The 139452-nt window shown below is 39.6% G+C and overlaps 7 protein-coding genes and 1 long non-coding RNA gene across 10 annotated transcripts; 2 read left to right on the plus strand and 6 right to left on the minus strand.

Annotated features, from left to right (window-relative positions):
* The first annotated feature begins 1892 nt into the window (after window positions 1-1892).
* On the plus strand, window positions 1893-23693 carry LOC137274297 (ran GTPase-activating protein 1-like). The gene is made up of 17 exons (XM_067807430.1): window positions 1893-2090; window positions 3797-3924; window positions 5331-5390; window positions 6152-6331; window positions 6665-6799; window positions 7206-7364; window positions 8159-8272; window positions 9364-9463; window positions 12227-12311; window positions 12821-12875; window positions 13642-13725; window positions 20362-20454; window positions 20573-20617; window positions 22576-22636; window positions 22811-22896; window positions 23175-23299; window positions 23544-23693. Exons 1-17 carry the CDS (start codon window positions 1976-1978, stop codon window positions 23611-23613), a joined length of 1695 nt encoding a protein of 564 aa, XP_067663531.1. The 5' UTR covers window positions 1893-1975; the 3' UTR covers window positions 23614-23693.
* An 879-nt stretch (window positions 23694-24572) lies between these two features.
* LOC137274298 (aminoacyl tRNA synthase complex-interacting multifunctional protein 1-like) lies at window positions 24573-32184 on the minus strand. 2 transcript variants are annotated; one of them, XM_067807432.1, is made up of 7 exons: window positions 32127-32184; window positions 30830-30945; window positions 30448-30561; window positions 30141-30314; window positions 29415-29623; window positions 25485-25653; window positions 24573-24875 (listed from the first exon to the last, which is right to left on the minus strand). In XM_067807432.1, the coding sequence occupies exons 2-7, from the start codon at window positions 30942-30944 to the stop codon at window positions 24709-24711; spliced, it is 948 nt and encodes a 315-aa protein (XP_067663533.1). In that variant the 5' UTR covers window position 30945; window positions 32127-32184; the 3' UTR covers window positions 24573-24708. The 2 variants fall into 2 exon arrangements, with proteins under 2 accessions (XP_067663533.1, XP_067663532.1); XM_067807431.1 differs by having other exon boundaries at window positions 32089-32171.
* Window positions 32185-32195: 11 nt separating this feature from the next.
* Window positions 32196-53607, plus strand: LOC137274299 (TBC domain-containing protein kinase-like protein). 2 transcript variants are annotated; one of them, XM_067807433.1, is made up of 26 exons: window positions 32196-32279; window positions 32780-33014; window positions 33918-33990; window positions 35282-35396; window positions 36352-36425; window positions 37010-37151; window positions 37395-37464; window positions 37986-38041; window positions 38607-38668; window positions 38871-38928; window positions 39274-39367; window positions 39721-39859; window positions 41467-41566; window positions 41889-41938; window positions 42562-42667; window positions 43529-43663; window positions 43992-44054; window positions 44451-44628; window positions 45108-45191; window positions 45437-45522; window positions 45985-46021; window positions 46312-46473; window positions 46953-47122; window positions 47609-47784; window positions 48478-48637; window positions 51158-53607. In XM_067807433.1, the coding sequence occupies exons 2-26, from the start codon at window positions 32822-32824 to the stop codon at window positions 51266-51268; spliced, it is 2694 nt and encodes an 897-aa protein (XP_067663534.1). In that variant the 5' UTR covers window positions 32196-32279; window positions 32780-32821; the 3' UTR covers window positions 51269-53607. The 2 variants fall into 2 exon arrangements, with proteins under 2 accessions (XP_067663534.1, XP_067663535.1); XM_067807434.1 differs by having other exon boundaries at window positions 32236-32253.
* Window positions 53608-54222: 615 nt separating this feature from the next.
* LOC137274302 (uncharacterized) lies at window positions 54223-71109 on the minus strand. Its single transcript, XM_067807438.1, has 8 exons — window positions 70813-71109; window positions 63366-63762; window positions 62527-62661; window positions 61436-61589; window positions 60148-60310; window positions 59276-59423; window positions 58764-58898; window positions 54223-57148 (listed from the first exon to the last, which is right to left on the minus strand). The coding sequence occupies exons 2-8, from the start codon at window positions 63742-63744 to the stop codon at window positions 56958-56960; spliced, it is 1305 nt and encodes a 434-aa protein (XP_067663539.1). The 5' UTR covers window positions 63745-63762; window positions 70813-71109; the 3' UTR covers window positions 54223-56957.
* A 1114-nt stretch (window positions 71110-72223) lies between these two features.
* LOC137274315 (progesterone-induced-blocking factor 1-like) lies at window positions 72224-92223 on the minus strand. The gene is made up of 15 exons (XM_067807455.1): window positions 91534-92223; window positions 90827-90946; window positions 90174-90307; window positions 88710-88818; window positions 87506-87687; window positions 86923-87048; window positions 86583-86681; window positions 86181-86346; window positions 78793-78943; window positions 78590-78680; window positions 78108-78210; window positions 77314-77444; window positions 75540-75624; window positions 75130-75291; window positions 72224-74639 (listed from the first exon to the last, which is right to left on the minus strand). Exons 1-15 carry the CDS (start codon window positions 92083-92085, stop codon window positions 74538-74540), a joined length of 2313 nt encoding a protein of 770 aa, XP_067663556.1. The 5' UTR covers window positions 92086-92223; the 3' UTR covers window positions 72224-74537.
* A 3779-nt stretch (window positions 92224-96002) lies between these two features.
* LOC137274319 (galactose-3-O-sulfotransferase 2-like) lies at window positions 96003-99352 on the minus strand. Its single transcript, XM_067807462.1, has 2 exons — window positions 99264-99352; window positions 96003-98098 (listed from the first exon to the last, which is right to left on the minus strand). The coding sequence occupies exons 1-2, from the start codon at window positions 99293-99295 to the stop codon at window positions 96922-96924; spliced, it is 1209 nt and encodes a 402-aa protein (XP_067663563.1). The 5' UTR covers window positions 99296-99352; the 3' UTR covers window positions 96003-96921.
* A 1986-nt stretch (window positions 99353-101338) lies between these two features.
* LOC137274710 (galactosylceramide sulfotransferase-like) lies at window positions 101339-102367 on the minus strand (the record flags this gene model as incomplete). The annotated part of the gene is made up of 1 exon (XM_067808060.1): window positions 101339-102367. A coding segment is annotated over one exon (1029 nt), but the record flags the coding sequence as incomplete, so codon positions are not given.
* A 66-nt stretch (window positions 102368-102433) lies between these two features.
* Window positions 102434-106070, minus strand: LOC137274321 (uncharacterized). Its single transcript, XR_010956177.1, has 3 exons — window positions 106018-106070; window positions 105574-105627; window positions 102434-102515 (listed from the first exon to the last, which is right to left on the minus strand). It is a non-coding gene; the product is annotated as an uncharacterized lncRNA (long non-coding RNA).
* Between the last annotated feature and the right edge of the window lie 33382 nt (window positions 106071-139452).

Below are 139452 nucleotides of genomic sequence, written 5' to 3' on the forward strand. Positions count from 1 at the left end.
ACACTATGAACAATGTAACAGTCGTTGCAGCTACGGACAGCATGACAACATCACTACACACGACGGACAGCATGACAACAATCCTTCACACTAAGGACAGCGTGACAACATCACTACACGCGACGAACGACATGACAACAATCGTTCACACTACGGACAGCATGACAACAATCGTTCACACTACGGACAGCATGACAACAATCCTTCACACTAAGGACAGCGTGACAACATCACTACACACGACGAACGACATGACAACAATCGTTCACACTACGAACAGCATGACAACAATCGTTCACACTACAGACAGCATGACAACATCACTTAACACGGCGAACGACATGACAACAGTCGTTCACACAAGGGACAGCATGACAACAATCCTTCACACTACGGACAACATGACAACATGACTACACACGACGAACAGCATGACAACAATCGTTCACACTACGAACATCATGACAACAATCCTTCACACTACGGACAGCGTGACAACATCACTACACACGACGAACAACATGACAACAATCGTTCACACTACGGACAGCGTGACAACATCACTACACACGACGAACAACATGACAACAATCGTTCACATTACGGGCAGCATGACGATATCACTACACACGACGAACAGCATGACAACAGTCGTACAAAACGTGACGGACACGACAACATTTTTACATTCTACAGACAACACGACCACATCACTACACATGACGGACAGCATGACAACGTTCTTGCACACTACAGACAGCATGACAATTGTAGACACTACGCACAGCATGACAACTTCGGTACCCATAACAGACAACACGACAACATCCGTACACACTTCGACACAGTATTTGGGGGCGGTGGGTTAGCACCGTGGTAGATGTCTTCGCTCGTCACGCCTGAGACCCGGGTTCCCTTCCCCACATGGGTACAAAGTGTGAAGCCCATTTCTGGTGACCACGATCCGCCTTGGTGTTGCTAGAATACTGCTAAAAGCACAGCAAAACTAAATTGTAAGCAACTACTAACTATCAGTTCGGACTACTAGCCGATCAGTCCTTGTTTTATTCCCTTGGTGCAGAGCGCAGGATAACAAGTACCGCCTTTTAATATATTTTGCATGACGCAGTCCTAGGATCGAACCACTGACCTTCCGCTCTCTTGGCATACGCTTTATCTACTACACCACTGAGCCGGTCGAAGTAAAGGTGGGAGGAGTGCAGGTATATATTTGGGGCGATTTGTTGTCAACACTTTACCTGAAATCATTTTAAAGACTATACCTAGTAGCAATCGAAATATAGCTATCAATGAGTCAGTGGACGACATATCTTTATTAAACGTTTTAGACGTTATCGGGGTTTATCCACCAGCACGTGAACTATAACAAAACAGTTAAACCAAGACCTTTAATTTGTCTTGAGTTATGACTTATTACATAGGAATGGGCGTCGAAATGGATTCTGTGTGGGTTCAGTTGTTGAATAAGTGTGACTTGTTTTCACTGTCTTTAAAGTGGCCCTGTGGTGATAGATGTCTTACAAGTTTAATCTAACCTACTTTCAGTTGATGCAACCATAAGCACGGGTTACTCAGAAATGGAGAGACCACTTAATTGGAGGCGCAACATGGCAAAACGGATCGTACAACCCCGTGGGCGATTGCTCGTAATATTTCACGTAAAAAGAGAAGCCAAAAAAAAGAAATCGCTGTTAGTGCGAAACAGTCCTTATATTTTACGAATGATTCATTTACTTTCTATTTCCGCTACTTGCTCACACACCCCTTGTCGATGCATTGAGCCATCAGCAATAGACTAGTCCTATGTCTCTGTTGCGCAAGCTGAATTTTATGATCGTTTGAGACGTAGCAAAGACAGAGGCCAAGTCTACGGAGCACCGGAACTAGATTTCAAAAAGGCCGCCATATTTATGCAAGGTGCAAGGCAACGTGAGAAACTCGATCAAGTTCAAAAATGTCCACAGCATCAATTGATGATGTTACCAAGCAGCTCGCCAAGACTTCTGTTGCCCCAATACACGAAGTGAGTTTCAAAGGAAGAGGTCTGAAATTGAACAAGGCTGAAGATGGTAAGTTTTCGGTTCTGAAGTTCAATACATAACTTGGTCGACTTGGCAACTTGGACTCAGACGACCACCTTAACGCTATTATGTATTTTCTTTTAAAATAAGCACAAGTAAGGGCAAGTAATCGTGGTTCCTCCCGTTCCCACATTCCAAATAATATTTATGAATTGATATGTACTAGTCTTATTCACCACAACAATTACTAGATGACAAAACAAAAATAACTAAAACCCCAAAACGTAAGTACACTGGGGTTAAACAACTTCGTGTTATATCTGTTAATCTGCAGAAGAAAGAATATGGTTGGGGGTGGGTGAGGGCCGCAAGGAACTCTTCCCTTGCCAAGACTAGAGAATGGGGTTAATTTTTAGGCGCTTGTTTAGCATGTTTAGGGTTAGTAAGAAATGAGTAGGGCCTAACTAACAAAAGTGAAATTTTTTCAGGCATTGGCTCGTAACAATTGTTTATTGCCAGATTAGACAAAATAATTATGACTTAACTGCGTCCAATCATCAATTAGTCCATTAATGAACGTCTGTAAGCTTGAGTGTGACTAAAGCCTGTTCGTCTCCCATTTGCCACCATCTTTGATGATGTTTATGCTATGACTGCTGTTTTGTACTCTCTGCCACTGTTCTTGTAGCTAGTACGCAAGTATTGTTTCTATTAAAAATGATTAGTTTTCTGCTATAGAGCGTTTGTTTCAGTTTTAGATGATATTGTTGCAGTTTTTGAAGTTTATTTTGGTGATATTTTTTCTGTTTTGGTGTATATGAGTTCGGTTATGATGATTTGTTCACCATTTGTATGGCAGGCCAGATTTTCAGGGACCCTGGACTACTAAGAGGGGATCTCTACACTTAAGTATTATTATTAATCGTTGTTAAGAATACTATGTTGTAATACTGATGTAATATGGTTACTGTTATTGTATTGTGTATCATAATCATCACATTGTTACAGTAATTAAATTGTAAATGATACCATGACCTGGCTAGAAGCAAACTCGGTGAAAATTTATTGATACTTATTGTTTAAAAATTTTTCAATAAGTATTTGGATATTTTCTGTATCTCTGGGGGCGCCCTCACACATTTTGTGGAATCCATTGTCAGTTTATGACATTGGACACAGGAATTCATGTTCTGTAAATCCCTTTATATTTGACAGTAAATTTTAATAATGAAATTAAATTGAAAAACTATGCCCTTCCATGATCTTGTTGATATGTGTGGTATTTCATAGGGATGTTACGATACACTCACATATTCTGTGAATCTAATCGAAGCTTTTCATGAATTCAATTCTTTATTCGTGGTCACCAGAATATGAATGAATATTTACGTTTTTTTCATTTAGTGGAGCATGTTTTACTTAAGCCCTTATGTCCTTTTTTAAAGTAAGACACACAAGAATGGAATATGCACTAGCCTTGCTATAGTATAAGTAATGTTTGTTTGCAATGGCTGCACATGGTACTGTGGACTATAACTGTTACTCCATTGCATACCATTGCCACAAATTAACAGTCAGCATGGGGTTTCCATTTTTTGCATCAATCATATTACTACAATATTGTATTCGTGAATAATAATTCATATTCATTACCCAATATCTGTTATACTTATCATATTCACCACATTGTGTATTTATTGCAGCCCTAGTATTTCACTGTTTCCATAGTTTTTCACTGTTTTCACATCTTGCAGCCAAAGAGATTGTTGAAACAATTGAGAAGAGTGAACGGATGACTTCTCTGCAGATGATGGGTAACACAATGGGAGTTGAAGCTGCTGAAGTCATATCCAAAGCACTTGCCAAACATCCAGAATTTGAGGTGAGAAACATGGTTAAATCTGAACCATGGTTGGATGGTGATACTTGAAAGTAGAGTAAGGTCGAACCCCGTTTATCCGGATGTTTTGGTTTCACTCAGAAATCGTCCAGATAGCGAGACGTCTGGCTAACTGGATCAAACAAGCTAAACACGAAAATTAAGTGAAAGCAAAAAGTGAAAAAATTTTATGTACATATATCAAGAAATCAACAGTCAATAGTAATAACAGTGCACATCATAACATATAGTGTACCGATAGAACATGGAAGGTTACACATTGTCAGTTTGTCTCGGATGTAATCATGTGGCTTGTGAAGCGTCAGGTGGTAAGTTAGATAAAAACATAAATCGATGATAGAAAGTCACTATTTTGCCAATTGCAATTATATTTTTTAAGATACATTTCTTGCACTGAAAACATGACATCGCGTCAAACTTATTCTGTCTGCAGAAAGTAAACTTCTGGACAGGATCACATGACTTAGATCATGTGGCATGCAAGTTTTAACTTGCATCGTGACAGTAGGGGTTGATTGATAGATGTTATATACAGTACAGTTACAATGTAGTTAAATGTAATCACTTAATGTGTGTGTTTTCTTTACTGATGAGATGTTCTTACACTCGCTAAATCCTAATGTACAACCTGAGTGACACGTGTCCTTAGTGTTTTGATGGCTAATTAAAAATTCACATCAAATGCTTCCGATAGGTTAAGAATGAAATCACATAATTCTGCAGTAAACAGTATTGATCTGACACATACACATGCATGTGTGCACAGATCTTGTCATCTGAATAACAGGATAATTTTTCGGTGGAAATCTATGGGAATGGTTTGAAAATTCGCCATCTTGGTCTGGAAGTGCTGGGACCAGTTAAGTGAGTTCAGTTACTGAACGTGAGTGTGGTTTCACATAAAAAGTGCAGGAAGGCGAGGTTTAGAGATATGTGGGGTCCTGGTAAACAGGGTTTGACTGTGTCAGGTGAAATGTGTTAATAAGCAGGCAGTCATGACTGTTTTCTTGGGTATCATGTAGCTGCCCTGTGGGTTGAGTATGATACATGTTTATAATGTTTATTGGCAAAATGAAATCTCACTGTGCTACAACTAACCTTGACCTACTCCAAACCACCAAAGGAAAAAATTGCTGTGAATATAAGATTGGTTTTCTGATTGAAGTATTCTCTTGGACAACAACCCATGAAGATCCAGGTTGGAACTGATCTTCACTAACCAATGGTTGTCTTAAGAGGTGACTAACAGGATCAGGTGGTCAGGCTTGCTGACTTGGTTGACACGTTATCTATTCCCAGTTGTGCAGATCGATGCTCAGGCTGTTGATCACTGGATTGTTATACATAATTATGAGTGGACATGATGGAATATCTCTATTTATTTTCAGAGAGCCCGCTGGAGTGATATGTTTACAGGCAGATTAAAGTCTGAAATTCCAATAGCACTGGTTGGTATTATTTATTTTCTATATGGAATGTTGTATACTGGCAGTTTTCTTCAGCCTGCTCCCTTATTTGTACTACATCTTGTTTGGTTGATTCACGCATCTTGATGGTGTATGTCATGAAAGATCGAGATGGGAGTTGTTTTATCCCCCTCAACACATTTTGTAATCCCCCGCAACATGTTTTTTTTGGGGTATTAAAATGCACCCCATCCATCGGTGCACATTTATCTTTTCCGGAGCAGAACTCTAAAACTGTTCAATATTTCTTCACCAAACTTGACACATAGATTGGTCTAGTGGTGTACTGGTGCCTTTTGATAGTTTTGAAATTCTGAAGAAAATACTTTGGCATTTCCATGGCAACAAGTTTGACTTCGACTGAAATTGGAGGTAATTCGGGGGACATTGGTGGCTGTCTTCTTGTTTGTGTGTGTTTCAACTTAATTATCATTCATTGGTATGAAAAGGTTTGCAGTTAAAACATTCAAGATTGTATTTGTTGCTGGTTAGAATTGTTTTTCAGCAATCCCTGCTTGTTGTAAAACTCGACTAACAGGATTGGATAGAATGGCTTGCTGACATGGTTCATGCATGTCGGCTAACACCATTGGGAGATAGATGCTGATTATGTCAGTCACTGGATTGTTTGCTCCAAACTTGTTTGTTTTTGGACGACCATGATACAGGTTGAAAACTACTGTGCTTGGCTGACAAAGTGGCTACTTACTAATAGTCTACCGTGTTCTTTGTCATTTGTGTAGAAACATCTGGGTGAAGGTATAATAGGAGCGGGAGCCCAGTTGGTGGAACTAGACTTGAGTGACAATGCCTTCGGTCCCAATGGTGTGCAGGGCTTGGTGGACCTCATAAAGAGCAGCAGCTGTTACACACTGCAGGAACTCCGTCTCAACAACAATGGCCTTGGCATCACAGGAGGAAAGGTATGTTATAGGGTGTACAGGAATCACTGATAAATGTTCTCAAAACTGTGTTCCTAATTTCTTGTAGTAGCCTTGTGACTGAAGTGTTCACTCAACATGCTAGAGACATTGGTTCAGTTCCCACATTTCTGGTTTTCCCTGTCTATGGCTGCAGTATTGCTAAAAGTGGCATAAAAAAAAGCTGTCTCACTTCATAAACTTTTCCTACATGTAGTTTCGATGAAATGAAGTGATGTTTATTTAGAAAATGGTGTTTTTAATGGATGATTTTGGGTCTGAAATGTATTGGTATAATGTAAGTAGTTCATATATGGTAACATCTCTTTGCTTCAGATGCTGGCGTCCAGCCTTCTTGATTGTCATAAGAGCAGCTGTGCAGCTGGCAGGCCACTTGCTCTGCGCGTCTTCATATCTGGTCGAAATCGGCTTGAGAATGAGGGAGCTACAAAACTTGCAGAGGTTTTCAAGGTAGTATGAACATTTAGTCCTGAAGGTTTTGAGTTGAGGGTTTTAATATCCATTAAACGTGAATGAGTGATTGACTTGTCACCATCATTGTTGCTTCCTGAAAAGACTCTTCCAAATTCAGACATTATGTTGCAACAGTGTGCATCCATATGCTTCATCATGAGTTGTGCAAAGTAATGTGAAGTACACTTGGTTCCATCCATGCAAATCCAGTAAAACATCAGTATAAGACTTAAGTGAAACTGCTTAAATACTTATCTTAATCTTATCACCCTTTTCCCTGTAGTGAAGTGACAATATTGAAGCCGGATTCAAGGCAAACCCTATTTGGTTTTAATATTTTGTCATTTGTATGGAACGTCAAAAATGATATGTATGTGTATAATCATGTGTTTTATTCTGTCAGGCTATTGGCACACTTGAAGAACTGGCCATGCCCCAAAATGGTATCAACCACCCAGGTATATCAGCTCTTGCCGAGGCAGTGGCTGTCAACAAACACCTCAGAGTACTCAATCTTAACGACAATACATTTACAGAGAAAGGTGCCAAAGCCATAGCTAAGGTATGTTCAGTTTCCAACAATTATTACACTATGACCATGACGATGTCAAAGATTGTAACATAATTATGTGCTGTGATACGTTGTTGTTTAATATCAGTGTTGTTAATATGAAGTTATATTTGTAACTTGCCCCTTGGATTTTTTGTACTCTTAAAACTACAGACAGATGCCAATATAATCTGTATTTAGGAATTGTAGTCAATGTCTAAAGTGACATTGAGATATTTGTTGTGTTTAGTTAATAGTTAATCATACAGTTTCTGCACCCATCCTCCCTTCCAAGATCCACCAGTGAGTGATGTTATATAAATATAGCATTGATAATCTCTTGGTTATTGATAGTTAATGTATTTGTTTATTTATTTCATCATCTTCGGAGGGCGATGTGGTAGCCTAGTCGTTAAAGTGTTGGTTCGTCATGCCGAAGGCCCACATGGTACAATGTATGAAACCCATTTCTGGTATTCCCCGCCATGATGTTGCTGGAATATTGCAAAGCGCGGCATAAATCCAAACTCAGTCATCATGTTTTGGGTTAGAAATGGTCTTCAGTAACCCCTGCTTGTCTAACAGGATTAGATCAGGTCAGAGTCCATAACATGGTTGACACACGTCATCGTATCCCAGTTGCATAGATCAATGCTCATACTGCTGACCACATTGTCTGGACCAGACTCGATTATTTACAGACTGCCACCTTATATCTGGAATATAACCGAGTACAGCATTAAGAAAAAAACAAATGTTTCATCATGTCATCATGACCTTGAAAGTGTTATTTGTTTCTATTACAGGCCCTACCTAAACTAGACAATTTAGAAGTAATTAACTTTGGTGACTGTTTACTACGAAATGAAGGTGCAAAAGCCATTGGCAAGGTCTTAAATGAAGGTCATCGAAAACTAAAGGTAAGTAGACTGGCCTGTTGGATGTCATCCTATACCATGGTGAAGTACCATGTCATGTTTGATAATATCCTGGATGTCTTTATATATGCTGTTAAAGGGCATGGGTGTCCCAACTGTCCGGATTCACAGTTAGCAAGCCCCCTTGGCAAACCAGAAGTCTTGGTGTCTTTATCACTATGTCAGCACGAAACCACAGTGGTACGGTAAATAACTTCTTGGAGACGCAATTGGAAGTTGGAGTAGTAAGGAAGGATGACAATATATGATATTTCTGTGTAGGTTCTAACACCTTGCTTGAAGACGGTGTTAGAACCTACACCAAAACGTCGCTGTCAGAGCAATAAAAAAGTTGTTCATCCATATACTGTCATCCTTTCTCATAGTGGTAAATGTCTGAGATCTGCATGATATTGGGTTTTCTTTCCCATTTGGCTGATTTGCTATGATATAAATGGTATACAGTTGGAATGGGCATGATGTTGACAATTAGGCTGCATTAAAAAAAATGACAAAAGGATGATGGCGAGGTCAAAATTATTTTTTTTTAAATGGCAATGAAAAATTGTTACAGGCACAGTTTAAGGTGAAACATTTCCCTTTTTGTATTTAGCCTTAGTTGATTGTTTCTAACATAGGGAGTACATATTGACCTAAGTAGATATGAAATGTCTCTTAGGATTTTGAAATAATACAGTGTCCAAACACCTGATGCATGTTATAAGAGGAAAGGTGGTGGATCATGGTTGTCAGGTTTTGAGACTGTTGATTGCTTGTCAGAATATCCTGCTCTGTGTATTTCCTTTTATACTGGTACAATCACTGGATAGTCTGATCCAGGTATGTTATTGGCAAACTACTGGCATTTTGTTGCAATATTGCCTAGTGCAGTATTAAACAAGAGAGAAACAAAGTGGAAGATAGGTGATTATAACCATTGTAAGGCATTGTCATTGTGTTTATGATTGTCTGTATGGTTCACTTAGTTTCTGTAAATATGAATTGTGGGTTCAAACATTATCGTACAGCTCTGGGATGAATGATTAAGACCATGATTAACATGCTTGGTCTTACAAGAGACACTTTGTTTTCAGGAGTTAATATTGTCTGGCAATGAGATTGGCAGTACAGGGGCATGCAGTGTTGCAGAGAGTCTTGAAGACAAAGAGCATTTAGTGAAGTTAGACCTCAATGGTAACTATACAAACATTGAAAGTCATCACACTTAAACAAATACTCAAATGTTTCACTAAAGCAAACCTCAGTATACCACGACCGTATCCCTGTTTTCTCTTCAGAGGAGGACTTTTTGATTTTGATGAACTTTCAGCTTGTTTTTTTCAGGTGGAGTAAATACACTGAATCTACAAATCATTAAGTTTTAACTTGCCTTACCATAGGGCTGATGCATATTACCTCAGGCATCACTTAAAAGAGATCAGACAGTCGTTGATACACCATTAAGCAAACAAACCAAAAACTTCACTTTTACTTCAAAGCTTTACTTCAATTTTGTACGCTCTACGTGATACAGTGGGGCAGCCATTTTGATTGTGTACCCTCTGCTGTCTCGCTTGCCTCTTCTGCTGAAACTTATTCCCTTATGGCGTTTTATCATTTAAGTTATTTGTTTCTCTGCGTGTTGCAGCTTTGTTATGACTCGACAGTTTTGCACACACTGTAAGGTGCAGAAGTCTGCAAAGGATCCCCACGCCTGGTGTCCGGACTGTGCAGTTGTTAATTGTACTTTTGATGATCAGTGCCATCATTGCTCATCTCTCCATATTGAGGAATTCAAGGCCTATCTGTCGGCAGAAAGGAAAAGGAAAATATCTTCCCCTGCTTCATCTCTGTGGTCACGATCATCGCTCGCTCTGACGCTGGACAACCACCCATCGCCTTCGACGCTTCCTCTACCTCCTATGAACCCGACATCTTTACCACAGTGCTCCTCAGATTCTTTCGTCAATCTCTCCCACCCGGACGCTCTTTCTCACCTGGAGGTGCAGAAGCTTTTGAGAACTCTTTTGCGACCGAGTGCTGATCCAGCGTCATCGTGGATCATATCGTGTTCCCCTGACGCTCGTCTTTATTCTGGTGTGGGGTCTCGGATGTTGATGTCTGCGACTGGCCATTGATGTCAGAGTCATTCCGTCTCATGGGACGACATGGAGGAAAAGTTTTTTACACCTGACTACAACGAGGATGAACCTGATCGGGGCACCTACCTACCTCCATCTGCGGTGTATGACTGGATTGCTGACAGACTCCCCGATTGTCCCTCTCCATCTCCTGGTATGGATGATCAGAAAGCTATTCGCTTTTCACCAGAATTACTGATTCCCCCGCATCCGATGGTGGCAGATGCGATTGCTTCTCTTGGTGCGGACACTGCCAAGCTTTCTCTCCCTTCTACAATCAAGGCATCGAAATCTAAGAAGGGCGACTACAAGATCCATAGTTTGGATTTCGCCGATAATGGGGCAGCTCATGACGAATTGCTTAAATGTCTGGCTAGTTCTCCACAGAATTCATACAGAGTCCAGGACTCAAGGATGTTGGCTATTGATTCGGAGTTAAAGCATATGCTTAAACACATTTCAGCTTAAGCTTCAGCTACATTAGCAGCCACCTGGGACCTCACTGAAGACAGTGCCTCTTGGGTGGATCATCTCTTGACGCTGTTTCAGTGGCAAGGGAAAGTATTGTGCGACTTGTTGGCACATCTGACAGCGGCGCTAGCTATGACTACAGCAGTTCGGCATTCTGGCTTCCTCGCCCCATGTACTTGGCAAGAGGAATTCAAACGCAAGTTATTTAGGGCGCCCTTTTCGTCACGTTATCTCTTCGAGATATGATTTACAAACACGGAATTGACTAACACAAAAGTGTCGCTTTCAACCTTTGAAGCTCTGGGATCTGCTTTTCGTGGCCGTTCAGCATCCAGAGGAAGAGGGAAGCGCCGTTACATCCCAAGACGCGGCTCGGACGTTCAGCATTCGGCAGAGGACACTGCTAGGGTAGGGCCGACAATGATGGACAGCTCTGAGTGCACCCGGGAGCCTCCTACCACGCCTAGTAGGGGCAGAAGCAAGTGCTACTCACCCATCTTCCTCGTGCTCAAGAAGGATTCTGGGAAAATGTGAATGATTCACAATATGGCAACATTCAACAGGCTGTACCTTCAGGAACTGCCCCACTTCCGCATGGTCTCATTGGGACAACTTCGTGCCGAGCTCGGCCCCAAGTCTTGGCTAGCCAGTTTAGACCTATAGGATGCCTATCTACATGTCCCAATTTACCGGCCGCACAGGAAGTTCCTGCGCTTTGCATTCAACAACTGTCACTACCAATGGATGGTACTTCCGTTTGGCATTTCTACAGCCCCATGGCTATTAATCCGTATCAGAACACCCATCATCCGGTTTCTCCATCTCAGGAATGTGGATTTTGACCCATACATAGACAACTGTCTCCTCAATCATCTCGATCCTCAGTGGCTACGGTAGAATGGCATATCAATGACTGTCTGATCTCTTTTAAGTGATGCTTGGGGTAATATGCATAACCCCTATGGAAAGGTAAGTATTTAAATATCTAAAATATTTAGATTTTAATAAATTATTCTGTTTCTGGTTGTTTTTGTTCTTTGGACTATCATATTTGAAACAATGCATTGATTAAGTCTGAAGTCTTGTTTTTGGAAGTTGATGTGTAGATACTATGTTCAAGATGTGGAATCAGGGTTCAAGTGATCTATGCTTGTAAAATTCGACTCTGGAGAATTGAGTGTTTGGCTGGGTGACTATCGTTTGATAACTGATGTGGGATGTTACTCCACACCAACCACTGTCTTTTTAGCCAGTCTCAAATATTTGCATGCAGCTGTTAAATAGTTTGAGTAATGCAAACCATGACATGGAAGGAGATTCACTTCCTGACTCCTGTCACTTTCAGCTAACTTGCTAGGGGAGGATGGCATTGAACTAGTGCGAGGAGCAATGGAAGCAGTAGGCAAAGATAATATCCTGGGGTCTTTCAGGTACGTAGACAGCTCAGACAATAAGACTAGGTTTGGGAAGGAAAGATGTGTTTAACTGTTGTCATTACAACACTGTGGGGACTTCTGAGCCCACTTGCATGATCTGAGCGTTAAGTCTCTTGGAGTAAGGCAAGATATCTTTATGCAAGTAGACCTTGGTCATAATGGGTCTCCTGCATGCCAGGTTTTTTGTTGGAGTTGACTGGTTAAGATAAGTCAATTGTTTTCCATTCAGTAATCAACCTGTCTGATCAGGATGTAAACAGTTGCATGGAAAATGACATTACTATGTGTGGTTCAGGGATTGGGAAAGGCAGAAGCCATGGGCCATTTTGCATATTAGAATAAAAAATGGACCATTCATTTTTTAAGTTTACTATTGATACATGGGCCCATTCTAAATTCAGAAATTCAAGAAAGTAATCTTGAAAATTGCCATTTTCAAAGTTGTCTATTCCAGTCCCTGGTGGTTGTTGAAATATGTTGTGACTGTGTTCTAATTGTTTCAGTGATGATGAAGGAAGTGATGATGAGGAGGAAGGAAATGAGGAAGGGGAGGAAGAAGTAAGTCAGATAGCTCATGATGAAGCAGTAGACCTTGAAAAGTGTGCAACATTGATAAATCATATGCCTGTGATTGTATTTCAGCTGAATCCACTTGTATATAAGGGTGATTAGCACAGAGACAAGAACCTGTTTATTTGCCTCATTTGAAGCACTAGATACATAACTTGATGACATGGATGTTTGTCGAATGTTTAACTAATAGCTCTTGGGAGACAAATTATGATGAGAAAAATTGGTATTTTATCATTTCATTCAATGCAAAACTTGAAAAGTAACCATACTTGGTCATATTGTCCATGAAATACAAGTCACCTTTGTAAATCAGAAACTTTAATGATAAATGTGATAACATGACTTTGCACATATTTGTTTCAAATTTTGAAATTGTTGTTCATATTGCTTCAAAACTGGGACAGAAACCATAAACCATTCGATATATTTGATAAGGCATCAAGTAAAGTATTTGACAGGAAGAACACACTGATGTTAGAAAGAAAGTCACAGGTTTGATGGTCAGAGGAGGAGACGGGACAGCAGAGTTTCATATTCTTTTCAGGTGATTTATTGTCCAAGGAAATAACTATAAGCAGAAATTTACACTATCGTGAATGTTATCTCCACTGTGTGAAACTAGTACAGTGAAAACACTGCTTGACACACACAAAATACTCTGTGCCACAGCTGTGAAAGTTGTGCCCTTCTTTCTACCTGAATGAATGATGTGAGGAGGTCATTACAACAATTATTGTTTTGGTCACTACAGGAAGCTGAGGATGATCAGGAAGGGGAACTAAATGAGGATCCTGTACTACAGGTCAAGGGTCAAGCTGTCACACCTGTCAAACAGGTGAGTAGTTATATGTATCTGAGATGTAGCATTCTATTTCTGGTGCTTGACAGGACCTGTTTCGTGAGAGGCAGTGGGGTAGCCCAGTGGTTAAAGCATTCCCTAGTAGACTCAGGTTTGATTTCCCTTATGGGTACAATGTATGAAGACCATTTCTGGTGTCCCCTACTGTGATACTGCTGGAATATTGCTAAAAGCAATGTAAAACTGAACTCAGTCACATTGTTTTGTGAATCAGTTTGGTGCTAACTCCCACAATTCAAATTAGACTTTGATATTCCTAGCCATAAATTCACTTTGGAGTGAGTCGTGTTTTACATGGCTTTAAGCAACATTCCAGCATTGTCATGGTGTGGAACACCTGAAACAGCCTTGCAATTTGCCCATGTAGGGAAACAAACCCAGGTGCTGGCATTATCAGCTATGCTTTTATCACTAGGCTATGCAGCTTGGTGGCACTATTCCCTGCCCACAAGTTATTGCTGAAGGTGAGTTCATATTAGCCATTCATAATCCATGCAAAAATATTTTACAGGGTATTTCATTAACCAATAGACTTTGTGGTGACTTCTCCAATGATGCAAATTATAGGTTAAAATAATAAATGATTTAATTCACGTTAATGGAGGAGTTGATATCCTTCAGTGAAGTAATACTCTCTGAATTAGGCTAAAACTGACAGACTGCCTTTCTGGTTTCAGGGAGAAGTTGCCACAAATGACTTGGCTGATGACTTGAAGACTCTCTCAATATCATGACAGATTTGCGACTATGATTACACGATGCCATTTAGAAAGTGGTCAAATGCAACATATGTCATATTTGGGATTTCACTTTCTTAGTAAAGTACAAATTCTAGTACTTTTTTCGGTTGAGTCCCATCCGGGATTCGAACCCGCACCCTCAGAGTCAGGCACCTAATCGCCAGCACACAAAGTCAGCTGCCTAGCCCGCTCAGCCACCGCGACTTCCACAATGAAAGTCGGACAACTGGTAGTCTAGACTGTTTACTTTGTGTACCCCTCTGATGAGTGTAAATTGGCACGGCTCCCACGGCCGAAAGCTATGATTACACGATGCCATTTAGAAAGTGGTCAAATGCAACATATGTCATATTTGGGATTTCACTTTCTTAGTAAAGTACAAATTCTAGTACTTTTTTCGGTTGAGTCCCATCCGGGATTCGAACCCGCACCCTCAGAGTCAGGCACCTAATCGCCAGCACACAAAGTCAGCTGCCTAGCCCGCTCAGCCACCGCGACTTCCACAATGAAAGTCGGACAACTGGTAGTCATCAGATTTACACTCATCAGAGGGGTACACAAAGTAAACAGTCTAGACTACCAGTTGTCCGACTTTCAATGTGGAAGTCGCGGTGGCTGAGCGGGCTAGGCAGCTGACTTTGTGTGCTGGTGATTAGGTGCCTGACTCTGAGGGTGCGGGTTCGAATCCCGGATGGGACTCAACCGAAAAAAGTACTAGAATTTGTACTTTACTAAGAAAGTGAAATCCCAAATATGACATATGTTAGATTTGTGACTAGCAACAATCAGAAAAACGTCCACATACACAATATAAGATTTCTGTTATAGACAGTGACTTGCAAGTGATAGGTTTCTTTTCATTCCAAATCTGGGAACAGGCTATAAGCTCAAAGTCAGTCAAATGATTCATGTGTATGGTTCAGTATGAAATGCTTCTTATTTCTTACATAATTAGAAGTTTGCTGACTTGTTCTCTGATGTCCTCAGATGCTTACGTGATTTCTTTATCTGAAGAATGTTTTCTTGTTTTAGAAGTGTTATTATAAAATTAGATGTGGAAAGTAATGCAACTTGACCATTCCTTATTATTTTGAGAAAACTGGACTGTGATATTGTAGAGTTAAGATGGTATGTTGTCACCTGATTCTACACAGGTACTCACTGTAGGTCTCAAGAGTTGAAATTGTTTGACTTGAAATTTGCTTTTATGGAGCCTGACAAAGTTATTTGATACACACATGAATGATCAGATCCTCCATTTGTTGAAGACAGTTATATAGTGTCCTCATGTTATGTGTTTTTAGGCCATCCTTTGTATTATTGATTACTGAATGAAATTTGTAAACATGTCACCAAGTTATTAAGGACGACATAATCTTAAACACAAGCCATCATTCAAGTATTTACAGTCTGCTGACAAGTCTGCAGTGTCACATCAAAAGTTAACACTGCTGTCTGAAAACATAAATTCCAAAGTACTAGTGAAAAGGAATGCTTGTATAGTCATGAAGAAAAATGATCATCAAAATTATCATCTTGAACATCTCAACTCTCAATGGATAACCATGTATTTAATCAGGGTCCTGTTTGGTGTCATCTTCACTATATTTCTAGTAGTTTGCATACATAGCTATCACAAGACAGGAATTAAATTTAATTCTGTTCTGCGGAAGTTTTTGTAACATCAACTCATACACTATTACTCAACTGAAACATGAAAATATAAGCAACTGTAAAATAGGCTCTTTTAAGGAGGTCAGGTACAATCCTTATGTTCTGTGTAATACTTTGTTGTTTAAAATTTCGGGATTCGCATCATGTCACATCTCGAAGGTAGTATGTTTTAATGTGATTATGTTTATGTAATTACACCATAACAATATTGCACCTGGTCCTTTTTACAACCCATGAAGATCTGGGTTAGAAATGATCTTGAGAATTGATGTTTGTCATAGGAGGCATCTAATGGGATGGGTAGGTCAAGCTTGCTGACTCGGTTGACACGTAATTATATCCCAGTTGCATAGCTTGATTGTCTTGTCCTCACTGATTATTTACAGATTGCTGCCATATTGTTGAAATATTGCTGAGTGCAGCATAAAAGTAAACTCCTTCATTCACATTTTCTTTACCTTGATTGCTACAATCTGAAGGTAGAATAGAAGAGAATAAATTAAAAATTGGCAAGGCCCATAATGTTAGTCTGTCAAGATGAATAGTATTGTAAATCATGGTTGAAGTTTGTTTTAATAGTTTACATTGCTGGATTTGTATGTATTACCACATTTTTTATGATAGATTCAACTGTATCACCATAACAGACATAGCGTCGAGACAATATGAACATGACAAGGTTGTCCATATCATACTGAAAGTCTGATGATGCTGAAACAATTTTCTGTCAGTTAGTTATGCCTGAATCTTTTTCAACATTCCTTCCCCATGGGAATATGACAGTTTGAAAAGGGCCAAGTAGTTTCACCTCTAGTCTTATTTTACATTTTAACAGTGGTTTGTTAATTGTGCTTGATGTGATTTTATGTATCACTTTGTCTTTTTCAACAAAGATTGGTTGACCATATTGGCACAATTTTTTTTATGATGATTTTTATCTATATTTACTCTACTGTCTGTCTCAGAATACTCATAGAAATTCTTCATGCCAAACCATATATTTTCCATTTGTTTGATTATGTATTCATTTGAAGAATAAGCATTTGACCACAAAAATTGTGACAAGGCTGTCATTAATTCCCTCACTTGCAAAACACAGTAAATAATGTTTCCTTGAATAAGGTGATAGACCCGTGTAGATCCAGGTTGTCTTTGACAACATTTGCTTGTCCTAAGCGGCGACTATATGGGATTGGGTGGTCAGGCTTGCTGACAGACTGCCAACAAATAGTTGGAATATTCAGAATGCTGTGTCACACGACAACAAACTCAATAAGGCAGGCAAGAAGATTTCTAGTTATTCCAGTCTTTTGACATGTATTTGTGTTTTTTAGTGTTTTAAGGATTATATGAATTTTTAAGTGGACACTATGCATCAATATTGTAGTGTATTTCTATTGTATTTGTTTTTAACCCAAACCACACAAGAATTTGTCGAAAATGGCAATCAATCATGCAGAGGAGACAGTTGTCACCAGTATGTCCAAAGTCGTCTAGCCTACTTATTACAGTATTGCTGCCTCATGCCAAATAGCTGCTGTGGTTTTTCACATGGGTACGATTTGTGAAACCCTTGTTTTGCTGTGGTAATACTTGAATATTGCTGAAAGCATATAGTACCCATCTGTTTGTTACTAACTAGTACTGCTGATGCAAGCACTATTAAATTATGATCATTATCATCAGTATGGGTTCGTCAGTGTTCCTTCGTCTCCAATATATACATACCACCTGTGTGGTGTTATGAGTCCACGTTAGATCAGAAGTGAAATGAGGCTGTGTGTAACTTTATGTCAAATGAGGTGGACTCTTCTATAATTTTAGGTAATATTGTCTAATATTGGAGCAATGCGAAGAGTAGGAGGCCTCACATATTAGTGATGTAGTCGCAGTGCACATTTGGCAGTCAGCTGGGTGAAACATTGGTTGAAAATAATAACTACTTTGTATGCTGCAAAGAAGCCAAATGAATTACAAGAACAAATCAGTCAGATGTCTAGATTCAATTTTGACTGGGAAATATTTGTGTTTTCAATGAATTTGCACTTGAATTTTAGGTGTGTTAAGATTATTTCATGTAAGACCGTTGAATTTTCGTAATAAAACCTGTTTGTTTTTATGACTGTACTTTTTACATACTATGATGAAAATATTGTATGAATCAGTAACTTTCTGCAAATATGGTGAAGACAGGAATAACATAAAACTTCATGGAAACTACCTAGGAAATGAAATATTTTGGAAAGCTGTTAGGACTTTGTAATTGTATCTTTGTGAGATTTCTCTCCTTGCAATACCATTCATTGCTATTTGAAACATATATTTAATAAATCTTTTGATTTCTAATGTTTTTTTTGTTTCAATGCCTGCAAAAACAATTGTGATGTTTGATTTGTGAAAACAGCTGTTAAGATACAGTTTGGAAGGTTTTGATACATTTTGTCCTGAACTGTCCTTGAAAAAGAAAAGCTACAAATTTAACTTTCGAACAGAATATCTTGAAAACATGTAGTGATCGTCAGAGGTTCTGGGTTATGACAACAGGCTTTGGTGGGGATGGAGGCTAGTGGTTAAGTGGTTGCTCAGCACCCTCCAGGCCCGGGTTTGGTTCCCCACTGGGCTTCAATGTGTGAACCCAATTCTGGTGTTCACTAGTGTGATTTTGCTGAAATATTGCTAAAAGTGGTTGTAAACCCAAACTCGCAATCACTTGGTTATCGTAAATAGTAGAAAGATTATTGAAACTATCGATAGTCAGGCCCACTGATGTGTATTTCGTATCACTGTGCTCATAACAGTTATCACTGGTTTGACTGACCCAGCTGTTTGGTGGGCCATTTATACACAGGGAATATTGCTGAATGTGGTGCAGTAAGCAAACATAAAGCAAAGAAAGCAAGTGACGATGAGGTGTGGTACAAACTGAAGCATTATGGGCCAGCCAAGTCGTATTAATGCTCATCACCTTTATCGGAAACATGGTCTTAGTAAGATATAACCTACTGCTATTCAGTCTTTATTTTGACATATGTGAGTTTAGTTATATGGCCATGGACTGATGTTCAACGTTTGGTCACTGACTGTTGTCATAGCTGATCATGCAGCACAAGAGTGAGAGTACAACCTGCTCTGTCATTTAAATGCAGCTGATCTGCCATGATAAATTAACTATAGTAAAACTGGGTGTTCTTTAACTTCTTTGGGTAGTATAGTTAGTATGTTATTTCACTCAAACATCTCATCATGCTTATATGTTGGGGTGCATTGAAATCTATCAGATGTGATACTTTCTAGAGAGAGAGGGGGGTTATGGCAGGATAACCAGGTGGTCAAATCCTTTGCTTGTCACCTCAAAGACCCGTGTTTGATTCCCCAGTGTGTGAACATTATTTCTGGTGTTGTCTGCTTTGCTATTGCTAAAAGTGGTGTAAAACCATACTCACTGGCCAAAACTGCCCAGTGCATGAAGTGAACATGGTGTGACTCACAGTCCACGAGTACATTGTGTACATTTAGCCAGATATGAATGTACTAGGGACAGTTTCACTCATCACAAACTGAAGCTGTACTAGGAAGTATTTCAAGGATTCCTCAGATTAGCATCACATATGACACACGTTTTAGTGACCCAATCTGAGACCCAGTCTTTTGTTGTGTTTTTCCCCCATCGATTCAAATTCAGAAGTTCAGGTAACCACAAAATGACTCTCAGAAGTCCAGGGAACAATGTAATGATTCTGAATGAAGGCAATGCTAAGTTTTTGCTGAATGTATTTAATATAAAAATTCTGAACTGTGTGGCTTGACATACATACACAAAACACATTCCGTCATACAACTCATCTTCCTTGAGATAGGGTGCTGGGGAGGCCCAGTGATTCAAGCACAAGGCACAAGTTTGATCCCTAACATAAGCACAGCGTGTGAAGCCCATTTCTGGTGTCCCCTGCTTTGATATTAGCTGGAATATTGGGAAACACAACATATAACCCAACTCACTCATTTTGAGATAACACAAATCATTTCTTGGAGAATCTTATAAAACTCGCCATTTTCCTTTAGAAATGTCTGAACAAACCTAGGGATGTATGGAATTTGTGCCATTTGCCATTCAAAAATAACATGGTTTTTTTTTGTGTTTTCTTTCTTTATTGCTTGAAAGTATGAGATGACAGTAAACAGTTTTTTTATGTTGAAGGTCTCTGCAGCTGAGTTCCTGGCGTTTCCATCACCGACTAAGTTGCTAGGCATGGGGCAGGCAAGAGCTGCAATAATGAAGCAACAACTGGGGGTAGGTCACTGTACCAAGAACACTTTTTCTTAGTTAACTGCACTGCTTTAGGCATCTTGTTCCCAACATCTATATGTGATTTGAGTCAACTTATAGTTGCTTCAACCTCCTGTTTCAGTACGAAATCGAAGATGTTGAGAAGGTTGTGGAAACAGTGATGCGGGTCAGTATCCATGGTTGCTGCAAGTTGCATTCATGTTTCAGTTCTCTATCAGTATGGGTCGACTCCCATTTTTGAGAACTCCCAATTGTGAGACTCCCAGTTGTGAGACAGTGAAATAGATAATTAGCAAAGAAAACACTCCTTACTCCCCATCTGAGAGAATGAATTAACCCTTGCCAAATAGGGCTTACCTGTGTAACTGAACCTTGTGAACAGAACAGATATTTTATTCCTAAAAATCAAATATAGTTACACAGAGAACATATGACATGTTGATACATATTAAGACATTGAACAAAGTCAAGTATTTTATAAATGATACAACTTAAGTATTTCTTAGTGGTGAATAATCTTATTTCATTAGATAAACATTTTTTTGAATATTAGGATGTTTGCAGAAATAGTAATATTGGGAAAGAAATTGATGTCCGGGGGCATTTCATGCTGGACAGTAAAATATAATGTGGAGTTAATCACAGACAAATGATGTATGTCTGTTACATCTTTCAGTTCTTTAACAATGTTCTGTTTGGTTGGAAGTTCTAAATTTAGTTAACCAGAGTCTATAGTAATAAGGTAATTGTAACAAATAAGGCTCTAAAGAAGAGAATGCTTATACATTTTATAGTAGTAATCTTTAACTGTTAAAACTGATCAAGGAGATTGAATTGTACACTATTTTCAAGCCAAACAATGCCAGGTACAGATTGAGTGAGAAAAATGTAATACATTTCCTGCATCCTGTATGATAAAATATGGTTGACACTTGATAACAATGGAAAGTTAGTATCAGCATTCACTGCTTCATATCTTTGATAATCTATTTCATTGTAATTTTCAATATCTATCTATGTTCGTTATTGAAAACAGTAAGTGCTCTTCAACAATGTCTTCTGCGTTACTTAACTGATTAATGAACTGTGCCTCCTGTGAGTACTATTCAGCAACTGGGCTGTTCCCACTTTCATTGTAGGGATGGGGAAGCACCATCTATGTGCTCTGAACCATTATTTAACGCATCTCTCAACTGGGAGTTTTCACAACTGGGAGGACACCTCAATGTGCATTTGAATCATTGCACTGTAAAGGTAAACTCACAGCAGTTTCCTTGTGCAAAGCAAAGCTTCAAATTCTTCTCCCCATTTCTGTACAAACAAATATTTCTATTTATAAGTCACAGTTAATTCAATGTGCAGTGGAAAGCACTGGCACAGTTCTGATAAATAGAAGCTGACTAATCACTAAATTAATGAAAATAAATAAAATATGCATTTAGCACACCAGGTATCAGTATGTTTTCAGTATAATGCAGTGTTTGCGCTAATCTGCAAAAAAAACTGTGTATTTGACACAAATACACAGTTAAGTACAGACACAATGCCACTGGGCCCCAAGTTCAGATAATCTAAGCCTGTAATTTGCTGTTGCTTAAAACTACTTTGTTTATTGTTAGCAAGTTAACTGTTCAGTACCTAACCTTCTTTACCCCTTTTTTAATCGTTATTAAACAGTCACAGTTGATGTCCTGATGAAATTTCTATACCAAAGTTGACTCCCAAAAGCATATCCATGACTCCCTCTCATGACACCAGGGAGTCATGAGGACTTATAAATTTTCATATCTAGGGCAAATACTGATGATGTGTGGACTCAGTGGTTGGTTGATCACGACAGCTCCCAATTGAATGTAGTTTTTTAGACTAACAAAGCTTAGAACAAACTAACAGATGTAGAGAACTGTTTTTGGTCCCAGCTATGTATATTGTTGTTAAAATGCTTATTATGAACTGTGATTATGACAAACGTTACTTTAAACAGTCTTTTTTAAGTTAGTAAGAACTGTAGTGCATGAGTACTTTATCAGGCCTGTGACATGCAGATTGTTAAGTGCACTGGAAACAAAATGGTTATGTTTGGCTTGTAAATCTCGTCTTTGTTAATTATTCCGTCTCTTTTAGGTTGCAGCTGTGGTTCGACAGGACGATGACAAGACAAAAGATGCTGCTGTGGAGTGTGCTGGTAAGAATGTCTCTGCCGCCACTGAGCCTCATTTTGAGCTCATGATTCTGCCATTATGACTGTTCCTGATTATTGTAAAATAATGTTTGCAATACCAAAATATTCACTCACAGACAGTTAATGAACAATGAATGAACTACCTGGCTTCACGATTAAACTGATGGATTATTGTAGATGCTCTTCTTGAGGGAGTGATGAAGAGGGAATATGCTGCCTCCCAGGTTACCAATGCCATACTGGTGCAACTTGGACTCATAAAGGTAGGAGAAAACATTTCCTTGTCATGGATTTGACCCTTGGAAACTCTGTGAATTTTCAATTTGGAAACTTCTTTGTTTATTTGACTTACATGAAGTTTACTGCTAACATAGATATATTTCTGATGTCTGTTCTGACTGGATTCTTCTTGACCAGTCCAGTGGTTTTAAGTTTAGTAAGTGAACATAGACTGTTTATGTAGCTTTCCCTAACTTTAAAAACCATACAGTGACATGTGGAAATCAATTTCATTCATCCACCTCTTCCTTTTTGTTCCAAGGGAGAAGACAAAAAGTTCAAGCCAATGACAGACATCTCTGGACCTCTCATTGTCCTGGATCATGTTGTCCAGCAGTCCTACTTCCCTAAGCAAGCCCGTGAAATCCTGCAGGCATTTATCAGCAAGTACGTTCACTTAAAGGTTCCTCTTGCACAACAAAACAGTCAAGTTAGCAACTTCAAGATATTTTTCCTCTCCAGTGACTGTTGGATTCTACATAAGGGTGACAAGACCCGTTTCCCAGTAATTATACCAGTACTCAATTGATGTGTGAACATGGTGTTTAGAGTATGATATTAGTCATCCAACTAGCAGTGTTTCCAGAACAAATTGGCCTCAGAGCATTAACAGTGGAGTATTCTGTTTCAGACCTGGCCGACAGTTCGAGAAGTGTTCCCAGGCCCAGCACAAGCTGCTTCAGACTCTCTACGCATTCTGAACTTGACCTGTCATTGTTGTTAAACTCATCATTGTTAACCTGTAAATTGTACAAATAAAAGTGTAAATATATACTTTTTATTCTATAGTCTGTTGTTCTGGAGACCAAAGCCTACTTTGTCAATAAAATATACTCTTTCTCTAATGCCAACATTGGGAGGTTAGCTTTGAATGTTCACTGAATTTCCTCAGTCTCAGTCTGTAGAGACTCTATAACAGAAAAGAGTGAGTGAGTGAGTTTAGTTTTACGCCGCACTCAGCAATATTCCAGCTGTATGGCAGTGGTCCGTAAGCAATCGAGTCTGGGCCATACATTCCAGTGGTCAATAGCATGAGCATCGATCTGCGCATTTGGGAACCGATGACAAGTGTCAACCAAGTCAGTAAGCCTGACCACCCGATCCTGTTAGGCGCCTATTACGACAAGCATAATTGCCTTTTATATCAAGGATGGCTGGATGAAGGACTATTCTACCCCGGACCTTGACGTGTCATCACAGAAACGATGAGTGAACAGCACATGGTTCCCTCTATATGCAGCCTTGATTGAGTAAGAGTTGTGTAATACAACATTCAGCAGTTGGTGGCATCCTAATTCTCTTTGTTGAGTACCTCAGCCACAGCATGATCCCGTGATCACTGATTCTTTCACTATGATGATAATCTTTTCAGCATTATTCATGTTCTGTGACCAAAGTGTAGTAGACAGGACATGTAAATGTTTCGGTTTTGCTCCCTGATTATGGTAACACACGTTAGGTAGGATACATGTATTACTGAAATACTAATCAAATACCTCATTTAACAAGGTTTAACTTCATGAGTACTTCAAAACGCTGTCCAAGTATCTGTTTTTTTCCAGACCATATGTATCGCTTTCCTTTACTAACCAAGAGGCAAACTGGTAACTAAAGAATATTCCTCATGAATGCTAACCATTTAACAGTTAAACACAGCACATAATCTGATATTTTTTTATTTACAACTGAGTACGACACATTGGGAACAGTTCTGTTGACAATAGGCTCCCTGTCTTGTCTATCTGTACAAATGAAACCATTGCAGGTTTAGCTTATCTTTGTTTGAAAATAAGCATTTAAGATATCTGGGCGTCAGGTAGTGTTGGCGCCTTCACGATTCCCTTGCCCTCGATCTTAAATGGAGCACCCTTGTAGTTGGCTACTTTGTTGCTGTCAGTGCGGATGTCCGGCTTCAATGTCTCCCAAACTTTCTTTTTGGGGTTCAGCTGTGCATCTGGGTTACCTAAAAGATGATTATAAAGTTTGCTGATATCCAGAGAAACCAGTCCATTTCACAATTACTCTCCAGCAATTTCAATAGGTATGATCTTCTAAATCCTGCTAATATCAGTAATACAGTAATCATCTAAATGATTCTTGTTCTGATCACCAGAAATTCTGTGAAGACACAGCATCTTACTCTCGGTGAGGGGGTGTTTGTAGTGTTGACAGGATTGGGGTTAATTGTTGGGATCAGAATAGTCTTCACTCCTAAAGTGTTTTTGGGATACTCAAAGGTTATTTTCTGCTACTAGATGATAGTCGGGAGTGTTCTAAGTCTACACCAAAAACAGTAGCATGAACAGAGTCCCTTCTGCCTGACAGATTTCACAACTGAAATACCATCTAATGCAATACCATACAGTACACACCTGATAGCTAGGAAATTAAAGTAGTTTCACACAAAACACAGACTTTGAAGCTGTTTTTGAGATTACTGGAATGGATTGTCATAATATAACAGGTCAGGAATTAATCAGTTCCTTGGTTCTGTGGTGGGACTATTTCAGTGGTCAATCACAATTAGGACATTTCTTTTGACATCGGCAAGAATACTGTAACTGTTGCTCACCAGGATAGCCATCAAAGGTGACCCTGTCTCCTGGCTGCACTCCGGGTGGGGGCTCAAGAATCTCCACCTTGTCTGGGGAACTGGCACACATGATCATCCCTTGAGACATGACACCTCGCATCTTGACCGGCTTCAGATTGCACATGAACACAGCAATACGATTCTGCATCTGAGGAAAGTGAGAAATATGAATGTAACTTACTACTCATGATGAGCTCATGTCTGCTGTAATATCTGTTAACTACGGCTGCATGGTATTACCTATATACTGCAATACGCTATTGTAACAAATATGAATCACGATATGTTTGTTATGTACCAGTACTGACAATGATTCATATGTTCAATTTTAACCCATTCAACACTAAAGATAAGACTTCTGCCCATATACCCCTAAATTTTAATGGTGATAAAAAGGATATATATGTATATACAGGTAATATGGGGGGTGGGTGGGGATTGGGCCGAAGCATTTCCAAATGATCGATATTGGGTTAACTTTAAAGTTGTCAAATAGCAAAGCATCAATGTTTGAAGGAAATCATTAAAATTGAATAAACTAATGAATAAAATCAACAGTTTTCATGAAAGGTGACAATCGTACATCTAAGCTACTATTTCCATCTTTTCGTGTGATCATGTTATGTAAGTAAAGTAACATCACAGCTTTTGTCACCTTGATCTTCATGCTCGGACACGATGTTTAGTGCGAAAAACATTGCATGAAGAATCCTTCTCACATGTCGCTATCTAGCAGGTTACATCCAATAAGTTCCATAATTTACGTAAATATGGCGATTTGTTGATAAACACTTTCAGAGTGAGTGAGTTGAATTTTACTCTGCACTTAGCAATATTCCAGCTATATCGTGGCGGCCTGTAAAGACTGAAGTCTGGACCAGACAATCCAGTGATCAACAGCAATTGGGAACTGATGACGTGTCAACCAAGTCAGCGAGCCTGACCTCCCGATCCCATTAGTTGCTTCTTACTACAAGCATAGTCGCTTTTCGTGGCTAGCATGGGTTGCTGAAGACTTATTCTACCCCAGATCATCATGGGTCAACACTTTCAGGATAGCAATATTGTACCTAAAACTTTGGCCTAAAAGTGTTTGTTTATGAGGACAGTATCCACTGCTATAATATGATTGGCTGCCTTAGGTTATGTGCATGATTTTTACCAATCATGAAGCTTAAAGCAGACTGGAGCACAAAAAAACAGTCATTAGAAACCAATCTTTATCCAATAAAATCGCTCCTATTACAGCATCTTCCAAAGGGATTAAAACAACTAGAGTTTTCGTCATCGTGGTTGATCTGGACACTATAAGCATGTAAATTTGTATTTTTATTAAAAATAAACTTATTTAAGTTCAAGTTGTATTATTTGAATAATATAAAATTACCTTTTATATTTATCAACAGTTGGAGTAGACTTATAAAATTCTAAATGCATGTAATACATGTACTAGTAGCAATGATGTTTAATGAACTGATATTTTTTGTAATATCTTCTATCTTTTTAGGCTATGTTTCTCATGTTTCAATTTGTTTTCATCAGTCCATTCACTCTAAAGAAAGTACACTTTAACTAATACAGAGTGACTTTTGCCCATGTTAAATGTCTTGTCAAATCATTTCTTCACAAAGTATACCAAACATCATTTGTGAAAATTGTCATGTTAATACTTTTGTTCAGTCATAGGTGCATAAGTATTTGAAATGCGCACTTAAGATGATGTCACATGATTTGTTGACTTGAGTTAAATATTTCTTGAGAAATCCAGATGTGCACACAGTAGCTCAGACTCTTTAAAGTATTTGAAATTCATCATTCTTCGCTATTTAAAGAATTTAAAGTATGTATATCAGATGAGTTGGTTGGTAGGGACATTGTGTAAGCTATTTCATTTGAATTTGTGATATATTCTGGACAAAAAGAGTTAAGGATATTGGTATTTTCATGATTGATATTTTATCAGTGTGTCAATGAATAAATAGATCATTATTCAAAATTTGCATATATCCCTAACTATTTTTGACCAGTACATATGAAATGAGAAATCATTCATTTACTGTGCAACCTTTCTTTACAAGAAAGACTTATAGAGAAGTGTTGGGCTAGTAATGTTTGGAAAAGACTAGGGACATACAGTCAGGCCACATTAGTCCGGACCCCGACAATCCGATTCCCGCGACATCCGAACAATAACTAGCTGTCACCAATCTTGTTTACTATGTAAACTCATTACCTGTTGATTCAATAATCTGGTGCTTCAATCTCCGTATCCGGACGCTAATCAGCGGTAACAGATTAGCTAATTACACTCAGTTTTGCTTCATTGATCCGGCGGCACATCAAAAAAGTTCGGATAATCCCTTCACACCATGAGCCCCATTCAGTGGTAATTGTTAAGTGACACTTCCGAGTTGAAGATGTCGTTAGTTTGTGATTTTGATCAATTGGTAGGTCTCACTTTTGGTTAGTTGGAGTAACACCTGTCATGCTTACTTCCTGTGTAAAACACTGATCGTGTCAAAATGAGATCAGCTGATGCTTGTCAGTCATAATGGCAAGTCCAGCCCCTAGGTGTAAAATATGTGAAATTACTGCCGTACAAAAAAAGAGAAATTTGTAGATACAAAGAGAAAACCCGAAAGCCAGTTTTGATCTTATGTGTAAACATTTTGGTCAAGAATTTGGACATTCAATCGACAAGAGCACAATTTCGGACATCGGATATGGTTTGTGATTGGCTACGACCATTTGAGAGACAGATGAAATCACGTGGTTGACACGTGATCTTACTTTGTGACAATGCTACCGTCACAAGTGCGCCAATGACCAACGTTCAAGTTCATTTCATTCACTGCATTTCATTCAGTGTGCCAACCGGCCACAAATGCTTCATCTCCGAGAAGCACCAAGAAAACTGCCTGTGCGAAGTAAAAAGCTCCATCATTCAGAACTGTTACCTTCATGTAGATTTCTATCACAAGTGAGTTTTGTTGTGTGTATGTATAATCTATCCAGACATGATTATATGCATTGATTAGTTATTATATGACTATTCAAGTTGTTATGTCTACAAACTGTAACAAAGTCTTTTGAAACTTGTGTACGTTCGTATATTTTTGTATTGCCATATCAAACGGAAGTAACTCTACTGTAGTTGTGTTCATAAAACTTCATTTCAGTAGTCCGTATGTTTCACTATCCGAATGTTTTTGATGAAAAACAGAAGTGTCCGGATTATTGCGGCCTGATTGTATGTCATATTTGGGATTTCACTTTCTTAGTAAAATACAAATTCCAGTACTAGAATTTGTACTTTACTAAGAAAGTGAAATCCCAAATATGACATATGTTCCAGAGGACCAGTTAAACGTTTATTGAGTGCCGATCTCTGCAAAGTATTTTAAAATAAACAGACAAATATTCTGTTTTAAAATAAACAGACAAATATTCTGTTTTTTCCTCTTTTGACTTTGAAAGAAGCTGCACAATGCACAGTGGTTACTCACATATACTGTGATTCAACTTGAAGGCATAATAATATTAAGAAGTGGAACGATCTGTTCTTTCACAAAATATCGCAATACATATCGTAATACAGGGGAGTGTATCACATTCCCAATATATCACAATACGAAATTAGAGGCAATACACAGCCCTACTGTAATTCTGTCCACTGATCATGGGCCTGAGAAAATTCTTGGATAAAATAGGTTAGTAACTTATGTCTGTTCCAAACAGACATAACTGTGATGGATTACAATCAACTTATCCTGGCATGGACGAAAAACTCAACTCTCCAATGAAAGCTGAGCTGAAATACACCACATGGCCACCTGTGGTCCAGAAGCTAAACCTGCCACTACCCTGACTGCACTATATAAGGCTTCTACTAGACTAATGCGTAAGTACCTGTTCAAGGGGTATATGCTTCACAAGGCCAGACACCACAGTCCGGGTCTTTTCCTCGCCCACATCCACATCCTCCACGTAAAGCGAGTCTGCATCAGGGTGCTTCTCGGCAGACAGGATCTTGCCAACTCTCAGGTCCAGTCTTGAGACATCCATTTTCTCAGGCTCTGCCTCAGCTGCTCCCTTCCCTTTCTTCCCCTTAGCCTCACCTGCACAGAAGACAGCAGGTAGTCATTCTAACATTCATGCAAAATCACTGCTAGGATTTCTCACACAGGTAGTCATTCTAACATTGATGACAAATCACTGCTAGGATTCCTCACACATGTACTTTCCTAACTCAAGTTTGATGCTTAGCATGCTTAGTTACAGCCCTACCAAGTGGTCATCAACATCCCAAGTAATACATCTATGTACACTTCCCTTTATCTAAACGTAACTTTAACACTGTTCAAACACAATCACGCAAAAACATTGAATTACCTACTCTATTTATACAGTATTATCATTTTGGAGTGAGTTTGGTTTTACGCTGATTTTAGCAATATCATGGTAGAGGGACACCACCCACGTGGGAATCAAACCCAGATCTCTGGTGTACAAGCAAATGCTTTAACCATTTGCCTACCCAACAGCCCCACACAATCCTGGAACTAGTTTACACAATAACACTGCCATCATTGAAGTACACTTGAATCTTTGATAATAATTATAATGTGGACCCACCTTCTTTCTTTTCAGGTTTCTTCTCTTGTTTCTCACCCTTCTTCACCTTTGCCGGGCCAGGGGCAGGGGCAGAAGCTGGTTCAGCAGCAGGGGTTGTTGATGGGGGCGGGGCAGTATTACCCTCCCCTGTACTTGTTGACATTGATCTCTTTGGGGGAAGGGCAACTTGTCTCACTATATGTTGATAACAGGATCATTTTACTCACAAAACTTGCTCATTTCTTTAATAAGATACAAAATGAGATATTTCATGATAAAAGTTGTGTTTTAGTAAAAATGTTTTTAGTTAGGAACGAAAAAATCAAACCTCCATTTCTTATTTCTGCCATGACAAGCTGGGTCTTGATCTGATTTATTTCATTTTTCAATTTCTCGTTTTGTTCTCTAAGGATATCTTCCTCTCCTTTGCAGGACTGGGACACTGTAAAAGAGATACCATCATGTATAGAGCAGTCCTAAGCATGTCCTTGTGTTTATTTAATGTATTTTTACTAGACTAAATATATTTTGACTATAAACTATGCAGATTTAAAACTAGTAATGCATATGTTTATGCATTGAAGTTTAAGCACATATGGCATTATCTCTTCATGTAAACAAAGATCTGTGAACAACTGTTATATTTGCACACTGAAAACTAGAAGGAATTATGAGTCTGGGATCAGTTTTTCAGTTTCACTGGCGTCTACCTGCAGCTGCCTTGAGGAGATTAATCTGATTCCGCAACTGGGTGAGGATAGTGTCAGCTTGGTCACTTCGAGCTTTCATTCGCTGAATAGCTTCGGGAGACAAAGACGAGGCCATCCTGAAATCAAAGTAAAAACTATATTTGATAATTAGGAGATAAACATACTGTGTTGGAAAATCAGAGGTATATAACGACTTATAAAACTTATTTCCCATACAGCACTGCATTCTAATTTGATTAATTTTACTTGAGTGAGTGAGTGAGTTGAGCTTTACGCCACACTCAGCATTATTCCAGTTATATGGTGGCGGTCTGTAAATAATCGAGTCTGGACCAGACAATCCAGTGACCAACAACATGAACATCGATCTGCGCAATTGGGAACCGATGACATGTGTCAACCAAGTCAGCGATCCTGACCACCCGATCCCATTAGTCGCCTCTTACGACAAGTTGAGTCACCTTTTATGACAAGCATGGGTTGCTGCAGGCCTATTCTAACCCGGGACCTTCCGGGGTACAATAATTTTACTTGAGCTATAAGTTATTATTATTCATAAAACAATTCACACTGATTAGCAAACAAAAAGAAAATGTAATTTTGTTTAATATTAGTGCATTAGATTATAACCCTACGAATGCAATAACCCTGACATATAAAAACACATGCAGAGTACTATATACTAGACGATACAAATTTAAGTATGATGAAGGACATGAAATTGATGAATGACATGGTGTGTACACAAATGGAAATTCACTTGAAGCACTCTTCAAACAGAGTTTTGGGTTTTGAAAAAGATACTTTATATTCTGGGTAAATTCTGAGTGTCCTTCTCATGAGAAACAAATTTATTTCACAGCATAATGGATCGACAAGGTCTGAATGTCATTAGGGCATGATGTGTAAATAAACTGGAACATAGATGTTCAATTCCCCAACACAAACATCGCTCCCCAATCTTAGTAAGATGGTGATTAACTGTCAAACAAATTGAGTCTGACAGAGACCTTAAGCTATCGATTACTTTTAACATTCAAAACAACAATTGTGAACAAACACATAACACTTTCTGTCTGTGCGACAGTAACATTTATTGGCCTGGTTCATATGGATGTTTCGTCACCCGGTATGGTACGGTTTCATAACTGTATATTTTTACTGTGCAACATTTCAGCCACTACAAGGCATGTCAGCGCAATATTTGTTTATGATCATTCTGTATCGCTTTTCCTTATTACAAACAACTTTGACATTACTTCAACAAAAGCTGTCTCATGAAATAGCTGTACACAACCTGAACTGCCAACGTGCGTTTTTTAACAGGAAGTAATACTTTGTTTACATTTTCCGCCAAAGAGGTTTTCAGGGGAGGTAACTGAGTTCCGGGAAAGGGGTGTGAAATTTTGTGTCTGCATTGAAATGTGTGCATTTGAGCCAACTTATTCTTGTAAGATATGCTAAGTGTGTTTCTTTGCTTTGGCAAAGTATCATTATGGTTTACTCCATGTATGTCAGTTCGTAGACATAGCAGAAAGTCTTGTTATTATTTGAGTTGTTACATCGCTAGGTTTGTGAATCAGCTCATGAGCCTCATGCTTAGAATCAGCTGATTCTGGTCATAGTAGCCATATGTCATCGATGTTTTCTGTATTTCTACATAATGTATCCGCTTTCACACATTTCAGATTGTTCTATTCACCATTGGGAGTTTTCATGTTCCCTAACCATGGTAGACATAACTGTCAGTACCTTGGTATCCAGTACCTTTCACTCTTTTCTTTGAGTCATTCAGTAAAAGTTTACGATGTTATAGAAAGTGTGTGATTCTTAAATGAAAATCGATTCTGATAATATCAAACTTTAGACTGCATGTTATTGCTCACTTTTCAAGTATTAGTCATTCATAAGAGCTGTAAAAACATTGATTTCTATTTACTTTTATTGCAGGTAGTGCCAGAAACCAAAAACACTTCATAACATAATTCAACCATGAGTAGGTTGGGTAAAGCAGAATTTGGAGTTTCCACATTCTTTGCGGCAAGTTATCCCAATGACAAATGTGGCGCCAACGGTCTCCCGCTCACCCCAAACTCCATTAAAGTTCTTGGACGCTTCCAATACCTGAAAACATTCGAGCATCCTGCTGTTTGCAAGTATCTGGATATTGTTAAAACCAAAAATGGTAGGTGAATGTCAAATGGGGGGACTAATCTGTACATTAATTATAGGGGATCACGCACATTGTACATGCAGCTTCATGAAAATCATCATCACCCCTCCTAGCCATAAATTATGAACAGTCCCTTAGTACTTGTACATGTATTCACGGTTTCACTAATGACAAGGTTAAGAGTATGAGTGAGTGAGTGAGTGAGTGAGTGAGTGAGTGAGGTTTTATGCTGCTTTTAGCAATATTCCAGCAATATCATGGCAGGATACACCAGACATGGGCTTCACACATTGTGCCCATGTGGAGAATTGAACTTTGATCTCTCAGCATGATGAGGAGATGCTATAACCATTAGCATCGGGAGGCGGTGGAGTTAGCAGACTGGTTAAAGCATGATGTTGTTGGAATATTCTAAAAGCAGTGTTAAACCATACTCTCTGTTAACCATTAAGCTACCCCACCACCCCTAATAGTATGAAAGAATGCATTAGCTATGGGATACAAGCTGGTGGTAGGAACTCTCTAGAACAAAGGCTGAATCACTGTTTGTGATCTTTACATACAGGTGTTGTTTATCCGGACTGAGTAATATTAATGCATAAGTTGATACTCTTTCATTTTGCATTTGAACCACTACCGTGAATACCCTTTGTTTTTTAGATTCAGATATTGAAGATGAGATATTGTCAGGAATAAATATACTGACATTGTCTTGATTGCATTTTCATGCTATTTATGGCCAACCAAGAAATACTATATTGTTTACGAAAGCTAGTGGTTTCTGTTATTATGTTATTACTGTTTTATTGTGCCAGTATCATTGATGTGTGTCCTGATTTAAGTTGTATTATACGTTATTGAACTGCTCTAATGGAACAGGGTAGAATGTATATTGACCAAATGTGTTTGTTCTAGAGAGACTGATTGTGGTATCAGAACACTACACAGAAAATTTATCCAAAGTCTACCAAACTGGGAAATATTCCAGGTAAGATATCAACTCGAGAAAAATGAAAACAAAATCTGGAAAGTTCTGTCGTTTCAATCCTCCTGTGGTGGTGTGTGGTCTTATGCATAGAGTGGAAGAGACAAATCAGTCAAAGTTAAGCAATGCTGGGTATGGAGAGTCTTCAGATGAGGGACCATGTTTGGCAGCTTGAGTCCTGAGAGTTTCAAGGACTTCAGTCCTGCCCCACAACAAAGCAACACATGTGGTCTCAACTTTGGCAAGTGAGTTTGTTCAAAACTGCCTCTGTACACCCAGCTGAAAATGGTTACCTGGTGGGATAAGTCAGGTGGCTATTAGCCTTCTAGCACCTCATATGCAGCTTGGTATATCCATTCTAACAATGTTCTCTATATTGTATGCGCTTAGATGGGGGCAGTCATATCATAGTTTATTTATTACTGAAGTCGTCAAGTTGAGGAAAATAAGCCCAAATCTACAATCGGACATAGGCTGGCTGCTGCTGTTGCCTTTTCTAGAATGCAGCATCATAGAAGAAATGTAACATCATGGCATTGTTCATGATGCCAAATCACCATGACAAAAAGATATTTTGCTCAGGGGCATCATGGGTAATATACATGGCCATATTATCTTTTTTTATACTAACTTACTTATTCATTACAGCAGTCACTGCATTACTTTGAATGGCAGAGGAGACATAATGAACTGCACATTTGGCAATGTATTAATATATGATGAACTATAATAAATGTATCAGACATCTTTTATAAAATCCATATCTTTTTAAATATAATTTGGTTTGTATTTTGAAAACGAAATCTGGATGGGTTCAGAGCAAAATTACTGTGTTCATCCCTTGTCAGATGTATACTTGATGGCTTTGATAGTAAGGATTTTATTTTGTTTTGAACATACATGTACTTGTATTTTGTAAGTGACATATACCTTTGTATAGGGCAAAATTATGGTGTCATATAACACAATGTAGTATCACTGATTCAGTGTTTAGTTAAACCATGAGGTTATTGATGTGTTATTTTATATGTTATGTTTAATGGTTTTAAGTTACATCTTCTGTTTGGCAATAAGTTCGTCTATTAATTTCCATTTTGAAGTACTTAATGAGGAGTTGTAAACTGATTTTGATTTAAACTTATGTAAGTCGCATTACACAATACTGCATGCAGTTCCTTTGTCATTGCAAACATATCTCTTGAAGTTTTGACAGAGTGTCTGTTGCTGATACTGTTTCCTTAAATCATTTTTGGTTGACATTGAGTATTTTATGTATATGTCCTTTTTCTTTCAGTGAAGCCACCCTCTTGCCACTGATATTTGAAATTCTACAAGGGTTGGATTATTTGAACAGTCGCGGCCTGACACACCGAAACCTGTCACTACACAACATCCTTTTCACGTCTGAAGTAAGTGGCAGTCATCAGTCATAGTTACCTAACAACATGTTATAGATAATTTTATTGGTAAATCTTTGAATCAAGTGTAAATTATCTGCTCATTATCATTCTAGAGCAGCTTAAGAGTGGGACTTACTCCTCACATCTTTCAGCTACCTTTCAATTTACCTGTCACATATTTTTATTACACTTAGTAAATAAGGTCTGCACTGGGTTTCAAAATATTTGGTCTGCATTCGTTGTTTTTCTTTTATGAGGAAACACAGGTTATTATTTTTGTGATAATTGCATATGTGCTTTTCAGTGATTCTCAACCTTGATTGGTCAGCTAAGCAGAGAAGAAACCTGATTGGTTAACAGAACTACTTTTCATGATCCTAGTTCACAACGTTTACCATTTCTTTCATTGTTAGAATGCATGCTGTACTCACACATTCTGCAAAAACATAAAGGTTAAAGAATATAAATACTCTTTTCATTATGCATTTTTTACAATAAAATTGTGTTATGGATAGTAGTCTTTTTAACACACAGTGGTATCTGTCTATAGCAAACTTGTCTGGGACTGACTCATTTGTCTGGATAGTAAAAGAGTCTGTGATAGACAATTTTTGTCTGTTTCCATTAACACCAGTCGGCTTATCTATGGGTTACACTTTCATCAAACCTTTTTGCAGGGTAAAAAGAGAAAATTGTATCACTTTTCATGATCAAACAATGGAGGACGACTCTGACAGTAAAGACATCAAACAAACAACACTAGACGAGATTACTTCCTACATATCTCTACATTTATATTTTTGAAAATTATTAAATTATTGTCCAAACAGAGGACTTCAATCTTTGCGACAGGACATGTCAGTAGCTGTTGTTTTCCATAATAAAGAAAGAATCAATACTGTTACAGTAACTACTTGTATTCTAATTATCAGTTAAATGGAACCCTTGTTTATCTGTCTTGCAGGGGAAGGTGAAGCTGTCTGAATATGGAATGTACCATATGACAGATGCTGGTAGCTCAGTATCATTCCCCATCGGGTAAGATATCATAATTCATAAGCCAATAAAACAGTTCCACTATGGTATGATGTGTTCACTCTCTCACATGGGGTGGTGGTTGAGTAGCCTGGTGGTTAAAGTGTTTGCTCATCATGCCGAAGACATGTGTTTGATTCACCTCATGGGTACAAAATGTGAAGTCCATTTCAGGCATCACCCGCTGTAACATTGTTGGAATATTGCTAAAAGTGGCATAAAGCCAAACTCACTCTCTCACTCAATTAGTTATGTCAAGTTGTTTACATAAGATTGTGTTATACAGCATATTTTAAACTGATGGTCAGTGGTATGCATGGCCACCAAACCAATGGTCAGTGGTATGCATGGCCACCAAACCAATGGTCAGTGGTATGCATGGCCACCAAACCAATGGTCAGTGGTATGCATGGCCACCAAACCAATGGTCAGTGGTATGCATGGCCACCAAACCAATGGTCAGTGGTATGTATGGCCACTAAACCAATGATTGAAACTAGTGGTTGATGGCATGCAATACAACACAAACTAAAGACCTGTGACACTCACTCACTACTTTGATTCTTTTTCCAAATTTTGCCATTTAGTCACCCAAAGTACATGGCCCCTGAGGTACTGTGTGGAGGCCCCACAGAACTGGATGACACATGTGAGACGAATGTCCAGCCTGTGCCCTGCTTCAAAGTTGACATATGGTCACTGGGTATCATCCTCATGGAAGCCTTCACAGTAAGGGGATGATGATGATCATCATGTTTTAAGTAATCACGTTTATAGTAACAGGTTTTGTATAGTGTGCTCGTCATAAGATTTCTTTTTGAAAATATTTCCTTTTGGCAAGAAAGAAAACTGATTTGCAGGATATAAGAGACTCAGTGATGTGCAAAAAAATTACCTTTTAATTCATTCTAAATGTTTGTCATTTTCAATATTATTCATATTTATGAAAAAAGGTCATTGTTCGTCTTTCAGGGAAAAGAGTTATGGGAAAACTTGCCCCTGGAGCAGATTTTTGAGAAGGTGATGAAACTTCTAGATTCTGGTAAGTACATTTGTGCTGAACGAGCCTGCTTTACTGCACTTCAAACTATAACAACACAACTGAGCTGCTTCATGGTTGAAAGAATTATAAAAAGTAGTTGATTTTCTGCAGAAATACATTGATATTGGTTACTCCATATTTCCCCTCACTTTGTTTGATTATGATGGAATATGAATCTTCATTCAGTGAGAGCTGAACATATAAACAAAGAAACAAGATGATTTCTAGGAGTTTAGGGGACAAAAAGATGAAAGTGTCCCAATAACTGAAACAAATGTTATTTAATTATTCATGCTACAAAATTCCCATACTTTTGCGTAGGGATATAGAAATCTTTACATTGGGACAGCAATTTCAAGATAAATTTGAATATCAAAATATACTATTCATACGATTATGAATATTTAACTCAAATTACCCATCCTATCATCCAGTAAGATGTGATGAATGCTTCTGTCATTGCATGTGTGTTCTTGACGTATTGTTGTATCTGTGTAATCTATAAAAATGGCAATTTCCAGACATGGATCCTCTAGATGTTATAGCACAAGACCAGGGCATAGAGACACAACTTCATGTGAGTACTGAGGGTATATACCCCTTTCAGTAACAACATGGAATGACATACATATGGTACAAAGCTGGGACAGTGGGGCAGTGTGGTGATTATAGAGTTCACTTGTCACATGGGTACAATTTGTGAAGCCCTTTTGTGCTGTCCCTGTGATGTCATGTTGCTGAAATATTGTTAAAAAGTGCATACACATTTGGTAATGTTGCCTATCCTTACTGAAGCAAGTGGAATTAGCCATCATTGTCGCAATATGGCTGCACCACTGCTGACTTTTCCTCACTCGCACCCCAGGTTAAAATAATGTTCGCAGCAATGTATGTTTGTTGTTAGAGGTGACTAAATGGATGGAGTGGTCAAGCTGTGTCAAATGGTTGAGGGAATGTTATGCCATAGTATCCTAGTTACATGAATCAATGTGTATTATGTGAGTCACTGCATTGTCTGATCCAGAATTTATTCTTCAGAAATGTACTTTACTGAGAAAGTGTAATCCCAAATACCACATGTGCCACATTTGACAACTTCCTTAATGACACTGTGTATTCATATATATTGGTTTCAATTGCAGGAACTTTCCAAAGATGGTTTAGACTTTCTTCGGCTGTGTTTGACACGGTTGCCATCTAAACGGTGAGACTTCCTCAATCCCATATCTGTTAAGAAACTTTATCTTGCCGAGCTGCCTACCCTGGTTCTATTCCCCAGCTGGTACCCCATGGTGATATTGCTGGAATATTGCTAAAAGCAGCATATTGATAAGGTATATTATTATATCTCATCTTTGTGTGTGAATGTGTACAACATGTCAGTAACTTTGATATTTTTCTTTCAGTCCAACTCCAGCAGCTTTGAGAAAGCATCCATTCATACGAGAACTACGTTTGAAAGAGGTGATTATTCTTATCAGACTGATGAAGCATTTTGATCATAATGAGATCAGTTGCTGTTTGTGTGAGCGGGGTAGTCTAGTGGGTAAAGCATTCACTTGTCATGCTCAAGACAAGGGTTTGTTTTCCCACATAGGCATAATGTGTAAAGCCCATTTCTGTTATCCCTGCCATGATATTAACTCACTCATGTCTTATTGACAGCACAATATTAATGAAACTCCAGTTATTTTAGTGGTTATTTTGAAGACATTTATTTACAACTGGATAAGAGATTACAATTCAGTCTAAAATATATGGACCCCAGGATAATGTTCTTGGTCGTGATTTGTGTGGTCTTGGCTACAGATCCCGTACAAGAATGGATACCCTCTCTTCACTGCCCACCTTCGATGTGCTGACCTTGAGTTGCCAGTTCTTAATGAGGATGCCGACATGAATGGTCATTTTACAGTTTTGTTTTCTAGGATTTGTTAATTTTAGAAAAAATGTTGGGAAATATGTCTAAGATGAATAAAAGCCATAAGACACTGATCATTGTCGATAGTAACCATATTTTGCAGTGGGCAGTTCATTATATTTCCTCCTTTTTGTTGTGATAGTCCAGACAGTATGGACTATCATTTGATGATAGCATATTTTGAAGTAAGCTAGATATTGATGCAAGTAGGGAATCTGATACAGGGATTGTGTATTCAAATATGTCCTTTTTTTATAGAAAATGAGAAATGATGTATCATGTAGCCCATCTAATGCTGTGAATATTGAATGTTTCCTTTCGTCTGAATAATTTAGATTTGTGTGAAGACCATTTGTCGGAAAGAAGCATGGAGGAGGTTTATTACTTATGGAGACTGGCGGGTGGTGACCTAGAGATGGCACTGCGGAAAGCTGGTCTCATTAAGACCAACCCTCCCATAACACTACTGCCAAGGTACGAAATAATAAATACAGTCAGTGGCCAAAGGTCTGTTCGCACCGGCGACTTCACACCTATTTATAGCAAAGTCTGGTCCCTTCTTTAAATTCACGTATTTATGTAAGTAATAAAGGTATTCACCTCATATTTTCAGAATTTAGAGATACGAACCTGTTGTCTTAGGACATCTCGCAGTCGTCTTGGCAAACTGTCATATAAACGACGAATGTAAACGGGAGACCAGTCCAAATGTGATTCACCACACAGATGAGATATTCTCTCAAGTTAATGCCACCTAATCTTGTTTTGAGTTGATATTTAACAGTTTTCCACACATTTTCAATAATATTGAGATCTGGGCATTGTTGGGGGCCATGGCAAAGTCGGAATATGATTTGCCTGTTTCCAGCAGATAGCCCGAACAGACACATGACAAGGAGCATTGTCTTCTTGGAAAATCCATTTGCGGTTGGCAAAATGCCTGGCAACTACAGGCCACAAATGATTATCAAGAATGGCAATGTACTTATCAGTCTTCATGTTGCCATCAATGACAGTTAAAGTTCCCACACCATACGCCGACACACATCCCCAAAACATCACTGAAAACTTAAAATTTCGTTCATGATCGGCATGAATCCCCAAACACTTGGGTCGCAACCGCTCATCCGAGTTTCTCCACACATAAACTTTTCTGTCTTCCCCGATCTGACTTGTGTCAGATCACTAAAAAAGACATTTTCACAATTTTGTCTGACAAAATTGGCGTCTCTTCTCTCTATTAACACGAGAAATGATGATTTTCTTGCTTACCACATGTCTGCGGTACCCCTAAGTGAACAGTCTTCTTCTGACTGTGTGAGAAGACACTGTAGTCTGTACCTGATTGTTAAATTTTGCCGTCAAATCCCTAAGAGTTTGACGGTGATTCCTTTTCACAAGACGAAAAAGTGATCGTTCAGTTCTTGGTGACGATTTGTGAGGCCGCCCACCTCTTGGCAACGATTTCACTGAACCGCGCTCCCGAAAACGCTTTAAAGTTTTCTGAATTGTTTAGAGGTTTATACCTGTCAAATCAGGAATTTTGTAGCTTCATTGGCCTTGTTGATCCAACTCGACAGATGTCAATTCTCGGTTGACAGGCGGCATGATAGCAGACGACAAAAATGTAAACGAAGAAAGGGAGGTAATCGCGCGTTATGGGTGCAACACGTATTTTGTGACCTGTGAAATTTTGAACCCGAATGGCATTACGATTGGTGGCTTATCAACACGGTGAGACGCTTTCAAAGTCAGCCTGCAGCTCAAAACATGGGCAACGTAACATGATTTGCGAACAGACTTTTGGCCACTGACTGTATTGCTAACACACCACAAAGAAGTGATTGACCATTCCAGTTGAATGCACAAGGCAAACTCAACTCACTTTGAATCATAGCGGTATAGACAACTGTTGTATTGTCATAAATCAAGGATCTATCCAAATGTGACGTCAGACATAATGCCATCATGATGTCTCTTCTCTTCAGCTACCAGTTTAATTTGGCTTTCACAATGACTGGACAATAAGAAAGCAAAATTTTATGATGACCAATTATAAATTGTGTTCCTCTCTCATTTAGCTACGTGAACCCAGAAGGGGAAGTGTACGGCCAGCCAAGGGATGATGCAGAGCTCCTGGAAAATACTGTTGTTATCCTGTCACAGGAACAGCTCCGAAATGTATGTGAAGTCAGTGGATCATTCAAATGTGTGCAGAGTAAGGGAGAAAACTCATAAATGTACATAGTGTAAGTGAGGTTACTTTGGAATATATATGATACAGATAAAGGGATACAAGCTGAGTTACAAGGGAAGAAGAAAGTTGTCATTCTTCAGCTGTGTAAAATTATACTGAGTTATGAAGTATGGATAAGTTTCCTGCAAGTTCTGCTAAGGTTTGTAAATGATTAGGGATTAGTGATTAAGATTAAGTACACCTGTTGCAATTAAATGGGCTTACATATAATTTGATACTAGCATCAACCTTTTATTTCTGTGACAGAGACTCAAGGACATCGAGGAGACAGCGTATTACCCACTGCTGGAAGATGAGTAAGTTGTCATTTTCATTAAACTAGTTAAAGATTTAGTATCAAACTCGCTTTCGCTCGTCTGATACCAAATCATTAACTCGTTTAATAAAATGGTATTACATGGAAGGTCGTTTAGTATCCTCTATAGATAGGTCTACAATCTCTTGGCTACATCGTAACAAAAGATACTTACTTAGTTACTATTCCTTGTCTGGTATCGCCAGTATCTTTGTGTTATGGATTTTTTTATGGGTAAGAACGTCCATTGCTTTATTGATTGTCACATGAACAATTGTACGACATGTCACTAACATGTCATGTCAACTTCATTTCTAACATCAGCCATCATCCAAGTGCCAATGTCTGTGAAAGCTACCTCATTATACTGAGAACAAACTCTGCTCTCTAAAAATGTGGAAACATACTGTCTGATGATAATTAGAGAAAACAAAGTGTGGAAGTCAGTAAACTGTCATGTTGGGCGTCTGTGTTAAACCAGGGCATGCCAAGTTAGTTAGGTTGGTCTACGAAAACAGCAAAAGCCCAAATACTGACACATGTTATGTTAGTGAAACAATAATGATCATGACATTAAAACCAGTTTCACCTCACCTATCATAATGCATATAATCATTTTGTCAGGTCAAGCACAACGTCTGCTGGGTTACCAACGTCTCCGAGCAGCGGCGACCTGACTGACACTGCCAGTCTCCCCCTCATCATCCGTGAGAAGGACGTGGAGTACCAGGTGATACCTCCTAACATGTCATCAGCATCATGTGGACATTTTGGAATCGGATAAATTCCTTTGCTGTTTAGATTTACAACATGATTTACTTTGAAGGAAAGGGAGTTCAAAGTGTTGTTATTGTTTTATTAGCTAATCTTAAATAGGACCCAGGCATAAATGGGTCCCAACCATGGACAGTAAAGGGAAATAATTAGCTTGCTGTTTCTGACACACAAGGATAAGTTGGACCTGGCACAGAGAATTTGTTTATGAGAAGCAGGCCTCCTGATTCAATGAACAAACCCATTTGGTTTGTAAAAGGGAGGGTAGATATAGGCTACAGTATGTGCAGTGCATGATGATGAAATTGATTCCGCGTGTAGCTGCACATGCCTTGTTCATAAGAATCTCATGTGCTTCACCCATCGCACTACACTCGATCGCAGGCAGCCTGGGGAACCCTTCGCTCAGCGTGGCAAGTGCTAGTGGGCACTCATGCATGCTAATATGAGTCAATTGTCAGGTCTGTGCTCAGTAAGTTGAAGTAATGTTACCAACTGTGCACAGCAACATTTAGCTTACGGTAGCTGAATTTCGGTCACAAACTTATACGTTTTGAACCTAAATTTCCATTGAAACAATACTGTCTTGTTACATTCAGTGAGTTTTTTTGTGTTTTAATGTAGAGACTTATAACAATATCCCATCAATGTTTTATCTTTTGTCCACGTGAAAAGAGCATGAGTGGCATGGCTTGAAAAGAGTAGATAGGTAAATCTGTTGCCAAGTAACACTATCATATAGTTTATAAAGACAAGAGACATTATAAACATATCAAGAATATACTGTTTAAGATGAGTTGTGAATGATGCTCTCCAGTTCCACCGCATCATCCTGTATGAGAGGCTACTAAAGGCATACCCATACAAGAGACCACACATTTGGCAGGAAGCCAGGGTAGACATCCCTCCTCTAGTCCGTGCTCATGTCTGGGCCGCTCTCCTGGAAGTGGAGGTAGGAAACGAAACTGATTATATACTCCACCAAACTATCTGTATCAGTTATCAAAAGAACTGAGTACACATCCCTCCTCTAGTCCTATCTCACATATGGGCCGCTCTCTTGGAAGTGGAGGTTGGAAACGAAACTGATCATATGCTCCACAAAACTATCTGTATCAGAGTACTGAACATACATTCCTCATCTCGGCTGCGCTCACATCTGGACGTGTCTCCATGTCCTTTCACACGGCTGTAACGGTGAAATAATTTAGCTTGAAATGTCAACCCATGACCTCAATGTTATATCCTGTTTGTATTACTCCTTTTATGTGCCCACCCAGGGTGACATCGAGGCTCTGTACGACTCTATTGACAAAGAAACTCCAACAGCCACAGACAGACAGGTAAGTTCTGACACACCAGCACCATGAACTTGGGAAGTCCAGAGTGGACACAGACTTGGTGCTGTGGGCAGTCCCTGTGGTGAAGGCGTTCACTCGTCACACTGAATACCTTGCTTCAATTGCCCACTTGGACACATTCTGTGAAGTTGAATTCTGGTGTCCTCGGCCTTGATATCACTTGAGTGTTGCTAGAAGTGGCATAAAACCCAACTCACTCACCCAGCAACCCTCCAACCCACTCACTCACTCACTCACTCTGATCTAAACAACCTTTGCTCTAAATTATTCTTAATCATGTAATTTATATGTTGGATTCTGGGATATATTTCAAACTATGTAACATCAACAGAGGTTTACACATTCATTTCATCCACATTTGCTCCTTTTCACCCACAGATCGAGGTTGACATTCCTCGTTGTCATCAGTACCATGAACTCCTGTCCTCACCAGCAGCTCACACCAAGTTCCGCCGCATCCTCAAGGCGTGGGTTGTTAGTCATCCGGAGTATGTCTACTGGCAGGGGCTGGACTCACTGTGTGCCCCATTCCTGGCCCTGAATTTCAACAACGAGGGTAAACACCTCCCATCTCTGCTCCCTTGTAAATCAAACAGATTTAGCAATTTTTTTAGGGTATTTAGGGTATTTTTTTTTTTTTTCTGGGTAGGGGTGAGGGAGGGAAGAGTATGATTATGATTTTGTGTGTGTGTGCATCATTCAGTTCATTCTGGGGAGGAAGAGAGTCAGGAGTAGTGGGGAGTAGTCAGCAATTAATTTCAAAATATAGGAAAGGAGAGGGAGGTTATTGATTTCATACATGACATGGGTGTCACTTACTTTGTACATAAACATGAGGTGGAGCACTCACATTGTACATACATTTCTATAAAAATCATCATCACCCCCCAGCCATAAATCATGTACGTTCCTTTACATGTGTCTTTTCATTTTGATATATTTTCAGATTGACTATCAGTTGTATTTGAAAAGGATGTTTTGGTCTTGTTGATTTCAAGTATTTTAATTGCTGATGATTTTGTGGTTCTTCTCCAGCATTAGCATTCTCCTGCCTGTCTTCATTTATCCCCAAGTATCTGCACAAGTTCTTCCTCAAGGATAACTCTGCTGTGATTCAGGGTAAGGGACTCCAGATACAGTTAACACAGTGTGTATCACCATCTTCAGCTTGAGGAATGTCCTGCTGGCTGATGTGTAGAAGTAACATTATCCCTGTATAAAAAGCATGGTAAATAATTGAATATAACCTTTTCTTGTGACTTGAGGTGACAGTGGAAACACAAAGTTATAAGGTAATTGCCAATCTATAACCATCTCCTATCTGTTCTTTTCTCATTATCTGGCTTTTCATCTGTTGTCCACAGAGTATCTGGCTGTCTTCGCTCACCTCATTTCATTCCATGACCCGGAGCTGGGCAATCACCTGGATGGCATTGGGTTCATCCCTGATGTAAGTAGAGTGGTCTGTACATACATGGATAGGGGAAGGGGTGAACAGGAGTATTTAGTTGAAACATCAGTTGATTTTGTTTCAGTTGAAAATGTGAAGTATTTTTCAAATAAATCTGCAGGTATTTTTGTGTTTAAATTTCACCCTTTTTCTAGTGGCTGTTCTGTCCTTGGGCAGTACGTCTTTAGCTGTTGCTAGGGTAGCCTGGCATGCAGGTGTCTATAGTTGTTACCAGGGTAACCATGTATGTAGGTCTATAGTTGTCACGATAACCTGGTTTGTTGGACTATTGTCTGTTGCCAGTTAAGCCAGGTATGGAGGCATGTGGTTGATCTCAGAAAGTGCTGTCCATGCCTTGATGTAGGCCTATCACTCTGGCCCTGAATCAAAACATAACTTAACAGTTTCCATATTCTGTTACTTGTTCTTGTTGGTTTGATAGATTTACTTGTTCTGTTCCAGCTCTATGCCATTCCTTGGTTCCTTACAATGTATGCCCGTAAGTAGTACTTTTTGAAAATGAACAGTAATGTGAGGGAAACAGATGTACGTATGCGGGACATTCCTCAGGCACATCCTGCTTTAGTAATTCATGACAATAATCAGCATGTTGTGTCTAGTTTTTACCAAGGAGGAACAGTTTCACAAAATAGTTCTGAGACCAGATCGGTATAAAAAGGAAGTCATGATGATTAGGAGGAGGAGGCCGACAATTATTGTAACAAGGGCAATGATGACCGCTTCATGTGACTGTTAAGGTGTCTTAACATGGATTTCTTGTCCTTGTAGATGTATTTCCTCTTCACAAGATAATGCACCTGTGGGACACACTGTTGCTAGGCAACTCATCACTCCCTCTATGCATTGGTGTAGCTATTCTCCAGCAGCTGAGAGATCGTCTTCTCTCCTTTGGGTTCAATGAGTGCATCCTGCTTTTTTCTGATATGCCTGGTAAGTTATAATGTATCATGCATGTTGTAATATCAGCTGTATCCCAGCAGCCAAAAAAAACCCGGACTAGTAAATCAGTGTATGAATATGATTTGCACCATGTGGTACTATGACATTCCCACAGAAATAAGATCTCCACTGTGAAATGATGCCTTTCTGTGTGAACAAACTTTCAACATCAAGCGACAACAAAAGATGGTATCTACAGCCAGTCAGATGTCTCCTTTCTCAAACAATCCTGCTTCATTTCTTTATAATCTTAAAATATATAGAACGATTCTTATCAAATAAGACTGCCATAATATGTATCTAAATTTTTGCTGAGTGTGGCACTGAACACTAAAACTTTGTATGTCTCTTGCTAGAACCATCAGGGACATACGTAGATGCTGAAATGTTTGTCCATATTCCTTGTTATATAGAGTTCAATAACCTAATACTATTATTATTATTTTTCTAATCTGATTCTGTGTCTCCAGAGATTGACATCGAGCGATGTGTAAAAGATTCAGTAAAGATCTTCTGTACCACACCAAAGAGTGCGACATACCGCCACCATGCACGGCCTGCACGACCTAGGGCGTCTGCTCCTCGTCCCAAACTGTCCTACTACAGCCAGGACTACAATGAATCACCACAGAATGACCTGGTCAGAGAGAGCTCTTTACAATATTATGATATTGTAGCTGTTCACAGTGTTATAAGACTGTAACAAGTTTAATATTAGATTTTTATTGTCTTTTAAAGGTTTCACTGTTAATTTCCTCCCTGTGATGAGGAACATAAAGTGTTATCCTTAAAATAATCTAACTCTTTGATTCTTCCGACATACAAGTCTGGTGGTCTATTTCTGATATCAGGGCATTATACCATGATAATTATTTGAATGGTTATCATGCTGAGGGTTTGATACCAAACCTCAAAATGCCAGTACATCAAATTTTTCTGCCAAAATATTCAACCGAAAAATAATCCTTTGTATTCGGAGAACTTATTATCACCTTTTATTCAAGAGACATTTCTCATACAATCCAATGCAAGCCCTGGTGTTAACACAAATCTCATATACAGTGTGGGCCCTTGCCGACTCTACTCACTGCAGACCTCTTCTAATCCTTCCTTTTTCTGCCCACAGTCTATGGAGGCACTGACACTGGAGGAGCTCAAGTCCGAAAAGGCACCACGGATATCAGCAGAAGACCTGATTGAGCTAGGTGAGCTGATGGGCTCTGCCCCCACACGCAGCCCCACCAAAAAGAAGCAGAACAGCAAGCCCATGATCCTGGTGATAGATGTGAGAAGCTCAGAGGAGTATCCTTTCTTGAGGGGTTTTAGGCAGTGAAATATGACACATGACCGCTGTCTAGAAACTCATCTCATGGATTTATGCACTAATACATCCATATTGACAGTTTTCATGCAAGGTCCTGTTTCCTGTGGTCTTAGTTCTTAAATATAGGTTTATTATCACTGTGCAGTTGGTGAGGTAGACTGATGAGTTGTAGTGATATTTTTAGGCAGTGACTAAGATTAGTGAAATATGGGATTCTTAAGGCCCAAATGGTGTTGAACAACCTGCTGTATGATGTGGTCTGAGACAGCAGCAGAATGCCAGGAGAAAGACAGTGTAGACATGGTAGAAAATCCATGTGTTAAATGATCGTGGTTGTAGCAGACCTGTATTATGTGATACTGCTTAAGGACTTTGTGGATGAAGTTAAGTGTGTACTTTCATTATACTCATATATAGGTAATAATTTACATATTATTCTCTGGACATTCTGGTCAAGACAGTTATTTCCTGGCCTATAGCTGGAATATTGCAGGATGAAACATTGAACAATAAACATAACACGCTGGGTGATCAGGATGATCACACTAATCCCACTGTGTTGACGAGGTGGAGGTAATTTTGTTGATCCCTCACCAGGTGGAACTCACTCTTAGGGTGGCTAGTTGCCTGTGTAGAAGGGAACAATGTGATATGACCTTGACCTTGCCCAGATACAAAAGAGGGACCATCCCCAACAGTATCAACATTCCCTTCCATACGGCCTTCTCCCCTGAAGGTGACCTTGTCATGTGCCCAGCTGTACAAGCCCTCAACGCTAGCAGAGGTCAAGTCAGGGTCATCATTGGCAACAGAGGCAGAAATGCTGCAAATGTAAGTATTGGGGACTAGTCATTTAATACTTGGCAAATATGTTCAGGCAGATGATTTTGATAAATGGAATTATCTTTGTCTTTTAGGAATAGAATTGTTTTTCCTTGATAAGTTTAGATCTGCTCTTAACATAATAAAAGTTGAAAATATTGGCTTAGAATGCCAAGTCATGCTATGATAAGTACTGTCCATTGCATATTTGCTGCCAAGCTCTTTGTTGGTTTTGTCATTGTATGTTATTGTTTAATTACATCACTGCAGTGTAAGTGAAGAAATACAACTTTGTAATGATATGCTGATAGCAGTTGAATTACAGTTTGAATACCCTGGGAAACATCAGCTTCCAGGTATCCTTTTGAGTTGGTTCTCTGATGATGGCATGAGTGCATTTAAAATGCCTATTTTCACTTATATCACCTGGGCCCACAAAACGATCTTACCGCTACAATTACTGTAAATCCTTAAGATTGCGATCTTAGGCTTCAGCTACAATCGCCATCCACTGGCACAAAGTGATTGTAGGCTAAGATCATTGTAAGTCACAATAAAAACTTACAATTGGTTGGAACCAGTTTTAAGGAGCTAGTCAGTAGTCAGTAGCAAAATGGTGTCCAAGTTGGTGTCAGTTTCACGCAAATAATTAGCTTTACGTTTAGGGATTGCTTTCATATTACATAAAACTGTATGATTAGCCATGACACTTCAACAACACAGAGAATGCAACATCAATTTATCATCAGAAATACTGTTATTTGCAGTAGTGAACAAAATCATTATCGAGTCCATATCATGAAGTACATTTCTCACCCGATTCGGTGTTGGAAAAAGTATGAACACCATACCTTTTTGATAATCAAGGAAAGGATAGTAACGAAAGGTGTCTGCATGCAATTAGCAGTGGCCATGACCTTTTTAATAACTCAAGGGCAGCTAATCTTAGTTTTTACACCATATGGGAGTGGTTTCCCTATGCATATTATGCCGTTGCCGTAAAATCTGCCATGCCCAAATAAATTGTATGTTACATTGTGACAGCGCAGATCTCCACATATATTTCTTTTCGGCCATAGTCGTGTCAGTGACTTTGTCATGCTTTATCATTACAATCATTTACACTTGGATAACATACAAAATTATGTCTCTTTCTGATGAGAGAAAAGAGTTTTAATCTATGCATTTTTAATATAAGACAAGTATTCTTCAAACAGGAAAATACACTTGCTGAGGCATGTGAAATTTGCGTAAAAAAGTTTCTTAAGAAGAAAAAATAATTATCAACAAAATAGCGTAAAGCAATTAACATACTGTGGATAAGTATTTAACAACACATACAGCACACATGGAATAATATCGTTTTCATATTTCCCTGTCATGCATTTTCCACAACGCTCCCACAGTCATGTCACCCTTTCATATCTTTGTCAAATCTAATGCTTGTGGGATATATTAGGGATTTTACTCCAAATAACGACTGGATGCCAAACTCAGTTTCATTGACAGCTATTGACAAATCATGGCACATTTAGGTGTTGTATCATAAGGAAATTTTGTTTATAATTCATGTTATCTTTTAATTTTCATGATTATTAGGTCAATAGTGCAAAACCCAAATTTGTTAATGTATTTGTTGTATTTCATTATTTTCATAAAGTGATATTTCTGTGGCTGCAGTATCCCATTCTTAGTTCATAAATCATATTTGAATGTAGAAAAATTAGAGAATAACCCACGAGGTACGAGTTATCATATATGTTATCTTCCACGTTATCATTACAAAGATTTGTGGGGTTTTGTTTGTTTTGTTTCCGTGAAAATTCTGCCAGGTGCGATTAAGGAAGGAGTGTCAGTTGCGTACAGTAACCAGTTCCACGTTTTATTTGCACTGCATGCTATGGCAGACAGCTGTAGACTGGAGTCGAGTTTAAGAAATTTCTACCTCCAACGTTGAAGTGTTCGATCTTAGTTAAGATCGCGATCTTAAATCCGTGCTGTCTTAAGATCGTCTTTGTGCAAGTGGATTAGGGCAATTGTATGGTGATTGTAAAGTTGATTGTAGGGGCCTAAAACTGATTGTAACTAAGATTGTTCTGTGCAAGGGGGCCCTGTGGTTGAGGGGTAGCCTATTAGTTGAAGCATTTACTTAGTGGTTAAAGCCATAACCGGGGTGCCATGTGTGTTCCCCACATCATATTGCTGGAATATTTCTAACAGTGGCATAAAACTAAACTCACTCACTTTCATATATCACCCTGTGCCAAAGCAAATCTTTAATCTTTGTTTCTGAGGAAAATGCTGTGTTTGTAATGATAAACTCATCTGATGAGCGATAGGTCTCAACTGCAACATTGACGAGTGGTTTAACAGCGTCTTTGAACTTTGTTTCTGCCACATCACATCACATCAACTTAATGTTAATTGAAACTGACGTAGATCATACATTACCACTTTGTTGAAACCTACAGGCATGACAGTGTTGTGCTGACACTGTACGGCATATGAGTATGATGAATCTGGTTTCAGTTTGCTGCAGAGCTGATTCGACTGGGCTACTCGCGGACATGTGTGCTGCATAAAGGTGTGGATGTGTTCAGACAGACTGGACTGCTAACTGTTCCTCCTGCAGACTTATGAGCAGCTGCAGTCGCGGACACAGGGTTTGGTAAAGTTGGGGGTGCGCATGGCTTGACAGCGTGCAGTTAACATGTAGGATGTATACAACAGTGGGTGGCTCAAATGCACAAACCCCACCTGGGTTGAGCTGTCGTGAAAAACATGGGACATTTGTATTGTTGGGAACTAAAATCAAACTATTCATGTCATCAATTCTAGTAAAGTTAAAGTGAGGAAGATCCATATTTTGTAAAGTCTGGGTGGGAGTCATACAACGCTAAGGCCATGAAGTGACTTAACAGAGTGCAATATTCACATCTATGGTCTAAAACTTCACACCCACAATCTGCCTGTGCTAGTGAGATGTTCAAGGGCAGGAATGTACTCTGGTATTGTATGTAACCGAGATCAACTATTCTCATCTATTTATTTGTAATGATAGGTTTGCCGTCTTTCATGAAGGTCAGGTTTATTCATGTGCACAGGTGGGCAGTAACCTAGTAATCAGAAATGATTATATTTCAGTTCCCTCAAAATGCGAGCAAATTGCCTTTTAACATGTATTTTTTTTATTCGTTTTTATTTTTTAGACAAATTATGGAGGGAATATGTCTGCATTAGCTATTGAGAGATGTGATTCACATGACATTGTTGAAATCTTCCTATAATGTGTGAATGATGCCATGCTAGAATAATGCCACAGTTGAATATAGCTGAGGTCATTTGTCACTTGTATTTTCCGCAATTGCCACTGTGATAAGTGTGTTTTTCTCAAGGGATTCAGAAATAATTAGCAGTTCAGAAAATATTACACTCAAACGTTTGGGCTACTCATTTCACAATACTTATGTAAGAATGGTTGTATTTGCTCCGGGTCTTTGCTTCTCTTGCAGGAAATGCAAGAATGTGGACAGTTGTTTTGTAAAATGAGCATGACGTGTTGGTGTAATGCTCTTGATTTCTTTCCCACCTACTTGCCAAAGATACATTTCTTGGCTTTGTTATTATGACTTTTCAACGCATTGTTTAAGTGACTGTGGCACTGTTCATTACACAGGAATGATGAAAACATTCTCCCTGCTTCAAGATGATGTGACAAGGGGCATCATGACCGCAAAATTTGTCAGTCAAATAGTGTGCTTGAATCAACCATTATCAAGTGCAATATTTCGTGTACATTGTTTTTGTTCTGTAACCATAGTAACAAATGATGCTTGTTGATGTGATAGTCTGAGTGAACATGATATGAGTGATCTGCTGTTTCGCTGACAATCTGATCTATCTGCTACCTACTCTCACATGTGAAGAGATACCATAAGCTTTAAACGCTTGACAAGGGAGTATTGTCAGATTGAAAATTTCATGACAGATCTATTATTCTTACTTTTCAAGAAATTTAAGAAGTTCAAACATAATGTATCCAATTTATTTTGGGTTATGAGAATGTGAACAAATGTTTCATGTATTTAGAGAACATGACAAAGATGTAATCATATCATGTAGGCATGAGGTATAATGTAACTCAAATTTTGTCAGCATTTACCTCCACTTACAAATATCTAAATTTCTCTGGGATTGAATGTGCATCTTTGATAGAACTTTAAAACCAGCCATCCTCTTAGTGATCTCTAAAAGTACTGTATTTTTATTGGTTTAAATTGGTATCAGATTTGGCACATACGGGTACATTTGTTTACTTCATAGGATGTATGACTTCCAGATGTTTTGTGAAGAGAAATGACAAATATTTCTATTGACTGAATGTGTCTTTGGATACTGATGGTTGTGGCCGCCATTACGTCTAATGGCTGACTTAGGTGGGCAGGACAGTGTGTATGCAAAAAATCTGGATATATTGGATATTTTCTTAGTCACATGAGTCCATGTGTGTCTTAATAATGCTGTAGGTAAATTACAACAAGGTGAGGTAACAGTGCAGGTAAATAGTAATCAGCTGCAGAGACACATTCAGGGATGAGAATGGGTATGAGTGAAAAAAAAAGAGGAAAATTGGCTAGGCCTCTTTGGAGTCGTGTAAACTGAAACAATATAACATATACATGTATCATGAACAAGACCAGTGCCATCAAATAAACAGAATTCTGTGGATTCACGGAAAATTCTCATCCCTGCGCATTGATCCATTTCTTAATTCTACAAAATAATGTAAAAGGCATAGTTGCACATTTTCAATGACCTTTCATTGTCACAAAACAGACTGGAGTTTGTTGTGCTGGTGAAGTACTGGCAAGAATGTCAAACTGTATCGGTTACGCCAAAATAATGAATGAATGTACATTTCCTATTGTAGGTAATAATTGTGATTAATTTTGTTGTAAATAAATGTATCTCAGTGATGATCACTTCAGTTTATTTCTCCTGTGTTACATAATGGTGATCAGGATGGGCCATTTGTGTAAGTCATCCTTTAGAATTGTCTCCTTCTCAATATGGGCCTGACACAAGATGGTCATTAGTTACAGAGTATGTTCCAGCTTTGGCCATTATTGTGTAACGAATATAGAAGTAAATTAATCTTTTTTTGTCAGATGGAGGTTCCTTAAGTCTTAGTTTCTTATCAAAATATGAGTATGGTCCTGTTATCACTTGAAAAGTGGTACTAACTTACCTCTGGTTTGGTCTTAAAGACTGTTACCAAGTTACACGAAGCAAACTGTGTCAGGAGTTCTTATAAAGCAAACAGTGTTGGGAGTTCATGTCAAGCACTACTATTGCGAGTTTTTATGTTGCAGTGTGATTTTTGAGTGAGAAACAATCAGATCTTGTGAGAGAAGATGATGCCAAACTGGTCACAGCCAAGAACAGGTCATGCTTTGTTGTGATTGGTCTGTACTGTTCTCACAAAACTACCATTGTGATCATGAATCATGACCATCTTGAAGCTTTGTCATCACCAGATCATATACTGATATATGGTCTCGGTTATCACAAATCATGGTTACCAGACGCAAAAGGAAAATCATGATAATAGTGTTTTATTTGTTCCTTATAACAATCTGTGAAATGTGCATGAATATTTGGAACAATTTAACATTCAATCAATGCATAAATGTTTGAAAGGAAGTGGTCCATATCAACTGAAATCCCAAAATCAAATAAACTGATGATACTGAACACATTTTACAAATCACAGTTTCGTATTACATAGACTGAAAACTAAAGGAAGGGGTAAAATTATTGTGATTTTCAAGTGAAGGACAATGATGGCACAGAAGGCAACATTCTTCACATTTTGCATTAATACATGAGGTGAAAGATGATGATTAATGTGAATGTACAAAACGATGTAAATTTGTAATGCTGAAACAAGCTCTCTAAGATTGCAATACTGATATGGTAAAGGTATCCAAATAATTTCACAGGTTGTAATTTTCTATACATAGTGTTTACGATATGGTCAATCCCACTGGTTTTCCAACATTTCTTTGTTAAAAGAACAATAGAATGACACGGGTGATCAGACAAATGAGGTCACTATGGACTAAGCACTGGACAATTGTGCAACAAGCTGGGTGTCAATATGAAGTTCATACACCACTGGTTCTTGTACTTAAAACTGAATATGTGTAGCCTAATATTCTTAACAAATACCCCTTCCAGATCGTTGAGTACAGAGGTTATCCAATTATATTACTGACTTTGGGTATGAGGTAGCTATGACCCCATCGTGTTGAACCATCTTGAGACCTCCTTTCAAAGGGCCAACCATGTTGAGAGTTGGCATCACAAAATCTGAGGAAATTTTCAACATCATGGGTGTCTTCAAACACAGAAACCACAATTCTCCAGTTTCTGGATTCCTTGGATCGGCAAAAGTACTCTCCCAGGGCTGGCGGAAAATCTCTAATCTAGTTGCTGTATCATGTCCACATTCATCTGTGTTTGTACATGCTACTACAACCATGTACACATAATGGATGCTCAAAGATGTAAATAATGTAAATCTGTTGATGTAGTAATTACATGTCGCAGCTGACGTTCACAACCACCTTATCAGATACTACAAGATACTGCACAATTTTAAACAGTTGTGAATTACTTGCAGTTTGCAACCAGTTACATATTATTTCTGGGCAAACATGCATGGTATGGACCTTGATGACCAACATTTAGTTTAATTATCACTAACCAGAACCTCTCTGTACATACTTCCCATTATTCTATGGAAACACAGCAATAGCACCAACAAATATAGCAATGAAATCTACACTAAGGAAAGGTTTTTGTCATGCTTATGCAATAATGGACACAAGTTTTCAATTATCATTGAAATTAAATGGATAAAATTCAGAAAATCATAGCACCATTAGGCTCTCTGGCTCACATAAACCTTTTGATTACAGTCAAACCCTGTTTACCCGGACCCCACATATCCGGAAACCCCGCCCTCCGGACGATTTTTATGTGAAACGAAACTTACATTCATTAATTGTACCCGCTTAACTGGACCCCACACTTCCGGACCCGTACAGCGAATTTTCAAACCATTCCCATACATTTCCACTGAAAAATGATCCAGTTATCCAGTATTAAAGTCAAACCAAAGTCATATGGTCATAAAAGGGACAAAACCGCTAATTTTGACAAAATTGGTCCAGAACTTGTCAATGACAAAATGGTTCATAAATATATGGCAGGGTACCACTTCAAAGTTAATTGCTTTAATCATTCATGTATAAGCTGACCAATGAAGCGTCATAATAAGGGCAAAGCGGAGTCTCGAACCCTTGATCAGAAGATCCTGTCACACTCAACAGATGCAGTTCTCTTCAGCAAAGCCTCGAAACATTCAATGTAGCAGCCATGCTGTCTACCAGTACTGGGTCATCCATGAATTTTTGAAAAATATTTTGAAGATGGCATTATGGTTGATGAAAGGTCAAACTTAAGAGATGATATATGGCACAAGTGTGAAAGTTAAATAACAATATCCAACATAATATGGATTGGTCCTTCAGTATACCAAGTTGATCACAGATGCTTTTGTTTATTCAGTACTTAACACCTCATGTTTGTCATCCTTAAAGGGACAGTGCATCAAGTGTTCTGAGGTATGGTTTTAAGAGTCTGAAATAACCCATCAGTGCCCACCACAAATGTAGGGTTGGGCAAACTCAATCTGAAGTAGGAACTGATGCATGCCTTTCTGGGTGGTCCTTGAAGAATTCTGGGCAAGAAAGTCATTGATTTCAGGTGACCTTCAATTTGAAGATTGCAAACACTAGCTTCTTATCATATTAGTAAATAGCTTATTTTGTAAGAAAATCACTGCAACTTCTCAACAGCTGGCCAGTGATGCAAAAAATGATGGAATCCAGTTTGTGTAGTCAGTTTGTTGCCTTGGCTGTGTGGAGCTTATTTGTTTTGGTCAAGAATTGAATCAGGCAGGCACTGAGGGCATAATTGAAACATCTGAAAATTATTTACACATGATAAGAACCTCCGGAACTGTTGACGTACTGTCCCTTAAATTGAGCCCTAAGGACATGTAAACCATGTTCAAATAGCTGCTGTAATGTTTTGGTAAAAGCTCATCCTGATGCTGTATCCACTAGATGCTGTAACAATACAATAGTTCTATTGTGAACAATAGTCGGAGTGTGCATATAACTGACAACAGGTTATTAACACATTCCAAGTTGTTCTGATCGATCACCACTGAGATTGTTTTTGTCACTTCTACTTCAAATCATGGCTGCCACCTGATGATGGTAATTGTTTCATCATCAGCTGCTATGGCAACGACAGGACTCTTGCCATCGTCTCCAAGGGATATAGATGTGATGGTGTTTTTCTCAGTCCTCAAAGAACTATATGGATGTTTAAACTCCAGTGTTTCCCATGTTTTGTTGTCTGGTATACTGTAGAGGAACACGCCACCTGGTGGTAGAAGATAAGATCAGTTATGTCAGCAAAATCTGCTAGTGAAAAACTCAGTCAGCGAAAACTTAGCCTCGGTACTTTTCGTTACACTCCACTACTGAGTCTAACAAAACCTTATGGGAGGTTGTGTCAGGTAACCTTTGAGATTGGCCAATCAGAACACAGCTTAGGAAATCGCGAAAGTGGACATTTGTACATACATTTTGAACTTTTATCTCGAAAAGATTTGTACCCGAACGATTCTGAATGCTATTTAGCGTACCATCTATTTAGCGGACCATCGCGTCTGGGTGATGCACATGGCGCACGTTACAATCATGACAACAGTGAGCAAACAGTCGCTGAAAGTAGTGTTTGGGGCAATATTCAAGGATGTCATCTTGCAGAAATATCTGCTTATGGTAATCATGTCAACAGAAACCCCAAAGGGCATATACTGCAGGTCAAATAACTGTGTTATATGCAGGTTTTTGTTTGTGGAGAGATCTGTGTCAGTGACCTGAATATTTTGTGAGTCCCCCTGGTACCAAAGTAGTAGCCGTTATCTGACAGGTTAAATTATTTAACCATCTCGCTATTGATTGGACGGTCATAGGTCGCTCAGAAGGTAACCTGACACAACCTTCTACTAGGGTTTGTTAGACTCAGTGGTGGAGTCTAACGAATAACACTGAGACTAAATTTACTTAGACTGGTGAAAAACTTTAGTCAGTACTTCTGATCAATCATTGCATGACAGGTTAGTGAGGGGTGGTGGGTGTTGTAAGACACAAGCATTAATGATGAGGCCATGAAGATCTCAGTTAGGATTGATCTTCAACAACCGATAATTGTTGTAATAGGTGACTTAAAGGACCGGACGTCATTGCATCCCAATTGTGTAGATGATGTCAACCACTGACAGACTGCCACTTTAGCTGCAATATTGTTGAATTAAATAACGAAGAAATGACAATTGAGTGAATCTGGAAACTGCTCTAAACAGTGATCCAGTTGTATCCCTGTGAAAGGGAATACTGCTCAAGGAAAGCACAAAATGACCAGGACACATGAGTGAGTTTTGGACTTTGATTCAATGCTACTTTGAATAGTTTCCCTAATGAATGTGCAGAAAACCTGATGTGTTCGTGGTTTAGTTTAACACACATCATTCACCACCTCAGTGAAACCTGTATGCTAACAGACCTAAAAATACAGTCAAATTAAACTGGAATTCTAACCCATGATCAGATGCTCTGTTGTGTCTGATGGACAAAACTCTGCATCATGAACTAAAATGCCTAGAATGATAGGTCTACTTCTTGGCATGAACTGAGGACATGTGAAATAGGGTTTAACATAGCTTTACTAAAAATATATATCAAAATACCCTTACTTAAAAAATATATATCAACATACCCTTACTTAAAAAACATATTTCACATAGTTAAATGCTCATATGTGTGTGGTTGACTATCAGTAGACAGTTGTCAGTTGTATAGTCCTAGTCCACAGATATACTGTGCCTCAGTTTGACATGGATAACCAACTGAAAGTGAGAACACTGACATACACAGATGGCCAGTCCTTGTTATGTCCTTAAATGTATCACAATGATAGACACAAGTCCTACCCATAGTTGTAGCAACTGCTAATATTGTCCCTCTCAATGACAGACACTTTGCAGTTCCCTGGTATGTCTCGAACAAATCCTCTGCCAACCATTGGATGAATTTTGAGTCCCGGCGTACACACAGGCTACCATCATCTAAGGGTAATGAGAAAGAGTACAGAATAGATCATCCTATACCCAAGGCAGTCAGTGAGTGAAAGCAGTTTTCATTTATGTGACATGCAAACCAACTGTTCTAGTACAATGAAACAAACTTGTAGGAAGATGACATACTAATTCAAGATGTATGATGACCCACACAAATTCTTCCACAATGACTCCAGGTCTTACATAACACAACCTAATCCTAATTTCCTGTTGACAAATTAGTGTCCTCCAAATGGTTTAAAATACTGCAATAATTTCTCAATAAGACCAATTTGATAAAAACAATATAATTTGATTTTTTGTTCTCGATGAAGTACTCGGGTATATCAATCAGATCTAATTTGCAACTGGAGGATACTACTCACCTAAAAGGCAAACCAGACGCTCTCCTTGTAGACAGATCTGCTTAACACTACTGGAAAACTTCTGTATAACTTCCGGCTCCCTGCCACTCAGCTCATCTTCACCACTGTCCCATATCATCAGGTTGCCCATGACATCCCCGGACACTACCTACATAACAATTTGTCGCTAGAGATCAGCCCAGACACAAGCTGCCCAACACCCAACAGATTAACCCCCACATAACAGGCAAAACACTCCACAGATCAGCCCACATACAATAGGCAAAACACCATTCAGCTTAGCCCAGACAAAACTGGCAAAACATCATTCAGATGAGCCCAGACAAAACTGGCAAAACATCATTCAGTTGAGCCCAGACACAACTGCAACCTGTTCAACACCCTACAGACACAACAGGCAAAACATCATTCAGATGAGCCCAGACACAAGCTGACCAACACCCTAGAGATCACCCCAGACAACCTGCTCAACAGATCAACCCCCAAACTGTCTGGTCCAATACTAAAAGGAGGAGTACACAAGTATAGTCAAATGTAAGACCAAACTATGAATAGATTTTTCTATTAATAAAACAGCACTGTTGTATGAACAAGTTCTTTACGTTGTACTATTCAATCTACCTCTCTTTATAAATATAGTTGAACAGCTGTGTGAAGTTGCTGCCAGATCCATTTGGTACCAAATACAGTTAGGAAATCCTTTTGGCTTCTACATGTCTATGTTGCCTATTTTAAGCATGAGCGTTACTGTAAAAGTCACTTTCAAAAGCATTGCGAATGTCTACAATTTAACAGAATTCAAAACATGATTTTTTTTATAAATTGTTACAGTTCATCCATTCATGCTATCTGAACACATCATATCTATTTACTGTTCCAAATGTCATGGCAACAGCTGTGACATTTGATGTCCTTTGTCCCCAGAGCTGATCTGTCTGTTCCAGGCTCAATGGTCGGGAGGACGACACCCGCCACACAGGCTGCCCATGAAGCACAGATGACTTGGCTGCTGCTACAAAATACTCCCCACAAACACTGAAATTAAGTTATACAGAATGGCAACAGCTTATTCTGAAGGGTCCCTAGCATCATACTTTTCTGTTGATCAAGTGATAAAAATATGGTTTCCAGTTTATTGATAAAATCACCTCTTTCAGTGCATTTCATAACAAATGAGAGTGAGTGAGTGAGCAAGTGAGCAATATCATGGCAGGGACAGTAGGAATGGGCTTCACACAATGTGTCCATGTGAGGAATTGAACTCAGGTCTTTGAAGTGACAAATGAACACCTTAACAACTAGGCTACCCCACCACAACACAAGTGAGAGGGTTGTGTTGAAAATAAGATGAAATGGGGCTTTCTGGATCAATGCACCTTAAATGTATGTGCATGCCTGTGTTTGCATGTGTTTACTTGCCCGAACTAGTCAGCATATAAAAGTTATTTTCAATGCTAATTTTAGCTCAATCCATTCCATGCAGTTAATGAGTGAGTGAGTGAGTTTAGTTTTACGTCGCACTTAGCAATATTCCAGCTATATGGCGATGGTCTGTAAATAATCGAGTCTGGACCAGACAATCCAGTGATCAACAACATGAGCATCGATCTGCGCAATGGGGAACCGATGACGTGTCAACCAAGTCAGCTAGTCTGACCACCCGATCCCGTTAGTCGCCTCTTACGACAAGCATAGTCACCTTTTATGGCAAGCATGGGTTGCTGAAGGCCTATTCTACCCCTAATGTGAATACCTGGGTTAGATATTGTTTCATGGCTCAGTTCCACCTAATCCTTATTTTCTTCCCTTAATACAAAGTGCCAGACAGGGTAACAACAATTACTGCTTTTTAACATTTATAGGAAAGATGTGGCCAAACATCGAACCTGCCAATCAGCTAATCACTTGAATTATGTGGAATGCCATATTACACAATGGCAATTTCAAGTAGGCAGAAGGCCCTAAGTCATGCAAGCTTTCATCACAAACACTTTCTTGTAAAAATCAAACAACCTCATCTTGACAAATGTCATGGTGGATCTGGGACTGGCACAATCAAGCCCTCGATGTTTGCACAGCCAACTGCAATGACTTAGAAGATTTAGCTACCCCATGATTACAGTTTTTGATGACTTTATCTACCCAAGTTCTCATACTAACCTGAGATTGTTGACTTGTTGTGAAAAATGTGCAATGTGATGTGTGTCTGAGCCCCGAATTGTTGACACATTGATGACACAATCTCGAGATGATGATGCAACACAAGGACAGGCTTCCTCCATTTGAGCAGTCCCCAGATCCTTCCAGCTCCTTTCTGATATAACATCAATGAAAATCAAGATCATCAAAAAGAAATTAATGTACTAAATTCTTAACTGTGAGAGATAATCCCATTATTGCATGGGGAGACACATTTCTATACTATACTGAACTGCTGAAGAAATGCATCTCTGGCTTTTTGTCAAGTTTTTTAAAAGAAAACATAAACATGATAGCTTACTTTTATGACATTTCATTTTCATCAAAACCTGTGTTTCTTTTGTCTTTCAGTACATGTATACGGGATGAGACACATTACCATCACTAAATAGTGTGATATTCTGTCATTATTGCTTAGAGACAATACAGAAAGAAAACAATGTACAGTGAAGAATTACTTTTTTCATAACAGCAATTAAGGACAATAACAGGTGAAACAGGTTTTTGCAAGGGCAGGATGATATGTATCATCAAGAGGAAAATAAGGATAGAATATATGCTTTTCATTTTATGTGTGACAGTTAATGACTGGAAAAACAAGGATTGGCAGACAGAAAATATCCAGATTAGGGCTGTAACCCAGATATCCGGGATGGGTCGGTAATGACTACTAATGAGCTGGACCTGGGTATCCATCTAAATACATAGGTCCATGGTCACATGACTAAACAATGTAGTATGTTGTTCTCTCATGATTAGCAGGCTGTATTTTCTTAGAAGATTTAGACGTTATTTACTGTCACCTAATTTGAATATAACATGTGATCAAGATAATGAAAATCTTAAAATTTTAGCCTCTGAGCTGAAGAATACATTGCCATTTTTTTTTATGAATTTTATTTCAGGAATTAATATATTGAGTATATCCTGGTAGGGTAGGGTAACTGGGGCACCCGATGGGGTACCAGGGTAGAAATTTTGACCCATCCCAGCCCTAATTCAGACAGTCTAACAAAGAGACACTGAGGTAACTGCTGGCGACAGTCTCCCACCTGATGCCAGCACCCGGACACAGGACACATGTTGGTGGTGTTTATGTACCAGCCCCATGGTGAGGGCATCAGTCTCCTTCAGGTTCTCCCATACCAAAACATTGCCAGTGGTGTGGCCGGACACCAGGTACCCCTCTGTAGATCAGCACAATAAACGCAGGTATTAAAACATTCGGAGACTGTGAACTTGACAAAGTACAAAGGTAAAATTAAAAAGAATGCACGCACTGATAATACAAATAACAATGCAATTTTTTACTGTACATAACAATGCAAGAACATAACATAATTGGAAAGATCTTATTAAAATTTGTCAAGACTGTGAATTGTGACAGCTGAAGGTCCATCTTTAAAGGATCTACACATCAGTTAGATAGTCTTGCTTTTAATTCAGGGAAGGTTATGGAATAACATTCCACATAATAACCTTAGCATGACATATATCTCCATTGAAAGGGAGTAAGTTTCATTACATTACAAATATACGCAGGGAATACATAAAAAACAAAATTGTCAGCCATTTTCGGAATTTAATGCACCATTGTAACACTAACAGTGATTGAGTCTGATTTTTTAGCAATATTCCAGCAATACATGGCAGGGGGCATTGTCTTCCCACATAGATTATTTGTCTGAAGATATGACATGTAACCATTGTGGGAAGAGAATGGGCAGGGAGCACCAGAAGTGGGCTTTACACAATGTACCCAAGAGGTGAATCTACTCTGTGTGTTCAACAAGACAAGGCCATTTTATAACTACACCGCTACCCTTCTATCCCTAATAGTGAGACCATCATATGACACGATGTTCAATCAAGACACAAAAAGTAGCATTACCTCCTAGATCAATGGATGTAGCCTTGCCATACATGAAAGGAATGGTTATCTCCATAGTGGTCTCACGCCATTCAGTCAGCAGCTTGTCTCGTCGGTATTCTTGATACAGGTCTCGCCAAAACTCCCAACCAATACGATTACACACATCTGCAGTTATCTCCCCTTGTTCAATAAATCGGCACATTCCTGTGAGTTCTACCAAAATGTAGGATGGTATTTCTTTCAAACAACATCTCAACCAAATATTAAAAGACGATTCTAGATGTCCTACAATTTCTTGCCAAGATCGACAAACACACTGAACATGGCCTAGGGACACACCATCCAGCTTTGCCAAAATAAAGTACTGCAGTTCGCGTGGGAATTCTAGGATATGCATCCCTGGAAGAGACGATGCCTGAAATAGACAAGAACAATTATAATGGGACAAAGGTACTGTTGGAAATTGAAAAATAACTGTTTTTAGGCTGTTACACTGTATCCCTCAAACTTACACAACTACAAATAGGATATGTCAAAATAACTCACTTTAGTTTGACTGGGCATTCAGTAGAATGTGAGAGATGATTAGAAAAGCATGTTTACTCATAAAATCAGGCAAAACTTAGAAAAACTACAAATAGCTGCTGAAAACAATAGATCAGACTATAGATCACAAATAACAAATGTCTCAAATAATACAGATGGCATGACCACCCACAGATCAACAGGACTGGATATTGTTATATATGTTAGGACATGCTGTGTTTTTCCCTACTTTAATTCCCTGATAGTATTATCACATCTTAGCTGTATTCTCTCTCCCCCACTCCCGTCCCCTACCATCGTCTGCTTCACCCATACTGGTTTTGCTTTTGAGAGGACCCCTCCTGTCTGTTTGATTTTATAGTTATAGTGAGACTCCATGGTAGCTAGATCCTTAATACTTTCAACATGAAAGTTATAACGTTTCACGTCAGCCATTGTTTATAACGCAGCTAAGTCTAAATTCAAAGCGGACATTTAAAAAGTGCCCTTTGTAATACAACATCATGGTACACTGATCTGCATAAAGTCATGGTCTGTTCCAAATAAGTCATTCTGGGCTTAGAAAAAATCTGCATTGTTCATTTCTGCACTATTCTCCCCTCAGTAAAGTCCTTTTTTGCATTTCCTATCTCCCTGCCACTGGTATGGTAGTTAGGCTGAACCTATTTGAACAGACATTTCACACTTTCACATACCAACTACAGAAATTGAGATAACATGAAAAAAACAATTTTTTTCCTATTTGTGACAGTATTATATATTCTTTTTTTTCTGTTACAATCACAACTGGGTTTAAATAATGCAGTCTACTGAAAATTAACAGAGTGCTTCTGTTCAAAAGCTATCTTCGACTAAGATGATTGCAAGTCTCATACCTTAACACTGACTTAGTCTTAATGACATTCATGACAATGAGGAGATCATGTGTTGGCCAATTTCCGGGTGTAATATAATCTTTGTTTTATTCCTCCATGACGAAGAGTACATACAGAAAGAAAACAGTATTTATGTACTTATGTCAGAATTTTCATACACATTTGAGCTAATATCACATTTGAATTTAAACAGTCAAAAACACAAGTGACAATGAGTCACTGGAACACAGCTTTGTACATCATGCTGATGTATTTTATTATAAACTCAGTCAAGTCCTCTTTGATTAGGGGAAAGTCAGGTTAGGTTGTACATGACAGCAAGCACTCAGTCAGTTCCGTTGGGTTCATGTTGTGAAGTTTTATGTTGAATTCAACTGGTCCGACATTGATTAGGCCTAACCACAGTTCGTCCCGAGTTGCCTCTGTGTATCCACATACGAGGGGATGTCAATAAGTTTTGAGCCTTGAGCATTTTTCATACCCAGGTGTCACAGCCTATGGTATGACATTGAACCTTGGGGTGTAGCTGATGTGATATATACGTTTTGGTATCCTACTCTCAGAAGTTACTGAACAGCTCACATTGACAGAAAGAGACCACCCTCACGGCAGTGAAAATGAATAAAATTGAGTATAGAACAGTAATTAAGTTTTTAGTTCTTGAAGGAAACGCGGAGAAGAACATTGAAGAAAGGCTTTCAGCAGTTTATGGGAAGTCTTCCCCTTCATCTGCTACCATCAAATGATGGGTCAATGAATTTAAGCATAGTAGAGAGAGTCTTGAAGATGACCCCTGTCCAGGTCCTAGTCAGGAAAACATTGACAGAGTGCATAGACTTGTGCTCGTCAAATCACACTCAACGAGGTAGAGGAGACCACAGGCATTTCACACGGATCCATCGAGACAATTCTTCATGAACATCTCGTCATGTCTAAGGTGTGTGCAAGATGGGTGCCAAGAATGCTTACAGATGAAATGAAGCAAACAAGGGTCACCAGACACAACTCAATGCTAACCAGATACAACAAGAATCCGGAAGATTTTCACTTCAGGCTAGTAACCTGTGATGAAACCTGGATCCACCACTATGATCCTGAGAGCAAACTAGAATCCATGGAATGGAAACATGTCACTTCTCCCAGAACCAAAAAGTTCAAAGCCTCCAGATCAGTGCAGAAGGTAATGGCAACAGTCTTCTGGGATAGCAAAATATGTCATCCACATAGATTACTTACCAAAAGGAAGAACAATGAATGGGGAATATTACGCTAACTTGTTGAGGCAAGTGCCACAGTCAATTAAGGAGAAGTGCCGGGGCAAGATCAGATGTGGTATTCTTTTACATCAAGACAATGCTCCAGTACACACCTCTCGCGTTGCAGCCGCTGCTGTCCAGGAATGCAGGTACGAAATCTTGCCGCATCCCCCTACTCTCCAGACCTGGCACCAAGTGATTACCATCTGTTCCCCAGTCTCAAGAAACACTTGCGTGGTCGTAGATTTCAGGATGATAATGAGCTTATTGCTGCTACTGAGGCTTGGTTTGAGGACCAAAATGGCGCCTTCTACAGGAATGGCATCAGCGACTGGCAGAAAAGATGGAACAAGTGTCTTGACTCACAAGGGGACTATGTTGAAAAATAAATGTGGTTCATACCAATATTTTGTGTTTTTCTATGCAAGGTCAAAACTTATTGACATCCCCTCGTACAACTACGGCGTGAGTGAGGGGGTCATCATACATTAAACCACACCGATGACACAGCCTTGTTTCACACAAGTCTATCACAGTCGCGCAAGCTTTGATAACAAAGTTAGCTTGCTGTCTGAGTGATGCATCAAGCAATGACACCGTCCATGCAGGATGGACTTCAAGCCGGCGATGTATTCGATGGAACTTGGGGGCCAGGGGGTCATCTGCCAGCCGACTGTTCCACTGTGCCACTAGATACTCTCTGACTGATGTCTTCATTATTCTCCTCCGCTTCAAACTCCCCAAGAAAGATCCCGATTCTAGGAATTTTTCCAAGTGACAATAGTGTACATACTTCTTGAGCACCCTAACAACATCAGGCACATATCCGACCGATGACGATGAGACGTTGTGTAAGTAAGCACATCAACCGGGATACAAACAGTTTGTGAGGGAGATATTTGTGGTTCATGTTCAAGAGACCACCCAGGAAACACAGCTTCCGCTGATCTATAACTGCCTCTAGGGGCAACACTCCAAGGAGTCCAAGACAACTATCAGTTCGAGTGGTACGAGGTAGGTCTTGGATTGACTTAATGACGTGTCTGTAAGATCTTTCCAGCATTAAGATCTCAACTTTGGAAAGGCTAGTCCACAACTCTGACCTGTACAGGGCTTTGGGAAGAAATACACGGCTTACAACTGTCAGGCTGATGATTGGGTTTGTAAATCGTGGGTGAAACCCACAAGCTGTCAGTGATCTCATGCCAGACCGCAAGGAAACGGCAGCTAGCGTCACATGCTCTATGCTTGACATGTTACTTGACAAGACTATTCCAACATGACGAATTGTATCCTTCCATGGGAGAGGTTGGTCATACAACTGAACTTCAACCTGCTTTAGTTGTTGAGATCTCTGTCGGTATGGAAAAGTCACTATTTCACTCTTGGTGGTTGACAGTACATATCTCCAGTCGTTGCTGTATTCCTCCGAAATCCTCACCATCTCTCTGAGGGCAGAAACCCTTGATGAAATGAGTGCTACATCATCTGCCTGAGAAGGAGAACACGCACTTAAGTCCATCACAACAGCACCAAGATTCGACTGAGAGAGTTTCTGGAGCAGGGAGTTCATGTACAGCAGATACAACTTCCCTGACAGCACACCTCCTTGTTTGATGCCCTGAATCATGGGGATGGGCCTAGGACACTTTGAGTCAAGGAACACTTGATACCTCATTCCAGTGTACATGTCGTCAAGAGCAGTCCACAAGGAACCTTTGATTCCACTCTTATATTTCAAACCATTGTGCCATACTGTGTCAAAGGCCTTCGATGTATCCTTTCACTCATGGTAATGGTGTATCGTCTCTTGCAGGTTGAAGGATGTGAGAAGGGCAGATAACTGAGATTGATATGCCATTTGTTGTGGGTGAGGGAAGGTGTCAGTTTGATTTAGACCTCAACACAGGGGAGAGTGATATGCCACGGTAAGAGTTCGGATCTTTCTTTGATTTATTACCACCTTTGTACAGAGGCACCAGGATACTCTCACGCCAAGCTGTCGGGATATGTCCAGATTCAAGAATGATGTTATAGAGAGTTGCCAAGTAAAACATCAGGGTTCTGCCACCATACTTTAGGTGTTCGTGTACGAGTATACGATCTTGTCAGCACAGCCAGCTTTATTGTTCTTCAGCTTGGCACAGCACTCAGTGACTTCCAACTCTGTGAATTTCATTGGTTGTGGATCAGGTTCTTCCTTGCATTTAACACAGATCTCCTCAACTAGGGATTCTACCTGCTTACAGAAGGAAAAATTGAAATTGTCTTGGTCTTTGGCAGCATATACATCCTGAAAATGGCTAGCCCAAGCATCAAATATGGATTCTGGATCACTGTGCACTGTCCCTTTATACAATATTGGGGAAAGTGTTGACTTGTGCTCCCCTCTAATTAACCGCACACGATTCCAAAAGGTTCGGATATCAAGGTCATGGGACTGTTCGAGTTCTTGGAAAGTCTGTGAGATGTGGTTATCATTTGCTCGTCTCATATGCTTCCTGAACTCAGATTTTGCAGCTTTGTAATCTCTGTAGGACGGGTATGCAGAGCCACAAGGTTAGCCTTCAGCAAGCAAAACAGTGCGCTTAGAAGTCATGTGATAATGAGAATCATTCATGATTTTGTTCCAGTATGGCTTCAGAAATGACCTGAATGATTTGTGTCTCCCTGCTGGCATGCAAGATAGTACATGTTATTGCTGAATAATACTCATCAATGTCAATCAGTTCACAATCGTCCGTGGGAGGTTTATAGTCCACAGCAGATGGGAGACAGCAAAGGTATAATCCTTCAGCCTGTCCTGGCTTCTTGCTTTTTCCCAGGAGACAACTCCACATTCCTCTCGCCAGAGTCTCGGTACAGGTGATGGCAGGGACAAGGTAAAGATGACTGCATTGTGGTCAGACACATTGAAGGGGGCATCGTTTAGGATACGGGCAAATAAAACATCACTCAGGGTCGACTCAGGTAACAACATCTGGTCTATCATAGTGCGTGGTCCATCCTGATAAGAGCAGAAGGTCCAGGTTGGACCTGAACAGAGGTCTAGAGTGTTCACTGAAGTAAGGCCTGACCTTTGAATTGTCTCGTTGATTCTCCTTGATCGGACATTTTCTGTGAGTCTATAATGAGCACAATTGAATTTTGTATTTAGATCCCCCATGATAATTACTTCACCGAGTTCTGTGTAGGCAGCATATATGTCATCAACAATGTCAAGGCAAGTAAAGAACAACTCATTAGGTCTAGTCACAGCCGGTAGGTACACATTAAATATGTATAAATGTGTGCATCCAGGAACGTGAATCTCAACACCAACGAAGAAGTCATGGTCACTGGGTATCTCCTGACAATAGCACTGGAATTGCTTAGATATAAGCAAAGCTACACCACCTCTAGATGCAAAGAAACCAGCAGGCAATAGTTGACTATCTCCGAAACATCTGGCAAATACTGAGTATGGATCAGCAATTTGTGTTAATAAATGGAGGTTATGATAACCGAGTTGATGTTCACTCGGTCCACAAATGTCCACATCATACTGTGAGAGGCATGATTTGAGATAGGGCACACTGGTTGAGACACCTTAATAACATTCATGTCAAGTAAGAGATTAACATCATGTTTTGGACAATTTCCGGGTGTTATTGAGTATTTGAAGCATGGAGGTTTCAAATGAAATATTCCCGTGCTTCAAAAACTCAGTAACACCCAGAAATTGGCCAACACATGATGTTTATCGACATTGTAAACACAAAAGTAAACCAAAGGGTTTTACTGTCTGCACTCGTTTACATTGAGTCGGGGTACAGCAGTGAAGTGTCATCAGCTGGCTGTTTCAGCTGGTTCCCATGATAGCATCGATCTGGAGCTGCTCATTTGTGATGTCATTAGGACTTTACGTCCCAATATGATTTGAAAGACTTCACCACTGTTGATGACTCAACAAAACAATTGTTTGCGAGGTTTCTGCGTGTAAATACATAGTGAATAGTCTTGCAGTTTCCAGGAATCTAATACCATTTGATCATGTTTTTCAACCAATCAGATTACAGAACACAGTGACTTTTGGTTTACAATGTTAGTTAACTATGGTTGTTTTTGTTCAATGGTGCCCTGGGCCTAGATTTTCAATGTTTTGTTAGCGTTAAGTTAGTTGTAAGAGCCTTACATTAACATTAACCTACGACTATTTAGCACAAAGATAGCTTTGAAAATCTAGGCCCTGAGTTCTATGGGTTCTTAACTTCATCAGATTTAATCTTACCTCAGTTCCTTTACAAACTACGACTAAACTTCAAATACATCTACATGTATATGTATATTTGCCAGTGTAACATATTCAGGGGACTCATCTCAAGCCATTTCACTTATTATTGTCTGATATCTTTATTCCATCTTGTTTCAGCGGCTGGACTGAACTAGGCTCGTGTTAAGCCTAGCCCTAACCTCTCTAAAGTTTATTTCTACTGAAATCCAAGAAAGTGTTTATGAACGCTCTGAGCAATATTCCAGCTATATGGCGCCCTAATTATTCATCCAGTTCAGATAACATAGTTCTAATGGTCCTGATGCTGTATTTGCACCGTCTCTCTCAAAAATGACAAAAGTTTTGTGAAGTTCTTACTTCATAAAATCACAATTAAACCAGAAGAAGTGTTTGCAGTAATTTCATGGACGATTTGATGATTTGTTAGCGTTTCGTTTTCTTGTACCATCATCAAATCTCTATGACAATGCCTTAATATGTTAAATGATGCAACTATTTTTATAATAACAACTAACCCTCAGACGAGTCCTCGTCTGCAGCTTTGTTAACAGCCTGTATAGGTTCTGTAGTTGTCCTTAATTCGATCTAGCTGCTCTCAGTGATGCTACAAAATAGAATTCAGTTTTTGTACTGGCATAACCTGAAACATTATTACTACCAACAAGAAATATTTTCACAGCACGGGAAACAGTATCCGCAGTTACATGTGTTTCACGCAGTTTGTCGGTTAATGCATGCCTGTTTAGTCAAGTACGGTGGAGACAAAACAGATGTCTTTCGAGACTCGATGCGTGAACACACAATAACAGAACAAGAGTTATCTCCCCTTTTTGTTCCCGTTTTCATTCGACTAAATGTACATACGAGGGCTGGTCAAAAGGTTCAAAGTCTACATAACTTATAGACTAGTGACAGCAACGAATCCTAGGATCGTTGTTGGAGAGTGTTCTTCATCCGCATTTCCTGTAATTTTTACTCAAAACAGATCAACTAGTTCTAAAGCAACAGGCCCTTGTAGCCTACTGGGGTATACACGTAGTACATATGTGGGGTAGGCTGCAGTTTACCGGGCGCTCGTTATTCAGCAGTCAACGTGCTATATAGCGAGTCTGCGCTACTGCACGATCCTTAGCTCTTGACCTCTACGGCCATTAATGAAGAAACAGTGGAAGCTGTTGAGAAATGTATTTTGGCAGACAGACGTGTGACTATTGTTGAAGTACGAGAAAACGGTCTAAGCGACCCTAAGGGTATCTGCGCGATGGGTCTCAAAGCTAAGTAAACTATAAGTACTGAGACTAAGTTTACTTAAACTGGGTGCCAAACTTTCTCACTGCTGATTTGAACAAAAACAGAAAACTTTAAAAGTATTGTTTTGTTTCTTTTCATTTTATTTTTATATTTTTTTTTATTTTAAAAGTAGATTAGTAACAGGGGATGAAAGATGGATTTATCATTATGATCCTTTGTCCAAACGTCAGCCCATGGAGTGGCACCACCCCACTTCTCCACGCAGGAAGTTCAAGTCTTTCAGGTCAGTTAAGAGAGTTATGGCCACAGTGTTCTGGAATGCAAAGGGCATCATCCATGTTGACTACCTAGAGAGTCAAAAGACTATCACTGATGCCCACTATACCCTATCTCCACAGACTGAGAGCATCTAATCTAATTATGAAAAGTTCTGTGGTTTTTTTGCGGGCTGGAGTTCTGATTTTACATGACAATGCTTCGTTTCACACCTCCCGATGGTCAAAGTCTGCAGTACATCAATGAGGCTTCAAAAAACTACCTCATCCTCCATATTCATCTGACCTGGAGTTCAATGTTTTAACCCCACACATTGAACTTAGAATGGCACATGTATTTCTTGATACAAAAATCTGAAACAGGAAATTCCATACACTGCAACTGACAATAAACAAGGAATTCATGACTATACATTTTATTTTACAATAAAGTTGATCAATGTCTGTAGAGAAGTAAATAAATAATATACAATATATGCATATGAATGTAAAATTCAGTAAGCATTGATTAATATGATATCACAACCAATCTGTCAGTGCTAATTAGTAAGTATCTTGACCCTTTAAGTAACTCATCTTTATGTATCATAATGGACCAACAGCTCATATTATTTTCAGTGTTTCTATTTCCAAAAGCACCAATCTGCATATAATATGGGAACATAAAATATATTATGGTACTTGAGAAAAATAGGTTTCTATCATTTAAAGTTACTTTAGTTCAATTATGTCCCACAATTTTCTTTTGTTTTCAATAAAAAAATTGTAAGAATAATCCATTTAGTCATCAGTTCTTTTTGTGTGAACAATTAATCTTGCTGTTATATTTTGTTGTTCTGTCTACATAACTATTAAAATCTTAATATTTTAGGCATTTAAACATTTGCAATTAATTGCAATTATAATTTCGCCACAAATGACATTTCCATCAGAGAAACATAGGTAAAAGATGAGAACCAAGATACCAAGCAATAATTCATCTAAGGTTATATGTACATCATAAAACAAATGGACCTGTTGAAAGTGGTACAGTGGAAGCTGTCAAAATGAGCATCTGTCTGATCCCGCAAGTTGTCATCACAAGCATAAAATCTCAAGGCCATTTGTGGCTTGTGCATTACCATCAGCTCTGCAATCCGGTACATTGTATAAACTGGATTATTTCCTTAGTCTTAATGAGTGCTGGTTTAGACAGCTTCCACTGTATATGCATTCTCTTCCCACAGAGGTTATATGTCATATCTTCCTACAAACCTCTTTTCTAATATGCCCATATTTCACGGTTCTCAAAAAGTCCCCTAGCAGCAAAAAATGGCAGCAAATTTATCTCCCTTATTTCCTGCCCAATCAGAACACGTTACATCGACTTAGATTCAACTTGACAAATGCAAGCAATGTGGAGAAAAAATATGACATGACCGAGTTTTGTCTAGCAGAAACATTTGAGTATCGGGCTCAGGAAGAGGTTCTAGTTTTCACGATGCATCTGGAAATTACCAAGATCTTGCAATCACTTTTGAAACTAGGTCGCTGATTGCACTGCGAAATGTGATTACCTCCAATCACAAGTCTTGAACACTCACTCCATGAAAGGGTCGTGTTAGAACAGAGGTTACATAGGAAGATGTGGCAAGTGGGAAGAGAATGGTGTATATGCATTATCTTCAAAACCAACAAATAAATATACTGGACAAAATAAGTTGGGAATATTGGTATTTTCATGACTGATATTTTATCAGTATGTCAATGAATCAATACATCATTATTCATAATTTCAAAATTTACAAATATCCCTAGCTATTTTTATCCAGTATATATTTTTGAATAAGATCAAACAGAATCAGTTGGATTTTGTAATTTTTAATTGGACCTTGCAATCGATAGAGTCAGGAAAAATACTTCTTTTGGCTTGCCACTGAAAAATATCATACTGTCCTGTACAGGACTCTCATTCCATATCTCCAGGTTTTGCAGATTGTGAAGTCCACACTAAACCATCCTTGTAGTTCTCATGTTCTCAGATTATGTGCCCTTGATTTCCATAAACAAGTTAATACAATACTCAGTCTAATCTAACAATCTGATAACAAGTTGCAAATCTGCCTCCAGTTTGGGTTGACAATATTTAAAAGATGGCCTGTCCCATAGATTATTATTAAATTTGAAAGAAATTCAACTGACAGAAACACTGATGTCTAAATGCCCAATAGTGGGTGGAGGTAGCCCAGTGGTGAAGTATCCACTTGTGCTAAAGACCTGAATTCAATTCCTCACATGGGTACAATGTGTGATGCCCATATCTGTGATATTGCTTGAATATTGCTAAAAGCAGTGTAAAACCAAAGTCGTTCACTCAGTTTATGTCCAAATTTGCTACTATATGTTCCCTGTTCGTATACCCATCACCATAGTCTTGACAACTGATTGGCGGTAAAATGTTAATCAAAGTCAAGGTAATCAGAGATCACAAGAAACCTGAGGAACAAGTCCTGGGGTTAGTATATGTTTATTGAGTTGCCCTTTAGATATGATGACATCTGTTTTCCTGTGTTACTAGAACTCAATATGTAACTATGACATACCTATACTGACATATGGTTAATACACCTAGAGATATGGGAAAGACATATTCTGCATTGTACAACTAGAGTTCATGAGTCCTACACAAAGATGAGAAGACAAGTGGACGGATGGTTGAATTATGGATCATCTCCTCATGAGCTGGAGATACCATACACTTTGGACAACTTTGTGTTGCCCCTTCCAGCATTCTTCTTTTTTAGCTTCCCTGCCCAGCTTGGTTCACCCTGCATCGTCTGAAACAGGAGAATGGGCTTATGAACACATATTAAACAAACCTTGATGCCGGTCATCAATTTTGGCACCACACCTTAATGGATGGTATCAACATTGTCATCTTGTGCATAGTTTGGCATTACCAACTTAAATAGTCATGTGACCATGGTAAGATAAGATGGAGCAACGTGTGGTAAGACATGCACATTTGATTAATGTACATTTTAGAATGTGTCATAAAAAATCTCCCCTTGAATTTTTCAAGTCATATTTAATATTAACACTGAACTTTGAGGCATCTAAATATCATCTATATCATCTATATCCCATAGGTGTGTTTTGGCGGGATTACAAGGGAGGTAACTCCAGGGTGAGTGTTTACTTAAAATTCAGGGATTCAGTTTTCCATGTAACCATTCAAAAGAGAGGAGCGATAAGCATATAGCATAGGTTAGGATAGGGCAAAATTGCAACTCACTAGACACCATGTATATAACACAATGACCTTACCAATGAAATTGACCCAGGTCGGTCAATATTGGGGTCATCTGTCATGTCAAAACTGTTATAGGACATGGATTTTGGTTTGACAGGCTCTCTTGAGTGTTGCTTCTTGTCACCATGACGACGTGTCGATAGATTCATGACAACTTGTTTCATCACAGCCATTTCCTTTGATGAAAAATGTTAACATTACATACGGTGAATGTGTGACTTGTGAGTGCTTAATGCTACTCGGAACAGTAATTTAAGGCATATCAGTGTGTCAGCTTGATGTGATGGAAAGTCTTCACAATTCCGTGTGTCTTAATTTTTAGCACAAACTTAAGTTACATTGTGTCAGAACTGCCTCAAACCAGTTACTTGATGATAGATTCAAGCTATAAGCTAGACTGAGTAACTCGGGTATCTGTGCTTACCTCCTTCTGATTGAGTAACCGCTCCAAGTCCAGGGACATCTGGTTCTTGGTGCGAACCATTTCGGCCCGCTCACGTTCTGTTTTCCTGGAATGAACAAGCACATACATAACTAGAGCAGATTATCGATCATATCCAACTTATTTAAAGGTCATTTTCAGCAAGTGGTCTATCTAAATCTGAGTGAGTAACTTGAGCGAACGCCACATCATGTTGTTGAAACGCTTCCCCGTGAATCAAATCGCTACCACGCAGAGGATGGGATAACGCTCTCAAACGATTCCCTTTTTCCGACTCACTCAAACACTCTGGGATGTCACGATCTTGTGTAGATGAACAAAGCACATTTGAAGCGGTAAAGGAATGCTGATCCATCTGCTGAATCGATGAGTGATGCGGAATCGTAACAACCGACATCGGGCAGGAAACGACTGGTGGTTGAGAACTACCATGCGTGGTGGTGACGAAACTATGCTAGCGTCCTTTAAACTCCCCGGAGTCGATGGATGAAATAACTGCCTGAGATCCTCACAAAGATAAGAATCTGATGCCTCCTGTAAAAAGTCTTCATCTGCTGACTTAGATGCAGAACGCCGTGCCACCAACTCAGGGCGGTCGTTTTTTGCCTTCTTAGGCACTGAAGGATCATCTTCTGACGTCCTCCTCCCACCGGTAAAGATCAAATTTATCAACATCTAATCCCATACACAAACTACATCCAGATAACCTCTCACACAAGCCAATACAGTCGACACAAGAACTGTGCGGATCTGCTGACAAAAGTTGCAGCTACATTCACCACAACACTTGTGTTTTTTAGAATTTTTCTTCTCTTTAGAAACACCCATTGTCAATCACTAAATCAAGCTATCAATTCTCTCGCAAAACAACACGTCCAGCCTGTGGAGCGACAAGTAGAGGACGTCACGTGATCGGCTGCATGTACAGGTTGATTGACAGGTGTCTATTGCAGGGGCAGAGGTCGGGTGGTCAGAGGCCAAGAAGATTTTATTCAATTTAACTGACAGCACGTTTTCACACTGGGTCGAAGAGAGGAAGAGAGATGCATAACGTGAGATAGGATAAGTTTAAAAATTTTAGTTCTACGACACATTCAGCAATACAGTTAAGTCTTGTTAATTTGACATCGTCCCTTGCACAGAAAATCGTCGGATTAGTTAATGGAACCGGAACATGGAACTGGAACATTTGATCGTTGGATTAATGAGACTAATTTATGCTTATTCAATTTGTTACCAACAAAAGCATCAGATAAAGTCGAATGTCGGATAAATGGGGGTCAGATTAACAAGACTTGATTGTATTCCAGTTATATGGCAACCGTAAATCAGGAGCAGACAATTCAGTGCATCGATCTACACAGTTGGGGTACGATGACATGTGTCAACAAAATATCCTGTTACTTGCCTCTTTCAACTAGCATGTGTTACTGAAGATCAATTCTAACCTGGATCTTCACAGGTCTTTAGATCAGAAGGATTTAGTAGAAAACAACCACTACCTCCATGATTTCACCACTTGCTTTGACTAACTGACACCACTTTGGCTGGGAGGATTGACCTGACATTCCAAACAATCTCTATGTTACAGGGTAGACAAACTAGTGGTTGATGTCAAGAGCATGTCCAAGCCAGTCTCTTAATGATGACAATGCGTGTAACCAAATCATTTAGTATAGTAGGTAATCAACAAAATAGGGAGCAAGGGGCCAGTAATTGACACAGACCCTGAAAGGATTAATATGACAAGTCTCACCTGAGGTCCTCCTCTAGCCTAGCTGTGTGATCTTTCAGCTTCTTTATCTGATCATCGCGGACTCGTATACTGTCTATAAGATAGTTGTATGGCTGCTGGGACTGGTCTAGGAGAGTGTTGGCATTCCTCACCTGAAGGAGGCAACAGAATAATGTCAAACAGTTTGCTTAAAAATGAATTAGAACTGACACATGTAAGGACATGCAAGTTACAAAACGAACAAATACAGGTCAAGGCAACACTTTCAACCCCATACATTTATTCATTATGGCAAATAAATGCTCCAATAAAATATGTTAAGGTGATGAGAAGCAGATATGTGACGGACATGGACAAAGTCCCTGAACCTGAGAATTTAACTTGCTTGTACCCTGCCTTTAGCAGTATTCTCTCCATATCTAAGCAGCTAACAATGGACATAACACTCTTTACCCATAAATTGATCACAAGCTTGTTTTTTGACAAGCCAGTCAGTCAAGAGGATAGCAAATTGTACAAGATTGTTTGTTGTTTATTGCTGTACTCTGTGATATTCCAGCAACTCTTATATGACAATAGTCTGTAAATAATTAAGTCTGGATCAAACAATCCAATGATCAACAGCATGAGCATCAATGGATCTATGCTGGGACAAGATGACATGTGTCAACCAAGTCAATGAACCTGACAACTCAATACTGTTAGTCGCCTCTTATAGCATGCATGGTTTGGTGAAGACTTACTCTAATCTGTATTATTACAAGCATGTACAAGGTTGTATATGTTTAAAACATCCACAGAACAGTATTACAGACCTCCTCAGCCAACTGGGAAGTTTTCTGTTTCTCCCTCTCTATCTCGTGTCGTAATGATGTGTTGGCCTTCTCCAGTTGCAGCGTTCGACGAGCAAGGTGGACACTGGTCAAACAAACACTACAGAATTGGAATCCTTTCACATAGATCACAGCCCCAGGTTATAATAGTTGCCATGGAAAAGAGTCACAATGTTTTAATATTTAGACTGATATTGTTGAAGTAAGCATAGGAGTGAGCCAGTGAGTTCACTTTTATGCTGCACTCAATAACATTCCAGTGTAAGGTAATTAATATCTGTAATTAATCAAATCTGGACTTGACAATCAAGTGATCAGCAGTATGAGCATCAGTTTGCAGTTGGGATACGTCAACCAAGTCAGCAAGTCTGACCACCCAATCCTGTTACGACAAGCATGGGTTGCTGAAAATCAGTTGTAATCCGGATCTTCACGAGTCAGTAAGTATGAGAGAAACAGCCTACCTCTGCTGCAGCCTTCTCTTGGATGTACTGGGAACATTAGCTCCATATCCATAGGAGAACAATACACGCTCTGCATCCTCTTCATTATCAACTGGAATATATCAAAGAACAGCTGATTATGTCAATGCTTTAGTTGTGTGATGAGTGTTGGGAGAATCAAGAATTAGCTGGATAAGCTGAGTGTACATAATCTTTTGACTCACCCTCAGCAGCTTGCATGACAACATCGTCCAGTTCCTTCTCCATCCTCTCGTAAGTCTCTAGCTTCATGGCTCTCTCAGACATGCCAGTCTCCAACTCTGACACTCGCTTCTCCATTGTCATCTCTAGGGTGTGGTACTCCTTGATCAAAACCTGCACAAAACGTAAACTTCTAACATGCTTCGGTTAAAAAACAAAGGCACCGACAGTACTAGGCGTCACTATGCCATTCTAGTCTGCCCCTCGTAATCAAACACTTTTGCATTGCGTCACACTGCTTTGGCGTCACTGTGCCATTCTAGTCTGCCCCTCATAATCAAACACTTTTGCATTGCGTGACAATGCTTTGGCATCACTAAGCCATTCTAGTCTGCCCCTCGTAATCAAACACTTTTGCATTGCGTGACAATGCTTTGGCATCACTAAGCCATTCTAGTCTGCCTTCTCGTAATCAAACACTTTTCCATTATGTCTTAATAACACTTACATCAGAGTGCATGTCAGTAAACTACACTGTTGCATATCGTTTCTTGGTCTGCAGTTGCATCATTCAGCTAACGTCACTGGTGGAAATATTACGTTCATGTTTTCCGGCACATAAAACGTCTCATAGTTAGACTCACAATTTTCCAGCAACATGGTAACGTTCACAATGTTTACGTTCCCACAATGCAATCGTGGAAAGTCGCTTGACTAGACAGCTTCATCTGCATGTACAGATGTAAACTTATGTTGTTAGTAGAAATGCAACGTTCATATTGCCCCTAATGGTTTAATAACAGATGTAATTAAAATAATTTGGAGAGGATATTTAACCCAAACATAAACCGTCATCTAACTGTTTATCATCTCTTTTGTCTGGTAATGTTCATCTTACCATAGGGCGACAGACACGTCAAAGGAACAATGCACCAGTTAGCACCTGTGCAAGGATTCTTAATTTAGGTCACCGACACCGCTGTTTGTTTTCTACCTTAGATTAATCGAAATTATCCTTAGAAAGTATTAAATATGGCACCTTAGAAAAACGTAAAGTTCCCTCCACCCCATTGCGTTTTGTAATAAAGTATAGTTTTGCCCTGAACTATTATATAACAACCTGCATAATACATACAATTAGCGTTTGTTGTTAAAAAAGCAATAACAAACAAATCTGTTCAGTACAAACAAGTGTTTGCGTGCTTGATTGTTAAACACAACATTTAGTAATAATCCAGCAATATGACTGTAGCCTGAAAATAACCAAATCTGGCCGAGACAGTCCAATGAGTGATATTGTGAACTGCAATTGACATCTTTGGCATTTAGTGACGCAATCTCCTCAAAACAGCAGCAAAGGGTGGTGGGGATCAGTTCCATGTCTGAATCCAGGGAACAAACCAGTGGCTGATCTATGTAACATCACATTACCCTGACAAGGATTCACCCTAGTCCGACCACCAAATCCATGTCGTTTAAGATACCATTTGTAGTCAATCGTAGTTAACCTCTGCATAATGTAACTCTTGAACACACCTTCAAAATCAGCTAAGTTACATACCCTATCTATTACAAGGTCCGTAAGTCAAATACTCTTCACAGCTGTCTAATTCTAGGCAGGAAAACCTGCCTTACATGTAGAGATATATAGCAATGATGTGGGCTTATTCCTGTAAATATTCCTCACTCATGGAAGCACACAGCTGTTATATGACTTGATATGAAACAGGCTCATTTTCGGAACAAAATTATTTTCTAACATTCACGTCACATCACATTAGCTTACTTAAAATTTACAAAGTGCAGTCCTTTGCTTTATCTTTTGACAGCCACTACAGTTAAAAACAGCATCAGCTACTGCACAAAACCTCTATGAATCATCTTGGATATAGATATCGTCTGTCAGAAAGTTCCTTGGATTTTGGATATTTTAACTATAAATTGTATATTTATATATTTATCCTATCTCACGTTATGCATCTCTTCGACCCAGTGTGAAAACGTGAACCTTCTTGACCATCCAACCTCTGCCCCTGCAATAGATGCCTGTCAATCACCCTGTACGCACAGCCGATCACGTGACGTCCTCTACTTGTCATTCTCTTCTTGGAGCTTCAAGTAATCTGTGATGCGGGGAAGGAAGGGTGGGCATCCATCGCGTGAGATAGGATAAGTATATATATATACAATTTACAATTAAAATTTCCAAATTTGTTAACTTATCCTATCTCATGTTATGCATTATCCAACAGTTGGTTGGTGGGTCGCAGATTACCCTCTGACACACTGCACAGGTGAGGATGCATACCATAAGGAGGCCAAGAGTAGCACAAACTCCCGATATGCTACTCCGTACTTGTGATGGGTTGCTTAGGAAACCCCTTGGCTTACACTGCACAAAACTCTTGGGAGTGGGCACTCCCGAGTAAATGTGGTTTCAGCCTCAACTTTTGTTAAGCAAAAGGACGCAGTTTGGCATGGAATTAATGCTGCCGCCCCACGATTTATAAGGAGACCCCAATGTCCCTGCTTCGAAATTACCCCTCCTTGGTGATGAAAGGAGGAGTAGCCCGGATGTTCAACTAGTTTAACGTTTGGTACTGATCTCCCTACTTACCAAGGTGAGAAAGGACCTAGGAGCGAACGCTTTCAAAGATCGTTAGGTAATCGGAATTTGATGCTTCACTGACGTGATTCCTCAATGAATAGACGTCAATAAGCGGAGTGTCAGTCATCTCTGCATGTGCACAAGACTGCCCGCACAGTCTATCCAGCCATGGGTATGATAGTACACCACACCGAAGTTCCCTAGGTGAGAATGATCTAGCCCATTGAACAAAGTACAGAAGATATGGATAACATTGATATCGTTTATTCTGTACATAGCAAGTCAAGGAAGTCAAGGTTGTATGCGATACTTCTGCTTTGGAAGCCATCGAAAGCAGGATGAAGAGCCTCTTAAGTAGTCTGCGCCGGTCCTTAGCCTTAGAGGCGGCTAAGTATATCCTCAATGCCCGAACTGGGCACAAGGATAAATCTTCAGTGTCTTCTGGACCCATGATAGATGACAGTGGAGGGATACTGAAGGTACGATCCGGCTGTCCCAGTAACTGGTTCTTGGCAAGGAAATCCCACCTTAAGACTAGGAACACTCTAGCATGTCAACACCTTTCAAAGCATACCCACGTAACATCCAACGCATCTAACTCGGAAATACGCGCAGCTGTAGCCAAGGCCAGAAGGAAGAAGGTCTTCAAAGTGACATGCTCAAAATCTTTCCCAGTCAATGGTTCATATTCATTCGATGTAAGATGAGCCAAGACAACGGACAAATCCCAAGTCAGGGCTCGAAACTTCCGTGATTGATCCGCCAATTTATACGATCTCAACAGAGACTGGAGCTCAGGGACAGTAGACAAATTTACTCCCGACACCGCTGCAATAACTGCGGCTAAGTAGGTAGATAACATAGCACCCTTCAACTTCCTAGTAGACCATAGGTATTGAAGATACTCTGCAACCATTTGTGGCGATGCTGTCGAGGGAGACATAATGCCCATCCCGCTGCAATACCACTCGAAATTCTTCCACTTGTAGCTGTAGTGATGGCAGTAGCGACATGTTTAGAATAACCCTTGGCCATTAATGACCGATGCAAATGCGCCAATCGTGCAGATGGAGCGTTAGTGGAGACTAGTGTAGTTGATCGGACCGAACGGGAAGTGGCACTGGATCTGGATCGGTCAGCTCTCGAAGATCAACGAACCAACTCCTTGTCGGCCAAAAGGGCACAACCAAAAGCAGTGTCAAACATAACTTGAAAAGTACACGTGGAAGAACGACTGCTGGCGGAAATGCGTAAGCGTTGAAACTGCCCCACAGAATTGCAAGGGCATCTAGTCCCCAGGCTAACAGATCCGGAATCGGAGACGTAAACAGCGGCAGTTGATGATTGAATCTGGTGGCCAACAGGTCTATAGTCGTCGTCTCCATCAGCGGGAGGCAAACAGCCCTGAAAACCTCTGGATGCAGCTTTGGACGTGACAGAGAGTCCGCGATGACATTTTTTACCCCTGGAATGTGATTGGCTTGAACCGCTATGCTTTGTGAGTCTATCAGGTTGAAAAACTCTTGAGTCCACCTCAGAAGATGGGTCAACCCCATCGATCCCATCCGATTGATGTACCAAACAACCCGCTGCATTGTCCGACCTTATCATGAGAGGCAAACCTCTCACTTGTTCTCGCCAATGAGTGATCGCCAATATTCCTACCCTGAGTTCCAAGTCATTGATGTGGCATGTGCGATCTGTGGGAGACCACTGCCCTGCCATTTGCTGATTGAGAAAGTGAGCTCCCTACCCATGTAGTGACGAATCCACATACAGGTGGTGAAACGGCACCAATGGCACGAAACAAACTCCGCCGCAAACGTTTGATTCTTGCATCCACCGTAGTATATAAGAATGGGTAACATGATCAATACGGACAGGCCGCCCTTCCTGATATGAGGAGCAAGAAACATTTGCAAGGGTCAAAGCTGAAGTTGACCCCTGAGTGTGACAGCCTGAGCATACGACAGTAACCCCAAAAGCTCCTGCCATTGCCGAAGCGTCTCGGTCTGAGACAAGGCAAGGGGAATCAGACGTAACATCTTGTTAAATCTCTCCTTCGGCACAAAAAGTTTGCTGGCCTGAGTGTCGAATACCGCCCCAATGAACAGCAGACAGTGTGTAGGGATAGGTCCCGACTTCTTTAGATTTACCAACCAGCAATGAAGCCGCATTGCAAATTCCATGTGAAGTAGCAGAATGCCAGTGTCATTCCGAGCCTGGATGCAATTGTCTATGTAAGCCTCAAACACAATCCTCCTGTGATGCAGAAATTTGGTGATCAGCCTCGTGATCCGTGTGAATAGCCATGGGCCCAAAGAAATTCCACACAGGAGCACAAGCCATTGGGAGTGAATGCGCTAGAAAATCGCAGGATCTTCCGATGTGTCAGGCAAATCAGGATGTGCAAGTAGGTGTCCTGTCCAAGTACGAAACGAATTGTGCAATCAACTCCAAAATGCAGTTGAACTGTTCCTGTATCAAACCCATCGCTGCCCTGATATAAGCTTGTTGGTGCGTAGAAGTATGTTGCAGTGCCATGGCTACTCCCTCAGAAGTCATGAGTACCATGTTCAAGGGTGCCAAAATCTTCCTAATCGTCCCATCCAATTGACACAGCTCTCGGTCTTCTACCATAAGGGAGAATAGGACCTCTGCTTCAAGCCCAGAAGTGAAATATCATCATAAACTGGTAGGGATGTGATCAATTACAAGAACCCATGGACATGTGCCGCAGACAGGTTGCAACCAGGCGAGGTAAAACCATCCTTAATCTTCTTCAAATTGGTGAATGCTGTATCCAACGAAGTAACCAACTGAGAAATGCATGGCCTAGGAGGGAATGTAATCGAACCAAAATCGCCAGACTTCATGATAAAAGTAGACAATATACTACTCTGTAATTGTAGTCAAAATGCATCAAAACTTCCATCAGAACTCAAAGAACCATCTGACAACGGAGACGGTGTAGCCGATCGCCGAAGTCTAGCCAGCTCATGAGATGCTGTAGTCTGTGACGTCCTGACGCTGAAGCAACTCGCAATACAAGATCATCAAAGTCCATGGGCTGTGACTTAATTGCTTCCGATCTTGGAACCCATGAAACTGGTAAACTATGTGCAGCAGTCAAATGTGGTACACCACACATTGCTCCCCTAACACCTCAATACTCAATCGAACAGGTAGCTGAAGGCACTCTCACTGAAGTAAGCACATGTGGAACTGACATAGAAACAAGAGGTGCACTCCCACACCCCACACACCCGAAACTGCTTCCACTCAACCCAGCATGTTGAATCACTACCCTGTGAATCGGCATGGAACTGAAACCACTCTGAGTTATCGAAGTGGTGATTCCACTCGGTACACCCGTAAACAAAGTACTATTTGCCATCGGTAAATTGAAACACACTGATGCATTGGAACGAATCGGTTGGGGAATCACTGGAGTACGTGCTGGTGAATAAACGATGCCCTAGAACAGGTTGTCGATTCACCCACCGGAGGTAAGGTGAACGCTGTCACATTGCGAATCGCCGCATTGATTCCAAGAGGTTGAGCGAACACTACATCATGTTGTTGAAACGCTTCCCCATGAATCGAATCGCTACCACGCAGAGGATGGGACATCGCTCTCAAATGATTCCCTTTGTCCGACTCACTCAAACATTCTGGGATGTTACGATCTCGTGTAGACGATCGAAGCACATTTGAAGCGGTAAAAGAATGCCAATCCATCTTCTGAATGGACGAGTGATCCGGAATCGTAACAATCGACATGGTGGTTGAGAAAGCACTACCATGAGTGGTGGTGACGAAACTACACTTGTGTCCCTTAAACTCCCCGAAGTCAATGGATACAATGACTGCCTGAGATCCTCACTAAGATAAGAATCCGATGCCTCCTGTAAAAAGTCTTCATCTGCTGACCTAGATGCAGAACGCTGTGCTTAGGGCAGTCTTTTTTTCACCTTCTTAGGCGCTGAAGAACCATCTTCTGCCCTGCGCCTATCTCTATCTGATGTCCTCCGCTTATTCACCCGCCGGTACAGATTAAATTCATCGTCATCCAATCCCATACACAAACTACATCTAGATGACCTCACACGACTCATACAGTCGACACAAGAATTGTGCAGATCTGCTGACAAAAAGTTGCAGTTACATTCACCACAACGCTTGCGTTCTTTAGAAGTATTCTTCTCTTTAGAAACACTCATCATCAATCACTAAATCAAGCTATCAATTCCCTCGCAAAACAACACGTCCAGCCTGTGGAGCGACAAGAAAGAGAATGACAAGTAGAGGACATTATGTGATTGGTTGTGCGTACAGGATGATTGACAGGTGTCTCTTTCAGGGGCAGAGGTTGGGTGGTCAGAGGCCAAGAAGATTTGATTCAATTTAACTGACAGCACGTTTCTACAGTGAGTCAAAGAGAGGAAGAGAGATGCATAATGTGAGATAGGATAAGTTTACAAATTAGTGGTATAAACATATTTACTTTCTGAAACCCGGGTTGGTAAACAAGCATTTTCATGCTTATAAAAATACCGCCCCAACAACATAACAATTTCAAGATCATGACAGATACAAATAAATGAGAATAATAGGCAACTCATACACTCCTGGATAAATAAAGTGTTACAAGTAAGTAAAACAAAGATGCAATTAACAGTACAATTTGGTGATAAGTGCTGCAATGACAGCAGGTAAACAAACACACACTTCTAGCATGGTAGATTTTGCAGCAATAATTCCTTGGATTTAGTCACATCATCCGCAAAAGGAATGTCTCACCTCTGCTTTTTTCTGCAGTTTTTCCACCTCCATCTCACTCTGACGCAGATTCTTCAGAGTCTCCTCATGGACCATCTGTGTCCGCTCGGCCTCAAATGTTTTCAACTTCAACTCATTCTGAAGATCACTAACACGGGTGTCACCACATGTTTGCATCTTTCGGTACCTGTTTCACATCAGAACATTGTCAGTGAAAAGTTATGAGGCATCAGCTGCACTAGTTACATGATCAGTCCTTTCCTGGGATAACCGTTTGTGAACGATCATGTCCACCTAGAATTTCACAATATTTCAGATCTATATTTCACGGTTAAATGCATACATGGTTAAAACTAAGTAATTACTTTCCAAATTTAAAGGCATCATTGCATTTCAGGTCTCACATGTAAGTAAACTACTCACTCATTAAGCAGTTGTTCATATTTAGTATTCATCTCCCTCTCTCCAGCCTGACACTTCTCTCGCTCTGATATTGCCATGTCACGAGCCTCTCGAAGGTTCCTTCAAAATAATTCAAAATAACCAAGGTTTAAATGATACAAAATGTTCTCACCATAGACCCTTCACAATCACATTTGGTGGAATCAGAGAAAATGTCACTTCAGCAGTGAGGGTGACCTAAAATTTAACATCAATGTGGGAAATTGCGATTTGTCTCTTTAAGCATTAACTCTTATACCTATATTCCTAAAGTCACACACATCAGCTACTAAGATATAATGAAGACATATTTGTGACGAACCTGTTTTCACGCTCGTACATCTCTTTGGTGGAAGTTCGAAGACGATCAATCTCAGCATTGGTCCGCACACGGATCTGCTCCAACTCATCTCTCAACTTTGCCTCGTACTCAGACTTGTACTGGTCTCTGTCACACAAACAAGACCAGGTGTCACAGCTATCTTATATATTAATGATTAATTTGCACAATGTTTGCATGAAATTTTCCACACACTGTGTTCTTTATGCCTCACAGTAATATTGCAGTTATATAACACAATGAAAGTTTGTTTTTCCAATGTTAGTTCAAACTGAATGACTGGATTCATTCTTGTCATGCTCCTCTTTCATGAAAGGCAAAAATCCAAAAATCACATAAGGCACTTATCTGATTTGAAACCTTAAAAGTAACATTACAAAAGCATCTGCTACTTTATTTAAAATGTGCATAACAACTGCAGTTATTTCAAACAAACCTAGAGGTTCCACTGAGTTTGATGTAACTGTAGATTATAGTATTTTGCAAGGGAGACCTCAAGACGGAGCTCATAGGTCTGTTCCACTAATAATTTGAAACAACTTTTCTCCAGATGATCTGTGCTTACCTTGAGGCTACATATTTCTCATACATCTCCTCCCTAGCTCGTTTGGCATCCTCTAACTGCCTGCCAATTTGTTGTATCTTTTCCTCAGAGAAGGAACTCTTGTTGGAGACTTCGGACAGTTGGCGTGTGAGGTAGTCCTTATCTTGCTTAATCAAGGCCAGGGACTGCTTGCTGGTGGACAGCTAGGAAGAACATGATACTACACATTATACTTTGGAAAGCCAACAACCATGGGTATGCTGATGATAAACCAAAGATCAACACTGGGATGGTATCAACTGCCCTGACTATATGGCCTCGTCCACTGTGCCCCCCCCCAATTAAAACTGAAAGTGACCCCCTAGTATATGGAGTGGATTCCAAGTTAGAGAGGGAAGGATAAGTGAGCTTTATAGGAATTCTTGTATGTTCACTAGGATTCAAGCTGCCAGATTTCAGGAGCAGTACTCCCAAGATTTAGAGTTCTCCAGTTACATGTTGGCAGTCCTTGCTTTTGTCCCTCAGGCTGAAGTGAAGTGACATTTACGAACTTTCTGAAAAATGTGTTCCAAGTCAATCTAAAGATTTATATGCTGTATCTTATTCTATAGTGCTATAAATATTAATGTATGAAGAAATTTAAAACTATTACTTATGATGGGGGTTAGTTGTCCATGGGGCAACTACCCTACAGGGCAATTGTCCATCTGGCACAATGGGTGGGGGCTGACAGTCACGGGGCAGTTAGCCTAGATCCCATTGGGAGGCCTTCAATGATTTTGTCAGATTGTCATTGGATAACGGTATACAACCCTTCATAGTTAATAGTGGCGTCCCATACCCATCAGACAAACTGACCCAGCAGGGTCAGATGAAAGCAACCAACAAACCTGCATCAAAAGCACCTGTTTTCAGCCATTAAAATCACTTCCAAAACACAAACATAGCATAAAATAGCAAGACAATCATGTCAGTCATCAGGATATTGACACCAATAATAATATTTTACTGTTGCTATGCCTATTATGAGTGAATGATTACAGAGGCAATATTCCAGTAATACCACGGCTGGGAACGCCAGCAAAGGGCTATACACATTGTCCCCTTGTGAGGAATTAAACCTTGGTCTTCAGCATGACAAGCAGATGCCTTAACCACTAGGCTACCATCACCGCTGATGATATAAAAATATTTCTTCTGCTGAAGATCAGTGGTAGTCACAGACCTCTCTGCTGAGATCATCCCGTTCCTTCTGCAGATTAGAGTGAGCTGCTTCCAACACTGAAAGCTGTCGATGTACATCCAGACTGTCATGCTCCAAATTATCTCTCTCACTGGAAGTAAAAACATTCAAATGAGAAAATATTAACCATTCTAAGATGGTTCGGTAAATGATCAAAGGCACTGACAATACTTTATCAGACGATAATGTGCACTTTTTGCATTACGTCACACTGTGTTGACGTCGCTGTGCCATTCCAGTCTGCCCTCTCGTAATCGAATGTCACAATGTAACCAACGTCACGATGGAGATGTCAGTTGCTACTGCCTCATACAGCCTCCCACAGAAAACTGCTTCGTCGCATCCTGTTTCTTGGATCACACAGCTAACATCACTGGTGGAAACATTATGTTTATGTTTTCCGAAGGATAAAATGCCTCATAGTTCAACTCAAAACTTTACAGAGACACGGTTATGTTTGCAATGTCTACATTCCCACAATGCAAACGTGGAATGTCACATGACTAGTCAGCTACAGCTGAATGTACTGATCTAAACTTTTGTTGGTTGTAGAAATGAGACGGTCATTTTGCCTTGTATGGTTTAACCCGAACATAAACCTTAACCAAACTGTTCATCATTTGTTTTTCTAGTAACGTTTGTCTTAACTTAGGGGGCTGACAAAAGAACACTGCGTCAGTTTGCCCTGTGCGAGGATTCTGAATTTAGGTCACAGACACCGTTGTTTGTTTTCTGCCACAGATTAATCGAAATTAGGCTTAGAAATGATTAAATATGGCATCTTAGAAAAGAAATACAGTTTGTTCTACCACCATGTGTAGTGTAATAAAGCACACTTCCGCCCTGAACTATTACATCGTTAAAGCACTTGGACGCAAGCATCCTCGTGCTTTAACTATAATAGTTCAGGGCAAAAGTGTGCTTTATTAGTAATATTACACTATACATGGTGGTAGAATGAACTGTATTTCCTAATTATTATGATCATAGCTCACCTGTATGTTCATCAATGGTTAAAAAAACCCTCAGGCCTGTACACACAATTTTAAAATGTTTAGGCCAGCATGGTTAAAGAACCATAGTCGGTGTATCCAAGACAACGTAATGTTAAACTGAAGCATATCAGAGGTCAGAGGTGAAGACTAAACCGAAACAGTAGAAATCTCCCTTATGACTCTTAACTCCTCAAAAAGTAATATACAGGCAACACTGACACGATCTGATTCAGTATTCACATATATTACTCTGCTAACATTACTCAACCATAAAGTCCACTGACTGAAATAATGAGCAATAATCTATGTCACAATGGTATGTTGACATACCTTAAACCAAATGACCAAGTCTGGCCATCAAACCCTTTGAGTCGCCTCTTATGTAGGCTCCTGTCCAATATTAATCAAGAACCCCTAGGCTGCTCAAATTGCTTTAAACATGACATCTTACCTTTTTATTCTGTCATAGTTTTCAACTCTATAATTGTCGTGTTTAACTTTATCTTTCACATCTGCATAGCTGATAGCCATTTTTTGGAACTCAACACGAAGTTCGCCATGGCCTTGTCTTTCTTCGTCCAGTTCCTGCAAACACAATGAAGTTTATTCATCATAATATAGACGAAATTACTGGATTCTCTATCAAAAGAGTTCATGAGATACATGATAGACATCCTGGTAATTTCTTCATGTAATTGCTCTTACCATATTATTTTGTACAAAAACAATCAAGGTATGATGAATTTATTTCATACAATGTACCAAATAGCATGGCTGAATGCCATGGTTGAATACTATCAAAGAATGGAATACATGATCATCGGGGTCTTCGGAGTGACATGCTAATGCCTTAACCTGTAGGCTATCTCACCGCCCACTATACGACTATAACCACAATGATGTACATAGAAATATTCCAGCGTAATCTTCAGTGATATTTGACTACATTTTGCAAGACAACTAGTTAACACATACATGGTTAAACTACAAGAAAATATTACTTTTCCTTTTTTCTTGGGAATAACATACTCAAGGTATATTATAAACAAATTATGTGGTCTCTACATTGGATTTCCATGCATCATAATAAAAAAGCAAACCTACCTTCTGCAACTGAAGAATCTCCTTAGCTGATGCCTGTGTCTCTTCCTCCAGGGTTTGCTTGCTCATACGTAACTGGTCAACTTCAGTCTGTAGCGGTTTAACTGCTTCAAACAGACGCATCTGGAGAAAAACATTCACAAATGAAACAAAAATTTCACTGAAGATGTCTCTTGGAAGAGGGTAAAGGAATGAGGATTCAAAAAGCACTGCAAGATGCAACGTCATGATAAAGAATCTCAACTTTCTGTCATTCTAACTATCTTTGGCAAAATTTAGCCATGTCTTCTTGTGCATAAAGAGTAGCATTGAAACTGGTGCATCAGGCATTATCAAACAACTATACAATACTTGATATTTGATTAGGGATGTAACAAATACACTATGCAATATGTATCATGAATAAGGGTAATGAATCTGAAACAAGAAATACATTACTTGACAGGGTTTGACAATGATGACTTTGTTGATGTATCAAGAAAGTGTCAAAACATAATGTTTCAGGTGACTTGGCCATAGTGGCCTTGCAAAGCCAACCTACTGCATTGCTTGTGTTAATTCCATTTTGCTTTGATAAATAACAATTTCCTGTGAAAATCACTCCTTTCAACAAAATAATGAATAGCCATACTAACGACCATAATAATGGATTTAATGCATGGATAGAGAGTTCTGTATGGTATATGAAAAAATATGAGAATGGTACTTACAGCGACATAATCTCTCAGGGACAGATCTTCCTCTGTCAGTGTTTTCAGATGAAAATATTTCTCTTCAGACAGTGACAAGTCTTTCAGTGTTCGCCGCACATCACCAGCCTTTTCATGAAGTCTTTCATTGGTACCTTCCAGTTGTTGCTGTCGCCGTCGTACTGCCTCAAGTTCTTGCTTGACAAGATCCTGGCGCCTCTTCGATTCTGTTTCCTGTATTTGCAGCTGAGATTCTAGTCTTGCCGTCAGAATTTGCTTTTGGTGAAGAGCATCGTTTAGTTTCTCTTCCAATTCCTCAACTCGTGATAAACTTTCGGCTTTCATGTTTTCTATTGTCAGATTTTTCTGTGACAATTCTATTTTCATCACTTGCATGTCGTGTAGAAGCTGTTTTCTTTCAATCAACTGTTTCGTGACGTGTCTTTTCTTCGTTAACCCCTCCCCATCGCTATGATCTGGGGACATTGTCAAATCAGTGGGAACTGACGTTTCATAGCTTATGTCCTCAGATTCGAACTCCTCAAAAGTTTTAGACAGATCTCGGGCTGCCATATTGCTGTATGGAGTATGCTCACGCCCACTTGGAATCAATGTGTGTCTCGATTTTATCAACAAAAACGCTTAGTTAAGTTTTGAAAACTGAGCCATTTTGTAGCGTACATCCGGGCGACTCGGGAGTTAGGAGCTCTTCTGGAAAAGAGGAAGGGAGTAATCATTGCGCTAAAATGTTTTTAGTGACAGGTGCTTGTTCATTCGTGTCTAACCTGATTTAGTGGAGCGGATGAGATCAAATTTCCATAAGAATTGTGCATTTGATTACAAATTCAAGTACCAAGGTGAACATCCTTCAAGGCAATTGGATATCTGCAATTCGAAGATATATTCAGAAAATATAATACACATATTTATTTCAAGAGAATAAAAAGTATGATAGTTTCTCGTGTCAGCGTTCGAAATACCTGACTCCGCGACCACCCAGCACAACTAGGTTACTTTTAACTTGATGCTCAAATTCAACACGAGCGCAGTGGATTTGTAAACACGAGGCATATGTTTCTCTCAAACGTTTGCTTTCACATATTATATGATATACTTTTTGTAAAAAGGTAGGGAACTGCTTTTCTATATTTACGATTGAAAAATTTGGGAGATATATCGGAAACAATCAATGTTGATGTGATAATAATGAATGTTTAGAGGGTGCATCATTGCTTGCACTTCCTTGTGATCATAGTTGCTTGTACAGTGATTGCTCTTAAGAGATGATTAGTGCGTGACGTGAAATTTGCATGTGTATGATTTTCATATTTATTTTTAAAATGAAAATCGTACACATGTTTAAAAAAATTGAGTGACACCCAGTTGCGCATGCAGCCATGCTTTGTGTTTAGGGATGGTGGTGATAAAGAGAGATGGTGGTGCGTTGATAAGAAGTCAGTCTTTGCATAGTTTGCAACCACTTAAACGTCCTATTCAGATTGAAAGTTCAGGTTCTCCTACATTGTTTAAAGAGTATGATTATGATGACGATTTAAAGTATAGTCTATCAGGTTTGGTAGCCCGGCTCATCACAGCCACTACCACTACATCTGCTAACATGGCACCAGAGACCATATAATAGATAATCTATTATATCGTCTCTGATGGCACACGTTACCGGTAAGGAAAAGCTTAAACAGAGTAAAAGTGTTGCCAACTGCAAACGTGTTGCGTTTGCTGGTTTGTTGATTAACGAGGCACCCAGCAGAATTAGTGCATCGATCAACGCATTTGGGATACAATGGCATGGGTCAGCCAAGATCCTGACTACCCGAACCTGTTAGTCGCCTCTTATGACATGCATGGGATGCTGATGATCAATTGTAACCTGCATCTTCACGTGTAATCAGTCAAGCCAAACAATTTTGATTCAGGTTTATCACTGAAATATCCAATGGACCATATGATTACATTTTGTGATTGATACTAAATGTCACTGAACCGCGAGGATTTGTTTGGGATTTGACACTAAATATGGTGATAAAAGCCATTCTCCTGTCACTTACAAATACAGTGCCAATGCGATGACGTCATGTATCATTCACGTGCAGATTCCACTAGTACGTCACTTTATGAATGTCATTCAGGCCGATCTCATCGTGCTGTAAACATCAGTCTGTAAACAGTCTGTTAATCATGGATCTTGTTATGCCTAGCAAGATGTAGGCTGCAGTTGATCACCGGCTTGTGAGGACGAGGAAGGACCCTAAGCAGTCGAAGAGGACACCAGGTGTTGCCGTGGTTTCGGAGAACGGTCCGTCTTGCAATATTAATCCTTCGTCTCCATCTGCATCGGTTGATATTTCCTATATTACAATCCCAGCACTAAGTGCAACTCCCAGAATTTCAATATTTTAATGACTTCCTCATGGTATTAATTTCGAAATGTAGGCCTCACCGTTTACTTGGCATCGCTATTGTTGACCACGGGTTGATAAACCATTAATACCATTTACTGTGAAGTTTTTCCTTGTCAATTGATGAATTTACGATTTGTTCATTAAGTATCGTTACCATAATCATCGGCACATCATTGCATATACAGGCACATTACTATGACTATGACTAGGATAATCTATAATTCTAACAGACAGTGGAAATGAGGGTGCCATATTGATACTGGTCACCGTAAACTTCCTGTAAAACTCATATTCATAAAGTCGGTCATGTTGTAGTACAAGTACAATAATCATACAATACACTCTGAAAAATTGCCGGACAAAAGTGACAAACAACTAAACAAACTAAAGAGTAAATGTTTTATCCTTAAATGTTGCAATAGCTGTAGTGGTAAGAGATTGTAACATTAACCAAATGAGTATACGTGCGGAGGCTATCCCAGCCAGTTTAGAACCGTCAACTTCAGCAACAGGTGATATTACAAACAAACGACTGCTAGCTACTGCTGCTGGTCTACTGCTGCTGTTGCTGCTGCTCCCCACCCCCTCCTCCTCCTCCTCCTCCTCCTACTACTACTGCATTGTACTATGGAAAATCATGACACGGGGTCTATGTTCACATCAAGTTTAGAAACTGAATTTATTAATTATTCTATCTTTCAGGAGGAAACGAGGAGCAGTGCTCTGTGTGTGTGTGTGTGTGTGTGTGTGTGTGTGTGTGTGTGTGTGTGTGTGTGTGTGTGTGTGTGTGTGTGTGTGTGTGTGTGTGTGTGTGTGTGTGTGTGTGTGTGTGTGTGTGTGTGTGTGTGTGTAATACTGCTTCAAAAATAATGTAAAGACAGATAGTTCTCCGGTTCCTGTGCAAGTGCAGATCAGGTAGCCATATTAGTGGACAAAGCACTTTGCAATAGACTTTTGTTATTTTTTTGCATGTTGGGCGAGGTCGAGGAGCCCCTCGTTCAAAAGTGTTTGTCTTTTTGGTTCTTATCCTACATGCACTACTATTGTACTTTTTACAGTACAATGCATCTACGTTTTCTTTCTGAGAAACTAGAGAAATTAATCTGAACCTAGTTAAAAGCCTGGAAGCTGTTTTAAAATATGCGATAAAGAACACCAAAATTCAAAGGTATACTGTGTGTTGATAAGATGTGTACTTCTTCAAGACGTTTTTGTGAAACAGAACCTTTTAGAAATACCAAGACACGTGCATAAAACTGTAGATCATATATCTTCAGAGTACTACTGTAGTGGCAACTGATCTACATTAAGATTCCTTTCCAGAACAAATGTTTGTGAAATTTAGAGCGACATAGGTAGGCGAACTCGGTGAGACTGACAGGCTGTGAAAATAAGTCGGCTATCGCTGCCTCTGTTCAGGAAGATCTGAAAACTTTTAAAACACAAAGCAGGAAGACGTGTGTGATGGCGGAGATTGGAGCGCTGGCAAAGCTCTTCCTCCAATATTAATACATTATTAAACTGAGTATCTCCACAGTGGACATTTTTAAAGTTATTTTATTTTAAAATCTATCAAGCCTGCGCGAGGCTACCCATATGCATGCCAAGAAATAGGGAAAAGACTAAAAAAAACATGCCTTGAAAATAAATTTCAATGCCATAATTCAAAGAACAATCTGAAGGGCGTTCACACTAAAAGGATGCAAGAAGACATAATACTAGAATTGGGAAAACTCCAATTAGCACATAATCGCTGGTTCAGTTATTGCGAAACCGTTTCCTCCTGTTATAAAGGAGCGTCTAGTTTCGGATATACAGGGTTTCAAAGTGAAAGGAGTTTCTAGGTTTATGAACGAATGGATGGTTTTACCATCCGCTTTCAAACACCTTATTACCTCTCACATCATTATGCACATTGCCAGTCTGGTGTTTCAGATTCCAAAAGTTTCAAAAATTGCTCATGATGTAACCGAAAAACTCTTTGAAAATTAAAGAACCAAATTTATTGTGTGGACTTTCCGCGATTCTGCATTTAAAGTGGCACAACAGTTCGAAGCTAAGAAAGGACGAAAAGGGGGTAACGGATTTATTTATGAAAGTGATATAGCTATATACGAAGACTACACTGACAGTTAAGGATTCCATTCAGTGATCCAGAGACCATATAGCGAGTGATCATGATCTTACAAGCTGTGTGTCCGCTAACTTTGTTGTGAGAGAACGCAAAACCTGCCTCGGAGATGGTTTCGAAGTTTCAGAGTTTTGGGTTTCGGCACAATCGAGTGCATGGTTACCCAGAAACTAAAACTAAAACCGGTTTAGCATAATCGAATAGGCCCTAGGTTTTGTGCCCCTGGAATGTTGCTTAAACAACCGAATAATCAACCTTTGAAATTAGAGCTGTGAAATCTAGTCCTGGTTGAAGCTGAAAGTGGATGAAAAAGAACGTTCTGTGAACATAAAGTGAGTGTTTGTTGCTTAGCAATACAAGAGCAATAGGGTTTTGCTACTGCACATGTAAACAAATACAGAGTGATCTGTCAACACTGTGGATATAGCACCATCTGTTTAAAGTATGCCCACAGTAGTCACGGCTGACCAAGGATCTAAATCATGTCGCTTCAGAATCTCGTTTTATCCTCAAATCAGAGCCTCGCTTATCGGATCGGGGAAAAAACAATGAGGTGTTGATTTTTGAACGAACAGCTGTGACTAAATCTTGTTTTATAGGATATAAAATTTCACATGAACACTGCGTTAAGCTCCACACACACACACACACACACACACACACACACACACACACACACACACACACACACACACACACACACACACACACACACAAACAAACAAACATGTGTAACAGTCATGGGAGCTGGTGAAACTGAGTTCATTTCGTATAGTTGATAGTATTGCATTGAAAATTAACTACATGTAGTTAATTATGTATCTACCCTGTGAGGAGGAAGGTAGAATACGTCTAGCATTATTTGCGTCTTTCAGGTTCTGGTGTTATAGTAAAAGAGGCATTATATCGAGCCCAAGCAGATTGCTGAAGTCTCAGAACTAGAACCAGTTCATTGGTTTCCATCAGATGACAGTCAAATGACGTCACTGTGAAGGACTCACTCCAGGGCGAGGACGCAATGTCCAGTGACGGCCATTTCAATTTCCCGTACTTGCAGTAGTCGCGGACCCTCCTCAGGACCCGTTTGAAGAACGCCGTCTCTTGGAACAACTCCCTCCCCTCCAACTCCACCTGACGCCAGAACCGGGCACGAAAATGCTCAAAGATGGCGACGTCCGCCATTTGCCACTTTCTCAACAGCTTCCGGTCATCCTCACTGAAAGCGAAATCCACTTTATTTTTCCCACTGTTACTTCTGAGGTAAACCATGTCCTTCATGCTCCAGCACAGCTTGCGACGTAGAAGCATCAGAGATTCGTCAAAATAGTCCATCAATAAAACAAAATCGAAATCATAATCCAGGGATCGAATATATTTGTCGACCGCACTTTTGTTATGGAATTTGCTTTGGTGAACTCCGAAGTCATATGCCATATGGTTACTCACCTCCATGCTAAGGCCATACTTCCATGGGTTTTTCAACCACTGTGAAAATATATATTTGGTAGAGTTGATGCCAGGAACCACTCGCTTTAATTTCCGCACAAGACCATAATAGAAGGCAGCAGAGACAAAACGTTCTTCCGGGTCTCGAACGATGGCAGTATAGAATGATCCTTTTGGCAGTAATTTCCTGAACATTGTTCTATTATATACTACATGGTTACATAGTATGTTATAAGTCTCGTTGCGAGGAATCGGAATAACCGAGTCCATGGTAAAATTCCGATCGTAACCAAGGTAATTGAAACCATATGAGCCTTTCTTCTTGTTTGGAAGAACTACGTTGAGCTGGTTCCAGATGGCGAAGCGTTGAAAGATGTTGGTTACCGTTGTGCTACCGCACTTATGTACCTTCAGAAATGCGATGTTGTTCACTTTGGAACACGGTGTTAATTTGTTGTATTGTTTTGTCGTCGTCAAAGAAACCTTCCCGCATGCAATTTTATCTCGTGTCAGATGGTTGCCAGACAACGAGCGGGGTGACGTCAGAAGGCAGACGAAAATGGTGGAGAAAGCAACGGCAGAAAGCAACCTGAGAAAGGAAACCAAAAACTATTTCAGAAGACGAAGTGGATACAGTTTGTCCGGCTACTTGGAGAATATTGATTTATGCCACGGCGTGTCAGCAGAATATGCAGAATGAATGTCACTGAAATGAAACAGGTCTACGCTACCGTATACGGTAACGTATACCATTTTTCGTGGCACCAGGAAAAAACACCAATGGTTACAACCCTGAAATGCCCAAGGAGCGCAACTCTGCATATTCATGTACGCATCACACATCAGCGAGTTTAATTTTACGCCGCTTTCAACAATATTCCAGCAATATCACGACAGGAGACACAGGCAAGGGCTTCTCACATTGTACCCATGTGGGGAATCGAACCCGGGTCTTTGGCATGACGAGCGAACGCTTTACCCAATAGCAACCTCACCGTATTACACCAAGTGTGAATCAGCCTAACTGACATTAAAGAGGGAACGAGTATGGTTTTACACCGCTTTTATCAATATCAAGGCAGGGGGCACCAGAAATGGGCTTTACACATTGTACCCATGTGGGGAATCGAACCTGGGTCTTGAGCGTGACGAGCGAATGCAGTAAACACCAGGCAGAGCGTGACGAGCGAATGCAGTAACCACCAGGCAACCCCATCGCTTTACAAGAAGAGTGAATCAGCACATTTGACATTAATGAGTGAAAGTGTATGGTTTTATGCCCCTTTTATCAATTTCAAGGCAAGGGACACCAGAAATGGGCTTCATACATTGTATCCATGTGGGAAATCGAACCTGAGTCTTTAGCGAGACGAGCGAACGCTTTAACCACTAAACTACCCCACCGCGCCAAACTGATATTAGGTCAAGTTGGTATTTCAAGTTTTGCTAGCCTTCACCATACACGCAGTGCTGGAAACGGTTAATTAGTACAAATGCTACGACTTTGGATGTAACTTGTATCTTGGATCAGTAGTGTGTTCATAGTGATGACTGAACACTGTTTGCCACTGCTGCCGATGACATCAGTTCCATGAGACATGCAATTTTTATCATGGTCGACATATATACAGACTTGGACACTCCCGATGAAGATCAGTAAGAATGGGGGCCGCATTCAAAACACACTGATGCTACGTTAATTCAGTGGCTCATTCAAACTGTATTGATCAAGTGTGAGAAATGAGTCTACGTACATGCATATGGATTTCCAACAACGGCGGCGCATATCGACCAAATTACCAGTATTGATGAGAAGGCTGGACAGCAGTACTATCGCAAGTGAAGATTTCTCTATGGACTATCAGATAAGACCTTTATAAGTGACTCTCTATGTTTGACAGATACCATATGTTAATCGCGCGTCCAAGAAGCACGTGACTGTCTGTGAACTGATTAGTTTAAACAGGTCTCATTCACCGCTAGTGTAGCCTTGTCACGTGTTGTCAAAGGTTGCTAAAATATTTACATTTTTCAGTAAGAGCTGAAAAATAGGAACTGTGGTGTATTAATCATGTTTTTATGTCCTAGCTTTTTACGAGTGTGATACTTTACACATAGTTAAGGACGCACTGAGCAATATTCCAGCTATATGACGGCGGTCTGTAAATAATCAACTCTGAACCAGACAATCCAGTGATCAACATCACGAGGGTCGATAAACGCAATGTATTTTTGGGATGCGATGACGTGTCAACCAAGTCAGCGAGTCTGGCTACTCGACCCGTTAGTTGCAAGTAACAAGTAAGGTTGCTGAAGATCCAGTCAAACCATCCTCGATATTTTCAAGATTTTTCGTCCCGATAAATCTCCACTATACCCTGGATGCATCTATGCCCGATCATTTTAACACCCCACTTTGCTGGCTCCGCATTCTCACGGTAGCCAATCAGCTAAGCCTCCGTTTCAACCGAGCTCGCCAGTGAAGAAAGACTGTCGTAGTCGCGGTCGTAGTCTCGAAGTTTTGTTTCAGGGAAATCATGCAGACAAACTGACAGGTCTGAAACTTTGAAAACAAATAAGTATGCAAGAACTCCTCCTACCTCTTTCAGAGCACCTCCACATCATTTGTGTTGCCAAGACAGACAGTTTAAGAAACCGGATTGGATAAAAAGCCAAGGGAGACAATAGAATTATCGTGCCGAACCATAGGTGCATCCAGTGCATAGTGGAGATTTATCGGAATGTATACCCTGGAGATATCAAGGTACTAAGCCGGATGTTACTTCACATTACCAGTGCACTAGTATCTGCTCCGATAGTGTGAACAGCAATGGCCGATTTATTTCAAGTGAATGAAAAATCAAATTTGCATACCATAGTGTGCAGCTTATTGAACAGAACATTTATGTTATACACATACCTGAATGAAAACAATGGAAGTACCTGTCACTGAGGTTTACATATTTACAACCGAGACGCATATTTAGAGTGACACCAAAATGATCGTATGTCAGTATAAAGATTATGTCTAAGTTAAATATGTAGGACCCACACCAGATTTACCTCTTTCCTCCAGATCCCGGTTAGAACTGGTCTTCAGTAACCCTCGCTTGTCGTAAGAGGCGCTAAGGGGATCGGGTGGTCAGGCTTAGAGACCTGGTTGATGCTCGTCAATCGCGTAGATTAAATAACAAAACACAGGGCAGTTCCAGTCAGTTATGAACATGTTCTGAAGCTACCCGACAGAAACATTTGTAGTAAAGATGATAATTTCACTGACATCACGAAAAGACCTAATTTACTCAAGAACAATATACATGTGCAAAGCCATTACAATACACTTGACCAGGCAACCTACAAAATTACCAGTCAAGCATATGTAACAAACAAAATTAATTAGGAGTTGATATATTTGAATCCACATTCTCTAAATCAGAGACCATAAGGTGTTCGGTATATGGTCTCTGTCTAAATTAATGGCCGACACTGTCGTAGACACATTCGGCAAAAGTAGGCGTCCACCAAATGCGCACGGTCACCAAACAATAAGTATTTCTTTAGACTAATCACTGATGGGTCTTAGGACTTGTATCAAAACAAGGGCACTGTTTAAAAAGCCCTTTGTTTAGAAAGCAAGTGGTCGTCATGGCGGCCATTGCACAGCCCCAGGGGAGATCACCGTCATTCATTCTACTGGCACGTTTTGCAGTGATGCTGTATGGTTATAACTATTAATGATTACAGCGAACCGCTGTTACTTGAAGCACATTTCACCACAGAAGGGACGAAACTTGCTCTATAAATTCACTAGCTTCACTATATAGTTCAGTCAAGATCTTGTCAAAAATGCGTTATATTTAGTCCAGGCGGCTTTCTGAAGCATGGCGACAAACTGAAGCTCCCCAGTTTCCATTTGTTTACAGTCCTTCACAGTGACGCTGAAAGACTCACTCCAGGACGAGGACGCAATGTCCACCGATGGCCACCGAGACTTCCCGTACTTGCAGTAATCGCGGACCCTCCTCAGGACCTGTTTAAAGAACGCCGTCTCCTGGAACAGCCCCCTCCCCTCCAACTCCACCTGACGCCAGAACCGGGCACGGAAATGCTCAAAGATGGCGACGTCCGCCATTTGCCACTTTCTCAACAGCTTCCGGTCATCCTCACTGAAAGCGAAATCCACTTTATTTTTCCCACTGTTACTTCTGAGGTAAACCATGTCCTTCATGCTCCAGCACAGCTTGCGACGTAGAAGCATCAGAGATTCGTCAAAATAGTCCATCAATAAAACAAAATCGAAATCGGAATCCAGGGATCGAATATACTCGTCGACATAACTACTGTTATGGAAATACATCTCCGGAATGCCAAAATCATACGCCATATGGTTATTGGTTTCAATAGCACTTGTATACTTCCGTGGATTTTTTAACCATTCAGTAAATATGTAGTCTGTCCTGTTCATACCTTTAAAAATCCTTTTCAGATCATGCACAAGTCGGTAGTAGAAGGCTGCGGAAACAAACCTATCTTCCGGATCTCGAACAATGGCGAAAAACGGTGCATCCTTTGGTAGAAGCTTCTTAAACATTGTCCTATTGTACTCGACATGGTGGCATATGACGTTATACGTCTCGTTTCGTGGAATGGGAATCACTGACTTCATTGTGAAATTCTGATTATGCCCCAGATGATTGAAACCGTATGACCATGTGTCTTTGTTGGGAAGAACTACGTTAAGTTGGTTCCTGATGACAAAGCGTTGTAAAATATTGGCTATCGTTGAGCCGCCACACTTGTGTACTTTCAGGAAGGCGAGGTTTGTCACCTTGGAACATTTGTTGAAAGGCAGACCATTATTTGGTAACGTCGAGTTTTTCTGGTTTGTTACCACAACCACACTGTCACGTGTCTTTATTGTATGCAGGACTTGATTGGTCGGAAACAGCCGAGGTAAAACAATAAGGACCAGGAAGATGCAAGAGATGTTGATGGCGACGAGTAACCTGGGAATGGAAAAATATCAAAGGTTAGGAGGAGCATATTCAAATCATCCCTCTTGTGTTTCTTCACCACCGTAAACATGTATATCGTACCTCATTGCACGAGGGACGTAATGCCCATGGGACATAGGAATGTGTCCCCTTGTTTGTCGGCACCTTGCACATATGTTAACTTTCTTATTGTTCTTGGTTTGTAATATATATAAATATAGCTCTACTACACTGAACAGTAAGAGAAACGTTTTTTGTCACGTTTTTAAATCAAATGAATGCTTACGTTTATGAGATTTGTTTTTAGAAACTTGCTTTTCTTTTGCAAATTTCGTATATTTGGTTTGTCTAGACCATACATGTTCCACCTGCCAGTCTACGGCGTGACGAGCGAACGTTGTAACAATTAGGCTTCCACACATGATCAGTTTTGTCCTGTCTACATACACCCTTATTATCATTATTACTACAGTTTCGTTTGTTGTCAACGTAACGCTCAGCAGTAATCCAGCTATATGCCGCCGTCTGTAAATAATCGAGAAAATAGAAATGAGACCGTTCCTTATTCCAGTGTAAGCAGTTTGTTTCCATCTTCTCACTCTATTCAGTCAGAAAACTTTTGGAAGGTTTTCAATCATTTGTTGAAAGGTTTACTTCAATGGGACCCATTCCCTATCTTGTTGCTGATGATCTTGGAATACCTTGAGCATTTACAGACTTTGACAAAACCCAAACACGGAATACATATTTTGTATCTGTTTCCAGTATCAACAGTGAGGGCAAGGTGTGCCACCTGTTATCCATCGCTGTCCTCTCGGCATTACAAGCGTTAGTGGTATTAATTTGAAAATGCTAAAACGAACTTTACATCAACAGCTGAACCGCTTTGGTTACTGTATAGTATACTAAGTCAAAAAAGAAACTTCACAAAATGTAATTTCTAAAAATAATGAAGAATTTTTCTAGATGATACATCTATGTATCCGAAATGGGATCCTTGCCTTTCGACTCTAGAAAAACGTTAGCAAAACCCACTAAAATCCATCTATTCGTCGTGCAAATGATGTTAGTGCCAAATCAGGTTTTGCACGCGCAGTCGATCACGTGATCTTCGCAACGAAGTTTTCTTCATTTGCACGTGTTTGCATTGGCCTCAAGAATTGGAAAAACTGGTTCCAACGATACTTGAAATGCCACATGTTGTCAAATGTGCAGCGTGAAAGCGCCGTTGGCATGTTGCAAGCGGAAAGAACAGTTATTGACGTCGCAAGAGCAATGGGATGCAGCCGCCGTACTGTGTATGACTTGCGAGGTCGTCTACAACAAACTAGCACCACTTCTGATCGCTCAAGGTCGGGTCGTCCACGTGTGACGTCACGAGCAGAAGACCGCCAAATGGTCCTACGTCACATACGTGACAGATTTCTGCCGACCACACGAACCAGGGCTGATATGTTTAGAGGTCGACTGCCCTCACTGACCATTCGAAATCGGTTGCGGGTTGACAGTCTCCTTTCTCGACGTCCATAATGTGACTTGACATTCTCCATACCCATGTTTTGGAACGGCGATGTAGCCTAATGGAACTGATTGGGGCACTGTCAGTGTATCGTGTACATCACACAGATCTCAGCAGTGAAATAATAACAATTTAACCATCTCTTGTTCCTTTATAGTGCCCTGAAGAAAGAATGTGAAGTTTCTTTTTTGACTCAGTATATTTCAGTGTGTTTTTCCTTCAGTTAGGAAAGCAGACAGCGTGACCCCTATTTTCAAGGAGATAAACCCCTCCCTGATAATTACAGATACATACGTTTATTATCTGTCCTCCGGATTTAAACAAAATAATGTCAAAGCAGTTTCATAACCATTTCAGTAAACATAGCATATAAGTAAATTTCAGTCCGATTTTACTGCAGACCACTCTACCACATCTCAACTCATTGACATGTGTCATCATATATGTTCAGCTCTAGATAATTATCACCTTTATTGTAGGTCATTTTGTGACATTTCAAGGGCCTTTAACAGGGTGTGGCATAAAGTGTCAATGCGCAAATTAGAAAATTATGGTATTCGTGGTTAACAAATCTAACACACGACAAAGTGAAGTTATCATTTACAAAATTATCAAAAGTATTAAATGTTACCGCAGGGGTTTCTCAAGAATATGTGACAAATTGTTAGTGAAATCTAATCCGAAAAAGACACAATCATGCGTTTTAAGAATGGAAATTGTCCTCTACTTTCATAACGTGATTTTCAATAATGCACATTTGGAACGTATACATCAACATAAATATCTCAGTATCATCTTTGTACATAATACAACATGGTCTCATCGAGTATCTGATGTAATAGAAAATGCAGGTCTTTTTCGAGTTAATTTATCAGAGAGTAAAGCTTGCGATTGTGGTGCTCCGGAGGAAGATGCTGACCATTTATTTCAAAAATGACAAAAATGTGTCAGCTGCCGTTTTGATCTCAAGCAAGCATGTTTCCAATGGGAGCGGGCGGCAATAAGCTACATAGCTTGTGCCCAAATCCTTTCAACATTGAATAAATATGTTCAAACAAACAATGGAGTATGGACCAGACAATCCACTGATCAGCATCATGAGCAGATATGCAACTGGGATGCGACATGTAGCAGACAGTCACCAAGTCTGACCACCCGATCCCGTTAGGCGCCTTTTACGACAAGCATGGGGTACTGAAGATCAATTCTAACCTGGATCTTCACGGGTCCTGCGAAACAGAACCAGTTATATATGAGCGGTATTATGAACAACGTCTCCCACCGCCGCTGCACAATAGTTTCCAAGACACGATACCCGACCGCCCAAATCTGTTACCTGTAAGTACATGTGACATCGAAACGACAATCATATGTACTTACTTGGCGGTGGGGTTGCCGAGTGGTTAAAGCGTTCTCTCGTCACGCCGAAATGTCAGGGTTCGTTTCTCACATGGGCACAATGTGTGAACAATGTGTGTCACTCGTCGTGATCATGCTGAAATATTGCTAAAAGCGGCGTAAAACTCAACTCAATAACTCAGATGTACGTACGTGCTTATAGATTTTCTACATCCGCAGCCCATGTCCATGAGAATCCCAGCGTTTCTGAAACAATTGTAGCATTACAATGAGGCAGAAAAATCACTTTAGATTAAATGAACCTAAGTCACACATAATACGTGCGCAGCACTGTCGCCAGCATAATAGTTACGTTAGGTGTGGTTACGTTAGGTGTGGTTACGTTAGGTGCCGTTACGTTAGGTGTGGTACGCTGGGATATTACTTTCGTTAAGAACGAGGGCGTAATACTTGGTCACGAACAAGATACTCGATACGTCGTTCACAACAGCTACGTTAGCACAAAGGACGTTTAATGACGTTGTGCACAACAAGCCAGCATATTTCATAAAGAGCATAACTACTCATTAGATAATCATTCATTTCCACATAATAATAATCGATCTTAGTACCGTGCAACCACAATAACTCTCCTACCTTGGTTGGGAGTGGAGTCCAGTGGTTGAAGTGTTCGCTCGTCACGACGAAGCCACGGGTTCGATTCCCAACATTGTACAATGTGTGAAGATCATTTCCCATTTCCCTGCCGTGCTATTACTGGAATATTGCTGAAAGCGGCGTAAATTTCAACTCACTCACGTACTTCTACCTTAGTTATACCTTAGTATAACGTTACGTTTGTTGGAACGTTTGTTGAACGAGATGACGGCGTATCCGTTAATGACCATAGGAATATGAACGAGAAACTCGAGATTGAATACCACTGCAGTCACGGTCAGGAATATTGCCTCTGCCCCTGAAAATGATTTCCCGACTTCCTGTTTACGTCCTACAAGTCCTAACTCACATTTACAAGCGCGTCCTCCATACCTGGAATCTCCGACAAATACCTTGCATTGAGATTGACACAAGTCACTGGTAATCAATCCATCTATTCAGTATGAACACGGAAACTTTCAATCACCAAGGTACTAGGAGTAATCAATAACGGTAGTGCTGTTAATAGAGGTAAAAAGCATGAAGACATTCAGAATAAGTAATTATTGCCTGTTTTGTCAAACCATGCTGTCATTTGTTTTCGCCATAAGTACAGAGTTTATGGACAAAATATTTTGTATCTTTTAAAAATATTTTAGGAAAGCTAAATGGAGACAATAGCCCTATTAGGACTTTGTGATTAAGATCTGCACACGATTAGGGATATTTTGTCTTTGATCTCTAATCCTGACTCTTGAGACTACTGACATGCAGCTTACCGGTACCTACTGATTAAAATTATGAATATGAGAAACAAATTCCATTGATTATATCGGTTGGAGGGGTACCCAGTGGTTAAAGCGTCGGCTCCCTAGTTTGGGACAAGCTGATTTCCATGTCCACCACCGTCATATAGCTGGGATATGGAGTAAACGGGGTGTCAAATTCCATTCGTTCACCCATACATTACGTAGCTGGGGAATTGCATGAAACAGCATTCACCCACTCATCAAATACCACGAATGAGTGAGTATGGTGTTACACCGCTTTTACAAATACCACGAATGAGTGAGTATGGTGTTACACCGCTTTCACAAATACCATGAATGAGTGAGTATGGTGTTACACAGCTTTCACAAATACCATGAATGAGTGAGTATGGTGTTACGCCGCTTTTACAAATACCATGAATGAGTGAGTATGGTGTTACGCCGCTTTTACAAATACCATGAATGAGTGAGTATGGTGTTACGCCGCTTTTACAAATACCATGAATGAGTGAGTATGGTGTTGCACCGCTTTTACAAATACCATGAATGAGTGAGTATGGTGTTACGCCGCTTTTACAAATACCATGAATGAGTGAGTATGGTGTTACGCCGCTTTTACAAATACCATGAATGAGTGAGTATGGTGTTACGCCGCTTTTACAAATACCATGAATGAGTGAGTATGGTGTTACGCCGCTTTTACAAATACCACGAATGAGTGAGTATGGTGTTACACCGCTACCATGAATGAATGAGTATGGTGTTGCACCGCTTTTACAAATACCATGAATGAGTGAGTATGGTGTTACACCGCTTTTATCAATATCCCAGCAATATCATCGTGGGTGAATTTGGCTTCACTGTTCATGTGGGGAATCGAACCCCAGTCTTCGGCGTGATGAGCCAACGCTTTAACCACTGGGCTACCCCACCGCCCCTCAAATACCACGAACTAAAGGCAAAGGATCACGGTTCTTGGTGGCTGACTATGTAACTTTTTCGGTCAGGGTTTCCACGTCCCCTGATGTCCATTCCCACGTTATCTTGGATGATCAACGTTATCAACTTGTCAATACAATCCCCAGCATGTAGAGGCAGTGTAAATCCTGGGGTGGAGTGGCGCAGGAAGCAGGTGTTTTGTCTCTACGGTCCTCACTACGGTGGCCAAACTTTGTTTGCTGGCGATTTATAGTCCGATTTTATATTGTGCTGTTGAATAATTCAGCATTAGATTTTAAATTGATCTCAGATTAGTTTCAGTTATAAAATGGGATACTTTAGTTGTTTTATTGGTTGATGACAGGTGTGTATAAAGTAGGAAAAGATATATTGTTACCGTATGCTCCTTTTCACAATATAGTTGAAATACTGCATGTAACGTAAACTCGCTCAATGTATATGTCAGTGAGTTCTCCGATTAATGCAGTTAACTGATCTTTGCATCACAGTGAAATGAAACGATTTCAGCAATGCTCGGCTGTTTTACACGAGACTACACAGTTGATTGATACTGAATACAATTCGTCCATTCGTAAGTCTTACGATCCGACTGTGCTGGCAAAAAGTAGCTAGTTTTACAAAGTAACGTTTTAATAAAACAACACTCATTTGCATCCGATTTTAGGTCTGACGGTCACAGAGTCTCTTGAATCACCAAGAGTGAGTGAGTGAGTTTGGTTTAACGCCGCTTTTAAATTCAAGCAATATCTGCGTAATCACGAGTGAACGCTTTAACCAAATACAGTATATTGGGCATCCTACATGAATACAATAGCGCCACAGTAACATGAACTACAGTGGCACCAGCGACAATGGTTCAGCACGCTGAACAGTCGGATTCTATGCCCACATGCATCATCGCCTGCTGGAAATGTTATTGTTTTCTCTCCTGTTAAAATACCAATGAAATGTAGAAAAAAATGAAAAGTAAAAGAAACAATACTTTGTAACAGTGAATTTGTTATAAATGTAACGTGGCATGCTATTAGCAGTAAGAAAAGTATAGAAGTGAATGATATGCCCTTGTCAGGTTAACGTTGGTGGGATCAATGCTGACCCTGGGGACATAGGCGCTCGTGTCATTGTGAGGATTAAAGATATTTTTTTTAAATATGAAAGTTTTGAGATGACCGTCGACTTTAAATTTATATTATACTGTGAAGTGTTTAATGTCGGGGGTCATCTCAAATTTTATATTAAGAAAACCATTTAATCCTTGCAATGACACGAGCTCCTGTGCCTGGGGATAGGTCGGAGTGGATGACTGACAGATTGATGACAGAAAGGATAATGTTCATATCTGAAACACTTCGTCCAAGTAGAGAATGACCAGGTCCACTTAAGTCTAAGTTGAAGATTGATCCAGCATGCGATGTGCTCATTGTTACAATGCACAAAGTACATAAAGAGGCAAAAGTGTTTTGAATAAAGCCGTTCTGGCCATGCTCGCCCATAGTCTGACTGGCCTGCATGCTCACAAGGCGTCAAACTATAACCACCATATGTGAGCTTGAGTATATTTTTTGATCGAAGACATAACCGATATATTAAACTATGCCACAATAAAGCTGTTACATTGCCCATAGTATGAAACCTCGCAAAAAACATGCATCAGTGCTGTCAGCTCTATCTTGAGTCTAACACTTTATGCCATGACCATTTCTCTTTTGTACTCACAGATCCATAAAAAATCGTTCAAAACTGAGATATACTGAAAGCCAGAGAAACATCTTAATACTGAAAAAATTACATTTAAATATCAACTTTGTATTTGAACGGGGTTTTTTTTAAAAAAAAACTACCGGAAGGTCAAGTTTGAGGAAAACATGAATCGTGGTCATATAGCATGTTTTTGTTTGCGGTCAGGGAAGGGTTTGCACAAACACACCATTGAAGTTCAGATGCATGTGCATCGTGCATGCATTCAGGCATAAATTGCCGGCTTGAATGGCAAGGTTAACGAGATATCAACTACAAGCCACTGAACAACTACACTATCACCAGCAACGTTTCTTTTGCCTTCAGTATATATTGCTGGGACAGGCAATGCACTGTCAAATCAGTACCTTAAAAATTAATCATAATCCTTTACTCCACTAAAGAAATCAACAGAAAGTATACAACAAAAAGTGGCTAAATTAAAAGTAGATTGTAAGATCGGTTGAGTTGTAAGCCACAGGTGTTGTGTTCTGTTGTAGTTGCTAAGGCGTACGTTTTTATTAAGTAGGTGAAGGCATGTCCTCTGTAGTTTTACCAATACGTTTTAGCCACAACGCAGATGTATCTTCAGAAAACATAAGGGCCCACTTGCACAATCTTAGCGCTACGAATATCTTAAGCCTATATTGGAGAATGGGAGTTACAATCATTGCAGCACTAAGATCGCTTGGTGCAAGTATGCCCAGGAAATTTTCCTTATGATCTGTTGTGCTGTCAGTGGATGTCAGAAAGCGCCTGTTACTTTGGTATAAAAATTACTTTGTCCCATTATACTGAGTGTGCGTTACACACGACCAACCAGCCGACGCGGACTTTCAAGATGAAGGCGTTTTTCTGAACAATTGCAAACCTATGAAGCATGTTCAATGACAAAAACTGAGCCGTCTCTCAGTTGAGCAAAGTTGACTACGACGCAATATGTCATTCAAAAAGTAGGGGATACTGGATTTACAAGATTGATAACACGCACATGATGAAGCCAAGGAGGAAACGGGTTATGAAGGGAAGTGAAGGGAAATGTGACAATTTATTCCATTCCTTTGAAAATAAGTATATGTTACCTTTTCTCATATGCATTGACACTGGATAGTGGTATGTGGGCAAAATGGAATATCGCCTACTTTTTTCATAAATTAAATAGTATATATTCAAACGAGTACGGATTTCAATGAGAGAGCAACAGTTGATCCCATGTGGATATCAAAGTTGTCAATATATGGATTCGTGTATTGACTGTCAGACTAAATGTTTTGCTAGAGCTTGTACCTCGTGAACAACCGCAGTGACTTTTTAACTATTTGTTCAGTTTTCTAAAACAATCGTTCGGCCATCCCACATGTTATTCTATTTCACTGACTACATAGTGATATGTTGTGCATTCTGAATAAGTGACAGCAGCGTATACATGGATCCTAAAAAACTTAGTGGGATGAGGCGAGACATGTTCAGCTGGATTTCGGCTAACAATGCCATATGTCCATTCTGCAAGACGGATGGGACACCAAATCTCATTTTAAACATGACTAATGCCGTCAGATAGGATACTGGCCATGATTCATTTTGTCACAGTCTAAACTTACTTAGGCTCAGTATTATTCGTTACTCTGCTATACTGACAGTAAACTTAACAACCGTAGGCTCAGTATTATTCGTTACTCTGCCATACTGACAGTAAATTTAACAGCCGTAGGTTCAGTGTTATTCGTTACTCTGCTATACTGACAGTAAACTTAGTAACCTTAGGCTCAGTGTTATTCGTTACTCAGCTATACTGACAGTAAACTTAACAACCGTAGGCTCAGTGTTATTCGTTACTCTGCCATACTGACAGTAAACTTAGTAACCTTAGGCTCAGTGTTATTCGTTACTCAGCTATACTGACAGTAAACTTAACAACCGTAGGCTCTGTGTTATTCGTTACTCTGCCATACTGACAGTAAACTTAGTAACCTTAGGCTCAGTGTTATTCGTTTGACACGTGGAGACCTAAATCTAGAAATAGTTAAAGTTTCAGTAACAAAAAATACAACTGACGTGATGTTAGTTCAGTAGAATTTCGGAAGAGGAAGTTCAGTGTTGTGTTAATCAAGAAATGCTTAGTCTTTAGTTCGAAACCAAAACGTTTTCACTATATGAAGTCTCAAATAAACATCAATCCTGTTTTACATATTTTATTTGTTAAGTTCCATAGTCGATCAATCTGTACAAGACATATAATGCAGCGCCAATCAGTGAATGCTTTGTCTAAATATTTTGCAGCTTGCGCACGTTGTTTGGGTTTTTGTTGTTGTTGTTGTTGTTGTTGTTGTTTTGTTCTTTGCCTCAGTTTTACCCTGATTGAGGGGCTATGTGATATATCGTCATATTGATATTTCCCTTGACGGTGAATATCAATTTCAATATCCAAGAACGTTCAGATTCACATATACATGTTTCATTACTCATAGATTGGAAGTTGGAACAGCCTCGTTTATGTTTGAACGCTGGTTTTAGATATAAGCATCAAAAATTGTCGGATACTCGGGTCCGCGTCGGGTCTGACCACTTGCGTGCTCGAGTCCCAAATTTTTGTATTCCTTTTGAGATGATAACATATTGGTACGTCTCTCTGTACTTAAATAAAACTGCCAACATATTAGCAGAAATACTGTTCTGTGCGGTGTTATATGGCATTATATATCACACACATATCACTCCCGGTGTTCCATGGGTTTGCAGTTATAGTCTGGTTCATAATTATTGAGAATTTTTCTTCTTACTTTGAGCTATCCTAACACCTCAACTGAGTCACTGATACTTAAAACTAAGTAATGGTATAAGGGAGGTAACTCATCTTGGCCTACTGAGTATAGTACAATTAGAGTTACCTCCCCTGAATTTGTAGCAGACGTCATTTTCCTCAGCACTGTCAACAATGTCTGCTGAAGATAAAAGAAGGTTGATTTTTGAGTTGTGTAATCAAGGAATTGATGATGTAAATACATTGGCAGAGAGAACAGGAACTCCTCTTTCTACTGTGTATAGGATTAGGAAGAATTTTAAAGAGGGAAAGGATTTTGGGCACCAGAAAGGAGCAGGGAGACCCAGAAAATTGGACTTCTCAGATTGCGTCCGGCTGGGAATTTTAGCGTCTAAAAAGCAAAGGGCAAGCATCTCCAACATCAGGTATGAAATGATAGAAAGGGGATCAACAGTTGTATCAAAATCTACAGTTAGAAGAAATTTGATTGATCTTGGATGGGAGAAAAAGACTGGAATTCCTTCTCCTCTCATGAAACAAGAACATAAAGACAGGCGTGTTGAGTGGTGTTTGGCACATGAAAACTTTGACTGGGAAAATGTGATTTTTACTGATGAAAGCTCAATATGGGTATATCCCAATAATGTGAAAATATGGACAAAGTCTGCGTCAGCACCGTTGTATCGACGACCTAAATACAGCCCAAAGTTTCATGTATGGAGAGGGATATCCTTATTAGGAACGACCCCGCTGTGTGTGTTTGAGGGAAATCTGACAAGTCAACGCTACACTAACATATTAGATAATTTTCTCCTTCCAAGTGCACATGTGTTTTATGGAAATAACTGGATTTTGCAGCAAGATAATGATCCTAAACACACCGCAAAACATGCCAAGCAGTGGTTTCAGGAGAAAAATGTGACTGCATTACCATTTCCTGCATATAGTCCTGACTTAAATCCCATTGAGAACATTTGGGGGATGATGAAGGAATGTGTGAATCAAAAGGGGTTGACAAAAATTGAAGACATGAAGAGAGAAGTGGTCCGATACTGGGACAGCATAACTCACGAGACACTAACCTCTCTGATAGGAAGTATGCCTACCACTCTTAGACTGTGCCGTGAAGCTCAAGGAGACTTGATAAAATATTAAATTGTTACCTACACAACATGAAAAGGTCAGTTCACTTTCACAATACATTCAATTTTATCTGATTTGTTCTCGTTTAATAATATGAAATGCTTTAGCTATTCTCAATAATTTTGAACCACACTGTACATGAAGATGTGTCTGGAAAACTACGCGTGATCCCCTGTGTGTTTTTCTAATTTTAGAGATGTCAGTGTCGCATTGTGTATTTCTTTCTTGTTCAACGTCGTACTTAGCAATATTCCAGCTATATGGCGACGGTCTGTAAATATTCCACTCTGGACCAGCAAAACAGTGATCAGCATCCCACAATGTAGATACGGTGACATGTGCGATCCAAGTCAGCGAGTCTGACCACCCGATCCCGTTAGTCGCCTTTTTCAACAAGCATCGTTGCTAATCTAACCCTGATCTTCAAGGGTAATCAGTCAAACCAAACAAATTTGATTTCATGGTTATCTCCCCAATAATGTAACGAAGTCAATGAAACATTCACTGTGCTATATTATGAAAGACATATGACGATTCAAATGCTGTGGAATGGAGTCTATTGAAGTAGTCCCTCTGTTGGTTATACCGAGCTCAGTTTGAAACTATCGGGTGGCGCTAAAAAGGCTACTAAATAGGAACCTGTACTATACTGGTGCGCATGCGTACCATTGTAGCGAATATTCATATACCGGCCGCGACATGCTTAAACCTCTAATGTTGGTTTTGAGGCGAGTGAGTGAGTTTAGTTTTACCCAGCTTTTAGCAATATTCCAGTAATATCACCTCTGGGGGAACAAGAAATGGGCTTCACACTGTAGTGGGGATAATCGAAACTGGCTTTTACCATTATGCAATCCTACCGCCCCGGTTTTGACTTTGTCCTGGAATTCAAGGCCACACATTGTTTATATTTTATCATATTTTTTTATTTTGGGGTTATTTTTTACAAGACCATTTCGGTGGTGGTATGTTTCTAAAAAATAAAAGCTTTTAAATATATTTTTGCCATAAGTGCTTTCAACACAAGTAGGATGTTTAAGAAAATAGAAAATGTCATCAGCCATGCAGGTGTTGTCATTTCCTACTATAATATAGTCTTGAAAAGAAAAATACCCAGCAGTTTCACTCGGTAACGTTAATTCTGCGATTTTGTGTCTCAATATTTCAAATTTTATTTTGTAACAATGCTAAACACAGAAACTCGATTTCAATACTAGTAATTATTTATCTGGATTTCATTTATCGGCGGTATCAGTAAAATGAACAAATGTTTTTCAGAAAAAAATTACGGTCAGCGGATCCATTAACCAAATAATACAATAAGTGTGCCCTAAAGACAGTTTATAGTTCTGTGGTGGGTTCAGTCCCATCCAGGAAGCGAAACCTCATCCTCAGAGCAAGGTACCTACTTTTTCACTAACCACAAAGTCAGACGTCTGACCCACACAGCTACCGCGACGTCCACCAAAATGGAAGTCTGACAGCTGGTAAAAACAAATAAAGTTGACATCATGTACTCTGTGTACCTCTTTCTGAGAAAATATATTACATGAGACCCTATTCAGAAAAGGTTTACAAATTTACAACAATAACTTGAAGTTGTCTGAAGAAATAGTTCCGAAAACAATACGTTGAAGAAACCAGCTGCGAGGGTAAAGCTACTATTACATAGAAAAAAGTTCGGACTTAAACATTGTTTCTCTTTAAGTAGAAAAAAAAATTTCTAATTCTTGTAAAAAATACCTCAAGTCCTATCTAAATATTAAGCTTTGTCACCTCTTGGGGCTTACACGCACAAAATGGCTTGTGCACGGCTGGAAACCCAAATGCATCTGTTCATTGTTAGAACAAAGGATCATAATTATGTATAATTACAACCGACAACTGTTTTGTGATAATACCAGGAACCTACCTTGTTTGTTATAAGTGCCAGCCAATATAGGCATAAATAGACACTGTCGTATAAATCCACTACTTAGCAAAGCAACTTGTTCGCTGTTTTCTGGAATATTGTAAGATTCAAACTAATGTGAAAAGTTTCGTCAAATCAACTCAAGTCTGCCTCGCAACTGATGGCGGAAGTCGTTGGCACCGTTTTTTTCTGTCTGACAACCAGCAATTCTGATTGGTCTACTTTGCACATGTAGCATTACATAAACCTATAGCTGGTTGGCAGTATGCGCTTCCGTCTGTGGGCGTGGACGAGGCACTTACATGCACCAGTCAATTTACGTCAAAAATTAATGGAAGCAAAGACAACGTTTATAGACTAATATTTTCGTTGAGTACGGTAACGGCGGAACTCTTCAGGAAACGGAGATGCGAATATTCCGCTGTTTATAAACACCGACGGCATGTCGTCTGGTGTTCCAAATAAGCGAAATGGCAGCTGGACGAAGGAAAAGGTGGTCACCCTCGCGATGGACGTAATTACGAGGGAACTACTTCCTCATCGGCCATTTGAGTGAATGCCAAAGGACTGGTGTGAAGAAAACCACAGCGTGATAGAACATCGCCGGTTCACCGGCCTACGGCTACGCAACTCGTAATAAGAACCAAGTGCTAAGTTATGACAGAAACAGTTCCGTTCGTATCCCTCTCTTTTTGCATAGGATATTTCCACCATCCTCGGTGTAACATTCCAACACTGAAATAAGTTCATTTATTGGGGTGGAGGGTACGGGCCGAATTCTTAACCATAAAATTATCTAACATACAGATAGATCTACTCCACAACCTAAAAGTACTTTAAACATAATTATTAGTGCAGACGAAAACCTTCAAGTATATTTGCAAATAGAAGAATGAAATATCGACAAGATTACAGAATACCGGACACCTTCTGCCATCTTTGAAAGTTTATGTTTGGTTAGAGTTAAGGTGACGTGACACAAAGTATCCGGTATTCTGTAGCTGTACCAGGTTTAGGGTTAGGGTTTGGTGTTTGTAAGATCTAAGATTTACGTTTGGGTTAGTGTGACGTGACACGAGGTATCCGGTACTCTGTAACTGTACCGAAATATTAGCATATTCGAAATTGTCATTTAGGCTGGTACTGACTTCCTGAGAGACGCGATATAGTTCTTACATCGTTTACAAACAAACGACGTTCTTTGATTTTTTCCCCAATATACTCCAAACCAGTGACTGTATATACTCAAACATGGGCAATCATCAAACGTATCTACTTTTATCATATACCTATATGAACCAACTGGCTGTCGGTATAGATCCATATTGACCACCCGGGTCAAAAATGCACATCGGCGGTCTACTGAAGTGGAACGGAGTGAATACACGCAAACGTAGACTAACAACTAGTCTCTGAAATGAACATAGTTTACTGAAAAAAAGGTCATAGTAAAAAATATAATACAATGAAATGGAGCCTTGAAGCTAGGGGAATCTAGACTTGCTGGGGCTTTGTTGGGATATATTTGCTTCAGGGTCTGTACGACAGACTAACCAAACGCTGGAAACTTCTATAGAGACGGAGCATAGTTTACTTTAGAGTTACGTCCCTTTTATCGTCTGCTCGAGATCGTGTCCTTCGAGATGGAGTGGAAGTATGAGGAGTTTTTTTTTTCTCTTTTTACCTGTTTTAAGCCGTTTCAGATGTGGTATGTTATATAAGACTTCTGATAGCAGAGTTTCTCTTTCGCCAGTCATATCAGTAAAAGACTGCTTCTCCCTTGGACTGATATGGTAGTGAGGGCTGATACGGTAGTGATATGGTAAGTCTGGGCTGTTGACAGTGTTGTAGAAGTCTTGGGCAGATACGAGTGGTTAAAGGAAAATAGTCATGTAATCTTAACCTCGTAATGTCATATAGTGTAACTGCATATCCTGGAAAAAATAGGCTGATAGATATTTGTTGCAGAAGGGGTCAATCTGGACTCACAATGCAGTGTGAAATAATGAAAAAGTTGCAGAATATCAAACTGAAAGACAGAATATATATTCAGATACGCGGAATCTATTTCTTTTACAGCGTACAATTTTATATAATTTGCATTTGACCAAATCTGTCATGTATCACAGAACAATGCTATGACATATTACAATTAATTAACTGATATGGAACTATCTATATTAGTATTGGTGGCTTTACATGGCACAAACTCATCTCAGAATATAGAGGTTATTGTTTATAAGTGCAATTAATGATTTTACAGTTGTTATTAATGACATAAATGAGACATCTCGTTTAACATTCTCTGCTGTGTCCATTATATTTTTATATATTCAGGGCTCGATTTAATTCCTTGTTATTTGCACTTGTGCAACCCAATATTGCCAAGCCCAGCATAGTTATGAGTCTAACTTGCACAAGGTGAAAATGAATTTTTTTTAAAAAAAATGAAGTAAATGGATTTTTTTCTAAACATAGCTATGGCACAGAAACATTTCTATTCATAGACACATCTCAGCTATAACAGCTCATGTAAAAAGCGATCAGTGCAGAGCTGTGTCTCTGTGTTGCTAGGCATATGGTTTCATGGGTACTACATCTCGGAAATATGAAACTTTGTGTGCACTAAAACCTCTGACGTTTTAACACATTACATTGCAGCTGGAATTTGGCTGGTGCAACTGGGTTTTTATCTCAGGCTGCACCTGGTGCAAGTAGATTAACATCTCTTAAATCGAGCCCTGATTCTCCAACATGTTATGATATAATTATGTAAATCAAGAATGTATGAGAATGCAAAGAGCCGCTATTCCATTGGCCCACCAGCAGGTGGTGGACCAACAACTGATTCCCTATCTGTACCTGAAAAACTTGTGCTGGATAAATTGGAGGGGAGACCAAGTTTGTGTTAGCTGGCAATTAGTGATTATCAAGGGTGCTGCATACTGTTACAAAAAGGAAATTGCAGCCAAAGTTGTTTTGTCATTCTGGTACAAAATGCAATTCCAATGTCACGCAATATCATGATTCTTATTCTAGAGTATACCTGTTGCATTAGTTACATTTTTTGTAAATGAAGATGGAAACCAGTTATGTAGTCAGTACACATCAGGCAAACCACCTTTATATACTCTGATAAGTTAGATTTACACAGACAGTACAGTACTTGTTGCCTATGAAGAGAAAAATATTCACATATATTTTATATGTGCACAAAGAATTTAATTAAGCACCCCCTATATTTTTGTAGTGATAGGTTTTCAACATGTTCATGAATTTCTTCTGGTGACCATAATTAAAATACAAGAGTTCTTCTGACCAGTATGATTCTCTGACTCATACAAACAACAAAATGATTAGATCCATGCTGTTTTTACGATGAAAACTGCTCATTTAGAGGAAAAAAACCACTGATTTTCATACAACACTATGTCTGTAGAAGTATGGCCCAGGAATGTTTTATTTTGAATCATTTTGTGTGTGTTCATGGTCAGTACCAAGTGCAACATCCACGTGACTGTATGCCAGCCAGCACTATCCTCATACTCCCCGTTAGCCTCCTGGTTCTCTGAATGGACAGTCTACAACATTCCTTGTGCAAAGCACCTTCCATTTTGGCCAGGTTCTGAACAGGAGTTTTCCTTTGATGCACATGACAACCAATCAATTATTATTACCCCAGATATGTTCAAAAGAGTTCGGAGCTCATTCAGTAGTGAGATATGTCAGTGAGTGATTAACAAAGTGCTTTGTGTATAGAAAGAGCAAATATTCATTTCGTATTTCTAATTATGATACAATAGAAGTGATGTTTGGAACACCTCTAACTCAAAAGCATGTGATGCTTATGTTCTATTTCTGAACACCAGATTTGACATGACTGTGGAGAAGTCCATATTTGAAAGAATAAACAATGCCTTTGGTAATCTTTGCATTCAGAGTACCTTGAATATCTGTGAAACTGTTGCAGTTTCTCATGATGGAGCAAGAACCACTGAGCTTAACATGAAATGCTACAAGACAAGACATCAAGACAAGTGCAGCAAATGTTGACAAATTTACCTTTTCAAAACATGGAACCAACTTTCAGCTTCATGGAATAATAATAATAGCTCTGATTAATGATATTTTTTAACTATTTGTTATTTGTGAATAAAAATGTCCAGACTCATTATTGACTGTAAACTTCCAAAGATGTAACTGGGAATGAACTGTGTTTGGCCAGTTAAAATAATTGTATATTATAAATATTGGTAAAACAGTGAGCAGAAATCATACAAACAGCTCTTAGGAAATTCACATTTTGATTTTACATGACATATTCATGGTTTTCTACAAATAATAAAATTTTTCTGATAATACAAGGCAAATAATTGGATAACAACTTCTTTATTTGTTTCAAGCAATGTTTCTGGGCTAGTCCTTACCCATACCTTAGATGGATAATGATGATAGTGAACAGTACAGTATATATAAACAATGTTTTAACTCCTGGTGACACTTAATTTTCATTGTACACCTGAAGATCCGTTGAATGGCAAAAGATCCTGTGCAGATATGAAGGTGTTTTTGCAAGAAGAAATATCTGGCATCATCTTATGTATATACTGGAGGTGAGAGATGATTAAGTATATACAAGTGCAAAGGAAGAAGAGATGTAATTATGCATGTTCAAACAATAAAGTGTGATTAAAGAGAAGAATACAATGACAGGGTACATATAACAATGACGACAAGGATGTGTTTACATTATAGAGGGGTTCAGATAGAAGACAACATGATCCCCATCAAAATCACATTGATGTTTTGCAAAATATCATTATAATTACAAGTATTGGACTCATTGATATTTATATTCAAACCATGTACTGGTATTATTAAGTGTTTTGTGACAAATATCTGAAATTTTTTAGCACATTTGAGATTCATTGTTGATTGTCATCATCAAAACTGATTAAAACAAATATGTTTGTGCAAAGTCCATCATGAAGTTCTGCAAAATAACATTTATATATCATTTATTCCAGAGATTGATGTATTAAGTTGATAAAAACAAACATATATATTCTAGATACAGGAAGTAATTCCAAAACATGGCTTTGAGCAATATGTAGAATTTGAGAAATCAAGATTGTTACAAATACACAAACCATTTAGAAACCAGTTTAATTGTAGCACATGTTATACTTGGGATAACACTTTCTCTGAAACATACAGATTCTAGTACTTTTTGCTGACTCTAAGGGTGTTCCAAATGCACAAGCCAAAGGGGCTGTAAACCCCAAGTCAAAAGGGCTGCAACAAACAGTCAATATCGCTAATATTTCTCTGTACAACATTGCTGAGAGCCCACACCCCCTAGAAAGAGTAGAAAAGTTTTGATGACACCCATCCCCCCAACAGCCCCCTTAAAAATGGGGGATGATTTCCAAGATGTTTGCAAAATATCAAGCAAAATGACTTCTACTCAATTTATGAAAATTATTCTTGCAACACTTATTAACTTAAGTCTATGGAAATTTCACTAATGATGACTCACTCATGGCCATTTACTGCACATGACATTTAATATTTTTCACTATGTATTTTTACCATATTTATGATATACATGTAAATAATATACTGATGTGGTAATTTAGACCATCAAGCTATCTGAAGTGAAATCAGTATAGTTTGTATTTTCTGGCCTGTATTGTTATAACCTGAGGACAGTAATTTTGTTTTATAGGCATCTGGAATTTCACAAGATGTGTTGTAGTAATAACTTGAATGCTTACATTTTTCAAAATTATGACAGAGCTTACTCTCTGTAAATATATGTGCATCATGGCATTATCCAGACTAGTTGGCACAGAGCTGGTGATGTGAAACTTCGGGTCACAAACCATTTGAATAAAACCCATTCTGTGTTTAGAAAAATATTATGGGAATTATAACAAAATGATATATTTGAGGGGAAGATTAAGCGGAGTCTTGGACTGTGGATATTACACAGGGATGTAATCTAAAAACCATCCTTTAACATTGTGGACGTTTTTTTAACAATCTGTATTGCATAATTTTGTTTTTCAAAGCATTATCTCCGACCATGTACTTTATTCAGTTACCATTCCACAAGCTTCTCCCTACTACACCCTTCCCCTTTGTATTATCAAATTGTTAATCCTGGCTCAGTATCAAAATTTTGTGCTATTATCAAATTAATATGGAGGTGCACGTTCAATGCAATGGTATATGTTTGTTAATAAATATAATTATTTTAAACATCTTATCTTTATGTAATATTGAAGTTGATGTAAAAGCCTTTTAAGTGGATATGTAGTAATATCTAAAGGGACCATTCATAATTTATTGCACAAGATGATGATGATTTTTATGGAGAAGGATGTACAGTGTGACAAAACATCCCCGCACCCAGCCCCTCCCCAGAATAAAATGGATGACCACACCCACACTCTAAGTAAACTTAGCCTCAGTACTTTTCCTTACACTTCACTACTGAGTAAGGAATAACACTGAGACTAACTTTACTTAGACTGACCCCACCCTTAAATTCATCATCACACACACACCTCTAGCCATAAATTATGAATGGTCTCTTAAAAAGTGTCTATGGGAGGTGTATGATTTCAGTGTATCTGGAAATTGATAAATTTATGGAAAATCCAAATGGAAAAACGGACATCTGGTATTATTTCAGTAACCTTAACAAAAAGAGAATGAAACCTGTTCAGTGAAGTGACTTCTGATCGTTTTTTTGGTCTCAATTCACACCTAGATTTAAATAATTTTAACTTACAGAGCTCTCTCTCTCTCTCTCGCTCTCTCTCTCTCTCTCTCTCTCTCTCGATCTCCGAGATCGAGGTATAATTGCTCTCACATAGTGTGCGTGCGTTCGTGTGTGCATGTGTGTTTATGGTAATAAGGTTTTGTCATTTAACGTTTTCAAATGCAGCGGGTAAGGATCGAACCCCGACTTCCGACTTTTCAGGCACCCACGTCTGCCCACTAGACTGCGAAGACAGCATGTAGGAGACTACAGTGTATGTTCGACCGACGAAGACACCAGTGGTTGCGCTATTTGAGAGTCATTGTACACAGCAACCTTGGTGCAAAGTCAAGCAAGTCTATGTTGAGGTCTACTACTTACGATCACCTTAGCGCTAAGGTTATGTTGTACAACGGCAACCATAGAATAGGCCTCCAGCAACCCAAGCTGTTGCATGGGATCAGTGAAGCAATTTGCATATCGGCCGACGACCTGAATCCTTGTTCATAACATCAACCCTTCCCCTAATATCGATACTACATCGATTATATATTTTAACCAAAAAAACAGACGAAACACACACACACCAACCCTCTTCCAAAACAACATTTTGCCTTGAAAGAGACTTATTACATTCATATTTGGATACTTCCATTTTAAACCATTGCTGAATAAGCCCCATGTAAGGTGTGACACGACGTGAACAACTGTTTAAGAATATGCCTACTTTAATCGTCGCCTGCTATAATAATGTTAATATTCGTTTTCGTAAAAGATACGACAGTCGTACGACCCATTCACCACAACGATTGTCTGTAAGATGTTGCAGTTACAACATATCCGTCAGCTTCCAGACTCGCTGTATGAATGTACATTTGAGTGAATACCTCTTTGTCCAATATTCGATCGGTGCATGGCGTGCACTCTGGCTGTTACCACTACGAATCGATACACCATTGTGTATCAGTACACCTTGTAACAGTTTGTACCAGAATGTTGGCACTAGGGAGTAGGATCGGGAATAGGTAAGTTGCATTTTTTACTTTATTTTAAACATTTCAATGCAATACAAGAAGAGACTTATAGAATCGTTTCAGAGACACTTAAAATTATGTATTTTACTTTTTTCATATTAGGGTTATCTTTAGAAATGTTTCACTATTAGGCATCCATAGGGAACCTTACACCTATCACTTACAAGAATAAGCATCTTGTGAGCCGATGTAAGCAAGCGACGCTGTATATGTTCCATATGTAATGGGAGATAGTGTCATATTCCCATTGGGACGATTCCTGCAAAACTCTTATGAAGGTGAGTGAGTGAGTGAGTTTTGTTTTACGTCGCATTTTGGCAGTAATGCAGAAATATCACGAGGGACCCACACAACCACTAGAAACTGAACCACTAGGACACCCTATTGCCACCAACGCAGACATGTGGAATGTGGATAGATAGGTATGTCGTTCTTGGAGATCCTGTGCTCCTGAGGCCCAGATAGGGACCGCACTTCCCTTCTCTCCTATCCTTTCTGTTCCCCCCCCCCCCCCCCCCCACACACACACACACACACACGACACACACCTATAATAACTGACGTAAAATGTAATCATTTCAGTTGTAAATGTAATAATTACTTACGTACATTGTAATAACAGATTCAATCACCCATAAGTACGCATGTGCTTGTTTTTCGTTGCATTTCAAACATCATATAAGTTTGTTTTGGGCGATAACTCAAGAAAGAACTGGTGGAATTTGTTCAAATTTGGTACCGAGGTATATATATATATATATATATATATATATATATATATATATATATATATATATATATATATATATATATATATATATTGGCGAGATTCGCCGACAACAGTTGAACTGAGTTACCTTGAGTGATTGCAAGATCACAGAAAAAATGTGAGGATTTTGTCAATATACCGTTTGCTCGATATCCCAAGAAAGAACTGACAAAAGTGATCTAAATGACAAAAATGATAATCGTTATGGTATAAAATCGATATGAAATCTCTAACTGTCTTCCGTATCGTGTCTTTTCGCATATATCTGTTGAGGTTGTGATATATATTCATATAAAGTAGGGGTAGGGGTGGTGAGTGTTCTAACGGGTAAATCTACGAGGGACGTTCAAGAGGTAATCATCCTCCCCTAGAATATGATACAAATGCAGCTGTTTTGTTTTATGTTTTGGGTTTTGTTCTACTTATTATCTGTTCGCCTCGTGCAAACTGGTTTTGCTAAGTTCCAACCTCACGATCTCCATTTTGTCTGACCTGGTATAGTGGCTTTGTACACCAACATCCAACAGCCCAAGCCCCACCCACCCTTACCTTGTGTTTACCGAAAGAGCTCGAGAAAGAAATGATGGGTTCTATTCAAATTTGGTTTATGGATGGAACCAGTTGAATTTATTCACCTTGAAGTCATTTTAAAGGTCACAGCGAAGGCGTAACAGTTTTGCACTTGTCAGGCTGGGTGGCTGCGAAATCAGGAAGTAAATTGAGGTGTATTGGCGGGATTTTACTTAAATGTAGTACCAAGATGTGCTGGGAGTATCGCCTAATGCCAGTCGAATTCAGTGACCTTCGGATTATATTCAAGGTCACAGCGATACTTGCGACGTCTCCAAAACCTATGGATGGCGTGCGCATTTGATTGCATTTTGTATCAAGGCAACCGATGACAGTTTCGGTAACGTTTACGTAATTTTCAGGGTCACGCAGAGGATTATTGCGACATTCAGATATCGATATTTGGCGGGGGTAAATAGCTATATCTGAGACAAACGCTTTTCATTACTAATTTTCAATTTTTTGTTAGCGAATGGTTTGAATAACTTCATGTTAATTCTACCAGCTGTTAAATTATTCTTGACACGTCTTCAAAATGCCAGAGGTTATTAGTGTATGTTTAAAATATAAGCAGTTAATTGTTTTTCATTATGGTGTTATTTTCGATTTCTCGATGACATATTTTACGAGCAATAGCGTTCAACAGTGTAGTGCTATTTCTAATATAGTTTGAAGTCCTTTATAGCATATCCAATAATACGAGGCAATTGTTTGTTCAGGCTTTGAAATGCGCGTTTATTCTTCTTCATTTTCAAATTATTTTTAATGTTGACGCAATGACGTCTTTTACTTTATGATATAAGTTAATTTTATTTTTTTATCATATGTGATTTATTATGATTTATGTTTCGATCATACATTCATATATTACGTTGACACAGTTTAACCTGGTTCTTATTATTTTCTTCATCATATTACTACATATTATTGTATTTTTATCTTACTTTTGCTAACGATATCACGAAACGCTGGCGCCTTGTTATTCCTTGCCACATAACAGTCAATATGTCTACTAACTTCTTGTATTTGATTGATGCATTTACTATAAGATGTAGAAATCACATGTGCTCGTTATCAAAGTAAAGTAAAACTTCTTTCTGGAAGATATACAGTGTACCTTAATTGTTTTAGTTTTTTTAGTTTCATTGCTAAAGATACAACAAAGAAATCAACGGGTGGTTAGAAGCTCAAAGAATGGCAATAACCTAGGAAGGGCAAACATGTCGGGAATAATTTGTTTTCATACGATATGCACCGGGTAAAATATCACTTTGTCATGGTGGCATAACATTATGAACAATGTTATGGCGTCACGTTGCTCCTAAGAAGCCACCTTCAAAATGCAACAATAACGAAGAGCCAGCCTTTATTGGAAAGTAGATTATCGCCTAATTTCCACAAATAAATACTTTGGTAATAGAGAGAAAATCATATTCGTGGCCATATTATACTACGTTAACGACCTAAATTTCGTCATATTCCTTTCTCTGGCTCCGAAAACGCCAAGATTTAGGCAGTAGTGTTGTCAACATGACATGACAAGTCTTTGGGGGGCATTTGGAAATGGAATGCATAAGAAAAGCAAGATTTATGTCAACTTCTTTATTGTGAATAACATGACGTTTCGGAGAGTATGCTTTCTCCATTTGATGAAGGATCAAGCATGCTCTCCGAGACGTGGTGTTACTGACCATAGATAAGTTGACATCCATAAATCTTGCTTTGATATGACAAGGCCACTCATATTTATCGTCTATAGTCCAACCATAAGAAATGTCGTCAAATAGTGTGTGTTGAAAGTTACCAACGCCCCAATAGTGTCCATAGGTTTAAGAAATCTATAGCCAAATGCACTACCTCGCTGCGTATTTGATAGATGACAACGGATCATTCAGCCATATTAAAAAGGTTTTCAGGCGTGAAGGACGAAACTCATAGCAAATCTGTTACCAGCTCCTGTTTAGGCTGAAAAAAAGTTCGAAAATGTGAGTCCTAAATACATGAAAGTGTTTAATTTATCGTTGTATGTTAGAAATACCCGTTAGACCTCCCTCATCTACATGTATCTGAGGTAAAACCGTTAGAACCACCACAAATTCAATGATTTGGACAGCTTGATGTATATTTAAAAGGGAACTGCTCTTTAAGGACACACTCATTGTGTACAGATATACAATATATTGAGAGCTGACACATGTGTGACTGACTATTCAGTATTTAGTTAGAACTCTTGGCACCATGCATGAATAAATAAAAACATTAGGATAAGTAATGTCTTTATGATGACGTGACCTGAAAGGGGGAGAGAAGTGTAGTGGGGGTAAAGAGTTATTTGAACAAGCGATTGCAGTTTCAGCATTTTGTGCAGTTTACTATCTACGTTTGATGCAAGCGGACTTCTAAGTTTGTGACGCGTTTTATTGCAGAGTTTGCGCACCAACCCAAGATACAAGGTCAAACAAAAGGGGATCGTGAGGTTGGAACATATCAAAGCCAATTTGCTTGAGGCGGAAAAATATTATGTACAAAATAAAACATAAAGACAGCTGCATTTGTATCATATTCTGGGTGAGGTTGACTATTTTTCGAACGACGGCGTAGATATGCCCATTAGAACACGCACCACCCCACCCCAACTTTATATGTATACATATCAAAACCTCAACAGATATTTGCGAAACGACATGTTACAAAGGACAGTTCGAGATTTTATACCAGGAAGTACGATTATCATTTTTTTTTCATTTAGCTAAGATTTGTCGTTTTTTCTTGGGTTATCGAGCAAACATTCTTTATACTGGCAAAAGCCTCAATTTTTGCAGTGACCTTGCAAATTATCTCAAGTTCACTCATTTTCACTGGTGTCGGTGAATCTCGCCAGTATACCTTGGTACCAACACAAATCCATCATTTCCTTCATGAGTTATCGCCCTAACAAGTTTATATTATCTTTGAAATACAACGAAAAAAAAGTGATTAAACGAGTGATTAAAACTATTATTTATTACATTTACACATGATTACTATTTTCGTCAATTACATGTATTATTGCAATTTCAGTGTTACAATTTACGTCAGTTTTAATTACATTTTACGTTTTTATTAGAATTTACATCAGCGGTATTACAGTTTGCTGAAAGTATTACAATTTGCGTTCTTATTACAATTTAAGTCGTTACGTACGCCCTCTCTCCTCCCCGCTCACAGTTCATAGGAATGGATGGAATGGCCCAGTTTGTGATTCTAGGAAGAAGATGGTGTAGCCTAGTGGTTAAAGCTTTCGCTCGTCACGTCCAAGTCCCAGGTTCGATTTCCCACAAGACACCAAAGTTGCAAGGACGTGCATCAATTCCTGCTTCCACACACCCCCTACCCAAAACCACCACCACCCACATTAAAATCAAACCATGACTTAAATGGGTCTCTAAGGAGGCATAAATTACCTCACCCCCTCTCTCATAAATCTATACATAAATCTATACATATTTCAGGGCGTGATTCTGTACGGAAATGAAGAAACGGTCAATGCATCCGGTACTGGCAGCATTGCGGAGGTTCCTCCCGTAAGTAATACAATGCACAGCAAACATTACGTTGAAATAGGCGACAGAAGCATAGGAACTGCAAACTGCAGTGCAACCTGGGGAGAATTTGGTCCTGACAAGCGAAGCTTTGGGCGACTTTACCGGCAATCCTTTGTTTATGAAGGGCCATACCTCTCCTTGAACGATAAAAGCGACGATTCAAATTCCGGATGGGGTGAGTTGAATGGATGACATGGCTACCTGTGAGTGTACAACTTAACCTGGAAGGGTACTTTTATCAGCATAAACCTCCATCCTCAATCTCCTTCCCTAGTACAGTATAAAAGTTCCCATCCAACACAACAACATAATGGACAAAGCGAACGCACTGCGTGAAGCCATGGCTTATTTTTTATTATTTATATCGCACATAAACATATTTATGGTGGCTGTTTTATGCCATGAAGTGGCAACATCGCGTCTTGTCACTGTCACGTCGTATCCTGTTACTGCCACACGGTGTCTCATTGCCACATGTCTTGTTGCTGCCACATGGTGTCTTATTACCACGTGTTGTTAATGCCACACGGTGTCTTATCATAATTCCTGCCACATCATGTCTTATTGCCACATGGTGTCTCCTTATTGCCACGCATTGTCTTGTTACTGCCACATGGTGTCTTGTTGCTGCTACATTGTGTCTTTCTATCGCAATATCGACGTGGTGTCATCGTTTTCTTCTTGCTTGTTTGGTTGCAGCGCCATGTCGTGTCGCACTATGATATTGTCGCCACATCGACTGTTTGTTTTCAGGGCGATATATCGGTAGCATGAATAAGCCACCATACATATTGACACGTCGACACATTCTGATATACCCAAACAGCTGGCTGAAATAAGTGCATCATGAATTCAGTTTTTGTCGCAGATGAATAATGATCACCTACATTCACATACGAGGGGATGTCAATAAGTTTTGAGCCTTGAGCATTTTTCATACCCAGGTGTCACAGCCTATGAAACGACATTGAACCTTGGGGTGTAGCTGATGTGAGTATATACGTTTTGGTGTCCTACTCTCAGAAGTTATTGAACAGCTCACATTGACAGAAAGAGACCCCCCTCACGGCAGTAAAAAGGAATAAAATTGAGTATAGAGCAGTAATTAAGGTTTTAGTTCTTGAAGGAAACTCGGCGAAGAACATTGAAGAAAGGCTTTCAGCAGTTTATGGAAAGTCTTCCCCTTCATCTGCTACCATCAAATGATGGGTCAATGAATTTAAGCATGGAGAGAGTCTTGAAGATGACCCCTGTCCAGGTCGCCGAACAACAAGCACTAGTCAGGAAAACATTGACAGAGTGCATAGACTTGTGCTGGAAAATCGTCGAATCACACTCAACGAGTTAGAGGAGACCACAGGCATTTCACACGGATCCATCGAGACAATTCTTCATGAACATCTCGTCATGTCTAAGGTGTGCGCAAGATGGGTGCCAAGAATGCTTACAGATGAAATGAAGCAAACAAGGGTCACCATACACAACTCAATGCTAACCAGATACAACAAGAATCCAGAAGATTTTCACTTTAGGCTAATAACCTGTGATGAAACCTGGATCCACCACTATGATCCTGAGAGCAAACAAGAATCCATGGAATCGAAACATGTCACTTCTCCCAAAAAGTTCAAAGCCTCCAGATCAGTGCAGAAGGTAATGGCGACAGTCTTTTGGGATAGCAAAGGCTTCATCCACATAGATTACTTATATAAAGGAAGAAAAATGAATGGGGAATATTACGCTAACTTGTTGAGGCAAGTGCGACAGTCAATCAAGGAGAAGCGCCGGGGCAAGATCAGGCGTGGTATTCTTCTACATCAAGACAATGCTCCAGTACACACCTCTCGCGTTGCAGCCGCTGCTGTCCAGGAATGAAACGAAATCTTGCCGCATCCCCCCTACTCTCCAGACCTGGCACCAAGTGATTACCATCTGTTCCCAGATCTCAAGAAACACTTGCGTGGTCGTAAATTTCAGGATGATAATGAGCTTATTGCTGCTACTGAGGCTTATTTTGAGGACCAAAATGGCGCCTTCTACAGAGATGGCATCAGCGACTGGCAGAAAAGATGGAACAAGTGTCTTGACTCACAAAGGGACTATGTTGAAAAATAAATGTGGTTCATATCAATATTTTGTGTTTTTCTATGCAAGGCTCAAAACTTATTGACATCCCCTCGTAGCAGTTCTGATAAAAACCTACTGGGCAATGACCAGGCGATCTCTTTTTCTGATTCTTGATATCTGACATTGCTCATTGAAAACCCAGTATCTTGTCATAATGTGCAAAGAAAACAGTGTTTCGGAATTTCACATTGCTTGTTTGTATGTTTGTTTGTTTAACGCTGCATTGAGCAATATTCAAGCTTGATCTCAGAAGTGGTCTTAGCAACCCACACTTGTCGTAAGAGGCGACTAACAGGATCGGGTGGCCAGGCCCTCTGACTTGGTTGACACGTGTCATCGTATCCTAGCTGCGTCGATCGATGCTCATGCAGTTAATCACTGGACTGTCTGGTCTAGACTCGATTATTTACAGACTGCAGCCATATAGCTGGGCTACAAAACAAACCATATATATTAGGAGTTTCATTCACTCGAGGTATGTAGGTCTAGGCACATATCACACATTGTCATAACTCATGTGTTACAGAAGTGATTTGCGTAACTGCTTAGCTACTTAAAGGTATGGGGTTACACTATACCACTGAAACATGAATGTTGTGCCTGGTAGGGAACTGAAATATATCCCTTAAATTATTATAACAATTGCATGTTAAATTAAGTGATGTTCATCTTCTGTAAAATTACATTTTAAATACATTACATATTCGCTCTTTTCTACATTTCTTATTATTCAGACACCAAAATTACCAGATTCAATTCTCAGATGACAAGAACAACATCGCACGGGGGCCATTGCATATGTAAACTTATCACATATTAAAATGGTAATATATAGTTCTGTTAAAATACTTTGTGCATTTGTAATTTATGTATAAACAAACTATTTACTATTTGTTCATACTGGCATGTTATCACCTGCTTAATTTCAGTGTGGTTCTCTCCTCGATACTTTTCTCGAGCGCTCTGTGTTACTGGTGGGCCACCCCCGTGTATCCAGTGGGACAAATTGTCATAAGGTACGGCAGCACTGACTATCTGAGGCCACGAGCATCTCATGTGAGCAGGACTTCGCAGGCAGAACGTAATAAAGATACACGACCACAAAATGGCTCTGATCTATACAAACCAACCTCAACTCTCTCCGAGGGAAAGTTACGACATGGAAAAGACATGAACCACACCGGTCATCGCTTCCGGTTCCGGCTTAAAGTGAAGGGTCAGGTAACCCAGCATTCTCTACAGAGGTTACTCCTGTCATATCTTCCCAGAATGATGTCACATGGTAACCTCTATCGGAAGAGAATGGAGACGGGACGGACTTCACCGTCAAGTCCATTGGAGCCAGGAGCCTGTCGTTGATTCGAACACCGAGTTCATTCTTACTCATCCTCGATATCTCCAGTGTATACGTTCCGATAACTCTCCACTATACCCTGGTCGCATTTACGGCTCTGTTCGATAAATTTATTACCTCCCTTTGCTGGCTCCGCCTTCTCACAGTAGCCAATCAGCTAGGCCGCTGTTATAACTGAGCTTGCCAGTGTCAACAAAGGTAGCGGTCGCAACTGCGAGGGTTTGCTCGCAGTGCGTCCAAGATTTTAGGGAAATCATACAAACAAATTGACAGGTCAAACTTTAAAACAACATATGCAAGAACGCCTTCTATCTCTTCCAGAGAACCTCTGCATGGTTTCTGTTGCCAAGTACAATCGGTTAGATTATTCAAAAAATGAAAGTGAGTTGTGATTGGTTCGCTCAACTTCCCAGCGTAGACACCTGACTGGATCAAAAGACAGTCAAGGGAGGTAATAAATTTATCTGACAGAGCCGTAGATGCGTCCAGGGTATAGTGGAGACTTATCGGAACGTATACCCTGGAGATATCGAGGATGATTCTTACTATGCTTTTAGGTTTATGAAGGACACCCGGTGCTCATGGTTTTCATCAAAGAGGCAAAGGTTCAGAATCATCAAGAGTAATGCAGGTGCTCACCCACCTTTATGGCCACCAAACCAAATTGGAGGCCCAGACAGGCTGTGACTTTACAAATCATTACAAGTAAAACGCTCCTGCACAGGTATGAATTGAGTTTAAGAAAGAAATAAAGGTGAAAAGGTGTGAGATGGCAGCTACAACCAGCAGTATACCTGCTGTCTGGTGTTAGGCTTAGCCTCCACCGGGATTCGAACCCTCACTCATAGTCAGGCAACTAATTGCCAGCACTAAAATTCAGAGATCTAACCTATGTAGCTTCCTCATGTAGTCTGTTTGTAGTGAAAACATACTGACGAATGATCGTTCGGTAAACAACGTATTTCTTAAGCTGAATAAATTCTGAGAGTTAAATCGGTACGTTTTGATTGCAAACAAGCTATAATGATGTCACTGTCTTTCGTTGGAGACGATTAGATGACAGACTCATGAGAGTGCGGGTTCGAATCCGGGACGGAACTCAACGCAACAAAAGTCCTAGACTCTGCACTTTACTGAGAAAGCGTAATGCCAAATATAACATCTGTACCAGACAACATCCAGTGATCGGTGACATTAACATCGATCTGCGCAATTGTGAACCGATGACATGTGTCCATGAAATCAGCGAACCTGACCATCCGATCCCGTCGGTCACCTCTTACGACAAGCTGGGTTACAAAAGATCAGTTTTAATCCGGACCTTCATGAGTGACAATCGCATGGGCATTAATATCTATGGTGTATTTTTCTAATCTTTGAGGTATGCCCAGTTTATTCAGATTTGTGCTCCAATCTTATTCCACAAAACTTCCAAAATTGACAAAGTGTTTTCAATTCTTTCCAGAAACAAACATCTGCCCAAAGCATGCAAAATCAGCGTGGCAGTTACAGATGTTTGTGGAAAGGTGGAGTAGCCGAATGGTTAAAGCGTTCACTTGTCACGCCAATGACCCGGGATCAATTCCCTATATAGGTACAGTGTGTGAAGAAACCACAATCTGATCATTACTATCCCTGATAACCCCTGAAAACCCAAGCTGCCGGTGAAGCGCTAGAAGATTATTACTCAGGACCTGTCACATCGGGTACACATTTTCTGCTGGGTAAACAGAGACAGTTTTGAACAAGTCCACTTGCCTGAGGTGCTTCGTTGTGGGGCAGGACTGAAATCCTAGAAACTCTCAGGAGCCAAGCTTTCAAACACGGTCACCCATCGTAGGACTCTCCGCGCTCAACGTTGCTTACTTCAACTGATTTTGTGACTTGCACAGGACTAAGTGTCCCCTTATTTACTGACATAAATACATTTACTGATATGTTGACAGTTTATCTAAGTGAAATCAGTATATTTTGAATTTTATTGTCGGTATTGTTATAATCTGGGGACGGTACTTTTCTTTTATGGGCATCTAGAATGACACAATAAATCTTGAGAACTTATCATTTCAAAATTAAGACAGAGCTTACCCTTCCTGAATATGTGTGCATCATGGCATGCGCCTGCCGTTCTATCGCTGATATATTGGTACAAACGGCGTAAAGGTATACTCACTCATTCACTTAACCTGGCGATGCTTATTAATACCGTCATGCAATGTCACTTAGGAGGTAAACATACTATGTTGGAAAATCAGAGGTATCTAACGAAATTATAATTGCTCTAAATCTGATTTATAACCGGGCTCAAATTTAGAGCAATTATGATCTCGTTACATACCTCTGATTTTCCAACACAGAACGTTTATCTCCATTCTACCATAGCTGCGTTATTCAGATTTAAAAAAATACAGACCATGTTGAAAAATAGAGATATAAAGCATGATTATGTACCTCTGAATGATTTTGATTAACCAGTCTCAAGCCAGTGTTTACTGAAGTCATGGTAGAATGTATAATTTAGTCTTCTTGTACTCAGCGATTCTGTCAAACAGCCATTATCGTGCTTTGTACTTGAATAATGGGCCGGTGATTTTCTACCTTTTAAATAAAAAACATATACTGTAGATACAAACTTACATCTGTCCTTTATTCGTTTGTTTGCAAAAGGGCGTCGGGGTAGCCCAATGGTTAAAGCGTCCGCTCGTCACACTGAAGACCTGGGTTCAATTCCCCACATGGGTACACTGTGTGATACCCATTTATGGTTTCACGAGCCTTGGTATCGCTGGAATACTGTAAACCAGGAAATGTTTGCATGCGATAAATTAATGCGAAACATGCGATGTTTATTGTGTCGCATTAATAAATCGTCGCATTTATTTAAAGATGCTTTCTCATGTCGACGGTCAATAGTTTTGCTGATTCAAACGACAAACAGGATGTATGCGGAAAGCCATTGACATTGGGGAAAAGACGACCATAGATATTATTTGAGAAATCTTTTAATAATAATTTTCCGATTACGCGAAAATGAAAATATAAAAAGGGGGAAGGGAAATCTAGCGGGATTGCATCGTGGCTCTCAGCTGGGGGTTATAATGACATGTTACAAATGAATGTCCCTACTCCAATATAATCGTTCACTTCTTGAAAGTGCTTGTGCAGACACTAAAACAGTAGCAATCGGGCCCACCATTAAGAATACTTGTGTATCGCTTGCGTGGCATTACAAAACAACAAGAAGCAATCACCGTATGTGAAGTGATGCTTCGGTGTTGTTGCTTTCATAGCATAAAATGGCAAAGTGAGTATACTGATCAAAGTCTTACAACTCTCAAAATTTTATCGACGCAAAAATTTCCTGGTTTACAGTATTCATAAAAGCGGCGTAGAGCATCATTCACTCACTCGCTCATTATATTTGGGATCACACTCTCATAATAAGGTACAAATTATAGTTCCAACCGGGATTCGAACCCACACCCTCAGAGTCAGGCACCTAATTGCCAGCACACAAACTCAGTCGTCTAACCCGCTCACCCACCGCGACCACAAGAATGAAAGTCGGACAGCTGGTGGTCCAGACTGCGGACTTTGTGTAACCTTAAGTGTAAATTGGCACGACTCCCACGACCGAAGTCTATGACTACACGATCCCATTTAGAAAGCGGTCAAATGTAACATATGTTATATATGGGATTACACTTTCATAGTAATCTGGTACTTTCTTGAGTTGAGTCCCAGACTTATTCTCTATTCTCTCAACTGACGTAGCTATTCGGTTGAACTAAAAGTGAGCCAGAATGTTTCCACTGTCCTGTCTGTGAATCAAATAAACCCAGGGTTTGCCCTGGGTTACAATAGGTATAAACTCGGAGGACCACATAGCACTATGTCATTCATAATCCTATTCTTAAAAACACAAGTGCATTGGGGAATCAGCTCCCTTGACAAGAGATACTACCAGCACACAAACACAAGACCTGTGTGAATCAACGCCGCTCATTATACAACCGTCAAAACAACATACATAATGTGTCTTCTAGAACATATACCTTTGCTATCTTCGGCTCATACATCAGTTTACCTATCATTGAACAGAGCACAGCTGACTGATTCTAATAAATTATCCTGACGGGCAGTCACGCAAGACACAGTATACAATTACATAAAAGCAGTGCATTGAAGATCAAACCAGTGTACGCCTACCACAGACCACAAGTCTGGGAACACCAGAACTAGGCTTCACACATTGTACACATTTTGAGAAACGAACCTTTTGTCTTCAACATGACGAACGAGCGCTTTAACCACAAGGCAAAACCCCATCGCACCTAGCTCCGTGCTGCGAAGAGTCGTAACATAGTCATAAGAGGCGACTAACGAGGTCCGTCGGTCAGGCTCGGTGACTTGGTTGACACGTCATCGGTTCCCAATTGCGCAGATCGATGCTCATGCTGTTGGTAACTGGGTTGTCTGGTCGAGAACCTAGATTTTTTAAGCTCTCTTAGCGCTAAGATAAAAGTAAGTTAATGTTAATGTATGGCACTTACGACTATCTTAGCGTTAGGAGAGCTTCGAAAATCTAGGTTCTCGACCAGACAACCCAGTTACCAACAGCATGACTCCATATTCACAGACCGCCGCCATGTAGCTGGAATATTGCTGAGAGCGGCTTATAACTATACTCACTAACTAAAGTTAAGGTCTCATCTGAGGTCATACCATTATCCAAAAGATGCCGGGGCGGAGAAGTAGCCATGTGGTTAAGGTGTTCGCTCGTCACACCGAAGACCCGGGTTTGATTCCCCACATGGGCACAATGTGTGAAGCCTGTTTCTGGTGTCCCCCGCAGTGATATTGCTGGAATGTCGCAAAGTTAAACTCACTCACTCACTCACTCACTCACTCACTCACTCACTCACTCACAAGAGATGCCAAATCTCAGAGGTATTTTTTCTCATTTTCTGCAATTTCCTTAGAAATCTCATAACCCAATATGTTGTGATGACAGATATCTCGTTAACCACATTACCCACATATGTGAAATTTTGGATATCACTTTGCTATTCATTGCTATGGATATGCCTTTGCTATTAAGGAAGCTTTACAAACACTGAATATCGAGAATATCGTTAGGCCGACTACTGTTTGATCGCCCTCGTACACTGCAGGTTAACGTCTCGACGTCTCCAGAGTTACGGAACGGCAACACGGACGTTGGGTTTCCATGGTTACAGGCGCCCCAACCCCAGTTACTGTAGGATAATGGACAGTTCCAGTTCCTTAGGGATCTTGCTGTCGGTGCTATACATTTTATTTTAAACGTCAATCTTTTTATTGTCAATAGTCCCTGTTACAGGATTGAGGATCACCTCCAGGGTAAGGGTGACTCTAATTTGTATGATTACTGGCAGACAATCTGACATATTCTAAAAGAAAAAGAAACCAATTCAAACTCATACCGGTTGAAATAAACAGCTAGCTTTTACTGTGTGCATGCTTTTCACTTATACTTAAGCTAGTCTAACTGAAAAGGGGGTGACAGAATGCCTAGATGTGCAAAATTTATTGAGTGTATTTCTGATTGAATATCGCAGAGGTATTGAAGAAAGGTTTGCCCTGCCTTATTTCTGAGGATCGAACCGACTTCATGGTCAATATATATATTGGGGACATATGATGTTATATGCCACTGGTGATATACATTGATGGTTGTATCGACCTGTTTTAAGATGCGTCTTTTTGTGGGCGGTTCACCAATGCATGTTATCGTTTATGATCCACTCACCTCATATACTCAATAAACTGACACAGATAAAATATGAACATTTCAAACGTAGTAGCAAATGCAGGGAAATTTCACTCAAGCAAAGAGTGGGGTCATAGCATTCTCTCGTAAGGTTAAACAGTCTCAAAAAAGACAAGCCTAGATGTTGCTGAATTCTATGCTCATAAACATTTATGACCTATATAGCTACAGCTAAATAGATTGTACTTCCTTTTGAAAACACCGGTACCGTGTTATCCTTTGTACTTCAAGCAAGCTTGTACAACCTTAATCAGTAAAATTACAGCTGAATTTCTATAACATACAGTCATAGAGTTAGTCGTTTTGTAATCACTGGGCCACTCTCGAACACAGTACTTCAAACAAACTTGTACAACTTTAATCCGATAAAGTACATCAAATTTTGTACGTTGTTTGGCTTATTGATGTGGAGTTACTTCCCTTTGCGACCACTGTGACCTTCTTGAACTTTCTTGTACAACTGTTCGTGTCCATGTGACTGTATCTGATTTCCTCTTCGCTGAAATAAAGATACAAAATAAACAAGAAAACAAAGTTATCAAAGAAAGACTGAAGAAATAGTGAACAGATATAAAGTTCTGCCTCGGAAAAGAGCACAACCACCAATTCCAGTCAAAGTCAAACTTGTTGTCATGGAAATCCCCAAAAAAGATAAAGTTCACACACTGGCCGTAGAACCCAAAAGGCACATCTAGACATCACAGTGGACATGGTGAACATGTGTATCAAGTTTGATAAAGTTAAAGTTTGGAAGATTTACTCCGGACAAGATAACATCCTCAAACCCACAGCCAAGTCATATTTCCATGGAAACCGAAAAACAATAAATAAACATAATTCATATCTGGATCTAGGCACATCTAGGGATCATGCCTGACATACGTACTAAGTTTGATGAAGCTAGCATGTATAGTTTGGAAGATCTGCTCAGGCAAGATGACATCATCATCATCATCATCATCATCTGTCATAGTCACAGCCTAAGTCATGTTTCCATGGAAACTGCAATAAATAATCTCGTCTGGGTCTAATCCACAAAAGGCACATCTAGAGATCATGTTTGTTACATATACCAAGTTTTATGAAGCTAGCATATATAGTTTAGGTGATCTGGTCAGGACAAGATGACATCCTCAAAGTCACAACTTCAATGGAAACGCCCCCCCCCCCCCTCCCTACCCCCCAACACACACACACACACACACACACACAGGAGCCAGCAAGTTTCATGACCTTTAGCTCCGAAAGTGAGTAATTCCAAAGATAAACTGTCCCCGAAGCGTCCATTGAGAGGAAACATTAACTACATGTATTGACAATGGATTCGCTCCAACAATTCCCAATGGCCGCAACCCTGACACTGCAAACTGTGGTTGACCTGTGAGGTTAATGTGTGTGAACAGAATCATAGAAATTTCAATAGTCACAAACACGACACGAAAGAATATTTCAGGCATTTACTCATGCTAGTAAATGGTAGCACAATCCGAGGTTCATACGCCAAAAGTTGTCGATGATACGGTTAGTCACCTCTTACAAGATTGGGTTGCTGAACATCAATTCATATTTCCATTCCGAATTTTCAAGAGATGAAATTATGTAATATTTCATACTAAAACAATCCAACCCACAATTTCATGAATTTTAAAATATATTTGTTTACATTTGAATACAAGTAGGACAATTTGCAGAATGTATTGAAAAAAGACAATTCTTCTTCCTTAATATATACAAATGTAGGTAGGGTATTTTTGAGCGCAGTGTGTTAAAAGCAAGGTGTGCCTTAAGGGATGCGTAATGAGAGAATAAGTAATTGAGTATGGTTTCATGCCGCTTTGACCAATATTCCAACAATATCACAGAGGGTACACCAGAAATGGGCTGTACACAACGTACTCATGTGGGAAATCGAACCCGGGTCTTCAGCGTGACGAGCGGACGCTTTTACCACTGTGTTAGTGTATTTTGTTACAGACTCGCTGACTCACTTCACTTCACCTGAAGAAGAGACTAGGAACTGTCTCGAAACGTTGTGACCTTGTATAATAAAGAAGTTGAACCATAAAGCAATTTTAGTTTTTTAGTTTAGTTTCTCGCTGACTCACTCGTGCGTGACATCCTAATGTATTTGCG

Source organism: Haliotis asinina, chromosome 2, assembly GCF_037392515.1.
Source record: "Haliotis asinina isolate JCU_RB_2024 chromosome 2, JCU_Hal_asi_v2, whole genome shotgun sequence".
Taxonomy (NCBI): domain Eukaryota; kingdom Metazoa; phylum Mollusca; class Gastropoda; order Lepetellida; family Haliotidae; genus Haliotis; species Haliotis asinina.

Bases quoted from the DNA above. Each gene is read 5' to 3' on its own strand.
- LOC137274297 (XM_067807430.1), top strand. From the start codon at position 1,976: ATGTCCACAGCATCAATTGATGATGTTACCAAGCAGCTCGCCAAGACT. The intron at 6,332-6,664 runs GTATGTTATAGG...TCTTTGCTTCAG, and splicing joins TTGGCATCACAGGAGGAAAG to ATGCTGGCGTCCAGCCTTCT. The intron at 13,726-20,361 runs GTGAGTAGTTAT...TTTATGTTGAAG, and splicing joins CTGTCACACCTGTCAAACAG to GTCTCTGCAGCTGAGTTCCT.
- LOC137274298 (XM_067807431.1), bottom strand. From the start codon at position 32,108: ATGAGACAGCTTTTGTTGAA. The intron at 30,315-30,447 runs GTTTGATTTTTT...ATCAACATATAG, and splicing joins GGCAGAAATAAGAAATGGAG to TGAGACAAGTTGCCCTTCCC. The intron at 25,654-29,414 runs GTACTTACGCAT...CACTTTCCTCAG, and splicing joins AGCATATACCCCTTGAACAG to ATGCAGAATCGTATTGCTGT.
- LOC137274299 (XM_067807433.1), top strand. From the start codon at position 32,822: ATGAGTAGGTTGGGTAAAGCAGAATTTGGAGTTTCCACATTCTTTGCG. The intron at 45,192-45,436 runs GTAAGGGACTCC...TGTTGTCCACAG, and splicing joins TAACTCTGCTGTGATTCAGG to AGTATCTGGCTGTCTTCGCT. The intron at 47,123-47,608 runs GTCAGAGAGAGC...TTCTGCCCACAG, and splicing joins AATCACCACAGAATGACCTG to TCTATGGAGGCACTGACACT.
- LOC137274302 (XM_067807438.1), bottom strand. From the start codon at position 63,744: ATGCATATCCTAGAATTCCCACGCGAACTGCAGTACTTTATTTTGGCA. The intron at 62,662-63,365 runs GTAATGCTACTT...GCTGATCTACAG, and splicing joins TACATCCATTGATCTAGGAG to AGGGGTACCTGGTGTCCGGC. The intron at 60,311-61,435 runs GTTAGTATGAGA...ACTTAATTTCAG, and splicing joins CAACAAGTCAACAATCTCAG to TGTTTGTGGGGAGTATTTTG.
- LOC137274315 (XM_067807455.1), bottom strand. From the start codon at position 92,085: ATGGCAGCCCGAGATCTGTCTAAAACTTTTGAGGAGTTCGAATCTGAG. The intron at 86,347-86,582 runs GTGAGTAGTTTA...GATGTGAAACAG, and splicing joins TATGAACAACTGCTTAATGA to GTACCGAAAGATGCAAACAT. The intron at 78,211-78,589 runs GTAGGCTGTTTC...TTGTTTGACCAG, and splicing joins AAGAGAAGGCTGCAGCAGAG to TGTCCACCTTGCTCGTCGAA.
- LOC137274319 (XM_067807462.1), bottom strand. From the start codon at position 99,295: ATGCGCCGCCGTTGTTGGAAATCCATATGCAT. The intron at 98,099-99,263 runs GTACGTAGACTC...TTCCTTTCTCAG, and splicing joins TGTTGGAAATCCATATGCAT to GTTGCTTTCTGCCGTTGCTT.